The following is a 144,179-nucleotide window of genomic DNA, read 5'->3' as shown; positions in this document are numbered from 1 at the left end:
TTTCAAAATAAAGGTTGATTTTATTTTTTATGTAAACCATTTAAATTTTCTTAAAACTGCTCTTAAGGCAGTTCCTTCTTAGGACTGCTAGAAGGAAAAATCTAAAATTGTAGAACTGTAACCAACACAAACCCTGAAATCTGTCCTATAACTACCTGTTAAAACGTACTTTGAAAATTATTTCTTTTTTGTACCTATGTTACATATCACAATAAAAAATGTTTTTTAAAAGACTGCTCTTACATCAAACCAGAAAGCAAACCTCAGCCCTTTCCTTACAAATACCCACAAGACTCTGCAAATTCTTCCTCGAGAACAAGCTGGAAAGTGAGGCTGCCACTGGACAAAGGCCATGGGTTCTTTTGCCTGATGAACTCAAATGACCAATTCCCGCTACACCGGGGTTTCAAGAGAGAAAACGTGTATTGCTGGGTGTGAAGAAGGAGAGCAGGTGGCCCATGGGCCCAAGACCTGCCTCCCCGAACCGCAGTAACTGATAGTTTTATAGCATTAGAGATGGGCAGGGTCCTCCCGGAACCGCAGTAGCTGATAGTTCGATAGAATTAAAAGACCGGCAGGGTTTAGGGGACTGAGCACAGGGTCACAGATCAGATGACGTGATCGGAGGGGAGGTGATGACTGCACATGCGCAGATTGAGAGCGGGCTGAGTCACAGAAAGTGCGTGAGAAGATGGCGGCGTGAGGGCTGGTGACTGGGTTACAGTCTGAGCTACTGCGCATGTCAGGCGGCCCACGTGGTTCCGTCCGGTCTCATCAGCAAGATGACTCAGGGCTTGGGGTGTTAGTTCTGGGCTGACCCAAGACAACATACCAGAAGCAAAGGGGAATATTTATATAGTGATTCAGGAATCAAAACCATCCCTTAAATACTAATTTCTTGGTTAGAAGTTTCTTTTGAAGACTCAATAATCATCCATTTTTGCTGAACGTTTTATCTTCTTTAGTTTGTACTTTTGCAAAGTGGGTTTTCAAAAATGTTTTTGGTGGATTGATTGACTTTAAATCGAAATCAAATCCTCACCCTGACATTCCAGGACCTTCCAAGTGCAGCGATCTATACTCTTCTTTTACAACGCGAATTTTCCTTTTTAATGCAACAAGACTTTTCTCAGCCTGTCCATAAAGCATGAAATAAAGACCTGTAAATTTTCAGTATTTCTGTAGGGAAAATAATTTAAAATAAGATATTTCTGTTTCCATTTAGAAATTAGATATTTCTGTTTCCATTTAGAAATTAAACACATAGGTAAATAAATCAATAGTTTATATTTGGTTCCTTTACTGCAGATTTTCTCTTTTGACAATATTCTTCTTTCCATAAAAGAATGATTGTTCAGCGGCAGATTCCATTGTTTCAGCAATGGTGACCTGTAGCCTCAGGCTGAGAAAAGAACGTGGAAGCCTTTCAAGCTTCTTGAGGTAAACGGTTCCCTTGGAAACCTGCCACCTGTTTCCATCTCCAATGCCAAGAGTAGGCAGTCACATGTCCGCCGTTGAAAGGCTTGACTCAGGTTATACATAAGGAATTAAACCCCAGACTGAGGGCAGAGACAGCCTCAAAGCATCTCCCAGTCCATAGAAGTTCCTTAAGTGTCACTTTTCCCAAAGCTGCTTAAAGCTCCAGGAACGACAGTCAAGATCTGCCTGTGTTGGGAATGCTCAAAGATGGCAAGGCTCCTGCCTCTCCAATTGTGCCTGGCAATGTGCGGCACCAGGCCAAAGCGAAGGTGTCAAAGTTACGTTCAATGTGAGAGGGCAGCTCACCTGGTCCCACTGCCCCCCAAAGCCCCCCAGATCTATATGTATGTGCCAGGGTTTGCTCGACCTGCATTTTCTTAGTTAATGCTCACAGTAGCCTCATAACCTGGTATTGATACTTAGATTTAATCAAACCCCAACAACCTACTTTGAAGACATGAAAAAAGCTAGTTATCAAATGTATTTGGAAGGGAGAGACCCCAAATAGAGAAAGATATCCTAAAAAAAGAAGAGCAAAATGAAAGGATTATCACTTCCCAATTTTAAAGCTTACTATAAAGCCACAGTGTGCAAAACAGCATGATACTGGCACAAAGACAGAAGGACTGACCGATGGAATCTAATTGAGACTGCAGAGATAGACCATCAAATTTACGGACAATTGATCTTCAATAAGGCCCCAAAACCACTGAACTGGGACAGAACAGTCTTTTCAATAAATAAGCATGAAAGAATTGGATTTCAATAACCAAAAGAATGAAAGAGGACCCTTACTTTACTTCCTATACAAAAATTAATTCAAAATGGATTAAAGACCTAAATGTTAAGAGCCAGTACCATAAAACTTCCAGAAGAAAATGCAGGAAAACATCTTCAAGATAGAGTAATAGGAGATAGAGTCTTAAACTTTACACCTAAAGCACAAGCAATGAATGAATAGACAAATGGGAAATCCTTATGATCAAGACTTCTGTTTCTCAAAGGTCTTTGTTAAAAAGGTGAAGAGGCAGCCAACTCAATCGGAGAAAATATTTGGAAGTCACATATAACATAAAGACTTGATATCCTGTGTATATAAGGAAATTATACAGCTCAAAAACAAAAGATCAAATAACCCAAGTGGGCAGAGGATATGAATAGACATTTTTCTGAAGAGCAAATACAGATGGCTAAAAAGCACTGAAGACTTGCTTGTTTTCATTGCCTATAAGGGACATGCAGATCAAGACTACAATGAAATACAACCTCATACCTATAAGAATGGCTGCTATTAAACAGGAAACTACAGATATTGGAGAGCATGTGGAGAAATTGGCCCTCTTTTTCACTGTTAGTGGGAATGTGTAATGGTGCAGCCACTGTGGAAGTCAGTATGATGGTTCCTCAGAAAATTGAGTTGCCCTATGGCCCAGCAATACCAATACTTGGCATATACCCAGAAGAGTTGAGGGCAGTGACACAAACAGACATTTGCACATTGATGTTCACGGTGGCACTATTCACAATTGCCAAGAGATGGAAACAACACAGGTGCCCATCAACTGATGAGTGGATAAACAAAATGTGGTGTATACATGCAATGGAATATTATGCAGCAGTTAGATTAAATGAAATCCCGAAACATATGACAATGTGGATGAACCCTGAGGACTTAATGCTGAGTGAAATGTCAGAACAAAAGGACAGATACTGTATGATTCCACTTTCATGACCCTGGTAAAGGTCGTCCCAGAGGTTACTCTGTAGATGCAGCAGACCTAGAGGTCCACAGACACTAGAGACGGGGGGGGAAGGCACCCCAAAGAGGTTGAGCCTAAATGCAAGGGAACAGATAGAAGTGATGGTAACTAATTAGCAGGTTTATAAGTAACCTTGCCATATTGAAGTTGAACATGATTGAAAGGGGGTATGTGGTGCCATGTACCCCGCTGATTAAATCCACAATTATAAGTAAGTTTTCGCATGAACAATAATTGATATTGGAGAAGAATCAATAGTAGAGGGGTATGAGAGGAAACTAACATGCATGCATGGCCAATAGTTAGCAGGAGGCATCCACAGCACCACAGCACGGCCAGGAGAATGTAACCAGGGGAGGGACAGTGATAAGGGTAGTTTTGATTTGATAGTTGTTGACACTGTGTTTGCTGGTTCTTTGTCATTATGGACCAATGAAAACTGTCTAAAATTGAGAGTGCTGTTGATTGTACAACAAAGTGAGGACACTGTGAGACATGGTTTGTTTATTTTGGACATTATCCGGGAAGCCTAATAGATGGATGGAGCTGACGGGTGCAATGACTGAGAAGCAGAAAGGTGAACTGTGAGACATTTATATGATGGAATATGGTGTGGCTACAAAAAGGAGGGATGTCAAGGGGCACGCAATGAACTGAATGTGTTGTGCAAAATAAGCCAGAAAAGAGCAAATATGCTAAGGTCTCTCTCAGAAAATACTTATAAGAAATTTGGAACCTATATTGTAAGCCCTTATAGCAGCTACTTAGTCTGAAGTGTAAATGTATTTCTCAATTCTGAGATACTAAGCTATACGCTTATCGGCTGGTATTTCCCTGGGACTTTGGGTAGCTCTGTGACACCTAAGACCCAGAATGGAAAGCTGCAGCCCTGAAAGTTAGCTTGACTATAGACAACAACAATTAAAGTTACCACTAAAGAGATCAGACCTCAATTAGAAATAAACATGAAGCTAATGTGGCTGGGACTAAGGTAAGAAAGAATGCAGGGTAAAAGATGATATATGTATGTACCCTAGACCTTTACCTACTGTGTGAAACCAAAGGCAGAGAGGGTTATTGTATCCAGAACTTAAATTTTCTGTAACACACAGTCTAAATCAACCTGTCTGGATGGCTCATTTCAACAACCCAAACTCCTGGAGTCCAGAACGGGAACAAGGCCATATAATTCCACTTAGCTTAATGTAATACCTGGATACGTCTCAGACCATGGTGGGCTGATAATTTAAAAGTATTGGTGGAGTCCCTTGAGAGTCTGAAGGGGGAATATATATATATGTATGAAACTGTTAAACTCTTCCATCTAGGAAACCCCGGGTATCCTCTCAATCATTGGGAACTCCCAAGAAAATAGGCCAAGCCCTGGATTTTGAGGCTTGCCCTCATGAAACTTGTTTTTCTGAGGAGAAGCTAAGACTGCCTATAACAAGGCCTAAGAGTTGCTCCCAGGAAACCTCTTTTGTTGCTCAGATGTGGCCTCTCTCTCTCTAAGTCCAACTCTGCAAGTGAAATCATTGCCCTCCTACCTACATGGGACATGACATCCAGGGGTGAAAGTCTGCCCAGCAATGTGGGGGGTGACCCCAAGGGATGAGCCTGGCTTTGGCACCATAAGATTGACAATGCCTTCCTGATCAGAAGAGGAAAAAGAAGTGCAGTAAAATAAAGCATCAGTGGTCAAGAGAGAGCAAATAGAGTCAAGAGGCTGCTCTGGAGGCTGCTCTTACCCAGGCTTCAGTTAGGCATAACTGCTAATGTTTGCTAAACCCCAACCGACATCACTCCGACTCTATAAAGGTTTCATGCACTAGATTTGCTTTCCTGGAACCTGTAATTCCAAGAGAGTTTCTAGGTCCAACAAATGCTGATACTCAGAGGGACCAGGCTCTCCTGGTTTATTATTAGCTAATTATAGCTTATTATTAGCTAATTCCATCCCCCTATCCTTTAGTGTGGACACTGTCCCTCAAAAGGAAAATGTCAGAATAGGCATTGCCCCAAGACTGCTATAAATTGGGAGAAGGATCAAAAAAGAAGGAGAAGTTAGAAAAAGTAGTATTTAACAAAGGAGCGTGGCTGCTGAGTCACTGTGTGACATCCCTTCTAGCCTCCAGGGTTCTGGAGCAGCTAGAAGAGAAACCCTGCGATGGTAGAATGGCAGCCCATGACAGACTCTGGGTCTGTTGTGTAGCTGCTTGCTGAAGTGTGCTTTGAAAACTGTTGCTCTTTTCTTTCTTTGCTTTGTATATATTATATTTCACAATAAAAGAAGTTAAAAAAAAATACTTAGGTTTAAGGACTGAGGCTTAAGAAGGCTAAATATTTTCCAGAGCTCTTCAGCAAGTTAAGGCAGAGCGGGAAATGGGCCTAGTTGGCTGGGGCAGGGGGTGGGGTGGGGGGGTGCAGAGGTGAGGGGCAGCCCCATGTGGACCCCTAGGGCCAGAGGCTCTGCTCAGAGCCGCGCAGCCCAGAACCCGGGACTGACCACCCCTCGCCCTCTCCTGCAGCCTCCACGCCCTTCATTCTGCCCAGTCACTCCCCACGTGCGGAGGCCCGCTCAGCCCTCGTCGTCTCCCGGGCGCAGCGCACCTTCCCGCGTGTCCCTGCACTGCCCAGACGAGCACCTTGCCCTAAACCCTGGTCGGGGCCTGCCACGGGAGTGCCCAACGAAGACAGTCACACGACCCAGCTCGGATGTACAAACCCCTACCTGTGTGCGGGTCAAAACCAACCGCCGCAACCTCAGGCGTGAACAGCGGGTTATTGTCTCCCACTCTGGGGGCGGAAGTCTGGAATTGGAGCATCTGGGGGGCAGAGGCTGCTCCAAGCCCCTTCCCGGCGTCGGGCGCTGCTCTGCGGACACGTCACCCCCACGCGGGCTGCTCCTTCCTGCTGTCTCCTGCGTCTCTTCTTGTAAGGACGAGTGACGGGACTGGGGGCCCCTAATCCAGCATGCGTGCCTCTTCATTCACACCTCAGTTCCATCCATGGAGAGCCTGCTTCCACACGAGGCCACGCTCCAGGTAACGGGGTCAGCTGTGAGCATATCTCCTGGGGGACGCGGTTCATCCGACTCCTGTCGTTGGGAGGATCTCCTTTCAGGATTTTACAAAGACCGAACATGCAGAGCTGCAGCTGAGCACAGCGTGGGAGAACCACACACGTTCGATGGTCACGCGCGGCGCCTTGGCGAGGTTTAGCTGCCTTTTCCTGCAGAAGTGGCGAAACTCCTGCGAAAGGCCGAGATCGCCCCTGTCCCGGGTGCCCAGTTTGGGTGGGTCGCCCCCCGTCCCCCGCAGCTGCTTCGCGGAGCTCCTGACCTGGGTCCCACCAGGGACGCGGCCGAGCTTCCCCCGCGGCGCAGTTTCTGAGCCCCGACTGCCGAGGGGCTGCGGGCCCTGCTGCTGGGCGGGCCCCGGGCTCGGCCTCAGGGAGCCACTTCCCTCCTTCGCGGAGCCTGCGGCTTCCTGGGCCCCACGCAGGGGACATCCGTCTCCGGATCTGGACGCTCCCTAAAAGCATCCTTTGCTGAGACCACAGCACCCACTCCTAGGGCTCTCTTACTCCTCTCATTTTCCTTCCAGTCTTGCTCAGAAGGTCGCAAAGGCCAGTGGTTCTCAATTGCATCCATCTTGGTCCTTTGAGAGAAAGCCAAGTTTTCTAATGATTTGCACTTTTCTTCTAAGTTTAGAAAGATTCAAGATTACCCTTATAAAACTTCACTTTCACTTGCATTTCAAAAAACGGTTTTTTAAGTAAGAGTGAAAGGAACGGCATTAAAGTGAACCCAAGGGGCCTAGGAATTTTCATGGCCCACCAGAGCACTGGAGAAGAGGCTGAGAACTCCTGGGGCAGGTCCCAGTCTCCGGGCAATGCTGGGGGTGGGGGTAGCTGGTCCATGCATGTGTGGGAAGCGGGAACCGTTCACCAGACAACTTCTGGGTAGGAGTAATGTATCCTGGGCCAGCATGAGTCTAAAAGCTTTGTGTATATGATCTCATTTAATCCTCAGAACAACAGCAGGTACTTTCACTATTAACCCCATTTTGCAGTTTCCAGAACCAACCGGAGGCCATGGAGCTGCAAATCTGGGAAGGGAACCCTTCAGACCCATTCCTGAGGCCGCCTGCTTGCACCACCGACACCACCCGACACCACCCTGCCCTGGAGTCTACCTCGGAGTTCCCTGGGCCATTCTCAGCCCCAAGACCCCTCCTCTGGAACGGCAGGAACTGCGATTGGCGAGGAGGGGGCTGCTTTCTTCCCGCATTTCCTTATTCCCTCAGCTTTCTATTGAGCACCCAGGGTGTGCTAGGTCCCGCACCCCAGAGGAGGGAAGGAGGCAGCCTGAGGTGTGAGGGAAAGGCGGCCTGGCTGGGGGGAGCGCGCGGGCACGGGAGCCAGGAGGAGAGCCCAGGGGCCGCGGTGAGGACGTGGGGTCACAGTGAGTGTGAGGCTGGTCCACGGGGGCGGGGGTGGTGGCGCGTCTGTCGTGCCCGCTGTGCTGGGCTGTGGGTTCCCACACACTCAGCAGCGCTGGTCCAGGCCGCGACAGGACGGGACCCGCCACCGTCTGGGCAGGCCGAGGCGGTCAGCTGGAAGGTCAGCTGAAAGGTCAGTAGGGGGGGATTTCGGTGAGGAGGAGGCGGCTCGGGAGCCTGGCCTCCCTTCCCTGGGGTCTGCCCTACAGATTCTGGGCCTGCCTGAGCCAGGCCCCGCAATTTCATGAGCCAATTTCTTGCAATTTGCACTTTCAAATTTGCCTACTCACTAAAATTTATTTGGAACCAGCATCCACACTCGTCGCGCTTATGTGGCCATTTGAGGCCTGCACAGTGGCGAGAAGTTAGGGCGGCTGGACACAGGCTCTCAGCTGAGGCCACATGGCACCTCTGCCTCCCCTCAGACTGTGAGCAAGTGCCCTTGTTACAGAGATTTCACTGTTTAAGATGTCCTAAGCTCGGTGCTGCCCGGGCGCGGCTAAGGAGAACTGCGTGCATTAGAGAAGCTGCGTACTTCCGAGAAGCTGTGAGTGTTAGAGAAGCTGCATTCAGGCAGGCGCTGCAGAGCTGCGGGCTGTGAGTTCAGTGTAATGAATCAACAATATACGTTAAACAGAAACATGTAAAACCGGGCTATGTATTCATTGGCTGGTGAAAATGTGACCAAGGACTGGCAGGAAACTCCCCTGTGCTTCCCCCGCAGGACAATGGTTCAGAATTTGCTAATTGGTGTTCGCATCGCCTTTATGGGACATTCCCGTGAGAAATGAGACCTGATGTGCACGTGTGCATGTGTGCATGTGTGCATACATGCTTGCATGCCACCGCCGTTGTTCCTCTGGCCAGACCCTGACTGACACAAGCGGACTTTGGGGGGGTTTGAACAGAACGGTGACATGATCTAATTCACATTTTTTAAAGTTTTTCTTACCTAATTTCACCTCTCATGGCAGGCGTCCCCAGATGGCTGCTCACAACCTCCCTGCCAGGTTGGTGCTTTGGCCAGCTGATCTTCCAGTAGGCCAGCATGCACCTTCCCCACCCACCTCCTGAGATTTATAGCCATAAGGGGGTCCTAGGAGCACAACTCTGTGCCTCAGACCTGTTCCCTGCTCTTGGAACCCCAGAGGGCCCGGGAATGAGCTACTCGCTCTGCAGCCTCTCATGCTGGAAACCCAGCATGGCTCAGTGAGAGGGTGACACTGGAAGGAAGTTGATTCATTCTTCAAATTCTAAAACAAAAGTTTCCCAGGACCATGAAAGTTCAAAAACATGAGAGCCAAATCTTATCTGACTTATGAAATGACAACCTTTCCTGCAAAAACACACAAAGAGAAGGGAATTAAAAGTAAAAGCAAAAACATATAGAAAAAGAAAGAAGAGGTCTAGATTACAAAACTATTGAGCAGCAAGAGGTTTTGCAGATTAAAGATGACTGTTGAAACATTTATTGTATATCCTTGATAATCACATAGGGAAATTATTTCAAAATGGTCCAGGCAAGTTTATTTGCATTAAAAAAAAACCCTCCATAAAGTGAGAATAAAGAGCATAAGAAGGTGGCTACTTTTCTGTCATTTTATTTTGATCTTATTTTTTCTGCTGAGAGTACCATATTTTGCACGAGAACCTTGGGTCTTTCCATTGGATGTCCTTGGGCCTTCTCAAAGCCTCCCAAGGCAATTCCAGGAAAGTTTTTGTCACAGACTCAGCAGCGCTTCAGATGGCTAGGAAATGTCTTCGCTTCTTCTTCCTTAGATTCCATTGAACTGAAGCTATTCTGCATTCTTTTAGAAAGAGCATCTTCTAATTATTTGGAATCCAGTTTTGACATATGGTGGTTCTACATTTACAGTGATTTTTTTTAAAAACATCTATGCTAATTTAAATTGTTATCTAGACACACTACAAAAGACTTATCAAAATATATTTCACAATCAATTCCATATGTTTTCAGGTTGTACATGTACACTTGTAATAGAATGTATGTATGCCAGAACAAAACAGGAAACAAGCTATAATTTGAAACTTTATAGATATGCAGTGTAGAAAATAATTATATGCAGGTATGAAAAAAAGGCTTAGTAACTGAGGGGTCCAAACATTGCCAGGGATGAGAAAATCTGAGTTTCCTCGATAACAATGCCCTATGATTTGGAGAAAGCCATGCAGCGTTATCGTCCCACTTTCCCATCTGTAGTAATAAACTAGGTGAGATTGCTTGTACTGCCACCTGTTTGGGATTGAATCACATCCCCCACAAAGGCATGTTCACGTCCCAACCCCTGGCTCTGTGCATGTGAACCCGTTTGAAAACAGGAGTTTTAAAGATGTTATTAGTGGGTGTGTGCCCAAGTGAATGAGAGTGGCCCTCCATTCAATATGGCGGAAGTCTTTACAAGCAAAAGAGATTGGACACAGAGAGGGGAAGCCATAGTGAGAAGCCAGAAGCCAATGGAAGCCATTGGATGGTATTTGTTTTAGTAGCTGAGAAACTAAGCCACCACAATTAGAGCTTTTCTCCAGGTGCTGCAAATACTCTCTCAGTGATATTATAATTTATTATTTTGGCAGAAATTTTACACCATGCATTCATCAGCTAATTTTGCGGTATGCTACTTTTTTGGATTTTTTTATTGGTCATAATTTATTCTTTGATTCTTTTTTACTTTGACAAGAATTCCATTTCAACAAATGCATTTTGACATCATTTTTGTACTCTTTAAAAATTTATTTTCATTTATTTTTGTTTTTACAAACAAACACTTCCCCTTCTCCCCTCCCCCAGTGCCTGCAACCTCTTATCAGCTCTCAATCTCTGCAAATTTGCTATTTCTAGTCATCTTTTAAAGTGAAATCATACAATTTTTGTCCTTGTGTGCCTTACTTATTTCACTGAGCATTATGTTTTCAAGATCCTTCCACATTGCCGCATGTCTCATAACATCATTCTTTCATATAGCTGAGTAATATTCCATTGTGTGTCTGTACCACATTTTATTTATCCATTCATTTGTTGATGGACTCGGGCTTTTTCTAGCTTTTGTTTATTGTGAATAATCCTTCCGTAAACATTGGATGTAAAGTATTTGTATTCACTCTGTTTGGCTACATACCCAGAAGTGGGACTGTTGGGTCATATGGTAATTCTGTTTTTAACTTTCTGAGGAACCACCAAATTGCTTTCCACAGTGGCTGCACTGTTTTACCTTCCCACCAACAATGTACTAGAGTTCTAGTTTGTCCACATCCTCTCCAACCCTTGTTCATTTCTGTTTTTGTTTTCGTTTGTTTTTCAATAAAAGTCATCCCTGTGAGTGTGGGGCAGGTAAGTATAATTTATTTAATCTGTCTCTAAAAAAGGGCTCTCTGCTCATTTGTATTGTGTTCATCTGTTTTTCAATGTGAAAATTATCCAATATATCAGGAGGAAAAGGGATTATGACAAACTTGAACACTGAAATTAGGGAATAATTTTCTATTCCATTCTCTCTTTCTGATTTCTTAGGGTGACCAGTAGTGGAGAGAGAGAAGATTCTCCCTCCAATTTCTCTTTAATTCTTTACTTGAATTCACTTATTTGAGCCCCAAATTTCTTACTTACAGCTGGGAATGCTCCTAGAAGTTGGTTTTTGGCTTGGATCTGCTCATTTCTAAGAAAGTTCTGTTTGTTCACCAAGGTCCCAAACAAAACTTCCTCTCGATAGGTTTTCCCCAGGCCACCTCCCGGAGGCTCAATCATTTCTTGATCTGTGTCAAATAAAACTTTGTAACTACCACTGCTGTAGCACATAAACCATTATGCTATTTTTGTTTGGGAAGGAGCTCTTTCTTATTTAGCTTTTTATCCCAAGTTCCTAGATTTATCACATATATCAGTGTTGAGCATAACGTTGCAAGACAACGGCAGTGATTTTCTGTCTGTGTGTTCAAATGACCAATTCCTGAGACACCAGAGTTTCAAAGAGAGAAAAAGTTTATTGCTAGGCATAAAGCAGGAGATAAGATGGCTTATCAGCCCCCAAATCTGTCTCCCTGAACTACAGTAATTTCTGACACTTTGATAGTATTAAAATATGGGCAGGTTTTAGGATAATGTGCACAGTGGTCCCAGATGATGTAATGAGAGGTGAGCTAATTATCGAGCATGTGAAGATTGTTTACATGCAAAGTCACAGAATGTATGTAAGAAAATGGCAGTCTTAATGTGATTATGGGTGTGATTTTTGTATTATAATGAGGTATAGGTCACTTATAAGTTAAAGTCTAAGCTACTGCGCACGTCAGGAAGGTTCATTTTGGTTAGAACCAGTCTCGATCATCAAGATAACTTTGGACTTGGGGTGGTTAGTTCTGGGCTGAACTAAGAGTCTTCATTAAACATTAAGGGCTGTCTTTAGTGGTCACGATACTCTAAAGTTGAAAACTGGATAAATGGGTACAAGTGAAGTTTAGTCACAAGGTTTTTACAATTACAAGAGCACAAGATAAAGGCTACACAATCATTATCAGAGATCAACGTACCTGGATTACAGTTAAAAGATTTCAGGTATTTCTCTCTGTCTGCTCTAATATAGAAGAAAGTAAAAAGGAATATCTATATAGTGATTCAGTAATCATAATCATCCCTTAAATTCTAGCTTCTCGGTCACAACTCCTCCCCCTCATTTGGTCATTTTCTCTCAATTTTGAGGGATACCTGGGCAATGACACTGCAAACTTCTTCATGCTGAATAAGGGGTGTTGCCATTAAGGGGTAGGGTGACGAAACTGGTTGTTGATCTTGGAGAGTCTGGTACTTCTAGGTTTCAGAACTTATCTGGCATTGGAGCAACCCATAGGCTTTAAGTCCCTGAGAAACAAACTTAATAAGTAAAACCTTTACAGAGCCCAGTGTATCTAGGAACACTGTTGGTTGGGGCTTGCCATATTGTGGCAATTTGCAATATCTAGCTTAAATTTGCATAAGAGTAACATCCAGAATAACTTCTCAACTCTATTTGAAATCTCTTAGCCATTAAAGCTCTTTCTTTTCTCCCTTTAGGTCAACCAACCACATGAAACCAGAGCCAGGCTCAGACTCATCCCTGGGAGTCATGTCCCATGATGCCAGGCTCAGACTCATCCCTGGGAGTCATGTTCCATGTTGTCAGGGCCAGGCTTACCCCTGAGAGTCATGTCCCAAATTGCTGGAGAGAGTTACACCTTTAGAAGTAATTTCCCACATATGGGAAACCAGAGTTTGGCTTAGAGAGAGAAAAGACCACATTTGAGTAGCAAAAGAGGTTCTCTGTAGATGACTTTTAGGCATTAGTTATAAGTAGGCTCAACTTTCACATTACAGAAATAGGTTTCATAAAGGAAAGCCTCAGGATTGAGGTCTTGGTTTATTAATTTGGGAGAGCCTTCGCTTAAGAAAATATCAGTAATTATCCAGGTGGGGAAGTCTAATATTTCCACTTTTTTCTAATTCCTCAAGGGACTTTGCAAATACTTTCTCATTTTCTGCCTTAAATACTCTGAAATGCATCTGAGTATAACACTAATGTGTACAGAATTTTAAGATTTTATTTCTTATGCTAAGTTTCATGTCAAATAAAGCTGAATTAGGTTAAGTAAACTGACCAGGCAGATTAAATTAGTGTGCTACAGAAAATTTAAGTTTTGGGCAAAATAAACATCTTTTCTTTTGGTCTCACACAAAAGATAAGTCCCAAAATACAGACAATATTATCTTTTACCTTGTATTCTGATTTATCTTAGTTTTAACCAGATCAGTTTCAGTTACATCTCTGATTGGAGTCTGTCATGGTCAGGTTCATGTGCCAACTTGGTCAGTTGGTGGTACCTGTTTGTCTGATTGGGCAAGTGCTGCCCTCTCTGTTGCTATGAGGACATTTTATAGAATTAAATCATGATCACGTCAGCTACATCCATAGCTGATTCCATTTGTAATCAGCCAAGGGGAGTGTCTTCTTTAATGAGTGATGCTTAATCTAATCACTGGAAGTCTATTAAGGAGGATTCAAGAGAGACAAGCTCTCTTGCTGCTTCGGTCAGTGAGCTTCTCCTGTGGAGTTCATCCAGACACTCCGTTGGAATCATCAGCTTCACAGCCTGCTGCATGGATTTTAGATTCTATGTTCCCACAGTTATGTGAGACACTTTTATAAATTTTATATTTATGAATATTTCCTGTTGATTCTGTTTTTTCTAGAAAACCCTAACTAATATGGAATCTGATCTCTTTTTCAGTTTCTTAACAGTTGCTGTATGGAGTAATGCTGACTTTCAGAGCTGGAGAACTAACTATGAGTCTCGAGTGTCATACAGATATGAAAATTCCAGGGAACTACTGGATTATACAAAGAGAAAAGCATTTCAGAATTTAGAAATAACAGTTAAATCTCAAGAGTAAATGTGATTGCTGTAAGAGTTAACAATCTAAGCCCTAATTTTCTTATGAGCATTTTTAAATGAAGCTACTTTCAGAAATAAAAACATTTGACAGTTGTCGTAAACTGACAAACCATAGCAGACGTTTTGTTGTTTCACCTTTGCACACTTACCAGGGTTATGTTAATTAGCAGATAAAATATAATTTATATATTTGTCTTGCCTCTCTTTCAATCTTTCTTTGTTGCAGATGAAGGTCTGACCTATAGCTGACCACATAAGCTTTTTAAAAAGCATTAGAGCAAAGCAGTGTGATTGATAAGTACATTTGACTGTTTCCATGATCTGTAGCCTTTTTATAAGAATAGCTAAAACCATGTCTAATGACATTATACCATTGTCTAACACCATACAGATTAGTATCAGATATTAGTAACATGGGCAACGAGAGTATTGCCAGATCTTTATAAAATTTTATACAATCTCTAAATAAATGAATGATATTTTGCCTATACAAATGTAGCTAGCAACTGAATGGAAAATCCCCTTCAACCATTAAGTAATATTTTCCAAACACTCCCATGCAATATGTTAAACTATTCTAGCACTTCACTTTTAGACGGTGAAAGAGCAAATTCTTTGTAACAGTTTTTCTTTAAAAATGAGAAGATTTGTCTTCTGATATAAAGGATGATAAGGCCAACTTAAACAGTAATAAGGATATTAATCTGATGTAAAACCTTTGTTTTCTAGATAGAGTGCTCAAATGATCAGGAAAAATTTTTTAAAGCTTTACATTAAGAGAAGACTAACAATACACGTTATTTTAACAGGAAGACAACTAAACTTTACATTTTTATGAATGTCCAGATTGACACAAAATCTTTGTTGTTTTGAATTATACGATAAGCAGGCTTATTAAATTTTTGGTCAGCATTGACTATGACAGACAGAATTCATTTTTATAAACTTTTTTACAATTCTCCATATTCATTCAGGGCTTATAGTCAACAAATGATTATAACAAAATAGTTCATTTCCTCAAACCTTCCATAACTTTCCTTATCCATCCCACCTACAGTTTTTATTTATCCAGACTGCACATAATCAGAAATAAATTTGATAAAAAATTTACAAAGCTTTTTGAATCTGCATACTTCCTTACAAGAACAGATTTATGAACGGAGGAAGAGATAGAGACACTACAAAATAATGGAAAAACTTCTATTTGAGTTTGGAATACAATCCAGACATTTACATATTTTATGCTCACATCACAAAAATGACTATTTTACAATAACCCTAAAACCACTCGGCACAGCCTAGCATGCAGTCAAAGGTCAAAAGAGCCCTGAGTTCGAAATATACATAGTTTTTCAATAACTTAGGGATTTATATCCAGAAAAAACTCAAAATTTTCTCAACATTATTTCCGAGTGGTAAATAACACCAGGATTATTTATTGGATTAATATGTTAGCTCATAAAATTAAGCTTTTGAAAACTAGTTCAGAGTTCTATTTATTCAAATGCTACTTTCTTATTTAAAGCTCTTACAAGTGTCATCTCTTCTATGAGATCTTCTTAGGTCATTCTCTATTGATCTGCTTTTTAAATTCTTCCAGCATTTTCATTTCTTTCTAATCTTATACTATAACCTGGTACACATATATTCTGACAGAATATGAACTCTTTGAGGCTAAAAATTATGTCTTTCCCATTAATGACAGTGCTCACTAAGAAAAGCATTCTGACTGACATTAACAAAGCTACTAAAAATTCAAATTCTTTCACATACTGGGGTAACAACTGACAAAGTAATTAAAAAGCAAGATTCTCTGAAATCCAGGTAATCAAGATTTCAGAAGTCTCATATATATTTCTTACTAAAAATAACTTTTTATTTTTAATGATTCCTTAAATAAGATATATTTGGAGCAACAGCATATTCTCATTTTATTATATTATATAAATATAACTTGAAATTGTGCTTATACTACTAGCTTATTTTATAAGCTTGTATAAATTTAGGGAGAACGTACTCAAGCAGAATAAAATTGCACTTGTTTAATTCAAAAATTCATCATAAAATTCCTTCTATTGGAGGTTAAAAAATCTCTTTGTTTTCATAATATTCTAAAATTGCAAGCAACCTTAAGAGTAAATTGAATATTGAGTTCTGGGAAATATACTGCAATTGTTTAATTTGTCCCAGGCTTAAATCCAGGGAAACATTTTTATATCTTTCAGAGACCTTTAATTTTACTCACCGAATTTTGGTAATTCGATTTTATTCAGTTACTCCTACCCTAAGGCTATTCATATGTTAATAATAATCTGATTACTCTGGTTACCACTGCAGAGGTATTACTGGGAAAAAATAACTTTGACAAACATGATCTATTCTACAGTATTTTCTATGCCTGCTGCTTTTCATCTCCAGGTGCAGTAAAAGGAATTCCAAACCATACCTCCCTAGCCTCCTGCACCCAGCTTTCCCCACGACTGGCTTAGGCCAGGGAAGGGACAGGTGGAGGGTGCAGCCTGGTCTGTGGAACTCAGGTTGTAGGTGAGCACCCTGCAGTGAGACTTTCTACCCTCTTCTTTCATTTATTTCCAGTTATTAGATTTATTTCAAATAAAGCTGTGACCTGGACAATTGGAAAAATTCCTTGCCTTAATGAAATTCTAAATATCTAGATTTGCTTACAGTAATTACAAAACTAAGACTTTGAATTTTGCTGCCAAGAGAGTTTTCTTACTTTTTTTCCCCTGGGACTCCAGGTGTACTAATTTTCATATAAAAGTGCTTATTTGTCTTGAAGCAATTCAAAAAAATCTCTGTAAGAATGTTTTGGTTGATTTGATAGTACCACCCAGAAGTAAGAGGATATACATTGAACAGGCAGATACAAGTAAAAACTTAGTCACACAAGAAACAGAAATACATTTTAATCCAATTTTATTGAGCTATATTTACATACCATATAATCATGCAAAGTGTACAATCAGTGGTTCACAGTGTCATCATATTGTTGTACATTCATCACCAAATCAATTTTTTAACTCTTTCATTACTCCCAAAAAAAGAATAAAAATAAAAATAAAGAACACCTAAAACGTCACATACCCCTTATTATTTATCCCCCTGTTATTTGTTTATTTTTTGTCCTTATTTTTTTTACTCATCTACCCACACCCTGGATAAAGGCAGCGTCAGTCACAAGGTTCCCACAACCACACGGTCACAGTGTAAAAGCCATGTAGTTACACAATCGTCTTCAAGAATCAAGGCTACTGGAACACAGCTCAACAGTTTCAGGCACTTCCTTCTAGCCACTGTAATGCACCATAAACTAAAAAAAGATATCTATATAATGCATAAGAATAACCACCAGGATAACCTCTCGACTCTGTTTGAGATCTCTCAGCCACTGACACTTTATTTTGTCTTATTTCTCTCTTCTCCCTTTTTGGTCAAGAAGGCTTTTTTAATCCCATGATGCCAGGTCCCAGCTCATCCCAATATTTCTGTCCCCTGTTGCCAGGGAGATTTACACCCCTGGGAGTCATGTCCTACATAGGGGGGAGGGAAGGGCAGTGAACTCACCTGCTGAGTTGGCTTAGAGAGAGAGGCCACATCTGAGCAACAGTAGAGGTTCTCTGGGGGTGACTCTTAGGTCTAATTATAAGTAGGTTTAGCTTCTTCTTTGGAGGAATAAGTTTCTTAGGGGCAAACCCGAAGATCGAGGGCTCAGTCTGTTGAACTGGTTGTCCCCACTGCTGTGAGAATAATAGAAATACTTTTAAGAGTAACAAATAAAAGACTGATTATTCATCATCTCATCCCATTTATGCTGTCTTTTGTGGCACAACTCTAACTATAATACCAGCATCTTTCCATAAAGCCATTCTTGGTCCATTTCTCTCCTGATTCTAAATCACACGGAGGCCAGATCATGTTACAGAAATAAATCTTTTTCTCATAGATTCATAACTAAAATCTTTCCAATTATCAATGCAGCCCAAAGTTCCTGTTTTTAAATAATTTCTGTAATTAGCAACCAACTAGGAACACTTGATCAATACAAAAGCCGTAGACCAACAATTAACAAATGTAGATAGAGCTTAACACCTATTATATTTATGGAGCACGTCAGTTAATAACTAGACCAAACACACTAACTATTAAACAGGCATTAAAAATGCTTAACACACCAATTAGCAATTAAACAAGCATTAAACACGTACTACACTTAGGTAGCACGTTGGCCAGCAGTTAAACAGGCCTACTTAATTTCATTGTGCACCAGTTGGATTACTTATTTTACAGGAGTCTACTCAACAGACCATCTCAGAGCAGTGTTTTAAACCCTGTACAAACAAATACAGGTCAGGACCTCGAACCCAGAAAACAGAAAGGGTAGAGGTCAGAGCAAGGGGGATTATTCTAGAAGCGAGACCCAGGCCTACATCTCGGGGACTTGAACCTCCAAACTGACTTCAACTATCACTTCCACCCTGACGGCCCACTCACCCATCAGGTGTCTGGACTTGGATGGAACTGGAAATGGTTTCCCTCTTCGAAACTTCTTAAGGTACATAAAGAGTGTGGAGTGCCAGCAAAATGCAGAAAACCTGAGTGCCAGGCCTCTAGACAAAACATAGTCCAGTGGCTGCAGAAGTCTCAGTTACCGGTTTGCCTGCTGTGCTGGGGCTCCAGAGCCTTGGGCATTGTCCCATCTGAGCCACCAAATTTGTTACTGGACAAAGGCCATGGATTCTTTTGCCTGAGGTGCTCAAATGACCAATTCCTGAGACACCAGGGTTTCAAAGAGAGAAAAAATTTATTGCTAGATGTGAAGCAGGAGAGCTGATGGCCTATCAGCCCAAAAATATGACTCCAGACGATTTTTATCTACTACAGAATTACTGCAGTAATTCTGATAGTTTTATAGCATTAGAGAGGGGCAGGGTTTAGGGTACTGAGCACAGGGCCCCAGGTGACATGATGGGAGGGGAGATGATGACTGCACATGCGCAGATTGAGAGCGGGCTGAGTCACAGAACGTGCGTGAGAAGACGGTGGCGTGAGGGCTGGTGACTGGGTTACAGTCTGAGCTACGGCGCATGTCAGGCGGCCCACGTGGTTCGGTCCCGTCTCATCAGCAAGATGACTCAGGGCTTGGGGTGGATTAGTTCTGGGCTGACCCAAGGCCCTTCATTAATAAACATTAGGGGCTGTCTTTAGCAATTACAAGACTCTAAGTTTGAAAACTGGATAAATGGGTACAAATGAAGGTCAGTCACAAGGTTTTGACAGCCACTGGGCAGCAGATAAAGGCAATACAATCATTATCAGAGATCAGGCAGCTGCATTACAGTTCAAAGATTTCAGGTGTTTCCCTCTGTCTACTCTAATACACAGGAAAGTAAAAAGGAATACCTATATGGTGATTCAGTAATCATAATCATCCCTTAAAACCTAATTTCTCAGTCACAATAATGCTGGGTCTTTTTATGAAATTGACTTAAAAGAAACGCAGTGAGGTCTGAAGGCTCTCACTTAAGATCCCTAAACCTTGTGAAGAGTAGGAGGGGAAGTAGATGTATTCTTGTAGCAGAGCGTATTCGGTTGTTAAGCTGCTAGAATGCAATATACTGGAAATGGAACGGCTGTTAAAAAAGGAATTTATTAAGTTGCAAGTATACAATTCTAAGGCCATAAAAATGTCCAAACTAAGGCACCAACAAGAGGTTACCTTCACTCAAGAAAGGCTGATGCTGTCTGGAACACCTCTGTCAGCTGGGAAGGCAAGTGATTGGCATCTGCTGGTCCTTGTTTACAGTTCTATTTCTTCCGGCTTATGATGCCAGTAGTTTACTCTCTAAGCATCTGTGGGCCTTCACTCACCTCCTCTGGGACTCTGGGTTCAGACTTGCTTAGCATCTCATGAGAAGGCACATAGTAACTTCTGCTGGACTCTGCCTATGTCTAGGCATCTTCTCTCTTCTCCAATCATCTCCATACATCTGTGTCTCTGAAGTAACTGTCTTCCAAGCATCTGCGTCAGCTTTCAGGTTTCTCCCAATTGTTTCCCCTTTTAAAGAACTCTTGTAAACTGATCAAGACCCACCTTGAATGGGTGGAATCACATCTCCATCTAATCAAAGGTCACACCCACAATTGGGCATGCCACCTCTCCATGAGGTCATCTAATCAAAAGTTTCCCCCGTATAATATTGAATCAGGATTCAAAGAAGCAGCTGCCCCCACAAGATTGGATCAGGATTAAAATGTAGATTTTCTGGGGTACATAATAGATTCAAACTGGCCCACCGAGACTGTTTTCAACATCTATTTTCCCTTTCCTTCTTAACAATAGGACCCCTGATTTTTGCTGGGGCACTCAGTCATGCAGGACAAAGTTGGACTCTCACAGCCTCTTTTGCTGCTAGATATGGCTGTGTCATGCAGTTCTGGCTGGTGTGATGCAAGGAAAAAAATCACCTGGCACCTTCCAGGAATCCAGGAAAGGAGAGCAGGAATGTACCATTTATTCTTTTTTCTTTGTCCCTTTCTACTTCCTACTGCTTGGAATGCAGATTTGATTGCTGGACCTGAGCTTCTCTTTGGGTCACAAAAGCGATGCACAGTTGGGTGCCAAGGCAGAGAGACTAGATTCCTGAGACCTAACGAAGCCTGGACTCCCATGTGAGATCAGCGAACTTCTGTGCTGTTCAAGCCATGGGTGTTTTGGTCTATAGTGCTCATAGCTGAACCTAACGCTGCTACTACATTAGATTTTTTTGCTTCTTAAGGTATTTCATAATATAACAAAAACAACAACAACAAAAAACCATTCTCAAAGAAAAACAAAACAAACAAACAACATCCCTTTTCCCCAGAGAACCAGATGTGTCAGATCTGGAATCTCTCAACTGGAAAATTAAATTTATTACTGTCACCAAGCATATGAACACACACACTCACTCACTTTGGTCATCACTATTCATTTTATATTTCACACATATTATATTATTTAATCCCTATAAAAACCTGATAAGTAGGGACTTTTATTTTATTATCTTTAACTTATCGGTGAGGAAGTTGTGGTTTAGAGAAGCTAAGTAAATAGTTACCAAGTGACTAAGATGAGCAAAAAGCAGGGCTGACTTCCCACGCACTTAACCAACACTGGGTGTGCCGGTTTGAAGCAGTTATTTACCCCCAAAAAGCCACATCCTTTTTCCTGATCCAATCTTATGGGGGCAGCAATGTCTCTTTTAATCCTGATTCACTATTGTGAGGTGGAAACTTTGGATTGTTTCCATGGAGATGTGACACACCCAGCTGTAGGTGTGGCCTTTTGATTAGATGGAGATGTGACTCCTCCCATTCAAGGTGAGTCTTGATCAGTTTATTGGAGTCTTTTAAAAGGAGAGACATTTTGGAGAAAACACAGTTGCTTCAGAGGTGCAGAAATTTGAAGATGCTTGGAATGCTGACAGAGAGAGCAGATAGCTAGAAACAGGCAGAGGCCAGCAGACATCACCATGTGCCTGTCCATGAGACGCTAAGTAACCCAGAACCTGGAGGAACTAATGAAGGTCCACAGATGCTTAGAGAGGAAACCACTGGATGCTGGAAGCAATGGAACCGGGAGCACATTCTCCACTCCACCCAGGCTCCACTCTAAGCTTTTACTGTCTATAGAGATGTCAACAGAGGAGTTCTTTACCTTCCAGTTTTCTCTGCGTTTAGCAAATCTCTCCTGGGTCATACACATAGGTCACCTTGCTGATAGCAGAATCCCCTCCCCCGAGAACTTTGCATTTACAACAATGGTGCTCAATGGATTTGCAAGGAAAGCTCTGGGGTGGTCAGAGGAAGGGTCTCTCATCAGCTCCTCCTTACAGGCATTATCCAATGTATTAGGTTGTTAAATGTTGCCAGAATGCAATATACCAGAAATAGAGTGGCTTTTTAAAAGGGAATTTACTAAGTTATATGTTTACAGCTCTAAGGCCATAAAAATGTCCAAACTAAGGCATCCAGGCAAAGATACCTTGACTCAAAGAAGGCCGATGTCTGTCACATGGAAAGGCATCTGGCTGCCATCTGTTGGTCTTTTGGCTTCTGGTTTCAGCTCCCCTGGGGCATTTTCTTTCTGCATCTCCAAACATCTCCGACTGTGTCATCTCTGAGATTTTTCCAAAATGGCTCCCTCTTAAAGGACTCTAATAAGTGGATTAAGACCCACCCTGAATGGGTGGAGACATGTCTCCATGGAAACCACCTAATCAAAAGGTCCCACCCACAACTGGGTAGTCACATCTCCATGAAAACAACTTAATAAAAAAGATCCTACCCAATAATAGGTCTGCCCCCACAAGTGTGGACTAGGATTAAAAACACAGATTTTTGGGTGCACACAACCATCTCAAAGAAGCACAAATGGTCAAACACCATAACTTCCTAACTAACATGGAAAGCACTCAGAAAAAGTGATTTATACGTTTTCTCACTCTGACCTCAGTGATAACGCCCCAGTCACACTGAAAGAGAGATTAACCCCCTTCATCATCTATGGTCTGAGCCCTTGTTTGCTCAGGAAGTATGCATTGACAGACAAGTGTGTAGAGCTGGGCCCAGCAGGGATGGGGGACAGTCAGGTGGGCAGCAGATGTGTGAGCAGAGCTTCCAGCACAGGGAGCAAGCGCCATAGCACAGAGAGGCACAGGGCCATGTGGAAGGTCAGAGAGAAGCAGCACACCTTGGGGTCCCAGCACGTCTCCAAGATGATGGAGCAAGTTTTTGAGGGATGGCTAGGGTCACATTAGTTCCCACCACATGTAACACCACCAACTGGGAGCCTTAAGATAATGGGAATTTATTCCTTTACAAGCCTGAAGTCTGAAATGAAGGTGTCAGCAGGGCCGTAGCCCTCCAAAACCTCTGGGGAAGGGTCCTCCCTTGCCTTCCAGCTCCAGCACCCCTGAGGCTCCTTTGCTTGTAGAGGCATCCCTCCAACCTCTGCTTCTGAGTCACACAGTTCTCTCCCTGTCTGTGTCTAAGTGTTTGTGTCTTCTTAGAAGGACACAAATTTTACTGGTCATAATCCAGTATAAGCTCATTCCAATTTAACTAGTTATACCTGCAAAGATCCTGTGCTGGTTTGAAACTGTTATGTATCCCAGAAAAGCCATGTTCTTCTAACCCAATCTTGTGGGGGCAGACTTGCTGTGGGTGGGAACTTTTGATTAGATTTTTTCCATGGAGATGTGACCCATTCAAGGTGGACCTCAATCCTTTTACTGGAGTTCTTTATGAAGAGAATAAAAGACAGAAAACAGAGCTCAGAGCTGACACAGAGAGCAGAGAGATGAAACCAATACACAGATGTTTGGAGATGCTAAGCTAAGAGATGAAGCCAAGAGCTTGTCCTGGAGAACTGAGATGAGGCCCCAGAGATACTTAAAGCAAGAAAGCCACTGGAAACAGGAGCTGAAAGCAATGAACTGGGAGCAAGGACCATCAGACATCTCAGCTGATGGAGGTGTCCCAGATGCCAACGGCATTTCTTCAGAGTCCAGGTAGCACCCTGTTGATGCCTTAATTTGGACATTTTCACAGCCTAAGAACCTTAACTTGTAATCCAATAAATCTCCTTTGTAAAAGCCAACGTATTTCTGGTATATATATTTCGGCAACTTTAGCAAACCAAAAAGACCCTGCTTCTGAATAAGGTCACATTCACAGGTACTGGGGTTTAGGATTGAACATATTTTGGGGTAGGACACAAAAGACCCGCAATAGGGACTTACACTGAGAAAAGGAGGGGATGGCATGTTCCCAAGGAGGGAAGCACCATGTGCAGAGGCTCAAGAGAGGCTCTCACCTTCTGGAAATCACACTTTACTAGTAAGGGTGGAGGAAAGAAATGGCAAATGGAAAGAAGAGATTCTTAAGGCTATCAGTTTAATGATATGCCACATTAAATTTATATTTACATGGTCAGTCAGCATTTGCAGTCCTCTTTGAAAAAGTCTGTAGCATCAGCCTCTCCCAATGAGCGCCATAGTGAACCCATTGTTTGTACCTCACAGCCAAACCCTCTTCCTTCCTAACAACCCTTCCCTCGTTCTTCATCCATGCCCCCACACACACACCTCATAACCCTGGAGATGCTGATCCATCTCAGGTTCAGGGGTAGATACTTATTACCTCACCAGGGATGGGTGAAAAACAGTCCATGGACTTGCTGCCTGTTTTTGTAAATAAAGCTTTATTGGAAAACAACCACACTCATTCCTTTACATATCTTCTTTGTCTGTTTTTATGCTACAACAGCAGAGTTGAATGGCTGATGGTCACAGAATGTGCAGAACCTTAAATATTTACTACCTGGTCTTCTATGGAAAAGCTTGTCATCCCTGGTCCAGGCCAGCCAGTACCTTGAATTCCTCCAGCAGGTGTCATTGGCCCAAAGTGGGCTCGTTATTTGAATTGGCCAATCGGATTGAAGGGAAGAACTTACATTTCATGCTTGGAGCAAGGGTTCCCTAGTTTCACTCGCAGCTGCCTCAATCACTACTGACAGTCATTTCATTCTGCAAATGGCAGAACCAAAATGCAGAGACACCTGCGTCCCTGATGGCACTGTTAAGCCTCTAAAGCAAGTAATGCCGAAGCCTACTGTGATGGTCTGAAGCTGTACAGACCCTAGAAAAGAACATGTTCTTAAAGCTAATTCATTCCTGTGAGTGTAGACCTACTGTGGTATAGACCTACTATGGATGTAGACTACTGTGGTGTAGTCTTACTGTGGGTGTAGACCTACTGTGGTGTAGACTTATTGTGGATGTTGACCTACTGTGGGTGTAGACCTACTGTAGTATAGACTTACTGTGGGTGTAGATCTACTGTGGTGTAGGCCTATTGTGGATGTAAACCTACTGTGGTGGAGACCTACTGTGGGTGGAGACCTACTGTGGTGTAGACCTACTGCAGTGTAAACCTATTGTGGGAAGAGACCTACTATAGTATAGACCTACTGTGTTGTAGAACTATTGTGGGTGTAGACATACTGTAGTATAGACCTACTGTGGGTGTAGACCTATTGTGGATGTAGACCTACTGTGGTGGAGCCCTACTGTAGTGTAGACCTATTGTGGGTATAAACCTACTGGTGGTATAGAACTATTTTGGGTGTAGACCTACTTTAGGTATAGACCTACTGCGGTATAGACCTATTGTGGGTGTTGACCTACTGTGGTGTAGACCTACTGTGGGTGTAGACCTACTATGAGTGTAGACCTACTATGGTGTAGATCTATTGTGGGTGTAGGCCTACTGTGAGTATAGACCTACTGTGGTATAGACCTACTGTGGTGTAGACCTACTGTGGGTGTAGATTTACTGTGAGTGTAGACCTACTGTGGTATAGACCTATTGTGGGTGTAGTCCTACTGTGGTGTAGACCTAGTGTGGGTATAGACCTACTGTGGTGCAGACCTATTGTGGGCATAGACCTACTGTGGTTTAGACCTATTGTGGATGTAGACTTATTGTGGGTGTAGGCCTAATGTGATGTAAATCTACTGTGGGTATAAACCTACTGGTGGTATAGACCTACTATGGGTGTAGACCTACTGTGGTATAAATCTACTGTGGATGTAAATCTATTGTGGGTGTAAACCTACTGTAGTATAAACCTTCTATAGTATAGACTTACTGTGGGTGTAGACCTACTGTGGTATAGACTTATTGTGGATGTTGACTTACTGTGGGTATAGATCTACTGTGGTGTAGACCTATTGTGGATGTAGACCTACTATGGTGTAGACCTACTGTGGCGGCAGACCTACTGTAATATAGACTTACTGTGGATGGGACCTTTTGATCAGGTTATTTCAGTTGACCCCTGGTGGGTCTTAATCCTCTTCCTGGAGTCCTTTATAAAAGGTGAAATTCAGAGATGCACACAGAGAAGCTGAGAGAGAAAAACCAGAGAAGCTAAGAGAGAACAACATGAATAAAACAGAGAAAAAACACAGAAAACAGAGAGGAAGCCCTGAAGCCAGAAGTTGGGAGTAACTAAACCCGAGTGAGAAGGAGAGACCAGCAGACGTCACCATTTGCCTTGATGATCGTCATGTCTTCAGGGAGAAAGCATCACCTGCTGGTGCCTTGATCTGGACATTTTTACAGCCTCAGAACTGTAAATTTGTGAGTTTAAATCCCCTCTGTGAAAGCCAACCCATTTTGGCGTATTGCTTTTCGACAGCTTTAGTAAACTGAAACACCTGCTCTGTCTCTGCCTTTGTATGAGATAACACATTTTCTTATTGTTGAAGTCAGTTTGCATTGGGCTGTCTCTATTTGGGAGTAAAAGCGTCCATCATTGCTATATGAGTGATGCCATTTTGTCTAGAAACCAGATCGCTTGCAGGCTGAGCTCCCTAAAACATGGCCCCAAAGCTAGAATAAAGCAGTGGTCCGCGGTCACTGTCTGCAGAGGGTCTGCAGTGGCCACAGGCATTACGCAGTGTACTGTTATTTCCTGAAAAACTGAGGTCCTAATTCAACAAAGGCAAGATGGTTCTCAAGGAGCAATTAGATATGAGAAGAGTTCTCCCTCAGGGCCCATTTTCTCCCATTCCTTGGACCAGCAAGGTTGGATTTTTCTTTCTGTCAGAAATGGATATAATTATGTAGTAACTCAGGAAGCAGGAGCCACAGATAAGAGCACACTTCCAGTGCAGAGTGGTGGGTGAAGCTTATTTGTTGGAGACAGACAATGGGAGTCCCAACCCCAGTTCCACTTCCTAAACAGAACTGTGGGCCACAGTTCCCCATAGCACACTTGGGCTAATGACCGGTATCTTCTGGTTGGTGAAACCTGAATTGTATAACATATGTACAGAATCTAACACACGTGACGCAGTAGGTCTCCATGGGTGACAGCTACCCTTGTCTGTAGTTTTCATTGTCCTTTCCATGCATCCTTAACGCGCTGCCTTGGACAGGAAATGTCGCTGAGGGACCAATACCAGCCTGGAGGTGGACAGTCCCAGGAGCAGGTCTGCAGCTGCCAAGACCTGAGGCCTGGGAGGCTCCGGACAAGGGGCCAAGACTGCTGAGCCGGGAATCATGATTCCGCACTCTTCATCCAGGAACCAGGAATTCCCTGAAACCTGTTCCTGGACTGGGAGTGAGTTCAACGGGCCACGTGACCCAGATGGCATCCCAGCTCCCCGGTCCCAGTCCCGGGCCCCCCACAATCTCTAAACCTAGTTTCTGAAGCGAGTTTGCTTAGACTTCCCCAATTTTCCTCTTTTACCTACGATTAAGCGTGAGACCCGTCCTGGCCGTTGGAGGACGAGGAGAGCAGGTGCTACTCCAGGAGGCTGCCGCACCTGCTGAGGCGGGCAGGACGCCCTCTTCCCGGAGAAGAGGGGAGAATGGGAACCAGCCTCCCCGCCACCAAGCCCAAAAAGTCTGTTCTCTCAGGCTGGCCTGAGCAAAGCTCTGCAGCTAGCAGCACGCCAAATGGGACAAAGGCAGGGTTTTCTTCCTTAATATATGTTTTCAGAGAAATTGTAAGTTTACAGAAAAAATAGAGTTCCCATATACCCCGCTTACACACACAGTTTTCCCTATTAATAACACTTTGCTACAATGGGTGAAACAATATTATTATCATGATACTTTTAACTGGAGCCCATGGTTTACATTAGGGTCACGGTTTGTGTTGTACAGTCCCATGTTTTTATTTTTATTTTTATTTGTATCCAGTAACATGTATACAACGTAAAATATCCCGCTTTTAACCACACTCAAATCTACAATTCAGTGACGTTAAGCACACTGTGTTGTGCTGCCGTCACAGCATCATCACAGAACTTCCCTCACCCAGGCAGAAATTCGGCACCCAGCGTCAGCTCCCCGTTCCCTGTGGGAACCTGCATTCGCGTTTCTAACTCTATAAATGCGCTTATTCCAATTATTTCATATCAGTGAGATCACACGATATGTGTCCTTTTGAGACCCGTGCAGTTTGGGTTACCAGATACGGCATGTGTTTCGAGGAAATTTTCCTCAGATTTTTAAGAGAAACAACGAGGTAAGGGGAAAAGAATGAAATGAAGACTCAACATTTAGTGGCTTTCTTGAACTTGCAGAGAACAAGCTCTGGGAAACCTGGTAAGAAAACCTGAGTAGGTGCAGGGGCTGAACGGCTGATTGTGTTTATCTTTGTTGATTTCTTCAGTGGTTGGAAAAACTCAGGCAGGATCAAGCATCCCTTTCATGGTACCTGAGAATAGGACCAAGAAAGAGAATCCTCAGCAGAGAGTGGAAGAAGAGAAAGTCTTAAAATATGTATGCCCTGATCTCTTACTTCCTGGTGGGTGCAGTGAAAGGGGGAGGAGGTGAAATGACACTTACTGGGAGTCCACTAGAATGTTAGGGCTTAAAGGGAAGGGACTTGGCCATCTCGTTTACCAATGTATGCAGCTTTAGTCTTAATGCCTGTTGAAGGAAGGAAGGATGACATGGCATAGAGGCCATTATATAGCAGGTCTTCAGTAAATATTTTTGAAAAGCTAATTATTAATGAATCCCTACTGTATGCTGGGCACCATGATGAATGCTTCATCCCTTCATTCATTTTACAAATATTTTATTGAGACCTTTCCATGTGACAGACACTCTCTTGGACATTGGGAGTTCAAAAAAGAAAAGAAACCTTGCTGAACTTCAGGAGCTTAGTCTGGTGAAGAGAGAGAAACACAAGCTTTAACCAACGGCTAGAAGCTGTATGTTCAAAGTATGGGGAAGCACAAGAAAAGAGCATGCCAGTCTTCTGCGGGGAGTCAAGGGTGCCTTTAGGAAGAGTCCCTCTATGAGCTGAGACTGAAGGATGAGCAGGAGTTTTTAGGCATCTTAGGCACTGAGACTGGTGTGAGAAAAGACTGCCTGTAATTCTTCCTTGCAGAAGCAAAAACTTCTGAAGGACAAGGAAGGTGGGGGAGTGAATGGAAAAAGGAAGGAAGGCTTAGACCTAATTATAAAGGAGCTGGCATTTCATTTGAAGCAGCTTGAACTTATCCTGTAGAAATGGGGAGCAGGGCCAGTTTCAGGGGCATGAGAACTGGGCCTCAAACAGAGTCCCAAACTTAGAAGGGCCCTGTTCTGGTTTGCTAGCTGCCAGAATGCAATACTGCCAGAAACAGAACAGCTTTTAGAAAGGGGAATTTAATAAGCTGCTAGTTTACAGTTCTAAAGCCAAGAAAATGTCCCAATTAAAGCAAGTCTATATAAATGTCCAATCTAAGGCATCCAGGGAAAGATACCTTGGTTCAAGAAGGCCAATGAAGTTCAGGATTTCTCTCTCCCGAGAGAGAAACTGGAGGGACACATGGTGAACATGGTGACGTCTGCTAGCTTTCTCTCCTAGCTTCCTGTTTCATGAAGCTCCCTGGGAGGCATTTTCCTTCTTCATCTCCAAAGGTCGCTGGCTGGTGGGCTCTGTGGTTCTCTTGTCCTTCATGGTTCTGCGGCTCTCTCCTTTTTCTAAACACGAACTCTCTCCAAAAATATCTCCTCTTTTATAGGATCCTTGTAAACTAATCAAGACCCACATAGAATGGATGGAGACACATCTCCACCTAATCAAGTTTAATAGCCACAGTTGATTGAGTCACATCTCCATGGAGATAACCGAATCAAGTTTCCAACCTACAGTACTGAATAAGGATTAGAAGAAACCTTTACTCCCCCAAGACTGATTAGGACTAAACACAGCTTTTCCAGGGTACATAAATCCTTTCAAACCAGCATAGGCTCCATGCTTGGTTAATGCTCTGCGGTTGGACAGCCTTGAAATTCTGAATTATTTTATCTTTAAACCTGTGTTTTTAAGTGAACTTCAAGGAAAGAATGGAGCAGAGGAGGGATGGGCCATATGCATGTTTGCATTTCCTTACTGCTCCGTTAGCATATAGCATCCTCATTGCCCCAGTCACGGAGTTCCAGGGGACCCACTATGTTTAGCAAGGTTCAGAGTGAGTGCAAGGTAAGCACTCTGTGGAAACCACCAGCTTCCATGCAGTGTGGACAGATGTGCGCACATCAAGAGACCTAATGGCCTCTCTCTCTAAGCCAACTCGGCAGGTGAACGCACTGCCCTCCTCCCGCCACATGGGATGTGACTCCCAGGGGTGTAAACCTCCCTGGCAATGTGAGACAGAACTCGTGGGATGAGCTGGGACCTAAAATCAAGGGATTGAGAAGCCTTCTTGACCAAAAGGGGGAAGAGAGAAATGAGACAAAATAAAGTTTCAGTGGCCGAGAGATTTCGAACAGAGTTGAGAGGTTGTCCTGGATGTTATTTGTATATATAAACATCTCTTCTTAGTTTATGGTGTATTGGGGTTACTAGAAGGAAGTACCTGAAACTGTTGAGCTGTATTCCAGTAGCCTTGATTCTAGAAGACAATTGCATATCAATATAATTTTTATACTGTGACCATGTGATTGTAAAACCTTGTATCTGATGCTCCTTTTATACAGGTTATGGACAGATGAGTAAAAAAAGAAGGAAAAATAAATAATGTGGGGATAAGAGGTAAAAAAAAGAAGTTGGGTAGACTGAAATACCAGTGGGTTGATGAGAGGGAGGGATAAGGGGTATGGGATGTATGAATTTTTTCTTTTTTCTTTTTATTTCTTTTTCTGGAGTGATGCAGATGTTCTGAAAAATGATCCTGGTGATGCATGCACAACTCTGTGATGACACTGTGAGCCCCTGATCGTACACTATGAATGGATTGTTATTTCTTATTCTGGAGTGATGTAGATGTTCTGAAAAATGATCCTGGTGATGCGTGCACAACTCTGTGATGACACTGTGAGCCATTGATCGTACACTATGAATGGATTGTTATGTGTGAAGATTTTTCAATAAAAATGTTCAAAAAAAAGAAATAAGCTAAAAGAGTTGATGTTGTACAGTGTTTCCACTGTTTGGGTAAGAACGAAATGCATACAGTCTACAAAACATGAGTTGTTTAATTTAGTGCTTCCAGACACGTACGACACACTCTAATACCTGCATTGAGGACTGGAATTGCAAGCAAAAAGATAAACACTACCATGCATGCTAATAATTCGTAATCTATTTTTTTGAAGTAAAATGCCATCAAATGGCAAATTAAAAACACCATGGCAAGCTCAGAGAGATGCCATAAAAGACAGAGAAAAGCTTTATAATTTTAGTACCTTTACTGGCACTTTCCCCTGGTTTTGAACAAGGGCCCCCACATTTTCATTTTGCATTTGGCCCCACATATTATATATGCTGGCAGTCCCCAAATTATATATGGGGGCGGGGTTCATCGACAAACTTTGAGCAGGGAACTGACGCGACAAGGTTATCATCTTGGAAAAGTAATTTCCAACAGAGGGTAGAAATTAGAACAGAGGGAGGGACAACACGGAGAAAGAGAACCCATTCCTGATTGCGGCGGCACAGGTAAAGGACAGGGAGGGCCACACAGGACAGGGGCAGAGTGGAAGGAGGGAAGGGGCGGATGTGCAAGGGGTCGGCAGAGCACGAGGGCTTCGTGATCCACCCCAAGTGGGAGATGGCAAGAGGAGGATCAGAACCTGACCCCCCGACTCTGGCTTCAGCCACTGGGGATGCCGTCCACTGAGACCTGGAGGAAAAGGCAAAGAGAATTTGAGGTGGACGAGCCTGGGAAATGCTCCCAAGAAATCATTATCTAGCTCTCGGAGCTGCTCCCATTAGACAAGGCATTTGGCCGATTTAGTCGCACGCCTCTCCCTAAATCAGAAACCTTGGTGTACTGAGCCTCAGAAAGGTTAGATAACTTGACAAAGTCTCCTGACTAGCAGACCCCGTTGCCAGGACTCAAATGCTGAAGTAATGCCGACATCATCGACCTTTCCACGGTGCCACACTTTCTCCCTAATCTGCCCATTATTCTTAGCGTTATTGTCTATGAATTCAAGGTTTCAGATTTAGAGATCTGCGTGGTGCTACTGTTCCCAGTGTCCTGTTTAATGACATGATTTCTCTGGAGCTTTTCCAAGGCTCAGACAAGTCATACTTTAAAAATCACTGGTAGCAGGGAGTTGAATTGCTAATTTTATCGATGTTGAAAGCCACTGACCTTGTGGCGCAAACGTTACTTTCCAAAACTTTTTGTTTTATGAGTAGTAACATGGATGGAAAGCCAAGTTTAACTCCCAGGAAATGTTACAAGGAGATGATAAACCGAGCCTGAGTTTTTGGAACTTCAGAATATCTCTCTGCGAACTTTTCTTGGACCAGTTTCTCTGTGTAGGGTTGCAAACTTATTTTTTTAGAGAAAAAAAAAACGCTTTTTCTTTCTCTTCTGTTAACCCAAACATGTTCTCAAGAGAATATTCTTCTAGTAACTCACTCTAGAGAATTCTGACAGTTATCCCCAGATTGTTATTCTCCCCTTCTTTTTCAGTAATAGAATACTTGATTTAAATTTTTTATTTTTTAGTTGAGATATAATTCACATACTACAACATTTGTCATTTGAAAGTTATACAATTAAATGATTTTTAGTATGTTCTCAAGGTGGTGCGACCACCCCCACTATCTAACCCTATATTATTTTCGTCACCCCCAAAATGAATTCCATAACCATTAGCAATCACTGCCCTTCCCTCCACCACCACCCACCATCCCCTCCCCTGGCAACCACTAAACTACTCTCTCTCTCTACAGATTTGCCTATTCTGGACGTTTCTTATAATCGCAATCATATACTATGTGGCATTTGGGGTTTGGCTTCTCTCACTGGACATAAGGCTTTCGAGGTCCACCTATGTTGTAGTACCTATTGGTACTTCTTTTTATTGTCAAATAATACCCATTGTATGAATTTACCACCTTCTCCTTATTCGTTTATCCATCAATGCACCCAGATTGTTTTCACTGTTTGGCTATTATAAGCGATGTCTCTGTGAACATTCAAGCACAAGTTTTTGTATGAATGTGTGTTTTCACTCTCCTGAGATAGTTCTAGAAGTGGGATTGCCAAAGCATATGGTGACTCTAACTTTAACTTTTCGAGGAATTTCCAGACTGTTGTCCACAGCAGCTGCGCCGTTTTACACGCCCACCGACAGTCTACGAGATCCTTGATTTTCAGCTGTGCACACTGAGCCTGGAAAAGACCAATTCGCAGTCCTCCTCGTAGCTGTGTGGCTGTCTGACTCAGATGGTTTATGGATGGAGCAGAAGTGTTGTGAGTATTTCCTGGGAAGACACATGCAATTTTTGGTGGCAATGCGTCCTTCCCTGTTGTGTCCTCTGGCCGGCTGGTCTAAGGCTGACCTCACGGGGCAGGGCAGTGCCGTCCAAGCCCGGGAGCGGTTTAAGGGGAAGAGTTATGGCAGCCCTGGACTGGCCACCTCTGTGCTCTGAATAAGAGAGAGAGAGAAACTTCTATCTTGTTTGAGGCAATGTTGGTTTTTGCTTATTACAGCCAAGTCTATCCTAACACTGTGACTGAATTCCTTCACTCAGCAAATTTCTGGTTCTCTTTGTTTTATTGTGTTTATTCTTATTTGTTTTATTATAATAGAAAATTTGCCACTGTAACCAATTTAGAGCATTAATTATATTTACAGCATCGTGCAGCCAATCCAGCAAAAAGCTCCTGGAAGCCAGGCAGGGCCAGGTCCTGAGATAGGGTTAGAGAAATAAGCATGCTCCAAGTGTGAGCTGCAGTGCAGAGGTTCCCAGGTGTGGGGTGCAGTGTGGATGCTCCCAGGTGTGGGGTGCAGTGTGCACATTCCCAGGAGTGGGGTGCAGTGCGGAGGCTCCCGGGTGTGGGGTGCAGTGAGGAGGCTCCCGGGTGTGGGGTGCAGTGCGGAGGCTCCCCGGTGTGGGGTGCAGTGCGACAGTCCCAGGTGTGGGGTGCAGTGTGCACATTCCCAGGAGTGGGGTGCAGTGCGGAGGCTCCCGGGTGTGGGGTGCAGTGAGGAGGCTCCCGGGTGTGGGGTGCAGTGCGGAGGCTCCCCGGTGTGGGGTGCAGTGCGACAGTTCCAGGTGTGGGGTGCAGTGTGGATGCCCTCAGCTGAGTGAGGGATGCCGATGAAACAGTGGGGCTGATAAGAGCAATGACAGGTCCAGAGGTAGACAGAGAAAAGAGAGGAAATTGACCTAAACCAACTCAGAGGTTTCCACGTTTCCAACAGGTACTTATCTTTAGGATCTGGGAAGAAGAAACTGGAATTCCTTGGAAATTCCAGGAATTTCCAGGATCATAAGCTATTCTTAAAACACTCCCATTATGATATATTCTACTCAATTTTATGGATTTCTAAAACCTGTTTTAAAAATAAGAACTATTGAGTTTAACGGTATTTACAAAGCACTGCGGCCTGTCATGAGTAACACGCTCAGAGAGATGACAGCACCAGGACTGCAGAATGAAGTGACATCGGTCTCTTCACACAGAAATTTGCATCAAAATTGCTGATTTAAGGGTGCATTTTTCTTCAAAGACTTGCTATTTCTTGGAACACCACCACAAGGATTCTGTAAAGTATACTGCACCCGTGATGATGTCAATACATGTATCTGCAGGAACGGCCCATCACCCGCAGCAAAGAGAGCCGCAGAAACAATCACAGCACAGCCACAGCGGTGGCTTCTGCCCTCGGGCACCTTCGGGCCTGCTCTCGAGCTCCAGCCTTCACCGCGGGCATCCCTCCCTGAATGTGCCCCTCAGACAGCAGGCACCACTGAAGGCAGAAGCCAGGGTCTCCTTTTTACTGAACCTCAAGTGCCCAGCTTGGTGTTTGGAACAAACGATGTACAATTAATATGTATTAATTGCATTTAATTGACGGCAGACGTGATATAAGATGAATTTGTTAAGAGGCTCATGGGGAAAACCTTCTTGACCAAAAGAGGGAAGAGAGAAATGAAACAGTGTCAGCAGCTGAGAGATTTCACAGAGTCGAGAGGTTACCCTGGAGATTATTCTTACGCATTATATAGATTCCCCATTTTAGTTCATGGGGCACTGGAGTGGCTGGAGGGAAGTGCCTGGAACTGCAGAGCTGTGTTCCAGTAGCCATATTTCCTGAAGATGATTGTATAATGATATAGCTTTTACAATGTGACTGTGTGATTGTGAAAACCTTGTGTCTGATGCTCCTTTTATCCAGGGTATGGACAGATGTGTAAAAAAAAACAAGGATAAAAAATTTAAAATAGGAGGAGCTAAAGGGTAAAAATTGGGTAGATTGAAATACTGTGGGTCAATGAGAGGGAGAGGTAAGGGGTATGGGATGTATGAGTTTTTTCTTTAGTCTTTTTATTTCTTTTTCTGGAGTGATGCAAACGCTCTAAAAATGATCATGGATGTGAATACACAGCTATGCGATGACACTGTGAGCCACTGACTGCACACCGTGGATGGAATGTGTGTGTGTGAAGATTTATCAATAACAATATTTTTTAAAAGGAGGCTCACGAGGAGAAGGATATTCAAGACTGAGGGAAATAATCTCTGCAGAGACACAGGCACGTGGGCAGTGCCTTTGCAGGGACTAGAACCGTTTTGCACAGCAGGTATGCACAGGGCTGGGCAGGAGGTGGGTGAGGAGGGCGCCAGGCCTGGGTGCTCTGTGCCCCTGAGGAGATGCAAGGGACAGGCAGTGGATTTGAACCCCACCTCTGAGATGAGTGGACTGTGGACCTCGGGCAGGTTCTTGAACCTTTTGAGCCCTCAGTTCCCTCTGTAACAGCGCACAAGCAATGAGGCTCTGGCATGGTTTTAGGAAAGGATGTAGAGGACCGCTTGGCACCCAGAGGGGCTCAGCGAGGGTGTTCGCTGGTACAATTGTTGGTATTATTAGGATTATCACCAAATGATTTGTAAAGATTTTTATTAGAGAAGTTGTAAGTTTACAGAAAAACTGCAAAAATACAGAGGCCAAAGGGCTTTGACATTGGAATGCAAAGCCCTCTGTGCCCCCTGAGGAAATTTCGAGGCCCCTGGAAGGGCGACTGTTGGGAAACTTCACGTGAGGCCCTTGGCCTTTCGCCTTTGCCCCTGTGGGTCCCTCCTGCTCCCCAGCTCCCAGGGGCTGGCCCGAGGGAAGCAAAGCCATGAAAGGGCAGCAGGTAACACGCATCATGACATCCCAGGAACCGAAGTGCAGAAAGTAGAAGGTGGGCTCATTCAACAGCCCCTCCAAGGCTTGTCCAGGGCTCTGGGACGGTGGTGCAGGGAGGAGTCCCAGGGCCAGACAGCAAGGCCCTACCCAGCTGAGCCTCGGGGTCTGCCCCCTTCTCATCTTCCCGACTACAGTTTCATATCTTCTTCTCTTTCCTCGCACCTCCAAGACCTTCTCTGCACGCTTGTTTTGAGCCTGACTTTGCTTCTTATTTTACTGTGGAAATAAAAGCAACCAGAAAAGGCTTCTCCATCTCACCCCTTCCACCCCGGCCCTCTCTCCCATAGCCCTGCGCCTGCCCCTCTGCAGCCCTCTTTTGCCTATTCAAGGACTTTGCATCTGCAATTGTCCTTTCTCTCCCCATATCTTTAGGCTTTCCTGCCCTACTGGGTCATTTCCATCACATACAACCGATCTAAGAACACCAGCCTTTCATCCCACACTCTCTCCAGCCTTTTATGTCTTCCGTCAGTTCATTGTAGCCAGGTTTCTGTCGTTTGTAACTGAAAGAGTCCTGGTTACTGCAGGACAGACGGATAAGTGCCTATGAAACAGCACGCGATAACATTAGCATTTCCACATCACAGAGTCAAATAACTCTGAGTCTGTAACTTCTTCTAGCTTAAAACAGGTTAGTCAAACCAAAAAAATCTCACTTGTTTAGGCCCTACATTACTTTCCATTCTCTCATCTTTCCTTTACTGCAAAGCTCCTTGAAAGAATTGTCTTTATTTGCTCCCTGTACGTCTTCCTTCCATTGCTCTTGAAACACTCCATCTTGCTTTAAAATGAAGCTGTTCTTGCTGAGGCCTCCTGTCAAGCTCACCAATGACTTTCATTTAGTAAATCCAAGCGTTAATACCCAGTTCTTACTCTTCCTTGGTCTCCCAGCTGCACAGGACGTAGCACATCCATCCTCCTGAAACCCTTTCTCCAGCTGGCTCTCAGAGGCATTGTCTCTGATCTCTTTACTCTCTGGGCTCGTAGGATGGTGTTGTCATCTCCTCCTTAGCTTCCGGAGCTTGCCAGTCCTCCGACCCCTCCTCTTTCCTGTCTCTATCCAGTCCCTAAGAAATCTCATCGACTCTCGTGGCTTGAAATACCACCTTCATGCTGGCAAACGTGCAGATTCTCACCTTCAGGTCCAATCTCTCCCCTAAACTCCAAGAAAGGCACACAACCACCCACATGGCACCTCCACTGGGAGTGTAAAAGGCATGTCAAAGGCAACGATCAGACAGAAGGCCAGTGCACTGCCAGCCCCCCAGGGCTTCCCGCCTCAGGGGCCCGAAGGGCTGCGACCCACTGCTTCCTCTCGGTCCCAGCCTACAGCCCAGTGTGCTGTCCTGCCAGCTTCCAAAGTACAGCCAGACCTCACACACTTCTCACCGTGCCCACCACCACCGACGACTTACACACCACGTTTTTTCCTTTTGCCTGAATTATTGCAATAGGCTCCTCAGAACCCAGACAGATTCTTTAAGAATGTAACTCGGACGTGGTCACTAGCTGCTCACGTTTAGGCCCCCGCCATGCTCAGGACAGGGGTCTCAGCACGGACTCGGCTCCTCAGTGACCAGCACCCGGTACCCTGCTGGAATGGTCCTGGTTGGGGGTTGGCAGGTTATGACAGGTAACAAGGTCTACCTGAAGCTTGAGTAAGAGCAACCTCCAGAGTAGCCTCTTGACTCAATTCGAACTCTCTCTGCCACTGATACTTTATTAATTACACTTCTTTTCCCCCTTTTGGTCATGATGGAATTGTTGATTCCATGATGCCAGGTCTGGATTCATCCCTGGGAGTCCTCTCCCATGTCGCCAGGGAGACTTTCACCCCTGGATGTCATGTCCCAAATAGGGGAGAGGGCAGCGATTTCATTGCAGAGTTGGGCTTAGAGAGACTGAGGCCACATCTGAGCAACAACAGAGGTCCTCCAGAAGGAACTTTCAGGCATGCTTATGGGTAGTCTAAGCTTCTTCGCTACCTATATAACCTTCACAAGTGTAAGCTTCATGAATGAGGGCATGGCCTACTGATCTGGGTGTCCCTAAAGTTTGACACAGTATCAGGGAATTCCCTGATGGTAAGGTTTAATAGTCCCATACTCTTTCTCCCATCCCTCAGGGGACATTGCCAATACTTTCTGATTATCTGGTTAATATACTCTAGGCTGCTTCCAGGCATTACAGCAATTTATACAGAATTAAAGGACCTCTTTCTCATTCTGTGCTCCCTGTGTTTCAGTTGTTCAAATGAGCTACACAGATAGGTTGAATCAGATTATGCATTACAGAAAATTTCAGTTCCAGATCAAATAAATGTTTCTCCTGTTGGTCTCAAAGAGTATGTATGGTTCTAAAATATAGACACTGTCTTCCTTACCCCTATGTTCTGGATTTCTTTAACCCCAACCTATTTGTCTTCGTTCTTATCCTAAATATCAGGTTATATATATATATATATATATATATATATAACAGATGCTCAAAATCCAGAAATAATAATCACCACTCCGGATTTAATGTGTCTCCTCTAAAAGCTCACAATCCAAGCCCCTGTTTTCTTATAAGTATTTTCTAAAGGTGACCATACCATTCTTGTTCTTTTGTTTCTGGTTTCGTTTTGTCTCACCAAATGTCCCACACGCTCATTCACATTACTGCATGCCTCACGACTTTGTTCCTTTTTGTAGCAGTGCAACCTTTGTTCATAAGTATACATCATCATTCGCCAATCTACTTCTCCGTCAGTGCATCCTTCAGCCACCTGCATTCATCAGGCATCATGTATAATGCCCAAAGTCCACAGTCCATCAGCACTCTCAATTTTAGATAATTCCATTGTTCCCAAAAGACAGAAAACCAATAAACACAACCTAGACAAATAGGAAATCTAAACCTCCTCTTAACTCTCCCCCCATTATTTACCTCTGCTGTTGCTGTGGTAGTGCTGGTGGTTTCCTTTTGAACACAGTTCATAGCATGCAATAGGAGTTTTCCCCCATACCCTAGACTTAAACATTCTTTGTACAAGAATCATATCTTAGAAGTAATTCTTAAGAGAACTAATTCATATTTCTAGTGTTAATGGGTGGGACCCATAGGTCTATACAACCCCTTTCAATCTTGTTCATCTTCAATATCGTAATATTACTTACAGATCCACCAGAGAACCACCTTCACTCCTTTCTATTCCCTTACATTGGAGTTCAACCTCATTAGATAACGGTTTACCCTTCTCTAGCTTCTATGTATCTCTAAGTCCCCTATATTCTGTATTATAAGCCTCTGATTATACCTTTATGCTGGTCATAAAAGTGGAATCATACAATTATCTATCCTTTTGTGTCTGACTAATTTCACTCAGCATTATGTCTTCAAGGCTCATCCATCTTGTCATGTGCTTCAGGACATCATTTTGTCTTACTGCTGCATAATATACCATTGTATGTATATAACACATTTTGTTGATCCACTTATCTGTTGATGGACATTTGGTTTGTTTCCATCTTTTGGTCATTGTGAATTATGCTACTATGAACTTTGGTGTGCAAATATCTGTGTCACTGCTTTCAGCTCTTCTGAATATATACCAGCTAGTGCTATTGCTGGGTCATAGGGCAAGCTGATATTTAATTTCCTAAGGAACCACCAAACAGTCTTCCATAGTGGCTGTATCATTATACATTCCCACCAGCAGTGCATAAGTGTCCCAGTTTCTCACATTCTTTCCAACATTTATAGTTTCCTGTTTGTTTAATAGCACCCATTCTTATAGGTATCCCATTGTAGTCTTGATCTGCATTTCCCTTATAGCAAATGAAAATGAGCATCTCTTTATGTGCTTTTGAGCCATATGTATTTGTTCTTCAGAAAAATTTCTTTTCATATCTTTAGCCCATTTTATAATTGGGCTGTTTGTTCTTTTATTGTTGATTTTGTTTTGAGGAGTTTCCATTTATCTATTTTTTCTTTTGTTGCTTGTGCTTTGGGTATAAAGCTTTGGGGAATGTACCTCCTATTACCAGGTCTTGAAGATGTTTCCCTACATTTTCTTCTAGAAGCTTTATGGCTCTAGTTCTTATATTTAGGGGTTTGATCCACTTTGAGTTAATTTTTGTGTAGGGTATAAGATAGAGGTCCTCTTTCATTCTCTTGGCTATTGATATCCAGTTCTTCCATGCCTAATTATTGAAAAGACTATTTTGTCCCAGTTCAGAGGATTTGGTGATCTTGTCAGAAATCAGCAAAAGAAAAATGAAAACACAGAATTTGCAATGCATATACCATTCAAAGTTAGTGTCTAGAAAATATAATCAAGTCATGAATAGATAGACAGAGATAGATAGATGTTAAATAGATAGATAAAAACAATAATGGAAAGAAAATGGGTAAAGAAACAATGGGGCCATCCACAGACCATGAAACATGAATATCCCATAAAATATGAAAAAATGCTCAACCTCACTGATAAACAGGGAAATCCATGCCAAAAGTATAAAGGAAAAAATCAGTTGACCATAGATTTGGCGGTCTATTTCTGTACTCTCTGTTCAATTCCATTGATCAATGCTTCTATCTTTGTGGCAGTACCATGCTGTTTCGACCATTTGGCTTTATAATATGTTTCAAAGTCAGGGAGTGTTAATCTTCCCGCTTCGTTCTTTGTTAGGATGCTTTTAGCTATTCAGGGTCTCTTTAACTTCCAGATGTATTTGGTAGTTAGCTTTTCCAAACCTTCAAAGTAGGTTGTTGGAATTTTGATGGGTACTGTGTTGAATCAGTTTGGGGAGAATTGGCATCTTAACTACATTTAGCCTTCCTATCCATGAGCAGGGAATGTCTTTCCACCTATTTAGCACTCCTTTGATTTCTTTTAGCAATGTTATGTAGTTTTCTGTGTACAAGTCCTTTACATCCCTAGTTAAGTTCATTCCTAAGTACTTGATTCTTTTAGTTGCTATTTTGAATGGATTTTTTTCCTTAACTGGCTCTTCAGCTAGGTCATTGCTTGTGTATCAAAATGCTACTGATTTCTGCACATAAATTTTATATCCTGCCACCTTGCTGAATTTGTTTATTAGCTCAAGTAATTTTGTTGTAGATTTCTCAGGATCTTCCCAGTGTAGTATCATATCATCTACAAATAATGAGAGTTTTACTTCTTCCTTTCCGCTGTGGATGCCTTTTATTTCTTTGTCCTGCATGATTCTCTAACTAGAACTTCTAGTACAATGTTGAATGATAGTGGTGACAGAGGGCATCCTTGTCTTGTTCCTGATCTTAGGGGAAGAGCTTCCAGTCTCTCTCCATTGAGTATGATGCTGGCTATCGGTTTTTCATATATTCCCTTTATCATATTGAGCTAGTTACCTTTTATTCCTATCTTCTGGAGTGTTTTTATCAGAAAAGGGTGCTGAATTTTGTCAAATGCTTTTTCAGCATCAATCGAGATGATCATGTGATTTTTCCCTTTCTATTTGTTAATGTGCTGTATAAATTGATTTTCTTTTGTTGAACCATCCTTGCATTCCTGATATAAACCCCACTTGGTCATAATGTATCATTCTTTCAATGTGTTGTTGGATGTGATTTGCTAATATTTTATTGGGAATTTTTGCATCTATGTTCCTTAGGGAAATTGGCTTGTAGTTTTCCTTCCTTATAGCATTTTTAACCAGTTTTGGTTAAAATAATATTAGCTTCATAAAATGAGTTAGGTAGAGTTCCTTTTTCCTCATTTTTTTGGAAAAGTTTAAGAAGGATTGGTGTTAGTTCTTTTTGGAATGTTTGATAAAATTCTCCCGTGAAGCCATCTGGCCCTGGGCTTTTCTTTCTAGGAAGATTTTTGATGACTGATTGAATCTGATTGTAATTGGTTTGTTGAGATCTTCTATTTCTTCATGAGTCAGTGTAGCTTGTTTGTGTGTCTCCAGGAATCTGTCCATTTCATGTAAGTTGTCTAGTTTATTGGCGTAGATATTTCTTGTATCCTCTTCTAATTTCTTTTATTTCTTCGAGGTCTGTGATAATGCACCACTTCTCATTTCTGACTTTGTTTATTTGAATCCTCTCTCTTTTTTTCTTTGTTAGTCTTGCTAGTGGCCCATCAATTTTATTGATTTTCTCAAAGAACCAACTTTCAGTTTTATTGATTCTTTCTATTGTTCTTTTGTTCTCCCATTCATTTATCTCTGCTTTAATCTTTGTTAGTTTCCTTCTTCTATTTGCTTTGGGGTTAGTTTGCTGTTCTGTCTCAAGTTCCTCCAGGAGTGCTGTTAAGTCCTTGATTTTTGCTCTTTCTTATTTTTTTTTCTTTTTAAAAATATGGAACGCTTAATGAATTTGCCTGTCATCCTTGCACAGGGGCCCTAATCTCCTCTGTATTGTTCCAATTTTAGTATATGTGCTGCGAAAGCAATCACTTTCTTGTTTTTTAATATAGGTATTTAGGGCAATAAATTTCTCTCTCAGGACAGCCTTTGCCACATCCCATAAGTTCTAATAAGTTATATTCTTATTTTCATTCATCTCCAGATAGTTACTAATTTCTCTAGCAATTTCTTCTTTCACCCACTGGTGATTTAAGAGTGTGTTATTTAATCTCCTCATATTTGTGAATGTTCTCATTCTTTGGTGGTTTTTGAGATTCAGCTTCACCCCATTGTGATCAGAGAAAATGCTTTGAATAATTTCAATGTTTTAAAATTTATAAAGACCTGTTTTGTGCCCTAGCATAGGATCTATCCTGGAGAATGCTCCACGAGCACTAGGGAAGAATGTATATTCTTTTGCTTTGAGTGCACATATGTCTGTTAGATCTAATTCATTTATCAAGTTAATTAACTTCTCTTTTTCCTTGTTGATTTTTTTGTCTGGTTGTTCTATCTATGGATGAGAGTGGTGAAGTCTCCTACTACCATTGTAGAAACATCTATCACTCCCTGATAACTAAATTAGATATCATCTATCACTCCCTGATAGATAGATAAAAACTTCAGGTTTGCCAATGTCTGTCTCATGTACTTTGGAGCTCCTTGATTGGGAGCATAAATATTTATGATTATTATATCTTCTTGGTGAATTGGCACTTTAATAAGTATATAGTGTCCTTCTTTGTCTCTTATGATGTCTTTACTTTTAAGGTCTATTTTGTCCAATATTATTAAGGCTACTCCTGCTTTCTTTTGGTTACAACTTGCATGGAATATCTTTTTCCATCCTTTCACTTTCAATCTATTTGTATCCTTGTGTCTAAGATGAGTCTTTTATAAGCAGCATATAGCTGGATTATGTTTCTTAATCCATTCTGACAATCTGGGTCTTTTAATTGGTCTGTTAACATTCAAAGTTATTACCAAAAAGGTGTTTCTTGATTCCACCATCTTATCTTTTTAGTTTTATTTGTCAGATGTATATATTCCTTTCCCTCTTTCTCTTTGTATTCTTTAAACTGCCCTTAGTGGTACCCTTCAACTCTGTGCCCTCCTCCAGACCTCCTTCTCCTGTCTTTTATTTTTAGCTGGCAGAACTCCTTTTAGTATTCTTGTAGGGCTAGTCTCTTATTGACAGATTCTTTCAGGACTTCTTTGTCTGTGAAAACTTTAATCTCTCCCTCAATTTTGAAGGGCAATTTGGCTGGGTACAGAATTCTTGGCTGGGAGTTTTTCTCTTTCAGGATCTTAACTATATCATACCACTGCCTTCTTGCCTCCAGGATGCTAGTTGAGTAGAGAACTCAGTCTTACTTGGTTTCCCTTGTATGTATTAGATTGCTTTTCTCTTGCCACTTTCAGGATTTTCTGCTTCTCTTCAACATTTGACAGAGTGATTAGTATGTGTCTTGGGGAAGGCTTATTTGGATTTATGCTGTTTGAGGTTCTTTGGGCTTCTTTGACTTGTGTATTTATGTCCTTTATGAGGGTTGGAAAGCTTTCCCACATTATATCCTCAACTACTCTTCCTAGCCCTTTATTCCTCTCTTCTCTTTCTGAGACCAATGATTCTTATATTTGTGTACTTTGTTTTGTCTATCATTTCCCTGAGATCCAATTCATTTTTTTCCATCTTTTTTGCCATTTTATGTTTTAAGTGTTTGAAATCAGTTGTCTTGCCCTCTATATCAGTTATTCTTTCTTCTGTCTCTTCAAATCTGGTGTTGTGTGCCTCTAGTATGTCTTTTATTTGGTCAACAGAGACCTTAATCTCTGTGATATCTGCTATTTTTCTATGTATTCTTTCAAATTCCTCTTTAGGCTCTTCTAGTGCCTACTTGATCTCCTTTATGTCATTTGCTATCCCACTTATTTTATTAAGTAGAGTTGTATGAACACCTCTGATTAGTTGTTCCATCTGTGTCTCCTCTGGTGTTTTAATTTGGTCATTAGGCAGGGCTGTATCTGTCTGCATTGTGATATGCTTAGTGATCTTCTGCTGTCTTCATGGCATGTAAATATCCTGATTGATTTACTTTGGGAGTTGATTTCTTTCAGTCGTCTAAGGCCTTGTGTTTGTAGGATGGTTGTACAGCAGGGAGCAGGGCATGGGGTGGGGCACTCAGTGTGATGATTTGCTTCAGGGCAGGTATGGGTGCAAGTTGGGGATGTTATGCTGATGCCTGTGAACGTGGGCGCCCAGCGGCCAGGGAGGATGTAGCTGTCTGGGTGCACCGGTCTGGGGTACATAATCCTGGTGTGAGCTGGTCCAAGGCATGGGGCCCTTTGCACACATGTGTAGAGCTGTGGCAGCAGGTTGGTATTACACCTTCATGGATTGGGGGCAGATGTGACCTGGCTGCTCAGATTGGCACTTTCTCAGAGCTGGGGAGTGAGGCTGAGGACTGCTGTAAAGTGCGGTTGCAGAGCTGAATGATGTATTTGGGGCCCCATGCGCATGCATGGGCTGGGAGTGCCATTAACGGATGCACTCAGTTCAGCAGGGGCGGAGTGAGACTGTGCTACACTATGGGTGGGGGGCAGAGGTAGCCTGGGTATGGAGGTCAGTGCCCGCAGCCTTTATGTACTGGCAACAGCTTGCAGGGAACAGGGAGAGGGAGGTAGTGCTTGCAGGGGTGCAAGAGGGGTGGGCTGGGCTGCATTTGGGGTGGGGGTGGGGGGTAGGTACGTGCACTGGGGGCTGGTGGGGTGGGGGTGCCTGGAATGTGGGGAATGGGAGCGGGTGATGGAGCTCGGGTGCGTGGGGTGTGGGGTGTGGGGTGAGTCCCCGGCTCTCATCCATGCATTCCCACGGGCTACGTGTCTCCGCGCCAGGCTCCAGCTTTCTGCCTCTCAGTTCCTTGGCTTCTGCAACCAGGGCTGCTGCATGTGGTACAGAAGCTCTCCCAGGTCAGACGCACTGCCTCAGTTGCCCTCCTGTCCCTTCTCTAACTTTTCCATGGAGCAGGGCTAATCTTGAGCTACTCTATTCCTCATCTTCCCACATTACATCCATACATTACATCTTAAAAAGCATTCACCAAGCAACTGCTGTTGTGCTCGGTAATGAAATAGGCACCAGCATCTCAGAAACAACTAAGACAAAGTACCTTCTCCCTAGCATGAAGGTTGGGGTGGAAGCACGTAGATGTGTTATTCTAGAAGCATGTAGCCAAGTGCTACTAGAGCATATGGAAAGAAGATTTATTTTGCTCAGGTGTCAAGGATGAGGGAGGGAAGCCTTTACAAAAAAAAAGTCATGTTAAGCTAGGACTTGAGGGTTGCGGTTGAACGCCAGGCAGAGGAGACAGGACATTGCAGGCAGAGGAAGGGGCCCAGTGTGTGGACTGTCCATGCAGCTACCCAACATCGTAGAACATGTCTTCCTCCTGCCTGCCTCTCTCTCCCCCTTTTGAAGCCCCAGCCTTCTCTGGCCTGACTCACCTGGCTACCTGCTCTTTTCTCACCATGTCGTCTTTCCCATTAGTCTTGTATGGGTAAGAGACCACTCTGCTCCAGAGGAAAACAACTCCAGACTGCCCATCTCTGCACTTCCCGTTGCCAATCTTGCAGCTTTCTGGGGATTTCAGATACAGCTAGGTGGAGGTTTGAAATCCACCTTCACAATAGCTTAATAAGGACAGATATATTTTTAATATTAATTTTATTAAAATTCCGCATACACAACTCACAGATTAGCTGTTGAAAAAGAGAATGCTTGGCTCTAGAATAGAGAATCATAACAAAGTCAGGGCAAAGTAAGTAGGAGTTGCAGTGCCTAACACTGAACAATCTCTAATATTTATTAAATTAATGAATGATTGAATGAATTAATGAATGAAATTTACAATTTACAAATGTACTGTATTACCCGAGTTGGTTTTGCAGTCATAGTTGTTATGAGTTGGGGATGCATTTTCCCACAGAAACAATGTTATAAATGGTATTTAAGTGCAAGGAATCCCACGGAGGCATTTTAGCCCATAATATAGCAATAAATTTGGAAAAGTAACAAACTTGTATAAGAATACAGTTTAAACAATTTGAATGCTGGTATTTAAGGAAAAGAAAGTTAAATTAGAAGAACATGAGGTAGCACATGAAAAATGTCATGGTGCCCTCTAAAGGGACTCAGCCCTTCAAGGGTTCTAGAGGGCATTGCCCCTTTTATAGTCTACTCTCAAATTCAGGTGTATGCATTCTGTTCCCTTGCTATAACCAAATGCTTGTATTAGTCTCACAATCAGCAGGATCGTCATTGCTTCCTGGTAAGCAATCAATAATAGTTGTGTTTTGGGCCCATAATTGGTTGGAGGAGTAGAAACAAAGTAAAATGGAAGGATCAGGAAATTTATCTTTTAAGAGTCGAAAGAGATAAGCACATGATAAACAGCAGACATGTATTTTGCTCTCATGTGCCCACAGTTATCCAGAGTAAAGGGAAGATGGCACCCCATGTTCTCGAGGGGATCACTATTTACAGAGGCTTAAGACCTACCCATAGAAAGAAAAAGTGCTGTGAGATAATTCATGCTGACGGCAAAGTACTGGGTATTCAGAGGAGGATGTGTGATCAGGAAATAAAGAATTAGCAAGTAATCAGGATGACTGAATCATTATATAGATGTCTTTTTCTTACTTTCTAGTACACTGTAGAATAGCCCAAAAGAAATATCAGAAACTACTGAAACCAACTGAACTGTAGCCCAGATGTCTTGACCTTTGAAAATGATTGTATAACTATATAACCTTTACCTTGTGATTGTAAAAACATCATGACTAACTCTACTTTAACCCTTTATCCTGCTTATAACTTGAGAGTCTTATGATCACAAAACAACCCCCTAATTGTTAGTAATAAACGAAACTGAGTCAGCCCAAAACCCACCCAAATTCCTAAACTATCTTACTAGATGAACCTAGATTTACCCAAAATTGGCCTGTCTGATGTGCACTTTAACCTATAAGTGACCTGTCTCATTATAATACTAAAAATCACATCCATCATTATATTAAGGCTGCCAGCACGTAATCAATCTGCACATGTTCAATAATTAGATCATCTCTACTTTTATCATATTGAGCCATTATACTCTTTATCCTAAACCCTGCCCATCTTTTGATTCTATAAAACTTCCAAAGTTACTGCAGTTTGGGAGACAGCTTTTAGGCCAATTGGCCCATCTGATCTCTGCTTTGCCTGGTGATAAACTCTTTCTCCCTTTTGACACCCAGGTGTCATAGACTGTTATGTGCATCGGACAGAGAACCCTGTGTTTGACTGGTACCAATTTGGTGACTCTGGTGGGACACGGAGGTCCATAAAGAGTAGAGAGTCCTGAGGCAGGTCAGATGGGAATAGCGATCGAGCGTTTTGTAGCCACGAGAGCATTAGTCTAGAGGCTCAGCGCCCAGGTTTTCTACCGTCCTGTAAGAGTGAGAGAAACAGTTCCAGTTCCAGCACTGGACAGCTCACTGGGTGAGGGGTCACTGAAGTAAGAGTAAGTAGGGGAGCAGGAGGGGATGCGAGGGCCTGGGGGGGTCCGGAGGCCTGGGGCCTGCTTCCAGGAAGGCCTCCTAGGCCTGATCTCTTCACAGCTGTTTTACGACAGCTGTTCTGTACAGGGTTCAAGGCCCTGACTCAAGTTTTTCTGTTGCATCTCTGCCTGAAATATAAGTAATCCAATAGTTAATTAGTATTTAATGACATTAGGTAAGTGTTTAATTGTTCATTGGTGTTACTGCATTCGTGTAGTTCAATTTGTTCCTGTAAAAGTCTTTAAAATAGGAAATTCTAACAGCATTCCTGAAAGTAGCCTCTTGGGCTGTATTTTGGAAACTTAGAAAGATTTCAGTTACAAGCATAAAAAAAGTAAAATATAGTTTATTCCTGTAGCATATCCTGGCCGCAATATGATTTGAAATCAAGGCAGGAACAGTCTGAGAATAGTTCTACAGAAAACAGCCTGGTAGTCCAGTTGGAGGGAGAGCCGAAACGGGGGGGTGCTCCAACCCAGCTCTCAAGGGGCTCCGATCAAGGCAGCCGGAGGACCAAAGACCCCGTCGGGTGCAGAGTGACGCATGAATTCTCTTGGGACTTACGGACAGGAGAATTTTCCTGATGGCAACAGGTCAGGAAATGGGAGTTAATGCTCGGCAAAAGGGGGGGGGGAGTACAGGGACTTATAAGGGTTTAGGACAAGGGTGTGAGACCAGAGTTTCAGGGACTTGTGATCAAGGGAGGGGCGCCTCCATGCCCTGGACGCGATGCCAGGTGTACAATCTTTCCCCACAGATGTCTGATGGCCTTTAACGCCTGTCCCGTCATATAGGCGGCCAAGAAATAACCTGCTCTCAGAGTGGAGGGGAGTCCCAGGCCTGGGCCCACAGATGGGGGAGGTATTCTCAGTCCTTTGTCTCTCAGCAATCAATGTAGGTGAGAAAGTGTAAAATTTTACCTGTAAAGATTAGTAGGGAAAAGAAAAATGTCTCCCAGATTCAAATCCAGAGGATCCAGTAGAGCCTTTATTAATTCCTTCATCTGCTCCACCTCTGCCCTATAACCAGGGAGCAGATAGATGAAGGATGAAGCTCCCCTACCTCCGCCTCCTCTTTTTAAACCTTAACTGAAGGTTAAAAAAAAAAGCGTGAAATAGAAATGGTTTCCTTTCCCTCACCATAGCTGCCAGGAAATTCAGTCTAGCCAGGATGCTCTCTAAGACCAGCAGCTGAGCCACTATAAAACTTCTCCCCATCCAGCAAGTGCCCACAGGAAAGGACAACAGGGAGACCCAAGAAGATTTATATATGTGAGTATCACATCCTCCACAATGAATTTATGTAACTGGGAAAATAATATCCCACTTGTTTTGGTTTACTAAAGCTGACATGATGTAATAAACCAGAAATGGGTTGGCTTTTACATTGGGAATTTATTAGCTTATGAACTTACAAATTGCAGGCCGTGAAAAATGTCCAAATAAAGGAATCAACAGGATGATACCTTCTCTGAAGACTGGCTACAAGCTAGCTTGGGCTGCTCTGTCACATAGGGAAGGCACCTGGCAGCATCTGCTGGTCCTTCTCTCCCAGCTTTCACTGCTTCCAGCTTCTGGCTTTAGTGGCTTCCTCTCAGCTTCTCTGGAGCTTTTTATGTGAACTTTTCTTAATTTCATCTCTATGTGTTTTAACCTTCTATAAAGGACCCAAATAAGAGGAATGTTTTAGTTTGTTAAATGCTCCTGGAATGCAATATACTAGAAATGGAATGGGTTTTAAAAAGAGAATTTATTAAGTTGCAAGTTTCCAGTTCTAAGACCAAAAAAATGTCCACATTAAGGCATCCAAAGAAAGATACCTTGACTCAAGGAAGGCTGATACCTGTCACATGACAAGGCATGTGGCTGGCATCTGCTGGTCCTTATTCTGGTTCCACTGCTTCCACCTTCTGATTCCAGCGCTTTCCTCTCTAAGATCTGTGGATCGTCACTTAGCTCCTCCGGGACACAACTCTGGGTTCTGGCTTGCTTAGTATCTCATGGGAAGGCATATGGTGATGTCTGCTGGGCTTTGCATTTCCAAATGCTAGTGTCAGCACTCCAACAATCTCCAAATGTCTGCATCTCTGTCGGCTCTGAAACAACTGTGTCTTCTCCAAAATGTCTCCCTTTTTAAAGAACTCCAGTAAACTGATCAAGGCCCATCTTAAATGGGCAGAGTCACGTGTCCATCTAATCAAAAGGTCACACCTATATCGAGTGGATTATATCTCCATGAAAACAATCTAATCAAAAGATCTCACCCTACAATATTGAATCTGGATTAGAAGAACAAGGCTTTTCTATGGTACATAATTTCAAACTAGCACAGGGATTAAAACCTTGAATAAGATGGGTCACATCTCAGTTGAAATAATCTTAACAAAAGATCCCTAATCAATAGGCCCACACCCACAGGAGTGGATTAAATTTAAGAACCTGATTTTCTGGAGTACATAACAGCTTCAAACTATTACAGCACTCTATAGAGAGGACCAAAAAAAAAGAAAGCCTAGTTTCTTTAATATTAGCAAACTATAACCCAAATTGGGCTAATACTCAGGCCTTATTAAATACCTTAATAACAAGAAAAGAATGGAGAAAAGTAACAGAAAAAGCAAAATGGAAAAAAAAAATTAAAAAAAAAAACAAAGAGAAACTCCTGACAACCCAGTGTATGCTAAAGCAAATTTAACAACACTGGTACGAAATCCTGAATGGAATCCAAATAATTCCGACAACTGGGCTAATCAGAGCATTATAAAAAATATATTATTCCAAGTCTGCAAAAAAGGGGTCCCTAAACCCATAAACAAAAAAAAAAACTAATGAAACAATATAAAAAAACTTCAGCTTTCCTTGAAAGAATTTATACTACGTATCAATATACACTAATATGGATCTGAAAAGTCCAAAGAATGCAAAATTTTAAATATAACCTTTATTACTCAGAGTGTTCCTGATATAAGGACAGTGCAAGAGAAAATAGATGGAGAACTAAGATTACCTATCTCTAAGTTAGCTGAACCTGCCTAAAAGTTTAAAACAGGACCAAGTTTTAAAAAGACCAGGACTTCAAAAGGCAAACAGCACTTCTCAGAGCTCTCCTACAAGAAACAACACTTTTCTCCCACCAGGAGCCCTGGGCAACAATACAGATGGAAAACTAATGAATTGACTTTTTTCTTAATACCAGAGATTAAATAAAAACCTAACATGATTTCCAACCAATCAGCTACTATAACAGGGGTGCCTGGTAAAAATGCAAAGAAATTATTTCTACAATTACTAGACTGCCTAGTTAAAACCATATATTTAAAACATACCCAGTTCCCTTGCTATGGATGTTAATCAAAAAGCCACATTAATGTTCACGAAGAAAGATAAACAAATCACCCCTATCCCAGAAGAAATCTTAAAAGCTATAAAACCAGTTGATGGAAAAACTGGACATGCAAAACTGATTCAAGTGAAATTCCAACAACCAGGAACTCCATGTTACATTAAACAATGTCCACAAACTAAAACCCTGAAAAGGAATTGTTCCATTAGTACAGGATGTGGATGATACCTTACTTAAGAGACATATCAAGAAAAAGAAAAAAACTATAGTTCTAATTAGTGAGTTATGTATTTCTGTGTTTTTTTGTGTCTAATTTCCTATTTGTTCAATGTATATTTTCCCACCTCTGGATGGTAACCAAAGATCAACAAACAAAAATGTTTAAAGACTATCCATATTAGGTAAAGATAAATAAGCGCTTATCTGTATAAACTAATACTCCTGGAGTTCAGAAGTTAAGGAAAGAGAGTTTCCGGGGCTCTTTAAACTCCTCCTCCTCCCCGCTCTACGTCCTGGAAAACCTAACTCCCAAACCCCATCGTAGGCTCAGGAGGTTTAGAAAAAATTCAACCTTTCATTCAGACCTATAAGCCTAGATCCTAGACCTTTTCATTCTAGACCGAGAGGCTTCAGGCAGCAGCAGTGTATAACGTTTTTGAGAGCCTGGGCTCTGAAATTTAAAGCTCAGCTCTGCAACTGCTGCTGAAGGTCATGTACAAATCTAATCAGTCAAAACTATTTGAAAGAAAACAACTAAGAAAAAGAAATCCCCCACCTTCTTTCTGTATCACCTATTCCTGCTTCCAGGGCCTTCTCCGGAATCTCGACCAAACCCGAGCAGTAAAAATTAAACCAGTGGAGGCTACAGGGGAATGGCTAGGTGAGAAAAGATCGGGGACGCGTAGGTTTGGCTTAAAACTTGTTTCCCCGGGCCTGGAGAGTAAAAGCGATGAGGACAGAAAGAATGTTACAGCATAGGCCATTTTTACATAGTTAGTCCTGTAATTCCATAATTTACAATTACTTTTTTCTACTAGGATCTTTGCAAAAGCAGCTGAATCGCCCGGCGGACGGAGCTTAGCCCGCACCGGACCCGGCTGGCTTCAGCCTCGGGCCTTCCTCACTTACAAGGATCTGAGGCCACGAAAAGGCCCACATCAAGGCACCATCAAGCGGTGCCTTCTCCAGGGCTAAGAATCTGATTATGAGCCTTCCCAAAGTGACAGGCCATGAGGCACTAGGGCGTGGAGACCAGCTCCGGCGTCGGCCGCAGCGCGCGGTCTCTGAGGAAAGCACGCCCGTCCACCACCGCACAACCGACTCCTGTCCCGCGCCTCGGCTCCTCAAGGCCTTCCGGGCTGCGTCCCTTCTTGGGTTTCCACGCTTCAGGGGCCCGCCGACGGCAATGACCAACGCTACTTGGCTCACCCCGTAGATAGAAGGAGCCCCGAACCGGAGCGCGAGCGGACAGGGCACCACACTTCCGGTGTCCCGCTGGGGACCCCACCCCACTTCCTGGCACCCGGCTCCGCTGAGGGGAGGGTTGGGCGAGGCTGGCCGGGGGCGGGGACGCGGACGGAAACGGCTAAGACACACTTCCGGCATCCCACTGGCGACCCCGCCACACTTCCTGTCGCCCGGCTCCGCTGAGGGGAGGGCTGGGCTGGGAGGCGAGCTGGGGACGGGGCGCGGACGGAAGCATGGACGCCACGCTTCCGGCGTTTCACTGCCACACTTCCTGTCACCCGGCTCCGCTGAGGGGAGGGCTGGGCTGGAAGGAGGGTTTGGGCCGGGGGCGTGGTCGGGCTCTGGCGTGCTGGGCCGCCCCACCGAGCGTCCGCGTCGTCGCGCGAGTCCGGAGAACCTTCCCGGGCCGCACTTCCAGCCCGCAGACCTTGTGTGCGCCCCTGGCCCGGCCCGCGCACCATGCCCGCCGTGGACAGGCTCCTTCTGGAGGAGGCGTTGCAGGACAGCCCGCAGGTACCTCGCTCCGGCCGGCCTCGTCGCGGGGGTGCGGTCGAGGAGGCCTCTCTAGGTCCCCTGGGGTCCAGGGCGGTCGGCGTCCTTCCCCAGGTCCCTTGTGGCTGAGGAGGGGTGGCCGGGAGGCTCGGGGGTGGAGGGTCTCCTCCCCGACGGGATTCATGGGGTCGGCATATCCCTGCTTATCCGAGCGGAGGCTGCCGGCCCGGGCAGGTTCGCCTCGGCTTGTTCTGTGTGGAGTGGGGACAGCAGCTGTGCCTGCCTCGTCGGGGCGTAGGGTTAGGAGAAAATGCCCGCAGAGTGAGGAGTCAAGTTTACGGTCCCGCTGCACCTGGCGGGGGCCTGGGACGGAGCGGTTGGGGTCTCTCCCCATGGGAGGCAGTGGTTGGGGTCTTCCCCCAGCGGGAGGCAGTGGTTGGGGTCTTCCCCTAGCGGGAGGCAGTGGTTGGGGTCTCTCCCCGCCGGGAGGCAGTGGTTGGGGTCTCTCCCCATGGGAGGCAGTGGTTGGGGTCTCTCCCCGCCGGGAGGCAGTGGTTGGGGTCTCCCCCAGCGGGAGGCAGTGGTTGGGGTCTTCCCCCAGCGGGAGGCAGTGGTTGGGGTCTCTCCCCATGGGAGGCAGTGGTTGGGGTCTTCCCCCAGCGGGAGGCAGTGGTTGGGGTCTCTCCCCCAGCGGGAGGCAGTGGTTGGGGTCTTCCCCCAGCGGGAGGCAGTGGTTGGGGTCTCTCCCCATGGGAGGCAGTGGTTGGGGTCTCTCCCCGCCGGAGGCAGTGGTTGGGGTCTCTCCCCGCCGGGAGGCAGTGGTTGGGGTCTCTCCCCGCCGGGAGGCAGTGGTTGGGGTCTCTCCCCCAGCGGGAGGCAGTGGTTGGGGTCTCTCCCCATGGGAGGCAGTGGTTGGGGTCTTCCCCCAGCGGGAGGCAGTGGTTGGGGTCTCTCCCCGCCGGGAGGCAGTGGTTGGGGTCTCTCCCCGCCGGGAGGCAGTGGTTGGGGTCTCTCCCCGCCGGGAGGCAGTGGTTGGGGTCTCTCCCCATGGGAGGCAGTGGTTGGGGTCTCTCCCCATGGGAGGCAGTGGTTGGGGTCTCTCCCCGCCGGGAGGCAGTGGTTGGGGTCTTCCCCTAGCGGGAGGCAGTGGTTGGGGTCTCTCCCCATGGGAGGCAGTGGTTGGGGTCTTCCCCCAGCGGGAGGCAGTGGTTGGGGTCTCTCCCCGCCGGAGGCAGTGGTTGGGGTCTCTCCCCGCCGGAGGCAGTGGTTGGGGTCTCTCCCCGCCGGGAGGCAGTGGTTGGGGTCTCTCCCCCAGCGGGAGGCAGTGGTTGGGGTCTCTCCCCGCCGGAGGCAGTGGTTGGGGTCTCTCCCCGCCGGGAGGCAGTGGTTGGGGTCTCTCCCCCAGCGGGAGGCAGTGGTTGGGGTCTCTCCCCGCCGGGAGGCAGTGGTTGGGGTCTCTCCCCCAGCGGGAGGCAGTGGTTGGGGTCTTCCCCTAGCGGGAGGCAGTGGTTGGGGTCTCTCCCCGCCAGGAGGCAGTGGTTGGGGTCTCTCCCCGCCGGGAGGCAGTGGTTGGGGTCTCTCCCCGCCGGGAGGCAGTGGTTGGGGTCTCTCCCCATGGGAGGCAGTGGTTGGGGTCTCTCCCCATGGGAGGCAGTGGTTGGGGTCTTCCCCCAGCGGGAGGCAGTGGTTGGGGTCTCTCCCCGCCGGAGGCAGTGGTTGGGGTCTCTCCCCGCCGGGAGGCAGTGGTTGGGGTCTTCCCCCAGCGGGAGGCAGTGGTTGGGGTCTCCCCCAGCGGGAGGCAGTGGTTGGGGTCTCTCCCCGCCGGGAGGCAGTGGTTGGGGTCTTCCCCTAGCGGGAGGCAGTGGTTGGGGTCTCTCCCCGCCGGGAGGCAGTGGTTGGGGTCTCTCCCCGCCGGGAGGCAGTGGTTGGGGTCTCTCCCCCAGCGGGAGGCAGTGGTTGGGGTCTCTCCCCGCCGGAGGCAGTGGTTGGGGTCTCTCCCCGCCGGGAGGCAGTGGTTGGGGTCTTCCCCCAGCGGGAGGCAGTGGTTGGGGTCTTCCCCCAGCGGGAGGCAGTGGTTGGGGTCTGTCCCCCAGCGGGAGGCAGTGGTTGGGGTCTGTCCCCCAGCGGGAGGCAGTGGTTGGGGTCTTCCCCCAGCGGGAGGCAGTGGTTGGGGTCTGTCCCCCAGCGGGAGGCAGTGGTTGGGGTCTCTCCCCCAGCGGGAGGCAGTGGTTGGGGTCTCTCCCCATGGGAGGCAGTGGTTGGGGGTCTCTCCCCGCCGGGAGGCAGTGGTTGGGGTCTCTCCCAGGGGTACATAAGGAGAGGAAACCACGGCACCCACCCGGGCGCACACGGGGAGCTGCGTTTGCGCGTTGGCATGTCCCTCAAGCCCCTGTGCTGGGAGGTGAAGGCAGGTGTGCAGGTAGCAGTGATGCAGTGACTGGAGTTCAATTCAGTGGCCCCTCCCCGGGAACTGTTGTTCTCCTACACTTACCTTTTCCCCAACTTCCTATCTGTGTTTCTGATGCTATGTCTTTGGGTCATGTAAATAAGTCTCTTCTCTAGATTCTCAACTAGGCAAAGTTAGAATAGATTCGCCTGTTCTTCCTTCACAGTCTCACCTGTCTTCTCCTCAGTACATTGTACCTCCCGGGATGCTCTTTAATGGATTTGCCTTCTCCCACTCTGCGTCTCTCCGGTTGGGAGTAAGTGGTCAAAAGGGCTGTGTGCACAGTTTTCTTGTTCCCATTCTTTGTGAGCTCTGTGTGTAGGCAAGGAACTGTGGTAACTGTGATTTTCTTTTTGTTGTTGTTCTGGCAAATTCACATCCTCTTATGTGACTAACTTTTCAAAGACCTTTTTATACAGCACTAGCCTTTGGGGTTTTAATTGTGAGGACCAGAGTCCTTGGTATGTGGCATGTCTTCCATGTTCACACCTGTTGTGTGGGATCTGAATATACTGACTGTGTATATACTGAATATACTAGGGATTTCTAATGATCATCTGAAAAAAGATTTGTTTGCTTTATTATTGGAAAAACAGAGGTACAAAGATATATTGCCTTCCAAGCTGACCGTGGTGACAGCTGAGCCAGAATTGAGAGGTATTTTGCCTTATTCTTTATGCTGTCCTTGCTGATAAATTACATTCTGAATTTTAGACCCTCAAATAATTAATATACACTATTTCTGAGTGGCTAATAAGAGTTGATCAGCTGTGAGGAGGTAGGAAGAGTATAGGGAATAAATCAGGAAACCTGGTCTAATTCGGGGCCTGACATTAATGTGATTTCGGCACGTCACTTAATCCCTGGCCCCATTTTCTCATCTGCAGAACAAGGGACATGGAGCAGATGATCTTTGAGGTGCTTTAGAACCTTAAAATTGTTTCTTTGTCTGCATGGTTTATAACTTTGAGCTTGTATGTTGAAGAGGAAGTTTAGAGGCATTGTCATTATTACATAGGGAATTTATTTGTCCCTGCTTTGGGGTCTTGGCTGTTGCCCTTCGAGGGTTCTTAGTAAGGTTTTGTACAGAACGGAAGCCCGCTTTAAGGAAGATCTTCGATAATCATCAGGTCATGTTTATTTAGCAGTCTTGTATGTAACATGTGCCTAGTGCAGCTTTTTTTTAATTTTCCATTTTATTGAGATACATTCATACACTATCCGAAGTATACACTCACTGGCTCCTAGTGCAGCTTTTACATCAAAGGAGACTCAAACTTGGAACTGGAAGGAACTAATCCAATCCCTTCTTTTTGTGGGTGGAGTAAGACAATAGCAAATGTGTTTTGTGTACTAGACAATGATTTACATAAAATAGATCTTTTTATTCTCCCAACAACCTTTTGAACTAGGCCCTCTGTTCAAATTGCTGAGGAGTAGAGGAGTTAAATACCTTGCCCAGGATTGCACACTAAAAAGGATTGGAACCCAGGCAGCCTGGATGTACAGGGGATTTGGCTCACATGAGCACAGCTGCCTAGCACCTGGCTTTTCTGTCATCGGTGGCCTGAAATCGTGTTTCACTCAGAGGAAAAGGTCCTAAGAAGTCATCTATTCATTTCCTCTAGTTTTCTGTGGAGTTATGAGTGTTGCTCCAGTAACCTGTCTGCATGTGATTAATCAAAGAACACAAAACCTTTGTATTTGGACTGAGTGACCTAAGAAAAGCTGAATAGCAGTTGACCGACCTTAGCCTTGTCTGTTCATTTCCTCCTTTTTTTGTTTGTGGCACTATACAATGTGTTATAAAACTAGTCTATGTATTTGTGTTACCTTGATAGATGAGAGTATGTTTTAGGGATCAGGATACTTGCCCCTATTGCTGTTTGTGAACCTCTGCTACTGGCAGGCACTGCTAGGTGTTGGGAACTTCATGATAGTAAGATAAGCGGGCCTGCGTCCTGCTAGCTCCCAGCTGCTCTGGAAGCCAGATAAGTCAGGCAGAAGTACAGTGAGGACTGCTGTGATAGGAGCACAGATGCAGCGCAGGCTTCTTCGGGCTGCGTCCTTATGTTCTGTAAGTAGTTCATTCTTGAGATAAGATGAAGACAAAAGCACTGTTGCTTGCTTTTTTTTTTTCAGTTGGCATAATTGAAGCACAGAGAGATTAAGGACTAAGTTCTGAGATTATGCAGTGAGTGGCCTAGCTGGGAGCTCTCCTCTGTCCAAATCAAGCCTTTCTGTACTTGAACAAGATGATGCAAAATGTATTAGATTGTTTTGTATGTTTTGCAGACTGGTGTCTTTGTTTATAACACATTTTTCCTCTCGGTAGACCTGGTTCTGCTGAGCCATTTCTCTCCCTCTACCAACCTGTAGGTGTAAGAACTTTTATTTATTCTTACTTTAATTTTTGTGTGTGTGTGTGTGTGTTACAACCAGAGTTATTGAAATTGGGCCATTATACAGTCATATGCCATTTTTGAGAGTAAAAAATGCCTAGGACTGTTTTATTGGGCGACACCCATTCTCTTTAAGACAGAGGTGATGTGGAGCTGAGGCAGTATCCATGAGGTGCCCAGTTTTGCTTTTCTGGCTGAGTGTACTGTTGAGGTTATAAGGGAATAGGGAGAGGATGGAATTCAAATCCTGCTTCTGCCTCTGTTACCTTTGGCAAGTTATTCAAACTTTCTGAACTTGTGGGTTTTGTTTTGTTTTTTGTTTCGTTTGTTCTAATTTTCTCAAAACATTCATACCAGGTTTTTGAACTTGTATTTGACATTTATAAAATTAGAATAAAAATACCTACTTTAAAGACATTGTTGTGAAGAATAAATAATATATATAAAGTGTGTACATGTCTGCATGTCGTAGTTGCTCCATAAACGATTGCTGTTATTGTCTTAAAAAAATACACAACAGTGTTTAATTGACTTTTTGGGGATTTTGAGCAGTTAGTGTACCTTTGCCCTGGTGCTTGGTCTCAATCCCTTTTTCCAGTCTCAGAGTATCCTTGTTGTTACAAATAAAATGTTGAGGAAAGTGATACAGGTGAATATGGATATCAAAATAGTGCCTGAAATAGATGGGTGTATTTTTTCCAGAGGCAGTCATGCCTAGTTTAGTTAGAAAAAGAAGACTAAGTTTTCCTGCCAGTTCTAACAGATGTCATGGGACACTTGTCCAGAGTATTAAAAAAAAAAAAAATCTATCACGCAGTTGGCAGTTATCACAGGTGAAAGCATGACAGCAAGGTGAACGAAGAGAAGCGAGCACTAGACAGCTGTATCCTGCCTCCAAAGACCAGGGCCCCCGATGAAGCCCACCCTGCAGGGGTGGGAGAGGTAGCTACTGCAGTGGGGACATATGGCCTTTACAGCCCCGCCCTGCTGCTCCCCAGCTGTGTGAGGCCGAGCTAGTTCTTTGACCCTAATGAGCCTTAGTTTCATGATGTGTAAAATGGACTTATCGTGGGATAGTGTTTACCTTAGAAGGCTGTTGGGAGGATTAAATGTAGTAATGAGTGTTGAGTTCCCAGCACAGGTCTCGTACATAGGAGGTACAGAGTAAAGGGTAGTGTTAGTTTTCTTACCATCCTCTTTGTGGTGGACATTTGTGCAAACCCTCTCTTTTCATCTTGTCCTCTTCCTTTGTATTTATTCCAGAGAGTATTAAAATCAGTAATTAGGACTCAACTAAAAAGATGCCTGTAGTATTCATAATAGTAAGATATCCTGCATGCAGTCATAACATTCCTTCCCATTCCCCTATGTTAGTTATAACAAAGGAAGGTACCAGAATCATAATAAGCATTGTTGGGCTCCCACAGCATTGTGCACCAGGTACAGAAAGGTCCTGAACTGTTAGATGACATGCACAGGTAGCTATGGAGATAACAGTGTTGCTATCATGTTAAAATGAAGTCGTACATGTAAAGCTCTTACTTAGTGCCGCTTTACACGCCTAGTGCTTGGTGTGTAATAAACAGTGCAGTTCGTTATCTTCGTCATCATCAGTGTCATCCCTGCTGGTGCTGTTCGTCAGACACTGGTAGGCACTTTATGTACGTGATTATGTCATTGACCCTGCAAATTAGTGTCAGCGTCTGGATTTGGATCCAGGACTGACATGGTGCCAAGGTGATAACGAATCCTTTGAGATGCTTTAGCAAACTATAAGCCCCGGGAGAGTCGAGTCAGTTTTTGTTACCTTTGAAGCTCGGTGCTCAGCACAGGGTCTCGGTAAATGTTGCCTGAGTGAGTGGATGGTGAATGACAGACCACCCACTGCAGGCTCTGAGAATGTCTTTCAACGGTACGTTTTTTTTCTGAATAGAGAGTATATTTTAAAGAGATGTAATGAAGAATTCTAAACCAGTGGTTTTCACCTAGCAGCTGACAGGGTCGTACCAGCATTTTGTTTACAAATGGAATAGAATAGAACAGAGCAGGACAAAACAAAGTCAGTGTATGCATATTAATGACAAATATTGTTTGGTGAAAATTTCGTTCAGGTCCTGATGTAAAATGTGTTTCTGGTGTGGATTATAATAAAAAATTTGAAGAACTCTGTTCTAACAGATTGTACATGGTATGAGCTAAATCTAAATGATGTTTCTTTCTCCTTGAGAGCTTTTTAAGCAGTTATCTTACAGTTTCCTTATTCATATGCTTGTCCTTCACTTGTAATATTATAGTTTTTCTGTTGATAAGGGTTGGTACTGAAGAGAATGTACTGGTCTCAAAGCAGCTGTTTTTCTCTTTGAGGACACTGGGTAAAGCCAGGACAAGCATGCACTGTTCTGAGGTGCACCAGGGTTTGTGGAAATCAGGGGTAGAACGTGTGTGGGGGAAGGCAGTGGCTCCTGTTCTTTGGGGGTGCTTTGTGGTCAGTGATTGTGCTCTTACCTTAGTAGGTTAGCAAAAGGAGGGAATAGAAATTCATTTGAAGGGAAATAATGAGCCTTAATGGATTGTTCTTCATAATGTTGTTTGAATATCACCTCATTAAACGCATTTCAGTAACTTATTCTCCATTCTATGCCTGATGAGTTATTTTCTGAAGTAGTGATCCCCTGATCACTGAAGTAGCATTTTAAATGGCCTTTGTGCTGCGTACATTAATGAAAGTCCCTTGAGTGATGTCTTGCTGTTTCTTCATACACTATGCAGCATATAAACATTTCTTTAGTGCTTAATGTGTGCCAAGCACTATGCATGAAAACAACAGGGAATACCTTTTATCTGGTGACATTGCTCAGCTGCTCTCAGAGCAGTGTGTAGCCAGTTTTTCTGAAAGAGCTAAACTAGAATTCTGGTTAAGTTGCTGTTTGAGTCTCATGTCCACAGCTACCCCTGGTGGACCCAGGGTTCATGAAATTGCCTGATCATGGGTGTGAAAATTGGTTGCACAAAATATGATGAAAAACATTCTTTTCCTTAAAAGGGAAGAATGACACACTCCCACAAGATGTCCAAGATTGCAGAAAACCAGGCGGATGGTTGACTGCTGGGCGATTGTACTATAGCAAGCTGGAGTTCTGACCACACCCGGATACACAGATGGACCTTGACTTCAAGTTCAGTTTATGGGCTTGAGAGGAGAGGCTGCCCTTCTTAACACTATTGGATGGGGTTTGAATTGGTGCTTAGGTAGAGGCTAGAGTTGGGACAGAAAATAGCCCTTCAGTCTTAATCTTTTAAAAACTGGGCCTGGTGCTCCAATTTCATTTTGTCCCTGTGCTATAGTTTAAAGAATTCAGTCAGAGAAGCAACATGTACTGTCTCTCCCCGTTTCAGTTTGTGTATGTTTTCTACTTCCTTTGTAACTTTCCACTTAGACACAAAATGGACTTTTTTCTTTTCTTGCAGACTCGCTCTTTACTGAGCGTTTTCGAAGAAGATGCTGGCACCCTCACGGATTACACCAACCAGCTGCTCCAGGCAATGCAGCGCGTCTATGGAGCACAGGTATGCCGTTGCCCTTGCCTTGCAGAGGAGCAGAGGAGAAGCCCTCTGCCCTCATGTTGAACTTCTCTCAGGAGTTTGTGAAATTGGAGCCAGAAAATCCACATTCAAAATTCTGGAATAAAATCAGAATTGTTTTACTTCTCTTCATCTCAACAACTAAGGACCTTCTGTTTTTTTTGCTTAAGAAAGAGAGTAATTTTCCTGTAACATGAACCAGTAGAGGGGGCCACATAACTGCTTTAATTTTTTTTTAATTCAACCCCAGAGGGAAACATCTGAGTCTTCTCTTCCTATTATAAATGAGTGGTATTCAGTATTTTGAGACGTCCTCTTTGTCTTGCTCATAAATGTGCAGTCTTAGATGTTGATGTGGGAGGGTAGAGATATTTTTTTCAAGTGCTTCCTCTGAAAAGACTTGAGTCACAGTTCTGAAACTATTGGTTGGCTCCTTTGTTTTGAGGAACAAATACCTCTAGCTTGCAAAAGCAAGGAAAATAAATTGCTGAATAGCATAAGTGAATCTTTTTAAGATCAGGAAGTGCCCATGTGTGTTGCCTTCTAATAGACTTGTGAGTTAAAATAAAATTTATTATTACACATAACATTTTATGGCAACTGATCGTTTTTGTTATTGATTCCTTATCAATTTAAATCTGTGTTATTGTTTCTTTTTCTCTTCTATGATCTCTAAAGAAGTAACTATATTCAGTAGTATATAGCTCTATAATCATATATAGTTGTTTATTATTATATAGCTCTTGGTACTAATATATATACTTATTGATTATTACCATTGTTTTTAGTTATTCATTCATTTATCCATTAGATGTTTTAAAGATTATGTGAGAGGCTGTGTTCTAGGTTCTGAGCATAGGGCAATAAAAAAAATTCCTCTTTTGTGGAGCTGATATTTCCGTGGGGAAGATAGACGGTGAACTAGATAAATATGTGAAGTATATAGTGTGGTAGGTGCTGATATATTCGATGGGAAGGGGATTGGGGAGTAGCAACCTAAACAGGGTAGTTGATGAAGGCCTCGCTGATATGACAGTTGAATAAAGACCCTACGAGATAAGGGAAATGAACTGTTAGGACTCTAAGAGAGAAAAAGAAAGTTCAAACAATGAGTTTTCTTGATGATTAATTAATTCTTTTAAAAGATACTTCTCTGGAAAGTTACTTAACTATATGTAGGCGTATACATAATTATTCACAAACAACTTTTAAATGACAGAAACAACTTTGTAATATAATCTGTAGTCATTATAAATGAGAAAGATGATTTTGAAAGGTAGGAAAGGTATTTTCAAGAAAGTGTTCCTGTTGCAGCTATCATTAAGATTATTATAATAAGGAGTGAGGTTTATGATAAAGAATAGTATGAACTGCATTAAGGATCATTCATTGGTTGTTGTTTTTTTTTGTTTGTTTTATTTTTTGGTATGGGCCGGTTCCGGGAATCAAACCTGCGTCTCTGGCACAGCAGGCAAGAAGTCTGCCACTGGGTGCACTGCCTGGGATCATGCAATTTATTGTGTAGAGAGCACTTTTCATACAGCATAGTAGATGGTCAGTAAATGCTTGATTAGGAATAAACATTAATATAACAATATTTGAATGCCAGTTGTAGATTAGACACTGCTATTATCGAAATAAAAAGACTCAGTCCCTGCTGTTAGGGTTGGTAGACAAACAAAACAGTTACCAGAGTTTTAGAGCTGCCAGGAGATGAGGGTCACCTAAACCCAGAGCAGTTGTGGTAGACACTGAAAAGGGGGATCATTATGTTGAGATTTATTGAATACTTAATAGTTTCCAGGTACATTTCAGAATCTTTTACATTGATCATCTCATTTAATTTCCCCAACAACTCTGTGATATGGGTATTGCTGTAACCCCATTTTATAGGTCAGGAAATGAAGGATTCCGAAGATGAGTAACTTGTCCAAGTCCTTCCAGTTAATACTGGGCAGAGCAAGTCTGCCTGAAGCCAAAGCCCGAACTCTTAAATCAGGGGATGGTGTGATGGTCAGGTTCTGGTGTCAGGTTGGCCAGGTGATAGTCCCCAGTTGTCTGGTCAGGCAAGCACTGGCCTGACCATTGCTGCAAGGATATTTTATGGCTGGTTTATTATCATTGGTCAGTTGATTGCAGCTGTGGCTGGTTATATCAGCAGTCAACTAAGAGTGCATGTCCCACAAACAAGATCATCCAAATGAGATAAAAGTCTTAGTTGAAGGCTTTTGAGGAAGAAGAGAGAATCTTTCACTGCTTCTTCAGCCAGTGAGCCTCTCCTGTGGAGTTTGTAGAAACTTTACATTGAACCTGTCAGCTTCACAGCCTGCCCTGTAGATTTGGACTCTTCCATTCCCATGGTTGCATGAGATGCCTTTATAAATCTTCTATTTACAGATCTCTCCTGTTGGTTCTCTATCTAGAGACCTGAACTAGGATATGACATTGGAAGTGGAAAGAAATGAGTGGATTTCAGAAGTATTTAGGAAGCAGATTGGTGCTTGATTGGAGATGAAGAGGTGGAGTGGGTGAGTGCTCAGTCCATACTGATGGTCAGGTCCCTGTCTTGAACAGTAGGTTGGGTAGATGGGAGAGCACAGGGAGAGGAGCAGGGCACATGGGGGTCAGGGTGTGTGGATCATAATTCTGTCTTGACAGTCTAAATTTTAGGTGTCCATGGAACATCAAAGTGGGGAGAGAAACCTTGAAAGGTCAGCTCTAGAGTTCAGGGCTGGAGATACAGGTGTGTAAACTATATAATATTATGCAAGTTTAACTTATTAATCAGAACTAATTTTAACTACCAAAAGAAGCATGTGCTCATTGGTAATTTTGTCTGTTTCTTTTGGTAAGACATTGAGAATTTGGAGACTTGAGCACTTGTGTTTATATATATGTATATATATATATATCTTCATTTATTTTTTATTTTATTCCTCAAATATTCAAAATTCTTAAAAAGATAATTTTTTTCTTATTGGGCTTAGGCCTGCAGTTGCTTGCTATTCAGTATTTTGAATATTGTCATTAAGTGATTTGTCTTTTTGAGACCTAAAAGCCCCAAGACGTAAGGGACTGTCTGCTGCTTCTGAGAATCTCTATTCAGCCTTTCCAGTCTGTCAAAATCAGTTTCTTGGAGATGTCCAAACACCCTCTTATGCCTTTTTTCTTTTGAACCAGTGACTATGTTTTGCCAAAATTAAGTGCCTCTTGCCTGTAACCGGCCCTTAATTCACACCACATGACCATCATGTGGTTTCTCTTGCTGACCAGAAATCCTTCCTCTTGCTTCCGGGTTTCCTGCAGCAGATGCTATTGAGACTGTCTGGTTAGTGCTGCCAAGCCCAGTGATTCAAACAGCAAGGAGCCACATTTACATCGCAGGGTCAGAGTCACTTGGTTTTTCAGATTTATTTGAATGCACAGGTGGTTTTAGTTCTGTTTTTTAATTAAAAAAAAAACAAAACTTTTCTGGCCCCCTCTTTGATCAATTTGTTTTGATATGTGTATATAAAATTAATACTACTACTAATTTCACTTTGTTCCTTAAAGACTGTACACCTCCACACATTGATTTGATAGAATTTTGTAATTTCATTTTTAAAACAGGCATTTAACAAGATTTGTTGTCTCATTATTATATTTTAAAACCCAGGCTTATACTGTTGATAAATGATAACTATTCACAAAAGTTAGTATAATCAGACCATATGATAAATTTCTGGATTTTGATATAGTAAATGTCTTTCAGACCTTAGTTTGAGAAAGAGGAAGAGCAAGAAAAACTAGAGGAAAGTTGTATGAGCAGTTTTGCTGATTGTGACTATTTTGTAGGAAAATTTTAAATTTTATTTGGCTTAAGCTCTAGAACAAAGCTATAGGCGGTGGCTATTTTTAGCATCTTACACAGACCCTGGAGTCCCATCTGGTCTCTTAACTGTCAAATGTTCCTTGCACATGGTGGGAACTGAGTACTCCATTGTGGGTCATTTGAGTGAAAGAAGCTGAACGCATTTCTAATGCAATAACAAAGCAGACACTTGTTACTTAGAAAGAGCTGCTATTTTTTCAAAGATTGACTAAAATTAAAATTTTCAAAAGTGTCTGAACAGATGCATATACATACATATTCAGTTAAATCTGCTCAAATTTTGTGCTTAATGATATATGGTACTTGTTTTGATTCTGCATATCTGCTACAATTTTGTTTCTCTTTCAAAGAGGTTTAACATTTTAAAATATTTTTAAAATGCGTATATTAGGATCGCACAACGAAATTTACTTTGAAAATCTTATTCCTCTTCTCAGATATTTTACTGAGAAAACAGGGGCAGGTGAAGTGATTTTTCTGGCTGCCAGGAGTAAGGCTGTTATCATCAGTGTTAGTGAAACCTGGAAACTCTTGCAACCTTTGTTTCTCCTTTAACAGCTGACCAACTCTGTAGTCCTCTCCTTCAGTTTGGGTGGAATTGTGTGTGTGTTTTTTGTCCTTTAAAGTAAAAGTTTGGATGGAATTTTTTGAGTGAGAACCCACTCTCATTTTGTTTCCCAATAGGTACATTAATTAGCTTAACTTAATAGCGTACTTATAGTCACACCTGAAGTAAAACACTTTCTTTTTTATTATACCAAATTTATGCATATTTTCCCTCCTCTCTCCTCCCACTGTCTTGCCCCCATTTGAGAAGCTGCTATTCCCACCTCAATTCAGGTTTGTAGTTTTTAGGATCAGTAGTTCTGAACTCCAAAATGTTCGATTAAAAATAGATGCAGGAAAGTGACTATGTTTGATTAAGCCTGATATGTTGAAGGAAAGTCCAAGAATCAAAGACTCTATTGATCCTAAAAACTGCAAACCTGAATTGAGGTGGGAATGAGAGTGGTGGGCATCTAGGAGTGTGAGCTTATAATAGGGAAGGAAAAGTATGTGGGAGGCAGAGAGGATCATATATTTATTTATTTGTTTGTTTGTTTTTTGCATGGGCAGGCTCTGGGAGAGCTATATTTTTTAATAATAAAGAATATCCTCCCTTTATTAGGCACGTAAAAGTACCAAGCACTAGGCTGAGCATTGCATAACAAAGGAGAAGTATTATAATATGTATTTATACATAATGAAACGAAGACTCAGAGAGGTTATGTAGCTTCCCTAAAGCCTCCAGAAATAGCAGTAGAGGGTGAGGAAGAATGAGCTTTAAAGCTCATTCTTCAGCAGCTTGCATCTGTCAGCCTAACAGCTTTATAATGTGTTAGAGGTGAGAAACAATTCCTTTTTATATTCCAAAATATCTTCCTTCATTTAGTTTGTTTTTATTCATAATTGTTTTAATCAGTGCCTTTTAGCAGCTCTGAAAAGCAGTCAAATTGAGGTTTTTATGGTAGGGCCTGAGAGGGGATGTGTATGTAGCCTCGGCATGAGGAAACAGAGTGCCTGAGTGGTTTCTGAGAACAACTACATAGACTTGGATTCCTGCACTTGGTTAGCATGTGTGGTCTGCAACTTTCCCTCATACTCACATTGAAGACTTTCAGATTGACATGAAAAATTGTCATGGTCTATATTTTTCCACTTAGGTCCAGGGATTTTATGGGTGACCCCGGAATCAGACAGATCTGAGTTCAGTCTTGGCTTAGCCACTTCTTCTGTGGCCTTGGGCAAATCATTTCATTGCATGAGTTTCCTTCTCTGCTGAACGGAGCTCGTAATAATGCCCACCTTTTAGGATTGTTGTGAGGGTAAATAGAATGAAGACCTGCAAAGTGCAAACTAAGGTCATTGTCTGGTATGAAGTGCCCTCTTGGTGTTAATATGACCATCTTCCGAGTCTTATAATAATAGCTCCAATGGCCCTGTACACTTGGGCTGTAATTGGGTTAAATAGGTTTGGTTCTCTGCTCCCGATTTTCTTGAAGGAGCAGTCTACACCTGCTTGCTTCACTTCCTCGCTGGGTGTTTGATGTTTGCTCTTCACGCTGCCTCTGTCTGGGCCCCTTCTTCCTGTTGAGCTTGAACAGGGGCTCTTACTGCTGTGGTCCATAGTCTCTCTGCACCCTTAGCCCGTGGGCAGCATCTGCTTCTTTTAACGACATACCCGCTGAAACTGTCTTCCTTTGGTTTCTGGGAAAAGATCTCTCCTAGGTCTTCTCCTAGTCTCTACCATTGTTGCTGGGACCCTTTTGCTAGCTATCCCTTAAGTCTTGGTGATCTCCAAAATTCCACTGGAAGCCTCCTTCTCTGATTAGCGTCGGTTGGCTCCCTGGGCAAGATCACTTCAGCAACAGCCTGGCCATTTTTTTAAAAAAATGATTATTTTTATTGAGATTTCTTCACACACATAGAGTCAATGCAAAGTATACAGTCAGTGGCTCACAGTGTCATCGCATAGGATCATTTTTAGAACAGCTGCATCACTCCAGAAAAAGAAATAAAAAAGAAAATCCCATACAACCCATACCCCTTACCCCTTCCTCTCGTTGACTACTACTGTTTCACTCTACCCATTTTTTTCCCCTTATCCCCCATTATTTATTTATTTATTTGTCCTTATTTTTTACTCATCTGTCCATACCCTTGATAAAGTGAGCATCAGCCACAAGGGTTTTACAATCACACAGTCACACTGTAAAAGTTATATAGTTATATAGTCTTCTTCAGGAATCAGGGCTACTGGAACATAGCTCAACAGTTCCAGGTATTTCCTTCTAGTTATTCTAATACAGTAAAAACATATCTATATAATATATAAAAATAGCCTCTAGAATGGCCTCGACTGTTTGAAGTCTCTCAGCCACTGAAACATTTTGTCTCATTTCTCTCTTCCCCCTTTTGGTCAAGACGGCTTTCTCAATCTTTATGGCAGGTCCCGGCTCATCCCGGGAGTCCTGTCCCACATTGCCAAGGGGATTTACACCCCTGGGTATCATGTTCCATGTAGTGGGGAGTAGCCTGGCCATTTCTGAATCTCTGTTTCTAGCTCTTGTCTCTTTTCTGAGCTCTAGGTCTTTTTTCCCAAACGACCCCTGCCTATTTTCACTGTGCAGAGTGGGGTGTTTTCAGCTCTCCTAATCAGTCTTTCTGTCTTCAGGAAGATTTCTTGCCACTTCAATTCTTGCTCTACCTTGTAGCTAGATATAAATCAATTACATCAACATTTCCCTTTACCTCCCCTTCTTAAGATGCTTCTGTGGCTCCCTGTAATCCCCATGACAAATGTTTAAACTCTTCAGCCAGGTACATGAAGCTGTTCATGAGCTGAGTATCAGCCCACTCCAGACTCATCTCTGGCTGTTCCTGAATGTACCATGCCCTCTACATACCTCGTGACTTTGCCATGCCATTCCTGCTGCCAGGCATCCCCAAACCTGTTACTCGGGCAGATGTCTTTAAGACTAACCTTAAGTCTAAGGGGTATCTCTGACATGTTTTATTTCCTCCTGTCCTGGCCAAAATGCCCTTCATCTGTGTACCATGATGCCCTGAACACTTCTTGATCAGAGGACTTGAGGTGCAGTTAGTAGGGGTTCCTTGTTCCTTTGTGGGCTATGAGTCCCAGAGAGCAGATTGTGTCTCTAATGCCCGGAACCATGCCTTGACCCATCCAGTGTCTGTTAAGTAGGTGTTGAGTGGAGGACTGAGTTCGGGATATCTTCATGTAAGAGTCAGCACATCCCAGCTGTACTTTTTCATGTCACTTCCAAACCTGTATTCCTTAGCTGAGGACTCTCATCCATTGGGTCAACCCAGCTGGAAACCCAGTTTTCTTTGACTCTTCCTTCTTCTTCACTGGCTATCGTAGTTTTTGCCTGAGAAATCCTGCTCAGATTTATGCCACCGTCTCCACTTTGTGGCTGAGGCTTAACCTCTGTTTTATTTCTCACTTCACTACTTCAGATGGTCTCCGTACTAGTCACCTTCAGTGTTTTCATGGTAGCTCGTGGTTTTTCTTTGTCCCGTGTCTGTTCTTGTCATTCTTCTGCCGAAGAAGCTGCCCCATGGCCTCCAGAAGAGAGCCACAGGCATCCCTTTCTGGTCTGCTGTAAACACAGTTTTCCAGCTTTGTTCTGCTGCACTCCTCACTGCTCCCTGTGTGCATCCTGTCTTAAAAAGCTATGGGCCTAATCCAACCCAGGACCCCCGGCTTTGCTGTAAGCTCTGGGATGGACGGGACTTTAAGCCTCTGGACTTTAGGTAGGCTCTTTGGTCACATGTTCAGTATAGACCCAAGCAAGTCCTGCATTGTAGCTTTTGACTCCAGGTGGATTTCTTTGGGCCCTACTTGCCATTCATATTTACCAAGGGTGCTGCCCACAGAACCCTTTGGTTGGTTTCAGGTGACAACTGCAGTTGATAAGCTCTCTGTGCCACAGTAAGATAAAGTCTTCCTCTGCCAAAACTCAGTTTTCCTTTCAGGTTTTCTAGTAGCCCATCTTTCTGCATTGACAACCACTTTGGGGGTTTCTGCTTAACATGGTAGATACTGTCAATAAGACTTTTGTCAGATTTCTTTTTTTATGGATTCTTATTAGGCATCATATAGTGTAGATAATAGCAAGGGAGCTATTCCCTAAAGTCAAAAGGAATCTTACCCATAGAAGCCCATTTAGATTCACAGTGTTAGGCCACCTCTTTTGCTGGATTACAGCTAGAAGGGTATGGGAGCTCTGGTCACATCTAGATGTCTGACGAGGCATGAGTATTAACTAGATAGTTTGGGATTTTGGGTCAGAATAGCATAGTGTTAAGAACTTGGGCTTCGTATTCAGAGTTCGGCAAACTTTGATTTGCCAATTACTAGCTGGATGATTTTAGAAAGTTATTTATCCTTTTTGAACCTTAGTTTCCTCATTTATAAAATTGGAATGATAGTACCTCCTTCTTAGTGCATAGAAGTAAGAGTTAAATATGTGAATAGAAGAGAAGTGTTTAACAGCAAGGTCAAGTATCTAGAAAAGACTCATAAATGTTAGCAGCTGTCTTTTATTGTTATTACCAATATTTACTCATCATCCAGTTTTGCAAGTCTTACAGCAGAGATAATTATGCTGGCTTAAATCACAGGGTGTGGATTAATTAATTGATGTTGGTAAAGCATTTCATAAACGTTTGTGCATAATAGATTAAGTGTGAGTGAGGTTAAAGTTGGTCTAGTTCAAAAGACTTTTCATGAACTATGCTCTGTACAGGAGAGATTGCATTTTTTCAATGCCATTCTGTTATTTTGCGGTGGAATTATACTGGTAGAACACGACCTTACTTGTCCTTGCAGCCTGAAATCACACACATTTGAAAATACACAGCATAAGGTATTTCCAGGAGGGACTGGGCAGAACCCAGTTGGACAAAATATTTTTGGAAAGCAGCTCTTGATATTGTGACTTTTTCCCTACAGTGGGGTTTGTGAGTGGCACATGAGCACTTTCCCCTTTCATCAGCCTTAGGTGCAGTCTGGCTGATGCTGGCAGCTTCCTGGCAGGTTTTCCCATTACTACTCAGAAAACTTGCCAGTGAGTTCTAAAGAAGAGAAGAATTCCAGGTGTTTGTCGTGAGGGTCTTGAGGGTGATTATTATATTTGTTGCCAAGTCTCTTCAGGATGCAAATAGGAGGGAGTAATATTTTAGAATTAATTAAAATAAAGAAGGAATTGGAAGAGTAGAAAACGTTTTTGAATCTGAGATTAGTAGAACGCCTCCTGAAGGAGGTGTGGCGAAGAGCGGGAATTTACTGTCCATGGCAGCGTTGGCAAAGTATGGCCACTGGCCTCATTTTTGTAAATAAGGTTTCATTGGAATGAAACCACACACATGTATTTATGTATTGTTTATGGTGGTTTTCATGCTACAATAGCAGAGTTGAGTAGCTGTGACAGAGACCATATGGCCTATAAGACAATAATATTTACTGTCTGCCTCTTACAGAAAGTGTTTGCCAAGCCTGATCTAGCATAGGTCTTCTCATTTCTGAGCTCTTGTAGGACATGAGATCATAGCGAGTATTTAGGAGTGTGTATTTTAGAATTGGACAGACCCAGATTCACATGCCACCCCATCACTAACTAGCTCTGTGATCTTGGGCGGGTGGCTTAACTGCTCTGTGCCTGTTTCCTCAGTTATAAAATTGGGTTAATAATAGAACTTATCTTATAGGGTTGTCAGATTTAATTGAAGCAGTGCAGTGGAATGCACTCAGTGTAGCGTCTGGCATGAATTAAGTGCTTAGTAAATGTTGGATGCAATTGTTAATGTCATTCTGTAGGTCTAGGAATTATATTCTAATTGGGAGGCCCTTAGGCAACCTGTGTTGCCAAGTTAGTGGAACAAATCCACCTTAAACCCACTGCAACTCACTCAGAGAAGAACAAGGGTTTTTCTAGTAGAGTAGAATATAAGCCTGGTGAGTAGGATAAAACCCTTAACCCCTTGCCCTCTGATCTTCAAAACATCACTCTGCTAAATATGGTCAACAGGCAGTATGTCCCAGATGAACATGTCATCCTTCCATGTTTTTGTATTCTGTGGTCTCCCACTTGTGCTATTTCCTTGTAGGGTGTTTTGGTTTGTTAAAGCTGCTGGAATACAATATACCAAAAATGGAACAGCTTTTATAAAGGGAATTTATTGTTTTAAGTTTACAGTTCTGAGGCCATAAATATTTCCAGAGAAAGAAACCTTGACTCAAGAAAAGTTAATGGGTCCAGAATACCTCTGTCAGCTGGGAAGCCTTGCATCTGCCAGGGTCTTTGGCTTCTGGTTTCAGACAGCTCTCCTGGGGGCGTTTACCTTCTACATCTCCAAATGCTTTGTTGCTTCATAGGCATCTCCAAAATGTTTACTCTTTTAAAGGACTCCAGTAAACTAATTAAGACATACCTTGAATGGGCAGATTCATATCTCCATCCAATTAAAAGGCCACACCTGCAATTGGGTCTGCCACATCTCTGTGGAAGTAATCTAACCAGAAGGTCACACCCACAATTGAGTGGGGCAATATCCATGGAAATAATTTCATCAAAGATTTCCACCCTAAACAATAGGGCTGGCCCCACAGAAATGGATCAGGATTAAAACATGGCTTTTCTGGGGTGCATAATTGTTTCAAACTGGCACATAGGGTTAAGCGGTATTTTTCTGTCTGACACCATGATTCCAGATACTCTTTTAAAGTTGGAATTTAGATGAACTTTTTAACCCTGTTCATTCATTCTTTCTTTCATTCATTCAACAACATTTATTGAGTGTCTGTTATGTTGTAGGAAGCGTCGCATATTACTAGGTGAAGGACCTAGTGCTTGTGGATTTGCTCTCTTGCCTCCTTGGACATGGCTACCAGCTCTAGTTAGTTTTGAAAGGAGTAGCACACCAGCTGCGAAAGCCAGGAGTTTTTGTTACGTTTGCCCAGCTTTACTCTGGGGAAGAAAAGAGAAAGTCACACCCTTTTGGTCTGTTAATGCCTGTTCCTTAAAGCAAATGAAGGAAGTAAGGGAACAGGTTGGCAGAGAGTCTGCACAAAGGACCCAAAAAAATGGAATTAGGCTCTGGTGGGTCCTGCAAAAGGGGACCATGAAAAATAAATCAGCCTCCTGCAGAGTTCAGGACTTACCCTTAAAGGAACAGCAAACCTAGGAGAATTAAAAACTAAGGGGAGGCCAAGGCCAAGAAGGTAGGCCAGTGCCCACTCCTCATCTGTGCTAGGTCAAATCCAGTGTTCTCATCCTCTCCTAGGAATAAGCTCTGAACCTGAAGAGAAGCTTTAACTGAGCTTTTGAAATGTAAGGCAAGTTTTCTTGGCTGGGACATGTCAGTGGTGGTAGAATAGTGGTAGAAAACTGCTGTGCAGCCAGAGATTGAAGTCAATGAGAGAAGAAAACGGACCCTATTAGCCAATAACAAATAGCATAAAACAGCTCTCCCAGGGCAGTACAGCTCCTAAAGAACAGTCTTTTCCTTGGGTTTTCTGTGACATTTGGATTTAGTTATGCTTCTCTGTTACTGTCTGTCATTACCGATTTAGTGCTCTTAAGCCTGGTAGAATCTGATTGCCAGTGTGTTGCTTAAATTTCCACTGCAGGCCCATGCCCCACAGCAGCCGGCCCGCCCGCCCTCCTCTCCCCTCTTTGTCCGCCGGCCCGGGGCGCGGCACCCACGCCCCGCAGCAGCCGGCCCGCCCGCCCTCCACTCCCCTCTTTGTCCGCCGGCCCGGGGCGCGGCGCCCACGCCCCGCAGCAGCCGGCCTGCCCGCCCTCCTCTCCCCTCTTTGTCCGCCGGCCCGGCGCGCGGCGCCCACGCCCCACAGTGCCCACGCCCCGCAGCAGCCGGCCCGCCCGCCCTCCTCTCCCCTCTTCCCCCTCCTGCTCCAGAGGCTCTCCAACCACCACCGTGCCCTCTTCCGCCTTCACCGGCTCCTCCGCCACCGGCCTCGACAGCCTTGCCACCCTCACCTTTCCTCCTCCAGAACAGTTACTGGGGGAGTGGAGACAATACAGAGCAGCTCCCAGAGCCACTATGGAGATCAAAGGGACGGCGTACCCCATCCTGGAACGGCTGACTGTCTGGGAGAACCAGCTCCGGTGAGATCACCGAGGGGCGCAGGCTTTCCCAGGCGGGACGGCAAGCGGCCGGAGTCCCTCCCTTCCTCCTTCCCAGGCCAGCTGGCAGAATTGGGCAGGCAGTCCCCTTGGGCCGCGGTGGCTGGCGCCCCCACCACGCGAGGCCCCCCGGACCAACTGAGAGAGTTGGGTCGGAAATCCCCAGACTGCGGAGAACGGTGACCGGGGGGTCCCTTCCAAACACGTGACTCCCTGGTCTGGCTGGGAACAGTGCACTCTCCCGGGCTGCGACAGCTGGCGCCCTCCCGCCACGCTTGGCGCCCCAGGCCGACTAGGAAATTCGGTCGGGCGCTCTTCCGTGCTGCGGCGGCCGGTGACCCTCCCCACGTTCGGACCCCCGGGCCGGCTGGCACTCTTCCAAGACGCTTCGGCTGCCGAACCTGCCCTACAGCGAGAGTTTTCCAGAGTTAAAGGACCCACAGCAACTTTCACTGGTGGAACCCGTAGACAAATGTGTGCCACGAGTGCCACCTACTGGGCAGGATAAGAAAAACAGAACCCAGAGATTTCACAGAAAAATCTTTCAACCTGTGGGGTCCAACACCCAGGGAAATCTGACTAAATGCCCAGACGCCAGCAGAAGATAATGGATCACGCTCAGAAAATTGAAAATATGGCCCAGTCAAAGGAACAAACCAATAATTCAAATGAGATACAGGAACTGAAACAACTGATGCTGAATATACGAACAGAAATGGAAAACCTCTTCAAAAACGAAATCGATAAATTGAGGGAGGACATGAAGAAGACATGGGCTGAACCAAAAGAAGAAATAGAAAAACTGAAAAAACAAATCACAGAGCTTATGGAAGTGAAGGATAAAGTAGAAAAGATGGAAAAAACAATGGATACCTACAATGATAGATTTAAAGAGACAGAAGATAGAATTAGTGATTTGGAGGATGGAACATCTGAATTCCAAAAAGAACCAGAAACTATCTGGAAAAGAACGGAAAAATTTGAACAGGGTATCAGGGAACTCAAGGACAATGTGAATCGCACAAATATATGTGTTGTGGGTGTCCCAGAAGGAGAAGAGAAGGGAAAAAGAGGAGAAAAACTAATGGAAGAAATTATCACTGAAAATTTCCCAACTCTTATGAAAGACCTAAAATTACAGATCCAAGAAGTGCAGCGCACCCCAAAGACATTAGACCCAAATAGGCGTTCCCCAAGACACTTACTAGTCAGAATGTCACAGGTCAAAGAGAAAGAGAGGATCTTGAAAGCAGCGAGAGAGAAGCAATCCATCACATACAAGGGAAACCCAATAAGACTATGTGTAGATTTCTCAGCAGAAACCATGGAAGCTAGAAGACAGTGGGATGATATATTTAAATTACTAAAAGAGAAAAACTGCCAACCAAGACTTCTATATCCAGCAAAATTGTCCTTCAAAAATGAGGGAGAAATTAAAACATTTTTAGACAAAAAGTCACTGAGAGAATTTGTGACCAAGAGACCAGCTCTGCAAGAAATACTAAAGGGAGCACTAGAGTCAGAACCGAAAAGACAGAAGAGAGAGGTATGGAGAAGAGTGTAGAAAGAAGGAAAGTCAGATATGATATATATAATACAAAAGGCAAAATGGTAGAGGAAAATATTATCCAAACAGTAATAACTCTAAATGTTAATGGACTGAATTCCCCAATCAAAAGACATAGACTGGCAGAATGGATTAAAAAACAGGATCCTTCTATATGCTGTCTACAGGAAACACATCTTAGACCCAAAGATAAACATACGTTGAAAGTGAAAGGTTGGGAAAAGATATTTCATGCAAATAACAACCAGAAAAGAGCAGGAGTGGCTATACTAATATCCAACAAATTAGACTTCAAATGTAAAACAGTTAAAAGAGACAAAGAAGGACACTATATACTAATAAAAGGAACAATTAAACAAGAAGACATAATAATCATAAATATTTACGCACCGAACCAGAATGCCCCAAAATACATGAGGAATACACTGCAAACACTGAAAAGGGAAATAGACACATATACCATAATAGTTGGAGACTTCAATTCACCACTCTCATCAATGGACAGAACATCTAGACAGAGGATCAATAAAGAAATAGAGAATCTGAATATTACTATAAATGAACTAGACTTAACAGACATTTATAGGACATTACATCCCACAACAGCAGGATACACCTTTTTTTCAAGTGCTCATGGATCATTCTCAAAGATAGACCATATGCTGGGTCACAAAGCAAGTCTTAACAGATTTAAAAAGATTGAAATCATACACAACACTTTCTCGGATCATAAAGGAATGAAGTTGGAAATCAATAATAGGCGGAGTGCCAGAAAATTCACGAATACATGGAGGCTCAACAACACACTCTTAAACAACCAGTGGGTCAAAGAAGAAATTGCAAGAGAAATTAGTAAATATCTCGAGGCGAATGCATATCGAAACCTATGGGACGCAGCAAAGGCAGTGCTAAGAGGGAAATTTATTGCCCTAAATGCCTTTATCAGAAAAGAAGAAAAGGCAAAAATGCAGGAATTAACTGTCCACTTGGAAGAACTGAAGAAAGAACAGCAAACTAATCCCAAAGCAAGCAAAAGGAAAGAAATAACAAAGATTAGAGCAGAAATAAATGAAATTGAAAACGTGAAAACAATAGAGAAAATCAGTAAGACCAGAAGTTGGTTCCTTGAGAAAATCAATAAGATTGATGGGCCCTTAGCAAGATTGACAAAAAGAAGAAGAGAGAGGATGCAAATAAATAAGATCAGAAATGGAAGAGGAGACATAACCACTGACCTCACAGAAATAAAGGAGGTAATAACAGAATACTATGAACAACTTTACGCTAATAAATACAACAATTTAGATGAAATGGACGGGTTCCTGGAAACACATGAACAACCAACTTTGACTCAAGAAGAAATAGATGACCTCAACAAACCAATCACAAGTAAAGAGATTGAATTAGTCATTCAAAAGCTCCCTAAAAAGAAAAGTCCAGGACCAGACGGCTTCACATGTGAATTCTATCAAACATTCCAGAAAGAATTAGTACCAACTCTCCTCAAACTCTTCAAAAAAATCGAAGTGGAGGAAAAACTACCGAATTCATTCTATGAAGCCAACATCACCCTCATACCAAAACCAGGCAAAGATATTACAAAAAAAGAAAACTATAGACCAATCTCTCTAATGAATATAGATACAAAAATCCTCAATAAAATTCTAGCAAATCGTATCCAACAACACATTAAAAGAATTATACATCATGACCAAATAGGATTCATCCCAGGTATGCAAGGATGGTTCAACATAAGAAAATCAATTAATGTAATAGACCACATCAACAAATCAAAGCAGAAAAATCACATGATCATCTCAATTGATGCAGAGAAGGCATTTGACAAGATTCAACGTCCTTTCCTGTTGAAAACACTTCAAAAGATAGGAATACAAGGGAACTTCCTTAAAATGATAGAGGGAATATATGAAAAACCCACAGCTAATATCATCCTCAATGGGGAAAAATTGAAAACTTTCCCCCTAAGATCAGGAACAAGAAAAGGATGTCCACTATCGCCACTATTATTCAACATTGTGTTGGAAGTTCTAGCCAAAGCAATTAGACAAGAAAAAGAAATACAAGGCATCAAAATTGGAAAGGAAGAAGTAAAACTATCACTGTTTGCAGACGATATGATACTATACGTAGAAAACCCAGAAAAATCCACAACAAAATTACTAGAACTAATAAATGAGTACAGCAAAGTAGCAGGCTACAAGATCAACATTCAAAAATCGTAGCTTTTCTATACACTAGTAATGAACAAGCTGAGGGGGAAATCAAGAAACGAATCCCATTTACAATCGCAACTAAAAGAATAAAATACCTAGGAATAAATTTAACCAAAGAGACAAAAAACCTATATAAAGAAAACTACAAAAAACTGCTAAAAGAAATCACAGAAGACCTAAATAGATGGAAGGGCATACCGTGTTCATGGATTGGAAGACTAAATATAATTAAGATGTCAGTCCTACCTAAACTGATCTACAGATTCAATGCAATACAAATCAAAATCCCAACAACTTATTTTTCAGAATTAGAAAAACCAATAAGCAAATTTATCTGAAAGGGCAGGTTGCCCCGAATTGCTAAAAACATCTTGAGGAAAAAAAATGAAGCTGGAGGTCTCGCGATGCCGGACTTTAAGGCATATTATGAAACCACAGTGGTCAAAATAGCATGGTATTGGCATAAAGATAGATATATCGACCAATGGAATCGAATAGAGTGCTCAGATATAGACCCTCTCATCTATGGACATTTGATCTTTGATAAGGCAGTCAAGCCAACTCACCTGGGACAGAACAGTCTCTTCAATAAATGGTGCCTAGAGAACTGGATATCCATATGTAAAAGAATGAAAGAAGACCCGTATCTCACACCCTATACAAAAGTTAACTCAAAATGGATCAAAGATCTAAACATTAGGTCTAAGACCATAAAACAGTTAGAGGAAAATGTAGGGAGATATCTTATGAATCTTACAACTGGAGGCGGTTTTATGGACCTTAAACCTAAAGCAAGAGCACTGAAGAAAGAAATAAATAAATGGGAGCTCCTCAAAATTAAACACTTTTGTGCATCAAAGAACTTCATCAAGAAAGTAGAAAGAAAGCCTACACAATGGGAGATAATATTTGGAAATGACATATCAGATAAAGGTCTAGTATCCAGAATTTATAAAGAGATTGTTCAACTCAACAACAAAAAGATAGCCAACCCAATTACAAAATGGGAAAAAGACTTGAACAGACACCTACCAGAAGAGGAAATACGGATGGCCAAGAGGCACATGAAGAGATGCTCAATGTCTCTGGCCATTAGAGAAATGCAAATCAAAACCACAATGAGATATCATCTCACACCCACCAGAATGGCCATTATCAACAAAACAGAAAATGACAAGTGCTGGAGAGGATGCGGAGAAAGAGGCACACTTATCCGCTGTTGGTGGGAATGTCAAACGGTGCAACCACTGTGGAAGGCAGTTTGGCAGTTCCTCAAAAAGCTGAATATAGAATTGCCATACGACCCAGCAATACCATTGCTAGGTATCTACTCAAAGGACTTAAGGGCAAAGACACAAACGGACATTTGCACACCAATGTTTATAGCAGCGTTATTTACAATTGCAAAGAGATGGAAACAGCCAAAATGTCCATCAACAGAAGAAGGCTAAACAAACTGTGGTATATACATACGATGGAATATTATGCAGCTTTAAGACAAGATAAACTTATGAAGCATGTAATAACATGGATGGACCTAGAGAATATTATGCTGAGTGAGTCCAGCCAAAAACTAAAGGACAAATACTGTATGGTCCCACTGATGTGAACCGACATTCGAGAATAAACTTGAAATATGTCATTGGTAACAGAGTCCAGCAGGAGTTAGAAACAGGGTAAGATAATGGGTAATTGAAGCTGAAAGGATACAGACTGTGCAACAGGATACAAAAACTCAAAAATGGACAGCACAATAATACCTAATTGTAAAGTAATCATGTTAAAACACTGAATGAAGCTGCATCTGAGCTATAGGGTTTTTTTTTTTCTATTATTACTACTTTTATTTCTTTTCTCTATATTAACATTTTATATCTTTTTCTGTTTTGTTGTTAGTTCCTCTAAACCGATGCAAATGTACTAAGAAACGATGATCATGCATCTATGTGATGATGTTAAGAATTACTGAGTGCATATGTAGAATGGTATGATTTCTAAATGTTGTGTTAATTTCTTTTTTTTTTTTCTTTCCGTTAATAAAAAAAATTTCCACTGCACTTAAATCCCAGGCCATTGGGTCCTGCATGTTCTCTCCTCTGTCAGTATTGCCAACCTTGTCTCACCACCACACCCTGCACCCTTGCCCAGTTACGCTCTTCAAATAGTGCATATTCTTCTGGAAAGCTTGTCCGTATGGTCAGCTCTGAGTCTTTTGTTCAGGTGCCTGTGTCACACAGTTCTGTCTTGGAGGCAGTCTAGGTCCTCCCTTTGTTGACCTCTGAGTGCATCCAGTGTTTTCTTCCACAGTCTGCATCCCTTTTGTATTTGATGTCTCCTCCCCAGTGAACCCCATGACAATAAGATTGTACACCTAGCACTTTTACCATAACATTTGATACATTATAATTGGGTACCACACTTTTTGACTGACTGAATGTCCAGAAGGAGCTGTAATTTTTGGAGAGTAAAATCCGCTTTAATTTCTTGATTTATTTTTGTTTCCAAATAATTTTGACCAAAACCATTTATTTCACAGGCGCATACATATATTATTTTTTAATGGAATCTTTAGGTGGTTTTTTGTTGTTGACTATATATACATTGGACAAATTTTATTTACTTTTCTCTTCTCCCTGTAGAATGAAATGTGCCTGGCCACTCAGCAGCTTTCAAAGCAACTGCTGGCGTATGAAAAACAGGTAACACAATATGTAGCATATTGGTGCTATGCTCAGTAAGCTTGAAGTGGAGTTTTTTTCTTTTTAAAGAATTCTCCAGAGGTATCCTTTAGAGATGGCCTGCTTGCCTCCCTTCTTCCCTCCCTCCCTCCTTTCCTCCTCCTCCTCCCACCTCTTCCTCCCTTTCCTTCCTTCTCTCCCTTCTTCTCTCTCTCCCTTCCCTCTTTCCCTCCTTCCATCCTTCCCATAATTTTTTCCTTTTGTCTTGTCTTTTCCTTTTCACTGACAAACTCTAACTGGTAATTATCCTATAGTCTGTCGAATTAGTCACCTTCCCTTTGAGGATTCATAGTCTCTGAGGAACGATAAGCAAATCAACACCAAGTCATTCCAGGAAATAAATACTCGAGTCTCCATTATGCCCAAACCAAAGAATGATAACCAATGAAGGAATGGCCAGAGCAGGGCAGTTGAGTACATTGCTGGGGCAGGCAAGGGAGACCCCTTCTTTTCTTCAGTTGGATACTTGTGGCATGACCTGGTCTTGGGAGAAGAGAGAAGTCAGGGTGGAGGGCAGGGCATTGTGGGGTGGGGATTCGGTGCTGAATTCTCGAGCATTCAGATGACACCTGGCTCTTTTATTGTTCGGTCTTAGAATTTTGCCCTTGGCAAAGGAGATGAAGAAGTTATTTCTACACTCCACTATTTTTCCAAAGTGGTGGATGAGGTAAGATAAGCAACATGGCAAATTTTTATTTGATTCTTCGTTGAGCCTTCATCTTTATTTTGGTCCACTTTCTATTTAAAGATATTTAATTAAATATCTCAGGTCTTGCAGCTTTTTGGTTTTCCAAGACTCATTTCATAAGGGAGGTTGTATATTGTTATGTTTGTTTCTGATTTGAGAGAAAATGCTTTGATATACATGAACAATATACCAGAAGAAAGATTTCTAAGAATTTTGTTTCCTAAGAGGGTTTCATATAGCTGTTATTCTATCTGTGTTATACGGTACATTTGGCATATTTGTCAAAGCAGGTTATAGGAAAAGGTCATAAATCCTAACTGTAAAAAATTTAATAATGGGCAGAACCCTCTGCAGAAGTAGGGAGATGTAAAGAATCCCATTTTTCATAGAGTCTGTGATACTTAAAAAGCATGATAAAGAGTAAACAAAAGGTGGGAAGATGGCAGAGTAGGTAGCTCCAGGACTCAGTTCTCCCACCAGAACAGCTATGAAACAGGCAGGAGCTGTTGAAACTCTAGAAACCAGAAGAACACGACGGTACCCAGGAGGAGTGGGAAGATGAGACTGATTTATTATGGTCAAGAACAATATGTTACTCTTGCCACACAGCAGCTACCAGTGCTGGAGTCAGAAAAGGACATAAAAATCCTTTTCTCTAAGGCAGGGGTGGGCACAGCCAACAGCGGCTTCTGACTAGCAAATTTGGATCGTTGAGGGCCCAGCTGTAAGGGCAGCCATTATTTCAACTAGCCCAAAGGCGGTGGCAGCCATTGTTTCAACCCACCCCTAAGGGTCTGTGGAGGTGGAGCTGCTGTATGTCCTCAGGGTGTAGGGGGCATTAGCTGAAGGGCTGCATTTGATGGACAGACCAGGAAAGCTTAGTTTTGGAGAGCCATTGAAAAACCTCTTGGCTCCCTGTCTGGACCCTTCCCCAGGGCACTTTGGAGCTTGTCTGTGCCCCTTTCATTGGTTCCAGGCCCCGTTTTAGCTGGGAAAGACTGACCTAGAAAAGCCTCTCTGGTGAGCCCTCCTCCCTAACTTTGTCCTCCAGGCAAAAGCAGCTTGAGACAACCAAAGGAGTGTAAAGACTATAGAGGTGGACAGTCTAGGCCTGTGGCTTCAGATACCTAGGAGAGGGAGCGATGTCCCTGAGAAACACAGGGAACAACCAAACTCCTGTAGACAGGGGAACTCCAAAACAGCTGACAATCAAAAGCTCTGGACAAGACAGAGGCCCAGAAAGACAGGGAAAAGCCTGCACACTGTATTTGCCTTGGGCAGATCTTCCTGAAAGGAAAGCTGAAAGCTCAAGAAAACCTCTGTCTTATCACTGGCTGGTTACAAAACCAAGAAACAGACATCTCATGGGATAAATCCCAGAGTTAACATTTGAAAATATTAAAATGAATGGTGTGCAATAAAACAGTACAAGATAAAGAGGAACTAGTGGCACATCCAACATCCAGAAAACACCAATGAAGAATATGTAAATGTGGACATACCAAAGAAAACCTTTAAAAAATCTTAAAAATGCTCTTGGAGATAAAGGAAAATAGAACTAAAGGATATCAGGAAAACAATGAGTGAGCAATATGAGTCTTAGTAAAGAGATAGAAATTATAAAAAGAACTATTGGAGTTGAAATCCTCAATGACTGATATGAAAAATGCCCAAGAGCGTTTCAAATGCAGATTGAAACTGGCAAAAGAAAGAATCAGTGAACTTGAAGAGAGGACACTTGAGATAAGTCAAGCTGAGGATCAGAAAGAAGAAAGAAATATTGCAAGTGAAAACTACCCTAAGACAGCTATGGGATAACATCAAGTGCGCCAGTATATGCATTATGGTACCCCAGAAGGAAAAGAAAGCGAGGAAGGGAGCAGAGGAGTAGTCAAAGAAATAATGACAGACAACTTCCCAAACATAGCAAAAGATGTGAATACGCATATCCAAGAAGCCCAGAGAACACCACACGGGATAAACATGAAGAAAAATACACCCTGTCTTATGCTGATGGCACTGTCGAATGCAGAGGACAAGGAGGGAGTTCTGAAGGCTTCAAGAGGAGAGCAACAGACATGTTACAGGGGGTCCCAATTAGACGGAGTGTCATTTCTCATCAGAAACCATGGAGGCAAGAAGGCAGTAGGTTGAAATACTTCATATGCTGAAACAAAGCAGTTGCCAGCCAAGAATTTTAGACCAGGCAGGACTGTCTTTCAAAAATGAGTGTAAGATTAAGACATTCTCAGATCAGCAAAAGCTGAGGGAGTTCATCACTGCTAGACCTGCCCTGCAAGCAGTGTCCAAGGGAGTTTGACTGAAAGGACCCTGCCAGTGGTTCTGAGCAGCATAAAGAAATAAAGAGCTACACTAAAAGTAAGCAACTGACTAATTATTAATATTATTGTATTGTATTGTTTGATATATAACTCTACTTCTTACTTCCTACAGTACTCATAGGCAAAATGCGTAAAAAAGTAATGATATTCCATATTTTGAATAATTGTGTTTAAAACTAAAGAACTTTCAATAAATAGCTAAATTTTACTCCTTTAAAGAAATAAAGGTTCTAATAAAGTATTTTTTGTAATTGTTTATTCTTCATAGTGAATACACATAAATCACTCTTCTAATTGGCTATGGAGAAATGAAAATTTTTTATTTTTTTAAATACAGAGCCCTTATTGACTCAGTTCTTTATGGGATTTTATCCATAGTATCTTACACCTCAGATAATTAACCATTAAAACAAAGAAGTCTATGACAGATATTCATTTAAACTATATCATAGATGAAGAAACAGACATTCAGAAAAGATTTAAGGTCACTCAGTAATAGCTGCTCATAAAACCCTACAAACCTTAAAATAGAAAGTAGACATCAAAGGGACCAAAATATTAGTTTATGTTGAGCCATAATTAGGGAAGTCTTCTTGATGTTGACATGTGCATGTTTGTAATTTATCAGTCAGATAATCAGCAGGTTAAACCAGTAGAAATTGGCTCTATAAACACATTTTGATATAAAGCCATGGTGACTGACTGGTGTCAGAACATGCAGGTACAAATGGGAAATAGAACGGAGTGGCAGCATATGGAAACCCATCCTCATATTTTTAAAGTCAGTGAAATTATTCCTTTCAAGAATCACCTTTACAACAAATACCATGTTCTCAACCAGTTTTATTTTATATTAGAATACTCCAATACAAAGCAATTTCTGACCTTGTTGATGGAAGGAATTGTATTTATATCACATCACTTTTCACTTAAGTTTCAGATGCTTGTTTCACTGCCTGAAGCCTAGCATTTTTCTAATATACTGATCTGTAATCTGGGAATATCATGTCTAACAGTGAATTTGTAATAACAATTGGTGTGGCTAACAACAGAAGTCACTGCAATGGAATTAACTGGAGGAATATAAATGGGGAAGAAACACAAAGTGGTTTTAGCATATTAAAACTGGCAGAAACTTGCTTTGTGGCTTGTTTTTTGTGCCAGAGGGAAATTAAAAAGATTTCATCATGAAAAAGGTTTCTACTTTCATTTGAAAGTAGAAACAGAATTGGTTATTAAAATAAATTTTCACACCTACTATATTAATATCATTTCATGAGGCTTATTTCTTTAGGACTTGCCTGTGGGTGCTAAGCCATTTTAATATCTGTTTATTTCCAATAACCGTGTTGAATGTGAATGAAGAGTAGGTGCTCAGAGCTAATCCTACATTGTGGTGTAGGATTACACTATGTGTATTTATAATCCTGTGCCATGTACAGAAATATAAATGACATAAGGATTAATGTATGGAAGTTAGGGATGAGCTGAGGTTACTAGTTTTCTTTCTTTGTGTGTATGTGTTATATAAAATACAGTTTTAAGTATTGAAATACTGAAATGTTTGGTTAAAACATCTGGAGTCAATATTGTTCAGTTTGTTCATTCATTTATTCATTCAGCAAACATTTGTTGAGTATCTAAGGCATACCAGACCCTGTGATAGGATCAAGGAATATAGAAATGAGAAAAGACAGTCTGCCTTCAACTGCTAACTGAGGGAAAAACAAAATCAGTGGTTATAATTTAGTGTAGTAAGTGTTGTAAAGGTTATATGTCCAAAGAAGAGACTGTGGTGGGGAAACACCTCTGAAGGCCTGTGGCAGTAGAGCTGAGTAATTAAGACTTAATGTTAGGCAGGCAGATTGTGGCAGTTTAGTCAAGGGACCCATATGTACTTTTCTTGAGTTCTGCTTTTAATATTATTTACTTTACAATTGAAATGAATATCAATTTCATTTTAATCACTGGTGGTGGGGAAGGGTATTTAGAAGTTGGGATTATGAGCTGTCAAAGTTGGAGTACAAGGGTTTCAGCATTGCTTTATGAAGTAGCGCACCAAATACCTACTTGGGTTGGCAGTTACAAGTTTCCATAAGTCAGCTAAAATATATAGGAAAGGAGTTTCAACATGCACAACCATTGAGTGCTTTACTATGTATACTTGCAATGATATAACTGACAATAGTATGAAAATAAAGTATTCTTAAATGCTTATGGACCCCTTCAAAAATGTGTTTAGTCCATTAATTTAATTTATATAGTTTTAATATTCTCTCATATGTTTTCTTCTTTGGTGGAAAACACTTGGAAACATTTTTAGTAGAGAGTCTCTGCTTTTACTTGTAAAGATTAAATAAATTGCTACAATAAAAATTCAGTTACTTTTTCAGTAGTCTAATAGTATTTGGTGACTCCTTCACTGTAACATAAGCTCAAAATAAAGCTAGTTCATAACCTTTCTTTAAAAATGCTTATAATAGTACTAAGGCCATTTATTTATAAATGTTGTAATACTGTTTGCTTGTAATTGCAGGACTATAGAATTATTAACAACGAACTATTTCAAGCTGTAATTATTTAGCCAGAAGAATACTAAATGAAAATGAGAAAAATACTGCATCAGAAAAAAGTAGTGCTAAGTCTAGGTTTTTGGACATAAAATGCACAAAGATATGAGTGCTAATAAGTGCAAAAAAATGATGGGGGGAGAGAGGGTGTTCTAGTTTGTTAGCTGCTGGAATGCAATATACCAGAAACGGAATGGTTTTTTAAAAGGGAAATTTAATGAGTTGCTAGTTTACAGATCTAAGCCCGAGAAAATGTCCTAATTAAAACAAGTCTATAGAAATGTCCAATCAAAGGCATCCGGGGAAAGATACCTTGGTTCAAGAAGGCCGATGAAGTTCAGGGTTTCTCTCTCGTCTGGAAAGGCACATGGCGAACACAGTCAGGGCTTCTCTCTCAGCTGGAAGGGCACATGGCAGACACGCCGTCATCTGCTAGCTTACTCTCCTGGCTTCTGTTTTCATGAAGCTCCCCGGGAGGCGTTTCCCTTCTTCATCTCCAAAGGTTCTTGGCTCATGGACTCTCTGCTTTGTGGTGCTACAGCATTCTCTGCTCTCTCTGAGTCTCTCCAAAATGTTTCCTCTTTTATAGGACTTCAGAAACTAATCAAGACCCACTCAAATGGGTGGAGACATGTCACCCCCTAATCCAGTTTAACAACCATTCTTAACTAAATCACATCAACCAGGGAGATGATCTCATTATAGTTTCAAACATACAGTATTGAATAGAGATTATTCTACCTTTACGAAATGGGATTTATAGTAAAACATGACTTTCTTAGGGGGCATATATCCTTTCAAACCAGCACAGAGGGGTATAGGAAAAGCATATGTGCATACTATTGAAGTTTAGTTGGTGTTTTAGTTTGCTACAGCTGCTGGAATGCAATATACCAGAAATGGAATGACTTTTATAAAAGGGATTTATTAAGTTACAGATTTACAGTTCTAAGGCCTTAAAAATGTCCAAACTAAGACATCCAGAGAAAGATACCTTGACTCCGGAGAAAGGCTGAGTGGTATCTGGGATTTCTCAACTGGGAAGGCACGTGGCTGGTGTCTGGGGTCTTTGCTTCTGGTTTTTGTTGCTTTCAAATCCTGATTACGTCGCTTCTTATTTGAGCATCTATGGGACTTTACTTAGCTGCTCCAGAGCAACCTTCTGGGTTTTGTCTCTTAGTTTAGCATTTCCTAGAGCTAGAGATTTCCTCTCTTCCAGCTTCTGGGTTCAACTGGCTCTCAGCAACTTCTACATCTCCAGACGTTTGTGTCTGTGTCAACTCTAAAGCAACTGTCATCTCCTCAGGCTTCTGCATTTCCGAACATCTGAGTCTCTTATTGCTTCCTGCTTCTGATTACAGTGGCTTCCTCTCTAAGCATCTGTGGACCTTCACTTAGCTTTTCCAAGGCAAAACTCTGGGTTAGCATCTCATGGGAAGGCACATGGTGATGTCTGCTGGGCTCTGCATCTCTGTCAGCACTGCAAGCAGATGAAAATGTCTACATTTTAGTTTCTCCAAAATGCGTCCCCTTTTAAAGGATTCCAGTAGTAATCAAGACCCACCTTTAATGTGTGGACTCACATCTCCATCTAATCAAAAGGTTACACTCACAACATCTCCATGGTTGTAATCTAATCAAAAGGCCACAACCATAGTTGAGTGGGTCAGTCTCCATGGAAACAATCTAATCAAAGATTACACCCTAAACAAAAGGTCTGGCCCCACAAGATTGGGTCAGGATTGAAAGAAAATGGCTTTTTTTGAATACATAACAGTTTCAAACTAGCAGGTTGGTATCAAGCCAGACATGATTATTGTATATATAAGATATTAAATTTTAACCCATGGTTACCACAAGGAAATAGATGAAGAATGTATACAGACAGGAATGAGAAGGTACAACACAAAAAAGTAAATAAATGTAAAAGTAGGCATTAATGAAGTGAGGTACAAAAATGGTGTAAGACTTAATAAGGCTAAAATCACAAAATAGCAGAAGAATGTCCTGTATTATCAATAGTGATGTTAAATATAAATGGATTAAACTCATCAAAAGGCAGAGATTGGCAGAATGGACAATGTGCATGTCCCAGATATTTACTGTCTTTCAGAGACCTTAAATTCAAAGACACAAGTAGATTGAGGGTGAAAGGGTGGAAAAAAATACAGCATGCAAGTGGTAACCAAAAGAGAGCTGGGATGGCTATAATGTTAGATAAAATAGACTTTAAGTTAAAAAGAATTGCAAGAGGTAAAAATGGTCAATATATGCTGATAAAGAGGACAATTCCACAGGAAGATGTAGCAGTTATAAATATTTATGCAACCAACAGCAAAGCTTCAAAATAAATGGAGAAAATACTGACAGATTTGAAGGGAGAAATTGACAGTTCAACATTAATAGTAGGAGACTTTAACACACCACTTTCAATAATAGTTGGAGGGCGGGCCATGGTGGCTCAGCAGACAGAATTCTTGCCTGCCATGCCAGAGACCTGGGTTTGATTCCTGGTGCCTGCCCATGCCAAAAAAAAAAAGAGGTTGGAGACTTTAACACACCACTTCTAGTTAGAAGATCAATAAGGAAGTAGAAGACTTGAATAACACTCTAAACCAACTAGACCTATCAGAAAAATATAAGACACTTACCCCAAAACCAGAATATACATTCTTCTCAAGTACAAAAGGATCATTCTCCAGGATAGATCTTATGCTGTGGTCATAAAACAAGTCTTAATGAGTACGAAAATCTTGAAATCATGCAGTGTGTATTCTCTGACCACAACAAAATGAAGCCAGAAATCAGTAACAGACAGAGAAATGGAAAATTCACAAATATGACATGAAATTGAAAATATCTTGAGGCAAATGAAAACAAAAATAGACATGCTGAAACTTATGGTAGGTGGTGAGGGCAGTGCTGAGAGGGAAATTTGTAGCTCTAAATGTTTACATTAAAGAAGAAAGAGTGGGCCATGGTGGCTCAGCCGGCAGGGTTCTTGCTTGCTGTGCCAGAGACCCTGGTTCAATTCCTGGTGCCTGCCCCTGCAAAAAAAAAAAAAAAAGAAGAAGAAGGAAAGAAGAGGAAGAAGAAAGACTTCAAATCAGAGACCTAACCTCAAACTAGAAGAACTAGAAAAAGGGGTTCAAACTAAACTCAAAGCTAGCAGGCAGAGGAAATAATAAATATTAGAGCTTAGGTCAATAGTATAGATCAATGAAATAAAACAAAGCAATAGACAGAATCAACAAAACCAAAAAATGGTTCTTTGAGATGATCAAGTAAATTACTCATTTAGTTAGCCTGATACAGAAAAGAGAGAAAGAGGATACAAATAACAAAAGTCAGAATTGTAAAGGGGGACATTATACCTACCCTCACTGAAATAAAAAAGGACTCTGAGAAAAGACTGTGAACCACTGTATGCCAGTAAATTAGAAAACATTGATGAAATGTACAAATTCGTAGAAACACACAAACTACCTATATTAACTCAAGAAGGAATAAATGTCACTAAACCGTTTACTAATAACGAGATCGAATCAGTCATCAAAAACCTCAACACAAAAAGCTCAGGACAAGAAGCCTTCACAGGGGCATTCTGCCAAGCAGTCCAAGAAAACTTAACTCTTAATTCTGCTTGCACTCTTCCATGAACCTGAAGAGGAAACACTCCCTAATTCAACCTACGAGGGCAACATCAACCTCATACTAAATCCAGATAAAAATACTACAAGAAAAGAAAACTAACAACCAATATCTCTTATGAATATAGATGCAAAAATCCTCAACAAAATACTAGTAAACACAATGCAACAGCACATTAAAAAATTATATATCAAGTTCAAGTGGGAATTATCACTGGTATGCTAGGTTGCTTCAACTTAAGAAAATCAATTAATATGATGCAGAAAAGGCATTTGTCAAAATCCAGTACCTTCGTGATAAAACATTTAGAACACTAGGAATAGAAAAAAAAATTTGCTTAACATGATAAAGGACATATATGTAAAGCCTACAGCCACCGCCCTACTTAATGGTGAAAGACTGAAACCTTTCCCTTGAAGATCAGAAACAATACAAGGTGGATTGTCATGGTCAAGTTCATGTGTCAACTTGGCCAGGTGGTGGCGCCCATTTGTCTGGTTGGGCAAGTTCTTCACAGAGTAATTAGGCAAGAAAAGGAAATAAAAGTCATTTAAGTTGGAAAGGAAGAAGTGCCTATCTGTCACTAGGAGGACATTTTATGGACTTAAATAATGATTACACTGGCTACATCCACAGCTGATTGCATTTGTAATTAGCCAAGGGGAGTGTCTTCTGTAATGAGTGATGCTTAATCTAATCACTGGAAGGCTTTTAAGGAGGATTCAGAAGAGACAGGCTCTCTTCCTGCTTCAGCCTCCGAGCCTCTCCTGTGGACTTCGTCCAGACCCTCCATCAGAATTGTCAGCCTGCCCTACAGATTTTGGACTCTTCCTTTCCTATAGTTGTTCAGCCAGCCTCTCCTGAGAGTTTGTTGAGGAACTTCATCAGAGTTGCCAGCTTGCCATCTGCCCTACAGACTTTGCACTCTTGAGTTCCCATGGTTATGTGAGACACTTTTATAAATTTTATGTCTACGGATATTTCCTTCTGATTCTGTTTCTCTAGAGAACCCTAGCCAATACAGATGCCTGCTGACATCACCGTTGATTCAGCATTGTAATGGAAGTTCTTCACAGAGTAATTAGGCAAGAAAAGGAAATAAAAGTCATTTAAGTTGGAAAGGAAGAAGTAATGCTTTCCGTATTTGCAGATGATGTGATCCTATATGCAGAACATCCTGAAAAATCCACAACAAAGCTCCTAGAGCTAATAAATGAATTCAGCAAAGTGGCCAGGTACAAGATCAACACTCAAAAATCAGTAGTGTCTTTTTACACAAGCAGTGAAAATTGGAAGAAGAAATAAATAAATAATTTCATTGACAATAGCAATTAAAAGAATAAAATATCTAGGAATAAATCTAACCAAGGTTGTAAAGAACTTGAACATAGGAAACTATAAAACATTGCTAAAAGAAATCAAAGAAGACCTAAATAAATAGAACATTACATGCTCATGAATTAGAAGACTAAATATCATTAAGATGTCAATACTACCTAAAGCAATTTATAGATTCAATACAATCCCAATCAAAATTCCAACACTCTTAATTGTAGAAATGGAAAAGCCAATTATTAAATTTATAGGAAAGGTAAAGAGCCTCAGATAGCTAAAGCCATCTTAAAAAGAAGAAGAAGGTAGAGGACTCAAATTTCCCAATCTTAGAATTTATTACAAAGCTGCAAGAATCAAAACAGCATGGTATTGGCATAAGGACAGACATATAGACCAGGGGAATAGAATTGAGAGTTCAGAAATCAACCCTCATATTTATGGCCAGCTGATTTTTGACACGGAAAAAGAGTATTCAATTGGGAAAGAATTGTTTCTTCAACAAAGGATGCTGGAAAAACTGGATCTCCATTTGAAAAAAAAGGGGGGGGTGGAACCCTTATCTCACAGCATGTATAAAATCCACTCAAAATGAATTTTAGGGCAGCTCAGCAGGCAAAGTTCTCGCTTGTCATGCCGGAGACCTGGGTTCGGCTCCTGGTACCTGCCCATGTAAAAATAAATAAATAAAAGTGGATTTAAGATCTAAATATGAGTTAAAACTATTAAATTCCTAGAAGAAAATGTAAGGAAGCATCTTCAGGACCTTGTAATGGGCAGTGCTTTCTAAGACTTTATACCCAAAGCACAAGCAACAACAAAAAAAAATAGGCAAATGGGACTTAATCAAAATTAAAAACTTTTGTGCCTCAAAGAACTTTATCATGAAAGTAAATGACAACCTACATAATGGGAGAAAATATATGGAAACCACATATCCAATAAAGATTAATATCTAGAATATATAAAGAAATCCTTTAACTTATCAACAAAAAGATAGTTAACCCAATTTAAAAATGGGGAAAAGACTTGAATAGACAGCTCTCCAAAGAAGGTATACAGATGGCCAGAAAGCACATGAAAAGACGCTCAACATCATTAGCCATGAGAAGACTGAAAATCAAAACTACAATGAGATACCATTTTGCACCCATTAGAATGGCTGCTAAAAAAAAACAAAAACAAAAACAAAAAAACGGAAAATAGCAAGTGTTTAGAGTGGATGTGGAGAAATAGGAACACTCATTGCTGGTAGCAACATAAAATGGTGCAAGTACTGTGGAAGAAAGATCGGCAGTTCCACAGAAACTGTAGAACTGCCAATATAACCCAGCAATTCCACTACTAGGTATATACCCAAGAGAACTGAAAGCAGTATTTTCATACCAGTATTCACAGCGGAATTTTTTACAGTTGCCCAAAGATGGAAGCAACCCAAGTGTCCATCAACCAATGAATGGATAGACAAAATGTGATCTGTATATATGATGAAATATTATTCATCTGTATAAAGGAACTAAGGTCTGATACACGTGACAACATTGATAAACCCTGAAGACATCGTGTTGAGTGAACCCAGAAACAAAAGAACTAATACTGTGGGATCTCACTGCCTTGAAATAATTAGAATAAACAAACTCATAGGGTTACATTCTAGAATATAGGTTACCAGGTGATGGGCTTAGGGAATGGGAAGTTAAGGCTTAAAATGTACAGCATTCTTATTTGGAAGGATGGAAGTGTTTTGGTAATGGTGGTGGTAGGTGGTACAACATTGTGAATACAAGTAACAGCACTGAAATATGTATCTGAATATGATTAAAAGGAGAAATGTTAGATTTTATGTATGGTGACAGAATAAAAATTTTTAAAAACATCAACTGCACTACGCAAACAGTGAGCCCTAACTTAAACCATGGACTTTAATTAATAGTACAATTATGAAAATGTGCCTAGCATCAATTGTAGCAAATGTTCCACAGCAATATGTGTTGGTTGTGGGGTGGTATTTTATGCTATTCTGTATTTTATGCACGAGTGTTCTGGAAACTCACAACTTCACTGATAAAGGAAAAAGAGTAAACAACAACTAATGCACAGATGCCATTCAACTGTCCAATCACTGGTGTGAAGTAAAATTTTCTTCCGTATACAAAATCAATTAGTATTCATATAAATTGTCCTGATTGCATTTTCATTCACTTAGCAAAATCATTTCGATAAGTCATTATTCATTCAGTAAATATTGATTGACCCCTTACTCTTTAGCAACGCTGTTCTAAACACTGAGAGTGCAGCAGTGAACAAGTCGTCCAGTTCTCATTGAACTTCATCCCCTAGGTCACTACTGTGGATCTCTTTAAAATGTGTGTTGAAAAAAATAATTTGAAGCGTGGGAAGAAGAAATTTTCTTAATTAACAGTAATAACTAACCTAGACGGGAGAAGCAATGGGGTACACACACTGAAGTCATGGGAGAGTCTCTAATGAAATGTGGTTAGTTGTTGAAACCTCAGAACTAAGATTTTTAATTTAAAATATTTGCTTACAACAATATTTTCATAGGTAGGAATGATGATTCTTTTAGTGCAGAATGAATCATTCCCAAGGGATGGAAGTCTGAAAGTTTGATTTTTCTAGGTTGTATAACAGCATTCTGGCAATTTAGCACTGTAAGGAGTTTTAAAACAAGTCTCTGGATGTAGAAATTTAAGAGACTTAAAGTCGTGAACTCAGATGGGGTCTAGATGTGGGAAGAGGGGAGTAGCTTTTGAGGTTGTTTTTTCTACCTACTCCTGGGTCTAAACCTGGTTGAAGAATTTTCAAGATGAGGAATTTAACTCAGAAATTAAAGAAAAACCCAATTAAAGTAGAGATATCTGGTTTATATTTAATAGAGAACCTTAGAATCAAATCTTCCCTCTTGTAAGGTATGCTGGTTTGAAAAGATTTGTGTACTCTAGAAAAGTCATGTTTTAATCAAAATCCCATTTGGTAGAGGCAGAATAATCCCAATTCAATACTGTATATAATCAGATCATCTCCCTGGAGATGTAACTTAATCAAGAGTGGTTGTTAAGCTGGATTAGGGGAGATGTGTCTCTACCCATGTGGGTGGGTCTTCATTGGTTTATTGAAGTCCTATTAAAGAGGAAACATTTTGGAGAATGAGAGATTCAGAGAGAGCAGAGAAAAACAACATAGCCACAAGGAGCAGAGAGCCCACAAGCCAGCGACCTTTGGAGATGAAGGAAAATGCCTCCCAGGGAGCTTCATGAAACAGGGAGTCAGGAGAGAAAGCTAGCAGATGACGCCGGGCTCGCCATGTGCCTTTCCAGTTGAGAGAGAAACTGTGACTGTGTTCACCATGTGCCTTCTCATTTGAGAGAGAAACCCTGAACTTCATCAGCCTACTTGAACCAAAGTATCTTTCCTTGGATGCCTTTGATTGGACATTTCTATAGACTTATTTTAATTGGGACATTTTCTTGGCCTTAGAACTGCAAACTAGCAACTTACTGAATTCTGTTTTTTAAAAGCCATTCCGGTTCTGGTATATTACATTCTGACAGCTAGCAAACTAGAACATAAGGCAAGGGAGATTTCCATCTTTAGTGATTTCCTTAAAAACAAGATTCCTTGAAATACCCCTGAGACAGGAAGTTATCATAATTACAGATTTCATTTATCAAATTCTGAATGTGCATCAGGCTCTTCAACAGTACATGTTACTATTTTATCCTCAGAATAGCCATGCAAGGAAGGTGCTGTTTTCTCTATTTTATAAATGACAATATTGAAGGTTTGAGAGATGGCCATCTTCTTTCCCTCTCCTCATTGCAGATGCTATGTTTAAAAGTGATTATCTCGGAGGCTATACTGGAGGTCTCTCTTACTCATGCTTCAGTTAGACATTGCTACCTATCATAACTTGCCAAAACCCAACCAAAACCATTCCTGCCAATCCTAAAGAATACCTAAGGCATTATATAAGATTCTACAAAGGTTCCATGCACTAGGGTAACTTTTTAGAAACCTACAACTTCCAGATGGGTCTCTGGACCAGATAAGTCCTGAAATGCAGAGGGGCCAGCCCTTCCAGAACAGCAGCTAGTTCTGTCTGCCTGCCCCTTCCAACATGAGAAGGTTAGAATGTACCTCTGAAGAGTGTGATAAAGATCAAAGGTGATGGTGGAGTTATGCAGAGAAGGTCAGGTTTAACAAATGAGTATAATTGCTGAATCATTACACTGATATATCTTTTAGCCTTCAGGACCGATAGAGCAGCTACAAATAAAAATCTAAAATTGTGGAATTGTAACCCATATCAAATTCTGAAATCTGTTCTACAACTAATTGTTGTGATGTACTTTGAAATTTATTGTTTTTATGTGTATATATGTTATTTAAGAGAGGAGGAATATAACAGAGAAGATAGGATTTAAGAAGTAAGTATGACTGTTGAATCATTATATTGATATTTCTGCTGGTCTCCTGTGCTCAAGCAGCTAGAAGAAAAAACAAAAAATTATGGAACTGGAACCCATGCCAAACTTTAAAATCTGTTCTATAGCTGCTTACTGAAATGTACTTGGAAATTTATTGCATTTTTGTATGCATGGTATATTTCACAATCAAAAGAAATATTTAAAAAGAAAAAGATTGTCTCATACGTCTCAAAAGCCCCAAGGCAAAAAGTTGATGGCACAAACCCCTTGATTCTTAGGATGAAGTTAGGAGAGAAACGAGTAGTAGGAAACGTGCCATCTCTGAAATGTATGACCATTGGAAGCGCATTTAATCTCTGAGTTTTGGTTTCTTCATCTGTGTGTGGTGGTAGTTGGAAAGCCCACTTAATCGGGCTTCTGAAAAGATAAATGATGTATATCAAAACATCAAATGCAGAGTGAAGTACATAGTAGGTACACTTCTTGACTTTCATGCAGGTAACTTATTTAAAAAAACAACAGTACATTTCTTACTGAAGTTATTCTGGAAAATCTATCCTGATGGCATTTATTTGTATGGCTATTTTCATGTATTTCTAGCAGAATAAAGCTGCCATGATTTGACTTGATTGAAAAATAAAGGGGTACATTAATATCGTGTCTTATGGCTCTCTTGCCTTGCAGCTGTTTGACTTTTGGCAAGGCTTGAAGCTTATCAAACAGCCTCTTTGCAGACCTGCTCCCTGAAGGACCACATCTGGGGTGGGGGCTTGGGGAATACGTGCAGAAGGGCGACTCACATGTATGACTACGAGCACTGCTGAAAAAGCTCTGCTGAATGTTTGCTCCAGAGATGACTGTTGGGTCATTTCCCCAGAATTATCTGGAAATCTGTGGTATGATGGAAGAATCCTGTCCATTGCTGATATCTAAACTACCAAACATTTGAAGTTGTTGACAGCTTTGTGAGTGTGAAAGACAAATCCATATCCCAGGCAGTGAAGTAGAAAGGCCGTGAATTTTAGGTCTGACAGCCCAGGTGTAAAATCCCAGCTAGGTCAATTTGCTGTCCGGATTTAGAGGATCCCTTCACCTGTCTGTTAAATGGGGAAACTCCTGACTCACAATAGGTGAGAACTCAGTGATGTAAAGCTAGCACACAAAATGTGCTCAAAAATAGTAGTGATGATAACTTTTTATTCCTCTGAGACCATTTACAAAGACACGTTTTAGTAAGTCCTTGACGAAGAATCAAGAGCTGTTAAAACCATCCGGTGAAAAGGATCAAATCTGAATAGCGGCAATGTGTTGTTGGTAGGGTCTTTCCTGAAGAGTAGAGACCTGAAACCTGGCTGAGTTGTCTCAGTAGTGATGCTCTTTGTCCAGAGTCACTCCCAGGTGCAGCACTGGCTGTGATTTTAGGGCAAGAGGATTCCATAGGCCTTTGCAACAAGCTCCAGCCTCTCTGAGAGTGAGGGCTCCCAGTGGCCCCCGGGCCGCAGTTCTGGCAGCAGCTGTGTTCGCTGCAGGTACTTACAAGCATTCTCCTCCTCCAGGCTGCGCGTCCTCTAATGGAGACACAGGACCAAGTCTGCACAGTAAACAAAGAGTAACTATGGGCTCAGAGACTCCTTAAGCAAGCCTTTAACAATGCCTGCTAGTCGAAACCTTCTGCCTACTTTCTAAGTCCCTCTGAGCTTCATATCATTTGTTGCTTTATGGACGTTCTTTATTTGCTAAGGAAGTCCAGTCACACAAAAGTGTTCATTGTGATCCCTTGGTCTCATAGTATGTGTAATTTTCTTCAAAAGGGTTCTCTTTCTTTCAGCTTAATGTTCTCCATTCAGAACTTGCTAAACAGTTGGCAGACACAATGGTTCTACCCATTATACAGTTTCGAGAAAAGGATCTCACAGGTAAAGTAATTGAATTCCTTGCCGATTACCTTCAAAATATTGTCTAATTCATTTAATAATAATTTTTATCGTATTTCTTAAAATCTGTGAATCATTGAGGGACGCCTTTCTCTGGGCAAGCTTTTATTGAATCCCCACTATGTTCCTGGCTTACCTCAAAGAAGCCACAAATTAATAAGAAGACAGACTCTGAAATAAATACTGTAATGTGTAATGAGAGCAGCAGGACAAAGATGTATATAGCGAATAGAAATGGCACACAGGAAGAAGTGGCTACCCTTTTATGGGATTGGGTTTTAAGAGATTTATCAATGTTTACTGAGTGGGTAAGATGACAGGGCTTGTATTACAGGTTTGGGAACATTTGTAAAGGCATGATGGGTTCTTTGGAACAGAAAGTGGGATGCTTGGAGAGGGAAGGCCAGCTAAAGACTAGATGGGAATGCAGCTGTAAGTGAGGCAGAACTGTATCATGCAGCTTAGATTCAGTAAGGAAGGGATCTGTGACTAGTTCAAAGGCCTAGTGAGCCTCTTGGACAAATTTAGATTCTTCAACTAAAATAAAACCTTAGAATTATTTTGTCTCTTAGAAATTAAGGTAGATAAAAATAAGAATGAAGAATCTTATTAAAACCCTAGTTGATGTTACAAAAAGTAACACAAATTTACTATTCCTTTTATTCTTATTTTATTGAAAATATAGAGATATAGAATTGTATTTTCTAGAAGAGCACTGATATAAAAAATTGATGATCAAATAACAAAACAAAGTCTAAACCTGAATGAATACTGAAAGATCTGTTGAGAATAGTGCTTCCTTTCTGAAAATACATCACCTTAACTTTTTTTTTTTTTTTACATGGGCAGGCACTAGCAGGTCTCTAGCATGGCAGGAGAACTCTGCCTGCTGAGCCACCATGGCCTGCCCACCTTAACATTTTTTTAAAGTCAAAGATGCAGCGAGATCTGAGAAAGCCTTAAAGTTGATCACTTTTCCTCACTCCAAGATACCCTGTGATCTCATCTCCTGAGGCTCTGCAGGCAGTGGCAGAAATGGCATAAACACTACCCTAGGACATTACTGATGGCACCAAAGCTTGAGAAATAAGAATAATAGACTGCATAAAGAGAACCCTGATTGATCAGGATTTTTCATTTGTTTTAGTGTTGTTAATCTATAATTGCATGTTATGGCAAAACCTGCTAAATGCAATATTGTGCTTGTCATCCACTAGAAACATTAACGCCTCAATGTGTGCATTTTTAAAAAATGTATTTCTCTAAATAAAATCATTAGGAATGTGTGGGGATCTCTGGTAGAATTCTCATCTTCCATGTGGGAGACCCAGGTTCGATTCCGGACCCATGTACTTCCCGAACAAACAGCAAGCAAATGAACAAAAAACCAAATCAAACAAGAAAAAAAATTCAACAAATGGTTCTGCAATAAGGAGATACTCACATGGAAAAAGAATGAAATGTGACCCCTGCCATACAGCATACTAAGAAAAAAAAAGAGAAATGTGTGGGGATCTCATTTTTAAAACATACTCCAACACACTCCAAGTCTGTTAGAAATAAAGTGATCAACCCTAACCCCTGTACTGCCAGATTACTGTCAGATTTGTGCTATGGAGGCAGACCTGGGATTGCAGGTGCCCTAGCTGGGCTAGTGGCTGTGGTGTCTGTTAGTCCAGAGTGAGTCAGCATATGGATCAGTAGTGCTTGTTGAAGACGGTGATTTTTTTTTTAAGGAGTAACGTAATCGTCTATTAGTAGTAAAAAGATAAGCTTCTTAATAAATATGAAAAAATTAGTTAAATTTTCCTTTACGGATGACACCAAGATATAAGTTTGATGTGCGTTACCCAGGTCATATATGGGGACATAGGAACCAGTGAGAATCTGGTTCCCTTTCTGTCTAGACAGTGGTGTTTGTCTCACATGTTGCTGCCTTTTTCTTCATTTACCCACGAATACATGTTACACAGTCGGAGTGAAGAGAACATAGGGGATATAAGGGAAGCTACTTAAAATAGATAGGAAAAAAATCCTGAAACTGCTCAAATAGGAAGGAAAAGATGGGAGAGAAAGAAAAGTGCAGGAAGAGAATGGGAGAAAGCATCCCACTATCAGAGAAAGTAAGAAAATTTAAAAGTTGGAGGCACTTTTGAAGCAAGTTGGAAAATAACATAGAAGATAGGAAGATGCTTTTTTGTTTTGTTTTGCTTTTGACAAGATAAAAATAGGTTGTTTTAGAGTTGTGGAAAGTATCATTTTCTTTTACGTATCTGTGTTTTTAAGTTTTTATTTTGGTCAGTCATTGCTCTAAATTCCCTTTTTAAAAAATCTTGGACTTTAAGCTGTCTTTGTGCGTGATGGATGTCACATCCATATCGGCTAACAGTTATTGCTATTGGCTTGTTGCGAGTTTGGTACGCTAGATGGCCCCATTTTTTAAAAAAATTAAAACAAGCCCTACATATTCTTGGTCAGTGATGAATTTAAGAAGTCAAATTAAATGGCAACAAGAAATTTTTAGGTCTGGGTGTAATCAGGACATTCTGAGGAAAGATTTCTGGGGCAGCAGACCCAGAGCCTAAGTTTTATCCTCTGGCTCTCCATGAGAAGTCCCTGGCCCATGTGCTCCAGCCGCCTCCAGATGCCTTCTCCTTTACACATCCCTGAGCCCTCTTTGCAAAGGAAGGGCTGCGTGGGCAGCTTTGCTGGCAGGCTCCTGAGCTCCATGGGCACGAATATGGCTGCAGCTGAAGCCACGTGTCCCAGGGAGGCCAGGGTTCCCAGACACCAGGCCAGGGCCCTGCAAACACAGGTGAGGCTGCCTGCGGAGTCTTTCCCCTTCCACACACATCTTTTCATTTTCTCTGGAAAGCACGGAGCTCTGCGTTGACATGTTTTACGTTGCTCTAAGTTGTTCCCTTTTTTCTTATTCAGAAGTAAGCACTTTAAAGGATCTCTTTGGACTCGCCAGCAATGGTAGGCATCTTCTCCCTTCTTGGAGCCGTGTGTGGGTTTAGGGTGGGGGGGGTGAGGATGGGAGGAAGATGGTATCTTACCTGTGTGACAGGAGGAGCAGAATGAAAGTTCTTGTTTTTTAATCCTCTGGATGCTGAAATGTCTCTTTATTTTTAGAGCATGACCTCTCAATGGCAAAATATAGCAGGCTCCCCAAAAAAAAAGAGAATGAAAAGGTAGGATACCTTCCATGTTATTTTTCACTTCACTTCCTTCAGCTCCTTTTGTGTCTTCCTATTGTGAATCTGTGACATTGAGTATCTTGATAAATTTTTTTTGTTATCCATCCATTTTATTTAATTATTTACTCTGAGTCTCATCTTGATTCTAGCTCTCCAAACTGACTTATAAGACATCAGCTTGGAAGCACTATAAAATTATGATCACACATTGATTTTTAGGCTTGGGGCTTCATATGGTTATCTGATTCACATGAACTCCTTGCCCTCAGTGTTCACTCTGATTCTTTAAACTGTGCTTTTTAGTTTTCTGCCCCTGTAGATAATATTTCATATCTTCATGCATGCAATTTTTTTTGTTACATGATTTCCTTGGGCTAAGTTGTTTTCTTGGAATGCATTCTTAAAAGTGAAGCAGATGTTTATGGCTTTTGATGCACACTGCCATGTTATTTTACTTGAGAGTTGTAATATTTTGTAGTGCCACCAGCAGAAAGTGTTGACTTCACCTCAGTTCAGCCTCACAAGCAATGAATATTATTACTTCAGTGCAATTTAATTTGAAATTTTTTGAAATTGAGGTGGAACCTTATCTATGTTTTATTTTATTTGTCACGAAAACGGCTACAGTGAATACACAAACATTTTAAAGTTGCATGCTCTTAAAGAATTGTCTCATGCTTAAACTTTTTCTTTTCACTTTTTAATCAGGTAAAAACTGAAGTTGTAAAAGAGGTGGCAGTTGCACGGCAGAAACAGCACCTTTCATCTCTTCAGTACTACTGTGCTCTCAATGTGCTGCAGTATAGAAAGCGGGTGGCCATGATGGAGCCCATGATGGGCTTCGCCCATGGACAGGTAGGAGAGACCCTTTACCTGAGGGAAGAGAACTGAGGCAGGTGTGGAGGACAGCATGGCATTCTGCTAAGATCCCATTTAGGAGAAACTGAAGTATCTGTAGGAAGAAGCCCACACAAATAACCTCCTTGGAATGTCCTGAGAGTCAACACTTGGAGGCCTCCAGTTGGGCTGGATCTTCTTAAACTGGGCCTGTTAGGAATGCTGCCCTTGGGGCAGAGCCTATGTGTCCCTTTAACTGAGCCTAATGAAGGACAGTCCTGGCCCGATTTTCTCAGAGAAGCTAACTGCTCAGGTTGGTAAAGCTGGGCTTAGACCGAGGGTTCTGCCCATTTTTGCCTCTCTCCTCCTGTCTGGTGGACTATTGAATATTTGTCTTAAGAGTGGGTCCAGTTTAAGATTTAGCCATTACAGTACTAGTGTGGGGACAATGGTGTCTGTGAGTCTGAGGCTGAAGGCACTCCCACCTCACCTATGCCTGCCCTGAATTAGCTCCACTTCTTTTGACTCCAGAACTTCACTTCAGCATAAGAGAAATGCACCCCAGAATCTTCTTTTAGTTGATGGTCTAGGAAAACAAGGGGATGTGAAAAAGCAAAATGTTGATAAAGTTAGAAAAATCACCAAATTTTAAAAAACTTCTATAGGTAGAGCATCTATTACTTTTACAATACATTTTTAAAATATATTTTTTATATGCTATCATATATATCATTATTTCAGAAAAACCCATAGTTTCATTTAGGGAAAAGAGGAACAAGAGAGTTTCTTTAAAAATCCAAGCCTCATTGTCCATCTTCTTAGTATGGTTGTTACATTATCGAATGGTCAGGGCACTAAAGTCAGCTTACGCCTTTAGAGGTAAAATTTAAGTAGGACAGTATAACCTTTCTGAGTCATCTGAGTGAAGCTGAATAAAATGAGGGAAAACCAAAACCAAGTGTGTGCAGTTGTGGGCTTCAGTCCTCAGCAGATCCTTGGGAGCCGTCCAGCTTCCTCTTGGCGTCTCTCCAGGACATGCCCACTCACCTGTGCTTCTCACCTTCTCCTCCAGCCAAGTATTGCCCCTCTGCCCTGGAGGGGGCCAGCTTTGTTGGAGAATACCTGTCCTCCCCTTGTTCTTTTCAGTTAATAACTCCTGGCCTCTCTGTCCTCCCAGGACCTGTCAGGGAGCCTGTAAACCCTCCTCAGGGGGTGGGCCCAAGGTCAGGGAGGCTGGCCCCAGGACTATGGGCAGAGCCAGGCCCTAGACTCAGAGTCTCAGAAAGATGAGACAGCTCCAGGTCTGATCTGTCGTGCTTGGGGCACTGGGTGGCTTACAGGAGGGTCGTACAGGGCCAGGAGGATGGGCTTGATTCCGGTTGGTTTGCCCTGTCTGGTAGCCAAGTGACACTTTTCTCAGCCTGGACTTCTTAAGTGAGTGCCCTTGGTACAAGGGAGAAGAGGAGACTGTGGGAGCGTTGGCACTCGTGCTGCCCAGTGGCTAGGGAAACGTGGCAGAGCACGCCGACTTCAAGATGCGTGACCAGGTAGTCTCTTACGCTGCAGGTTTCCACAGCCCTAATGAAACTATAGCTTCTTCTCTTAGACAGGTTTGCTTTCTAGCACTATGAGTCTTTCCGATGATTCGGAATACTCTCTCAGTCCTTTTAAATCAGTGTTCATGGAGCATCCAGCGTTGTTAGCTAATTGCTCTTCCTGCTCTACATGGAGGCCCACTTGGTCTTTGGATGATGTCCCAAGGAATCAGGGTTTTCAGAGGCACCCACCTCGGTGACGGTGATTGACTCCATTTCTGCCTTCCCTTGCCCTTCTTAAACAGGTTTTCAGAAAGTAAAAAAAAAGAGAACAAAAAATTAAAAAATAAAAAAAATAAATGGGTTTTCAGTTAAACATGATTCAGTCCTCATGCCTGTAAACCAGCCAAAGCTAAAATCTGGGCACAGGTTTATAGGCACACAAAAACAAAAACTACTGGCATTTGTAGGATAAGTGCCATGACACATGGCTGTGGAAGCCAGTATGTTATCCTTTCCATCCATCCATCCATTCATCAGATGTTCCTTCGGGAATTGTGTGGCCCTCTACCATAGAAGGATGACAGAGGATGGAGAAATTAAGACATGGACTGAGAGCGAAAGAGGATCCACCGTGATGTTGTGCCTTTAGAAATGCAAAATGCCCACTTAATGGCTTCACTATTTAACATTTCTGGGATTCAAAGCAACATTTACAATGTCGAACACTGTTATGATTCAGTTATCATGGGGCCATAACATCTCCTGGCATGTATTACCTTGTGTTAGGATAATTCGAATCATCATCTGTTTTTATACTGTGAAAACTTAGGACGCAGGTGTGCATAGGTGTTCTGGGAGAACAGAACTCCACAAGTGTTCTGGGGAGCAGAAGGAAGGAGGTCTCCCATTGAGCTCCTCACAGTGAACAGGAGATTTCTCTGCCCACAACCCATGGCATAGCTGGCTTCCAGGTCAGAAAGATGCGCTAGGTTATGTGCAGGGACATCCATGTCCAAGCTCAGTATTTTCTCTTTTTTCGTGACTTAGACTCATTGTCAGCTGCCAACAATTAGGCATGTAACATGGAGCAGTTCAGACCCAATATTTAGATTTTTTTTAAAGCCGTGGCCACAAGAGGAAATAGAAACTTGAACTTTTCAGGATTGAATGCTTGCTGATGTCAGTAATGAACAGAAACAGGCTTCTCCTCTCTTCTGCACCCATACCCTCCAGGGTTTGTCAGGGGACCCATACTTTGTAAGAAGTGAATCTATTAGAGTCACAGGAAGTATGGAATTCCTTCTGTTGGTGCAAGAATTCAGCAATTGCAGTTTGTTTTCAAATTGTGTAATTCTCCAGGCTCTTAGATGCCATGCTCCGCTGGACAGATAAAGGATCACCGAATGTTGGGAATCAGGAGGGGCTTCTCTTGTCCTGTGCACCTGCTAGTGCTAGGGCCTGCTGTGTCCCTTCTGTATTTGCTGTCAGGGTCAGAAGGGGGTTTGAAGGGCTTTTACTAACCCAGGCCTCCTTCTGTAATACCAGCCGTGTCGCTCTGTCCAGCCTGTGTGGTTGGCAGATGGGCCAGTCAGATGGTCAGCTGTTTCTTCTTTGAGAACCTCGTGCTGCACCTCCGAGTGCCTGTCAGTCAGTTTCTTTTTTTGAGGGCATGCCTGAGTCAGTCATTTGTCACAAGCTGATGGAGCTTCTGGAGATAAAATGGTAAATAAGACCTAATCCTTGCCCTCAAAAAACTATGTAAAATTCACACCAGTAAAAAGCTGATGAAATAATGTCAAAAGCAATGAGCAGTAATAATTATTGCAGCACTTAGTATGCATCGTCCACTTAACTTACACTGTTCCTGGTGTTTGTAGCCGTGCAGCGCAACAGCTCGGTATTGATGTCCCACTTTACACATGCACTGGGGTTTTGGGAGTGACTGTGAGGTGGGGGCTGTGGCAGAGGTGCCGCAGTGTGGGGCTGGGGTCAGCAGGCACCAGCCATCTTGTGCCATCGGCCTCACGTGCAGAGGAGTCATTGGGCACCTTTTCCTGGATGATTTTCAGAATATCGTAACTGTATCTTTCAGGTTAACTTTTTCAAGAAGGGAGCAGAGATGTTTTCCAGAAGCATGGACAGGTTTTTGTCCTCCGTTGGCAACATGGTTCAAAGGTAAGGCTGCACTCTGGTTTGGATCTCCTGTGCCTTCTGTTCTCCTGTGAACCCACCTCTCAGGGGGGTGGGGAGGGTCCCACTGAGCCCCTGTCCTCTCCAGGAACTCGGAGAAGCAGCTTCCTCACCTTCGCCACAGCTATTTGTGATGGTCATGGTGTGCGTTGTGTGGCTCTGAGCCTGTGCAGAGCCCAGAGTCCTCCCCATTACGTGAAAAGGCTAAAATGTCAGCAGGGCAGCCTCCCCACTAAGTTCACATTTGTGTTCCTAGGGCTTCTTTTGTTAATACTCAAGATTCATGTTACGAGCATTTGAGTCCAGTTTTGACTTGCCGTGGAGTTAGGAGCACTCTGCTTTTTTTTTTCTCTGAAAGCTAATGGAGATTTCAGCCAGAAGTGTTACACCTTCCAGGAAACTGTCACATTAATTTGTAACACGTAAGTGAGGCTTTGGGTCTCTTTTTGAACTAACTTAAACTGCAGTTCAGCCTTCTAAATGCTTGTATTTTAAAAAATGCATCACTGGCTTCAGACTGTCATCCCCTTACTCATCAGGTACTGAGGCTTCTCCCACTGCAGTGCCTCTTGGCGTCAGCTCCCACGTGAGAATTCCCGGGTGCCTCAGATCAGGCACATCTCATGAAGGGCTCAGACGCAGCATTACTTGAGTACCTCTCGTAATTTCCGCAGTATGAACATGTCTCTCAGTTTACATATCCAGTAAATAAGGCCTGGAAACAGGAGCCTAGGATTTGACTCTGTGCAGAAAATTAAGAGAAAGTTGCTTATATTCTCAGGGATGTTGCATTTTAAAATACTGTATGAAGGCCAAGCTGTGGTGGTTATCTAGGCAGAAATCTACTTAAAATGTTCTGAAAATAAAGCCTTAGTCTTAAGAAAAACTAGTGCTCAGCATTCATACAAACACGATAAGAGAACTGTAGTTTATGAAAGTCACTGGGCTGTTTTTTTCCTGATAGCTGGCACCAGTGAAGTTAGATTTATGATTATATTAGAAGCTAATTGTGAAATCTGTTTAATGTGTCCCCCTGTCCTGCCTTATAATTTTATTGTTTGGCCCCCAGGAATGTTAAGAGAAAGTAAAATAAGATAGCCTGTAAGTTGCCCGTTCACAGCAGTACCCTTTCTCACCCATCTTTCTGTGTCTCATCCTACTTGAACTCTCAGAAGTCTGTGACTTTTAGTGTTTTAGAAGAACCAGCCAAGCTTCAGGTATTTCTCCTGTTCTACTTTTTTTATTAATGGATGGTGGCCTTTGGGCCGTTTCTAGGGTGCCGTCGTGCACTCGTTTGCAGATAGAGCATGTGTCTTCTTTCCTCATCAGCATTTCCGTGAGCCGCTGTGAGGCCACCAGAGGGCTGGACCAGCCTTCCTGACACAACTGTGACCTGTTTAGAGGCATTTGCTCTCCAGCCACTTGACAACGCGTATTTAGTTACAAGGGTAACAGACCAGAGGCAGGGTTCCCAAACTGAACCTTAAAGCAGTTTAACTTTCTGCTTCAGTAGAGGCATTCAGTTTAGGCATTCTAATTTTTCTGTCACTTAAGTTTTATGCTGGTCAGCAAACTGGGAGATGGTTTGGCTGGCAGGTAACATGCACGATTAGCCTGCCCAGAGCAGCATCTAGTGGTGCATCAGCAGCTTTGAAGTCCTTTCCCTGTGAGGTGGGTGCCCCAGGCACTCTGCCGTTCTCAGGATGTGACAGAATAAAACTCAGCCTGAGTCCAGACAGGGTGGCATTGTTTTAGACAGCTCCCTGGAACCGGGGGCAGGGGAGTTCCTTTTGGTCCATAGCATCACAGTGATCCATTTCCTCCTCCTTGGATTTCTTTTTTCTTTTATGTTTCTTGGATTCTTATACTCTATTTTGTTTGCTTGCTTTTTTAACTTAAATGAAACACACTTTTTAAAAAATGTTTTTATTGTAAACCTTAACAAACATACAAACATTCCATACATGATGTACAAGCAGTGGCTGACAATATCATCACATAGTTGTATATTTATCACTATGATCATTTTTTGAACATTTGCATCTCTCCAGCAAAATAAATAAAAAAGAAAAAATTCATACATACCAAACCCCTTGCCCCCCCTCATTGACTACTAGTATTTCTGTCTACTCTATTTTAACCTTTCTTCCCCCTATTATTTGTTTATTTTTTAATCCCTATTTTTTACTCATTTCTCCATACTATAGACAGAAAGACACTTTTTAAAATTAATTTTCCAGGAGAACCAGTGGAAAGCAGTCACTTTTCCATCCTGTTCCTTTATTTACTTCCTGGGAGCTTTGGAGATTAGTTCAGAGTTTTTTTTGTTTTTTTTGTTTTGTTTTTAGCTTTTAAAAGGAGGAATTTAATAAGCTACAAGTTTACCATTCTAAGGCCATGAAAAATGACCAAATTAAAGGTAGTCTTTAAAAGTGCCCAAGTTAAGACACCAAAAAGAGGTTACCTTCACTCAAGAAAGGCTGATGAAGTTCATGGTTTCTCTTTCAACTGGAAATGCACATTGCAATCATGGTGATGTCTGCTAGCTTTCTCCCCAGGTTTCTTGTTTCATGAAGCTGCCCCAGGGGCATTTCCCTTCTTCGTCTCCAAAGTCTCTGGCTGCATGTGCTCTTGCAGGTTTCATGACTCTTTCTCTTTAAAATGCTTTCAATTTTAAATGGTTCCAGTTAACTAATAAAGACCCACTTGGAATGGGTACAGTCACAATTCCATGGAAACTATCTAATCAAAATTTATTACCCATAGTTGGGTGGGTCAGATCTTTATGGGAACAATAAAAAATCTCCTAACCAGCAATACTGAATGAGGATTAAAGGACATGGCTTTTCTGGGGTCCACAACAGATTCAAACTGGCACATATGGTTTCTCTTGCACTGTTGTAGGTTGTTTTTCTCTTGATGCTTTCAGAATTTTCTACTTCTCTTAAACATTTGACAAACTGAGTAGTATGTCTTGGGGAAGGGCTATTTTGATTTATTCTATTTGGAGTTCATTGGGAGTTGATTTACATATTTATGCCCTTTATTAGGGTTTGTAAGTTTTCCCCATTATCTCCTCAACTAATCTTCCTAGCCTTTACACTTCTCTTCTCCTGAGTCATCAATCATTTTCCTATTTGTGGGCTTTGTTTTGTCCATACTTTCCCTGAGACCCAATTCAAATTTTTCCAACTTTTTTTTTGCTATTTGCTCTTCTGTGAGTTCAATATCTGTTGTCTTGTCCTCCAGTTCTCATATTCTTTCTTCTGCCTTTTCAAATCTTCTGTTGTGTGTCGTTAACATATTTTTATTTTGTCTGCAGCATCTTTAATCTCTGTGATATCTGCACTTTTTCTGTTTGTTCTTTCAAATTCCTCTTAATGCTCTCTCAGTGTCTTCTTGATCTCATTTATGTCATTAGACATTCTGTTGATTTTATTTGGTAGAGTTACATGAACATCTTTGATTAATTGTTCCAAAATCTGTGTTTTAATTTGATCATTAGACTGGGCTTTATCTGTCTGCATCTTGTTATACTTACTGGTATTCTGTTGCCTTTGAGGCATGTAAATATCTTGATAGGGTTACTTTGGAAGTTGATTTTCTTTAGTAATCTAAAGCTTTGTATTCACAGGATGGATGTGGAATAGGATGTGGGGCATAGGGTGGGGCACAATAATGCGGTGACGAGTTGCAGTGCAGGTATACGAATGAGTTGGGGATGCTACACTTGTGTTTGTGAGCATCGATTGTGGGGGCAGTGTTTTGAGGCACAGTGTGGGATCCACTGGGATGGAGTACAGATCAGATAGGCCTTGGAGCACCAGAGGATGGTGCAGTGTTGAGAACACAGAGGAATGGCATGACATTTCCCTCAGTTTTGAAGGAATGTTTTCTGGATAGAGAATTCTTTACTGCTAGTTTTTCTCTTCAAGTGTCTGAAATTTGCCTTACTACTGCCTTCTCACCTCCATGATTTCTGATGAAAAAGCAGCACTTAATCTTATTGAGCATTATACATAAGAAACTGCTTTACCTTGCTGTTTTCATAATACTGTTTATTAGTGGTATTTGACATTCTTATTTATATATGCCTTGGAATAGGTCTGTTCAGGTTTTTAAGTTGGTATGTATTGGGAATTTTGGAGTTCTATGTCTACATCTTTCATAAGTGTTGGTAAATTTTTGATTATTATTTCCTTTAAGTATTCCCTCTGCCCTTTTCTCCTTCTCTTCTTCTGGGACTGCTGTGATCTGAATGCTAGTGTATTTTGCATTGTCAATCCATTCCCTGAGATTTTACTTTATTTGTCCCATTCTTTCTTCTATCTGTTCTTTTGTCTGTTCTAATTTATGTGCTCTGTCTTCTACTTTGCTTATCCTTTCTTCTGCCGTTTCAAATCTGCTGTTGTGTGCCTCTAGTATATTTTTAACTTCATCTATTTTTACTTTAACTCTGCAAAAGCCATTGTTTTTCTTTACATGCTACAAAATTCTGTTTATGTTCACCTGACATCCTCCTAATATTCTTTATCACTTCAGTCAGCCTCTTGAATTGATTTAGGAAACTCATTTGAACATCTTTGATTGGTTATTTCAAGTTGTAAATCTTCTCTTACTTTTTTTTTTATTAATTAAAAAATTAACTAACACAACATTCAGAAATCATTCCATTCTACATATACAATCAGGAATTCCCAACATCATCACATAGATGCACATTCATCATTTCCCAGTACATTTGCATCGATTTAGAAAAAGAAATAAAAAGACAACAGAAAAAAAAATAAAACGATAATAGAAAGAAATAAAAATAAAAAATAAAAAAAAACTATACCTCAGATGCAGCTTCATTCAGTGTTTTAACATAATTACATTACAATTAGGTAGCATTGTGCTGTCCATTTCTGAGCTTTTGTATCCAATCCTGTTGCACAGTCTGTATCCCTTCAGCTCTAATTACCCATTATCTTACCCTATTTCTATCTCCTGATGGTCTCTGTTACCAATGACATATTCCAAGTTTATTCTCTAATGTCGGTTCACTTCACTGGGACCATACAGTATTTGTCCTTTAGTTTTTGGCTAGTCTTACTCAGCATAATGTTCTCTAGGTCCATCCATGTTATTACATGCTTCATAAGTTTATTCTGTCTTAAAGCTGCATAATATTCCATCGTATGTATATACCACAGTTGGTTTAGCCACTCATCTGTTGATGGGCATTTTGGCTGTTTCCATCTCTTTGCAATTGTAAATAATGCTGCTATAAACATTGGTGTACAAATGTCCGTTTGTGTCTTTGCCCTTAAGTCCTCTGAGTAGATACCTAGCAATGGTATTGCTGGGTCGTATGGCAATTCTATTCAGCTTTTTGAGGAACCGCCAAACTGCCTTCCACAGCGGTTGCACCATTTGACATTCCCACCAACAGTGGATAAGTGTGCCTTTTTCTCCACATCCTCTCCAGCAGTTGTCATTTTCTGTTTTGATAATGGCCATTCTGGTGGGTGTGAGATGATATCTCATTGTGGTTTTGATTTGCATTACTCTAATGGCCAGGGACATTGAGCATCTCTTCATGTGCCTTTTGGCCATTTGTATTTCCTCTTCTGAGAGGTGTCTGTTGTCTTTTTCCCATTTTGTAATTGGATTGGCTGTCTTTTTGTTGTTGAGTTGAACAATCTCCTTGTATATTCTGGATACTAGACCTTTATCTGATATGTCGTTTCCAAATATTGTCTCCCATTGTGTAGGCTGTCTTTCTACTTTCTTGATGAAGTTCTTTGATGCACAAAAGTGTTTAATTTTGAGAAGTTCCCATTTATTTATTTCTTTCTTCAGTGCTCTTGCTTTAGGTTTAAGGTCCATAAAACCACCTCCCATTGTAAGATTCATAAGATATCTCCCTACATTTTCCTCTAACTGTTTTATGGTCTTAGACCTAATGTTTAGATCTTTGATCCATTTTGAGTTAACTTTTGTATAGGGTGTGAGATACAAGTCCTCTTTCATTCTTTTGCATATGGATATCCAGTTCTCTAGGCACCATTTATTGAAGAGACGGTTCTGTCCCAGGTGAGTTGGCTTGACTGCCTTATCAAAGATCAAATGTCCATAGATGAGAGGGTCTATATCTGAGCACTCTATTCGATTCCATTGGTCGATATATCTATCTTTATGCCAGTACCATGCTGTTTTGTCCATTGTGACTTCATAATATGCCTTAAAGTCAGGCAGCGTGAGACCTCCAGCTTCATTTTTTTTCCTCAAGATGTTTTTAGCAATTCGGGGCAACCTGCCCTTCCAAATAAATTTGCTTATTGGTTTTCTATTTCTGAAAAATAAGTTGTTGGGATTTTGATTGCTATTGCATTGAATCTGTAGATCAATTCAGGTAGAATTCATATCTTAACTATATTTAGTCTTCCAATCCATGAACACAGTATGCCCTTCCATCTATTTAGGTCTTCTGTGATTTCTTTTAACAGTTTTTTGTAGTTTTCTTTGTATAGGTCTTTTGTCTCTTTAGTTAAATTTATTCCTAAGTATTTTATTCTTTTAGTTGCAATTGTAAATGGACCGTTTCTTGATTTCCCCCTCAGCTTGTTCATTGCTAGTGCATAGAAACATTACAGATTTTTGAATGTTGATCTTGTAACCTGCTACTTTGCTGTACTCATTTATTAGCTCTAGTAGTTTTGCTGTGGATTTTTCAGGGTTTTCGATGTATAGTATCATATCATCTGCAAACAGTGGGAGTTTTACTTCTTCCTTTCCAATTTTGATGCCTTGTATTTCTTTTTCTTGTCTAATTGCTCTGGCTAGCACTTCCAACACGATGTTGAATAACAGTGGTGATAATGGACACCCTTGTATTGTTCCTGATCTTAGGGGGAAAGTTTTCAATTTTTCCCCATTGAGGATGATATTAGCTGAGGGTTTTTCATATATTCCCTTTATCATTTTAAGGAAGTTCCCTTGTATTCCTATCCTTTGAAGTGTTTTCAACAGGAAAGGATGTTGAATCTTGTCAAATGTCTTCTCTGCATCAATTGAGATGATCATGTGATTTTTCTTTTTTGATTTGTTGATATGGTGTATTACATTAATTGATTTTCTTATGTTGAACCATCCTTGCATACCTGGGATGAATCCTACTTGGTCATGATGTATAATTCTTTTAATGTGTTGCTGGATTCGATTTGCTAGAATTTTGTTGAGGATTTTTGCATCTATATTCATTAGAGAGATTGGTCTGTAGTTTTCTTTTTTTGTAATATCTTTGCCTGGTTTTGGTATGAGGGTGATGTTGGCTTCATAGAATGAATTAGGTAGCTTTCCCTCCACTTCAGTTTTTTTGAAGAGTTTGAGCAGGGTTGGTACTAATTCTTTCTGGAATGTTTGGTAGTATTCACATGTGAAGCCGTCTGATCCTGGACTTTTCTTTTTGGGAAGCTTTTTTTTTTTTTTATTTTATTTATTTTTTTTTTTTTAAAGAGAGAGGGAGGAAGGGAAGGAAAGACAGAGAGAAAGAAGGAAGGATGGAAGGAAGGAAGGGAGGAAGAAAGGGAAACATCTTTAAACATTTTCTTGTTTTATTGTATTTTGTTTATTTGTTTGTTTTTTACATGGGCTGGGGCCGGGAATCGAACCGAGGTCCTCCGGCATGGCAGGCAAGCACTTTGCCCGCTGAGCCACCGTGGCCCGCCCTCTTTTTGGGAAGCTTTTGAATGACTGATTCAATTTCTTTACTTGTGACTGGTTTGTTGAGGTCATCTATTTCATCTTGAGTCAAAGTTGGTTGTTCATGCCTTTCTAGGAAGTTGTCCATTTCATCTACATTGTTGTATTTATTAGCATAAAGTTGTTCGTAGTATCCTGTTATTACCTCCTTTATTTCTGTGAGGTCAGTGGTTATGTCTCCTCTTCCATTTCTGATCTTATTTATTTGCGTCCTCTCTCTTCTTCTTTTTGTCAATCTTGCTAAGGGCCCATCAATCTTGTTGATTTTCTCATAGAACCAACTTCTGGTCTTATTGATTTTCTCTATTATTTTCATGTTTCTCAATTTCATTTATTTCTGCTCTAATCTTTGTTATTTCTTTCCTTTTGCTTGCTTTGGGGTTAGTTTGCTGTTCTTTCTCCAGTTCTTCCAAGTGGACAGTTAATTCCCGAATTTTTGCCCTTTCTTCTTTTTTGATATAAGCATTTAGGGCAATAAATTTCCCTCTTAGCACTGCCTTTGCTGCGTCCCATAGGTTTTGATATGTTGTGTTTTCATTTTCATTCGCCTCGAGATATTTACTAATTTCTCTTGTAATTTCTTCCTTGACCCACTGGTTGTTTAAGAGTGTGTTGTTGAGCCTCCACGTATTTATGAATTTTCTGGCACTCTGCCTATTATTGATTTCCAACTTCATTCCTTTATGATCTAAGAACGTGTTGTGTATGATTTCAATCTTTTTAAATTTGTTAAGACTTGCTTTGTGACCCAGCATATGGTCTATCTTTGAGAATGATCCATGAGCACTTGAGAAAAAGGTGTATCCTGCTGTTGTGGGATGTAATGTCCTATAAATGTCTGTTAAGTCTAGCTCATTTATTGTAATATTCAACTTCTCTGTTTCTTTATTGATCCTCTGTCTAGATTTTCTGTCCATTGATGAGAGTGGTGAATTGAAGTCTCCACCTATTATGGTATATGTGTCTATTTCCCTTTTCAGTGTTTGCAGTGTTTGCCTCATGTATTTTGGGGCATTCTGGTTCGGTGCATAAATAATTATGATTGTTATGTCTTCTTGTTTAATTGTTCCTTTTATTAGTAGATAGTATCCTTCTTCGTCTCTTTTAACTGTTTTACATTTGAAGTCTAATTTGTTGGATATTAGTATAGCCACTCCTGCTCTTTTCTGGTTGTTATTTGCATGAAATATCTTTTCCCAACCTTTCACTTTCAACGTATGTTTATCTTTGGGTCTAAGATGTGTTTCCTGTAGACAGCATATAGAAGGATCCTGTTTTTTAATCCATTCTGCCAGTCTATGTCTTTTGATTGGGGAATTCAGTCCATTAACATTTAGTGTTATTACTGTTTGGGTAATACTTTCCTCTACCATTTTGCCTTTTGTATTATATATATCATATCCGACTTTCCTTCTTTCTACACTCTTCTCCATACCTCTCTCTTCTGTCTTTTCGGTTCTGACTCTAGTGCTCCCTTTAGTATTTCTTGCAGAGCTGGTCTCTTGGTCACAAATTCTCTCAGTGACTTTTTGTCTGAAAATGTTTTAATTTCTCCCTCATTTTTGAAGGACAATTTTGCTGGATATAGAAGTCTTGGTTGGCAGTTTTTCTCTTTTAGTAATTTAAATATATCATCCCACTGTCTTCTAGCTTCCATGGTTTCTGCTGAGAAATCTACACATAGTCTTATTGGGTTTCCCTTGTATGTGATGGATTGTTTTTCTCTTGCTGCTTTCAAGATCCTCTCTTTCTCTTTGACCTCTGACATTCTAACTAGTAAGTGTCTTGGAGAATGCCTATTTGGATCTATTCTCTTTGGGGTGCGCTGCACTTCTTGGATCTGTAATTTTAGGTCTCATAAGAGTTGGGAAATTTTCAGTGATAATTTCTTCCATTAGTTTTTCTCCTCCTTTTCCCTTCTCTTCTCCTTCTGGGACACCCACAACACGTATATTTGTGCGCTTCATATTATCATTCAATTCCCTGAGCCCCTGCTCAAATTTTTCCATTCTTTTCCCTGTAGTTTCTGTTTCTTTTTGGATTTCAGATGTTCCATCCTCCAGTTCACTAATTCTAACCTCTATCTCTTGAAATCTACCATTGTAGGTTTCCATTGTTTTTTTCATCTCTTCTACTGTATCTTTCATTCCCATAAGTTCTGTGATTTGTTTTTTCAGACTTTCCATTTCTTCTTTTTGTTCATCCCTTGCCTTCTTCATGTCCTCCCTCAATTTATTGATTTGGTTTTTGAAGAGGTTTTCCATTTCTATTCGTATATTCAGAATTAGTTGTTTCAGCTCCTGTATCTCATTTGAACTATTGTTTTGTTCCTTTGACTGGGCCATATCTTCAGTTTTCCTGGTGTGATTTGTTATTTTTTGCTGGTGTCTGGACATTTAATCAGATTTCCCTGAGTGTGAGACCCAGCAGGTTAAAAGACTTTCCTGTGAAGTCTCTGGGCTCTGTTTTTTTTATCCTGCCAGTATGTGGCGCTTGTCTATCTGCGGGTCCCACCAGCAAAAGATGTTGTGGCTCCTTTAACTTTGGAAGGCTCTCCCTGCTGGATGCCTGGTGGAGACAGAGGAAAGGTTGTAGGCCGGTTTTAATGGCTTCAAATTGCGAGGTCCTGGGACCTGAATTCCTTGAGAGAGGGATTCCACCTGAGTTGCGTTTCACCCCTCCGTGGGGAAGGTTCAGGTGGTAGAGAGCCCTGAAAGCAACCTGTTTCTGTGTCCCGGCACTGAGTCCAGAGGCGACCAAGCCTCCGTAGAAACAGTCGCATAAGGCTCTGTTTCGCCCCCTTTCCTCTTTTTCAGTTAGCCCAATAGGCGACTTCTGCCTTGATCAGTTTCACCTGAGCTGGGGGCCTATTTTTAGTAGTCAGAATTTGTTTATTAATGCCACTATTGGTGTTTGGTTGAACTCAGTCCCTGCTACTGTTGGAGACTCTTTCCTTTCCCTCCGGGAAGCCGCCTGTTGGGGAGGGGTGCCGGTCGCCGGCCGCCGCGGCTTAGGGATCTCACTGATCCGAGCCTCGCAGCCGGACCGGGAAGCCGCCTGGGGGGGAGGGGTGCCGGTTGCCGACCGCCGCGGCTTGGGGAACTCGCTGATCTGAGACTCGCGGCCGGTCCGGGAAGCCGCCTGTGAGGGAGGGGTGCCGGCCGCCGGCTGCCGCGGCTTGGACAACTCGCCTCTTCGAGACTCTCAGTCAGTCCGGGAAGCTGCCCGTGAGGGAGGGGCACCGGCCGCCAGCCGCCGCAGCCCGGGGAAGCGCGCGTCGCTCGGGGAACTCACCGCTGCAGAGTCTCGCAGCCGGTCCAGACTGGGGTACACTGTGTGACTGGTCTCTGTCGTGGCTCCGGGAGCTGTTCTGTACTGTTTCTGGTTATTTAGTAGTTGTTCTGGAGGAGAAACTAAGACGCGCGCACCTTACTAAGCCGCCATCTTGGCCCCTCCGATAGTTCAGAGTTTTTGGACTTGGGGTTGGGGAGGGTACGGTTGGACAGTTATTCTAAACTTTCTAAAACTGTATTCAGAATGTCATGTTTGTACATATGCGTATTTTTCTGGGGAGATTTTTCTTACCTTTTATCAAATCTTCATCAAAGAAGTTTGTCACCCACAAAAGGCTAAGAACCTAGGCAGTTTTGTCTACCTTTGGCTTCCTCCTTCCACCCCTTTTACTGCTTAGTTTTTATTCTCTCGTGTAATTTTCTTGGCCTTAGCAAGGATAACAGTGAGGTTGCTCTCGAGCCTGCCGACCCCAGGTCACCAGTCACCGTCAGATGCCAAGGTTAGCCTTGATTGACGGCTTGCATTGCCCTGGACTAACGGAATGCAGGCAGCATAAGGTGTGAAACTCCAAGAGGAAAATAGAGCCTGTACAAGCCCAGACTTTCTTAACTGCAGAACCCTTTTGAGAGGAAATCTTCAGAAACAGTCAACTAAGCCTTCAAGGTTCCTTCTGAAATTTCTTTCAGGAGAGATGGAGCAATTGCTCTAAAGTTTACTTTCACCGTAGAGTGGCTTTGATGGGCAAATGGTGCTTAGGACCTTATCACCAAGATGCTAGCAGGGTATGCTGTTGGGCCCTCAGCTGGTGGGGAAAAGGGCAGCTGCTTGTTTCAAGCTGAAGCTTCTTAGGTTCCCACACCTAGAGCACATGCACATGAAAGCCAGGGGCCTGTTCAGCCCTGGAGCAGGCAGCCCCAGAGACTATCATAACAGGAAAAGCCTTGCCCTTGGCTTCATTATTGCACCTCACTGCCACTTCCTGGTCATCCAGCACTCCTGCTACACAAAGAGGTGGGCAGTAGTAACTCACTTCATTCTCCTCTTTACAGCACTCCACAAGCTGCCTGCACGTGTGGCCCCAGAGGATGGGCTCTTCAGAGCTGTGCACCTAAACTTTTCATGAACAGTTCTGAGCATGGAGACCATGCAGTCTGCAGAATAATTGGCTGGCTCAGCTCTGGCCCAGTGGTATTCTTTATGGTCTGTTTTATGACAGCATTCAAGTCCCTGTGATCTGCCCCTTCAGTGTAGGACCATTTAAAGCAGAGTAGCCTGCTGGATTTGCCAGGATGAGTGACTGACCTGACACCTTCTGTCTTAAGCATTCAGGTGGAACTGGAAGCCGAAGTGGAAAAGATGCAGATTTCCCAGCAAGAGTTCCTTTCTGTCGACGAATCTGTTTACACTCCAGACTTTGATGTAGCTGCACCGCAGACCAACAGAAACCTCATCCAGAAGGCGGGTTACCTGAATCTCAGAAAGTGAGAATGGCATTGCCTGCCGCTTCTTTTTCCTTGCAGGTGGCTAAAAAACAATCTCTTAAGTGCCCATTAAAGCCTGAGGGTGGGGTGGGTGAGAGGGGAGAAGCTCCCGCCACCACACTTCCGCCCAGTCGCAGGAAGCCTCTGGACCCAGGTCGGAAACTGCGCTACGAGTGGAGTATGTGCTGTGGACTCCAGGACACTTCAGGCCACCCCATCCCTGGTCACCACGGCCAGTTGTAAATTGATCACTCTTAACTGTGCTTACCCTGGACACTGAGAGTTACTGTCCTCTGTCCCATGCCAGTCGGTACAGGTATGCGTATCGCGCTGGAGCTCTGGAGTCTGAGGGCTGGAAAGCCTTTAGATTCATAGATCGGCTCACATATTTAACACTCATGTTTTGAAATGCCCATTTTGAATTAAAGGGGTGATAAGTAATTGCTTTTCAGAACAGGGAGTGTTGCACGATGTGGTGATAAAGGGCACTGACTTTGGTATCAGACATCCTGGCTGGGCTGAGCCTTGATCTCTTCTGTAAAATGGAGCTAATAATTGCACTTACCTCATAAACTTGTTACAAGCATTAAATGAGTTAGTTCCTAGCAGGGTGTGAGCTGTTGCCATTTTTTGGATGTTATTGTAACTTAGGGCAGGAAACCCACTGCTTTGCACATAGTTGCTACTCTGTAAATATTGAATCGTCAATGTATTTGCTCTCCCCCAAGTGCAGGATATATGAAGAGGAATTGCCAGCTACTTTCTTACAGGGTGGAGACCCTCACAGGTCTATAAACTTGTTGAGATCACATGCTCAGTGTCCCCTTCAGTTCTATAAGGATAGAAAACTCCGTAAGTTTCTGGTGTTATTTGCCAGGCCCTGAGTTTTCCTCCTGCATGCAGCCCACAAAACAGGAATAACCTCCTACTGCCACAGAACCCAGTCTGGTGTGGGCCTCTAGGATTCAGGGCGAATGTTGTAGGCCGAGGTGACCCTGGGGTCCTTACCTAGATTTAGCTCTTCAGTTCCCCCTTGTGGGGATGGACTGATTCTAGCTGCAGATACTGGGTTTAGCAGCAAGTGTAGCTGCAGTGGGGTAGGCATAGCCTGCCTGCATGTGTGGAGTTGACCCTGGGACTGGTGTCTGCAGTATGAGCCGAGCCCGTAATCTCCTAGATCCTTCAAGCTAACTTGTACCACTTCTGCTGTTTTCACTTGAATTATTTTCAAAGCAGTTTTCCTTTAATATAAAGAAACTTGTATTTCTAAAATGCCATTACCCACAAAGGGGCAGCAAGACTTTCAGGTGCCTCTCTTGCTTCCTGGTACTAATGGGTTTTTCCAAAACAATGTTTACAGTAAAACAGGGCTGGTCACCACCACCTGGGACAGACTTTACTTCTTCACTCAAGGCGGGAATCTCATGTGCCAGCCCAGGGGAGCAGTAGCTGGAGGTTTGATCCAGGATCTGGACAACTGCTCGGTGATGGCAGTGGATTGCGAAGACCGACGATACTGCTTCCAGATCACCACTCCAAACGGAAAATCGTATGCTTCATGGGTTTTATTTGGGAGATCAAATGTAGCAACGTCACTCTCCCCCTCAAGAGTGTCAGCCCTCCATGGGAGAGGCCCATGTTTTCGGGAAGGTGGTTTTATGTTCTCTCTAGCGTGCGTGGCCCATATGTGAGTCAGCCTGCCTGTAGGAGCCCAGTGAGGACTTGTCTGTGGCTGTGGAGAAGAGGTGACCTGTGTGTGTAAGACAGTGATAGAGATAGATTCTCAGAGAGAGAGAGGTGGCAGTTGTCACCCGGTTCCTAAATAAGCATTTGTCACAGTGTTATAATGGGGCTGCTGTGCAGAGAGGAAATGAGGATGATCTGCCTGAGGAGCCAGTTTTTCCAGCTAAAACAAGATGCAGATGGTTCCTTCAGCTGCAGCAGTTTCATTTGTTACCATGCTGTTCCCACATACCCTCTTGTGCCTCAGGTCCAGAAGAGGTCATGCTCTAAAAAATGGCAATCTTGAAGTTAGATCCCTTCTTGCTCAGAGCACTGGTTTTCAAACTGCGCTCCAGAGAGTTCAGTCCCATGGAAATGTTTCAGGGTTCCCTGCTTGGAGGCAGAGGAGTGACCCTGTCCTCCAGTCAGAGCCACTCTACATGTATTTGCTTCTCCTGTTGGGGTGCTAAGTAAGAGTTTTCTGACCAGAAGGGTGCTTGGGGTGAGGTGGGGAAGCGGTATTGGGATGGTGTTGAATGTTTCCTCTCCCAGATTGGGAGAGCCATTTCAGTTACCACCCTTCCTCTCTCCTGGATGAGAAGTGACCTGGGAATGAAGATGCTGTTCTAGTCATGGTCCCTTGCAGTTATGTAACTCCTCTGGGCTCAGTTTCCTCAGATACAAAAGAGGGAAAAGATCTATGTCCCCTCCCTTCTGTGGTGTGAGGGACCAAGGACCTAACAGGTGTGGAATCCTTTGCAGTGTTGAGGCCGTCGCAAAGGTAAGGCAGTGGTATTTACATCGTAGTCGCTGGCCTTCCAGGTGTAGATCTTTCATTTCCTGGAAGGGAGTGGAGCAGCGTCACATCCTGCTGTGGCTGGGAGGAGTGGCTGGGTAAGAGTTCAGGTTGCCCTGAGTAGGTCGGCAAGGTTGATCCTCGCTACAGAATCATATACTTGTACTAGAAGATCTGAGTCCAGCCTTCTCAGTTTATGGATGAGAAAGCTGAGGCCCAGTGAAAGGAAGTGCTGGTCCAAGGTCACACAGTGAACTAGCCGCAGAGCTGAGCTGGAGAAGCATGATTGCTTCTCATCTGCTCCCTTCTGGCTCCCTCTGTACCCCAGCTGAGTTCAGTTTATGGAGAAGACTCTTCAGGCTTGAGATCTGGAAAACACTTACTTAGATGTATTTTATTTCAGGGGAATAATCCTCCAGGCAGAGAGCAGGAAGGAAAATGAAGAGGTAAAGATTTTATTTGTTTCACTTATTTCCCAGGATGGAGAGTGACTTTGTGATTCAGTGTATTTTTTTTTAATGTCCTCTGCAGTGGATATGTGCAATCAACAACATCTCCAGACAGATCTACCTGACTGACAACCCAGAGGTAATTAGCAGCTGCCTGCACCTCAGCCCTTTTCTCAAGAGGTTGTCACTCTTACCTCGTAGGACTAAATGTGTCCTTCCTGTGGCTTTTTAGGCAGTCGCGATTAAGTTGAATCAGACAGCTCTTGAAGCAGTGACTCCCATCACAAGTTTTGGGAAAAAACAAGAAATCTTGAGTCCCAGGTAAGTAAAGGATGAAGATAAACTAGCTTTTGTGGATCCCCAACTGTGTGTTAGGGGTTTGACTTATTTAATTCTCACACACCTCCCTAGAGTGTTATGAGTCCCACTGTGCAGAAGCAGCAACCATGAGTGGGAAAAGCTAAGTTGTGTGCTCATGTTCACACCTGGAAGAGAGGCAGAGCCAGGGAGCAAACCCGTCCGAATCCGTACCCATGTCCTGTTGCTGGACCATGCTGCTCACGCTGAGCAGACACAGCTTACGCTGGGAGCCCTGCTAGTCTGGGTTCATATCAGCACCAACAAAGTTATGTAGCAAAAAACTTTTCTTTTTTAAATGAGAAACAAAATCACTTTTTATGCGTCTTTGTTACTGCTCAGGTGTTATCTGCACGATGTTTTCATATGAGCACTTATTTGTGTTTTCATATATTTCTACATTTTTTTTATTTGTTGCTTTTAATAACTACCCACTGTTCCTTCGGTTATTATTTTAGCCGACCGAATATTTCGTTTATCATTCCTTCCCTTTGTTTGCTCTTCTCAACTGTGCTATTTTCATACATACAGCTTTTCGTCCTTTAAATACTGCTTTAGGATATAGTCTACTTTTTGTCTTAAAGAGAGTTTCCATTTGGTCAGATAGTAGAGGACTGTATTATTTGTCATGTTTATAAAAAGTAAATTAAAAGCATGACTATAGTTGGTGTCCATCTTTTAGTGGCAGAGTAGATAAAGAGCCCCATTAACTGTGTATTACAATATTACTTGATGATCCAGAAGGAAGTCAAAAGAAAGCAATGAGTGGTTAAATGGCTTCCCCAGGTCTAAGCAATGATCCCATACCTAGCACCGGGTACGTGAGAATGAATCATAGAAGATAAGGCCAGAAAACAGATTTGAGTCCAGCTGTGACAGACTTAAGTGCCATGTCTAGGAGTTAAAGGTAGTGAAGCAGAATTGAAGGTTTTGAGAAAAGGCATGACATAATCAGAACCGGGTTTAGAGAGGCATGTACAGGCTAGACTAGACAAGGCAGGTGGAAAGGCCCAGCAGGATGCTCCTGTAGTGGCAGCAGTGAAATAAAGCTTGAGAACCAGAGCAAATGTAACCAAAATGGGAAAGAGGCAGTAAGTCTGAGGAGCATTTCAGTGCTATAATTTAACAGTTTACACAAATAACATGCTTATTAAGTGTGCAGTTGCCAGGCACGCACCGTATGAATGAAAATGTAAAATAAAGATATAGCCTTTGGAATTTAATCTTTTAGTCCTATCCAGGACAGATGTGTCTATCTTCTCAGGTTTATAAAGCTACAAGAACGTAAGCTGGGCACTGTGGAGGAAACACCAAGGTGTAGTTAGAAGACGTGGGTCGAGTACTAGCTCTGCATCGAGTATAGCTAGATGTCCTTGAATAAGTTACATGACTCTCTGAGTCTTTATTCCTGAGTGACCAGATGACCTTCAAGGCTTCATCTAACTCTTAGATGTCGTCACTGTAGGTGCTGATGTCTAGTTTTGTTTTATTGGTCTTAGTAATCCAAAGGTGTGACTGGTTTTCTAAAAAGATGTAATTTGTAGCTGAGATGGTTACAATCATTCAGTACCTAATTTTCTCCCTAAAATTAGGTAAATCACATTCTTAGAAAGGAGCCCACATAAAGAACACAGAAGAGTCTTTGAAAAATGACTGAGGCCAGCCCAGCTGAATCAACCCAGAGAGTGGAAGGGCAGCAAGTGTGGCTGTCAGAACCCAGAGCTTCGAGGGGCAGTTCTGTCTCTCTCGGGATCAACTCATTAAGGAAAAAGTAATATTTTCATGACAGTGGGGAAAAGAAGCAAAGAAATTGTGTCCTTAGGAACAAATTGCTATTATTTTTAAGCAATATGTGTGGCCTTTCCTCATTCTGTAGTTGCCACATATCTCGCATTCATTTGTTTTTCCAGCCATTCAAAAAGCATTTGCTGAGTACCCACTGCTTGCCAGGCACTGGGCTAGGCCATGGCACCTGCCGTTATGCACTTGCAGACTAGTGGGGAAAGGGAGGCAAGAGTAAACAAATAGTTAAAATGGAGAAAAGAGCTATGATGCTCATGATGAGGCTCTGTGAAGGGAAATAAAGAGACATGTAGGGCCTGTTTGTGGAGATATGTAAACTGAGAAGAAAAAGATGAAAAGCAGCCACTCTTGCAAAGAGCCAGAGGTAGTGCCTTCCAGATAGGAATATGGGGCTGTAGGGAAAAAAAGAGCTTAATGCATGTTCTAGTTTGCTAGCTGCCAGAATGCAATATGCCAGAAACAGAATGGCTTTCAAAAAGGGGAATTTAATAAGTTGCTAGTTTATAATTCTAAGGCCGAGAAAATGTCCCAATTAAAGCAAGTCCTTAGGAATGTCCAATCTAAGGCATCTGGGGAAAGATACCTTGGTTCAAGAAGGCTGATGAAATTCAGGGTTTCTCTCAAGTGGAAGGGCATATGGCGAACACAGTCACAGTTTCTCTGTCATCTGGAAAGGCACATGTTGAACACGGTCAGGGTTTCTCTCTCAGCTGGAAGGGCACGTGGCAAACGTGGCGTCATCTGCTAGCTTCTTCTCCTGGCTTCCTGTTTCATGAAGCTTCCTGGGAGGCATGTTCCTTCTTCATCTCCAAAGGTCACTGGCTGGTGAACTCTGCTTCTCCTGGCTGTGTCGTTCTGCTCTGCTCTCTCTGAATCTCTTTCTTTCTCTAAAATGTTTCCTCTTTTATAGGACTCCAGAAACTAATCAAGACCCACCCAAATGGGTGGAGACATGCCTCTACCTAATCCAGCCTAGCAACCACTTGATTAAATCACATCTTCAGGGAGATGATATGATTACAGTTTCAAACACAATACTGAGTAGGGATTAGAAGAAACGGCTGCCTTTACAAAATGGGATTAGGGTTAAAACATGGCTTTTCTAGGGTACATAAATCATTTCAAACCAGCACAATGCACTTGAATGGAAAGGAGGCCAGTATAATCTACAGTGGTAGGCAAAGGGAGAGCGTGACCCAAAATGAGGTTGGCAAGACAGGCAGGGACAGATCATGGGGTATGTGGCACAGGTACGTGTATGTGAGAGACATGATTCATGTGACATTCTCCACAGTCAGCTCCATCTTATGGAGTAAAGCAAGCAGTACGTCCAGTAAGGAGGCCGTGGCAGAAGTCCAGGTGAAGATGGTGGTGGTTTAGTCTAGGGTTGTGACGGAGGTGATAAGCATAGATAAATGGAGATGAGTAAAACTATGGGTACATGAGATGGTAGAGCAGAAGCAAAGGGACAGATCAAAGGATGACTCCAGTCTGGGCAGATGGTGGATTGTTTAAAGAGATGAAGAAGAGCTGGTGATGGGAATCAAAAGCTGTTTAGACATGTTCAGCAGAGAGGGCTGTGAAACATCCCAGTCAGATGTCAAGTCCTCAAGACATGATACAATCTGCAGTGCAAAGAAAATGCCTAGGCTGGGTGTGCATTGGGAGCTCGTCAGCTCTGAAGTGGAGGTAGGACAGACCACCTAGGGAGAGAGTATAGAGGGAAAAGGGACACCTAGGGCAGATCCTAAAGAACTCCAGCGTTCAGGGCAGAGTTTTGAGGGGGAGAGGGCAGTTAGGTGCTCTGTGTCATGGCATTTCTCTGTTCAAGGAGCCTCAGGTGGTTCCAGGGAGGGAGGGTCGGGCTCAACCCCTGTGACCTGGCCCCACCCTGGCATGAATTGTTACCTCCCTTCCACAGAGTCTCAGGGATTTAAGCTTCTGCTCATAACGTCCTTCGGTGCTTACCACACGTAAAATTATACCCCTTTCTTAAAAACTATAGAATGAAATAGCAGATGTGACTCTGCCATTTTGAACTGGTGAGGCAGTGTGAGTTCGTGAGAAACGAGGAGACCTCAGTTCTTCACCTGGTTCACCCACCAAAGAACTGAGTGCCGTTCAAATCAATTTCTATAGGGGGCCTCAGTTTACTTTTTTGTTAATAATGGAGTTTAAATGGGCTCCAAGGTTTCTTCATACAATGACTTTCTACAAGCCCATGTATTGTATTTCTGTGCACATTCCGTTCAGGATGATCATTTGTCAAACTGCAGTTACGAGGAGTTCCATACACTATATCCAGTTATTGGCATGCTTGAGAAATATGGAAATATTGATATGCAAAATATCAAATGAACAAAAAGACATTGAGAACTCTCTGGTGCCAAACAACGTAAGAAATCAAAATACTCAGACCTTCTTTGTCCCTCAGAGTTTACACTGTAGCTATAAAGAAAAGATAAAGTAAAAACTTAAAGTACAGTGCTCTAGCACTGCAAGAGAGGAACTGTGGTGGTCCTTGATTAATTGCTGTACAAATGGTTCACTCTTTTTTTTGCATCACGATGTCAGTACCCATCTGTGTGGGAACAAGGCTAAGCTCAGGCACACAAGATGCAGGACTGTCCCTGTGACTTACTGACAAAGCACCACAGGAGTTCAGGGAAGGAAGAGAAACGAGACTAGTCTGAAGTATGAGGGTGTTGGGTGAGCAGCAGAGTTGGGATGGAGATAAAAGTAAGGAAAGGCATATGGTATGTTTGGGGAAACGGTGTAGCTCTAGCGGAGTGGAGGGGGGCTCTGAGAGGAAACTAGAGCGCGACTGTGATCAAACACCAGGCCATAGTGTTTTATTTATTCAGCAAACACTTGTGAGTCCCTACTGTCTGTCAGGTAATAAAATGACTTAGCTAGAGCGCCTGCCTTCAAAAACCTCTTCATAGGGAGAAAGATAAAAAAAAACAAAAAAAAACGGAATCACCGTGTAAGGTAGTAAAAGCTCTAACAGTGCGGAATGCTGAGCAGCAGACATGACCTTACGTAGCAGGGAAACCTGAAGGCTTTTAACCAAGGACGCGAGATGTGAATGACGTTTGAGGAAGATTTACTTGTAGAATAGATTCAGAAATTGGTTGAAATCATATCCCTTGTGTTTCATACCAGTAGTTAATAAGGGTAAGTAAGTTACTTCTTTGATTTTTTTTTCCCCTCTTATTTTATACTCTAGCCAGAACCTGAAAATTTCAGAGATGGAAAATGACAAGGTTATCCCCAAAGCAGCAACAGCCAGCATTCCTGAATCTGAACTGATTGCACCTGGAACACCTATTCAATTTGATATCGTACTTCCTGCTACAGAATTCCTGGATCAGAACAGAGGGGGCAGGTATGGGCTAAGGGAGGTTATCTCTGGGAGAAATGAAAATAAATTTGACATTTTTTGTGTCCTTACCCATCCCCATTGCATTCTGGTGTACAGTTCAAGTGTTGTTTTAGTTCTGGTGTTGTTTAACTGAAGCTGTCATGACTGACTCTGGCTGTCCCCTTAGGCGTATCAACCCTTTTGGTGAAACTGAGGATGAAACATTTCCAGAAGCAGAAGGTAAGAAGCTAGCTTGGTGTGTTATTCTTTCCCCTGTGCAAAATGACAAGGGCCATGAGGTGAGATTGAAAATTGTGTTGTACAGTGCTATGATGTGGAATATGAATTGAAATTATGATCCATGGATTTGTTGTTTTCTGAAAACTCTTTAGTACATATTCAGTGAGGGCAGGTTTACAGAAGGGAAGCTGATTTTCTGTAACCGTTTCACAGTTAGCCATATGCATAACAGTGTTTTAACTCCTGCAAAGAAATGTTGACAAATCTAAGTCTGGTATCACATTACTACAAAAGCAAATTCAGAGGAGAAAATGGTCACTTTGAAAAAGACAGTCTTTGTGAGTCTTGAATATTACACTATTTCATTTAGGAGGCCAAGAGCACCAACTCATTCTTGAATTTCAAGATGATGTGAATAAATGGTATTTAAGTTGTTCAAGTTCAGCTTTTGTGGTTAAATTTGTTGTTATATTATTATAATGTACCTAAGAACCTACTCCATGGAGCTGACGGTAAGCTACTCCGTCAGAGAGCAGAGTGTGCATCCCCAGCCAGGGCAGTCTGTGGCAGTGCCGGAAGACCGCCATTTAAAGACCACCACCCTGGAGCCCGGGCACACCGTCAGAATGGAGCGTCTTTACTTAAATTTAAACATAGGACTTGAAAATTGACACTGCTGTCATTTTTTACAACTTTGAGCAAAACAGAGAAACAGTGTTCTCTGATGTTAAAAACCTGGCTGTCTCCAGTTGTATCAAGCTGACTTTTCAAATCTTCCAAACATATTAGAAGATAAACAGCATTGAGTCCACACAATAAACTATCTTCATGTGGGATTAAACATCTATAAAGTATTATCAATTACATTTTGCAAATGAATTTTTTAACCCTTAAATTATCTTCAGGGGAGGGATCTCATAGGGAGGGCCTATGAGGAGAAAGTGGGTTTCCGGTTTAAAATAATGGAAAAGAGAATTACTGCTTTTACAGGATGTAAAGAATGTTAAACCATTGTTCATTGAAAATGAAGATTCTTCTAGTTCCATTTGCTGTCACTCAGTTGTCAGGCTGTATGCCATTATCAAGAAGTCAATATCAGCAGCTCATTAGAATCAAATAAATTATTTAGTTTGAGTTCGCTATTACTTTTTGAAATATCTTCACTGCCCTTTAGTAGTAATGTGTATGGATTGAGTGAGGCCCAATATTAAGTTTTAACTTTCTGCAAATAAATTTTCTTCTCTAAGAGGACTTCATTATGAATGCACCAAAGAAATGATTTTCTATTGCCTCGTGAAAATTTTCTTACTTTCAGAGAAAAGGTAAAATGCATATACTGATACTTACATATAGTCACCTAGAATTTGACTGCTGGCAGGACGTTATCTGGTACTGCTGTCTCATTGCAAGACAAGGGAAGAAGTGCATTCGTTCCGGTCTGATGAAGTCAGTTCCAAACAAACTGACAACATGTTGGCAGTGAGAAGAAGATTCAGAGCTTTGGTGATTTGGGTTTATTAACACAATATTGAAAATTACAATAGGAAGTCCTCCATAGGACAGGAGCGGAGCCTGAGGCCTTTGGCTCTTCTGAGACTAGCACATAAGATGCTCGTATGCATATCCGCAGCAGGCAGGAAATACATGTGATACTGAGCAGAAAATGTTCTCTTTGCAGATTCTCTTTTACAACAGATGTTTGTAGTTCGGTTTTTGGGATCAATGGCAGTTAAAACAGACAGCACTCCTGACGTGATTTATGAAGCAATGAGACAAGTGTTGGCGGCTCGGGCCATCCATAACATCTTCCGCATGGCTGAATCCCACCTGATGGTCACCAGTCACATGCTGAGGTGTGTCCAGTCCACTTTCAGACTTCATTATGGTTTCATTTGGCTCTCCTTTTAAGGCATATTATCCCACCTGGACAGTATTCCCAGGCTGGAAGATTTGCTTACGAATATTGTTTATGACTGTCTTATGAAGATGTGACTTTTCGTTCTCACCCTCCCCTTTTTACATTTGATTTTATAGGTTGTGTAAGATAGGGGATGCTCCCTTAATAGTTTTAGAAATTCAATACTGAGTGAATTTCTCAGTGAAAAAAAGATGGCATCACTTGAGTTATTCTACATTATATCTTAGAGCTTGAAATGGAAAGTTTTTGTTTAATTTCTTTAGAGTACTGTTTATAAAAATAAACAATAATGAAAATAGACTATAAGCGTGCCTCAAATAACTGACCACCCATGAGGAAAATCTGATCATTCTGACCCTTCCAACAAATGGATTAATCAGAATTTCCTTGTAGGTGGTCAGGCAACATTAATTATATGATTTGAGATTTCAGATAATAAGGTACATGTGAATAATAGCAAATAGGTGTTGGGTTATAATTAAGAGTATAAGCTTTACCAGGAACTGGGCTGTCCAAGACTGGAGTCACATACAGCACTGACATGCAGCTAGTCTGATGTTGTCAGGGGTTAATACACACTGAATTTCTAAGACTTCATACTACCCCCCCCTACTCCCCACAAAAAACACAATGTATATTATCTCAGTAATTTTTATATTATGTCACACTGGCAAAATAAAATAAATTTCACCTGTTTTCACTTTTAAAAAATATGTCTGCTAGAAAAGTTTCAGTTATGTGGGGCTCATGTTCAGTCTTTGTGGACAGCACTGCCTCGGAGCCCACGTGCACAGGGGTATTCCTGGGTTTGGCATTTATTAGTTGGATGACCTTGGGGTAAGTTATTTAACCTTTGTGCTGTGGTTTGTTCAGCTATAAAATGAAAAGAACTGTATCTATACCCCTATAGAATTGTCATGAGGACGGAGTTAATGTATAAATACAACTGTGACTGCCACATGGAAGCTGCTCTAAAAAGTTAACGAGAAGTTCAGCAAAAGACAGAATTGAGTTTCTTCCAAATTCATTAATCAGCCTTTTTCATTTTGTTATGAACCTTATCCTGAATATGGTTCTTATGAATAAAACCTTATAAATTTGTTTAAAGCTATTCGCCTAGTATGTCCTGGGCCTCATTTTCTCCAAAAATATCAGAGGAAAATAATATATGTAAAAACGGTGGAGAGCTGTAGTGCAAAGGGCATTATAGAAAAACTGAAAAGACAACTTATAGACCAGCAGAAGATATTTGGAAATCTGTATCTCATTAGTGGCTAGTATCCAAAACATGTAAAGAATTCTTGTATTCTCAACAAAAAGACAAACCTAGCTTTAAAACTGGCAAAGGACTTGAGTAGACATCTCTCTGAGGGCGAAATACAAATGGTCAGCAAGCACATTAAAGATGCTCAGTGTCATCACTCATTAAAGGACAAATAAAATCGCAGTTACCACTCAAACCCCACTAGCATGGCTATAATTTTAAAAACTAAAGTGAAAAAAAAACACAAAATAAGTATTGGCAAGTATAGAGAAATTAGAACCCTTGCTATTGGGAATGTAATTGGAGCAATTGCTTTGCATAATTTTTGATGGTTCCTCACTAAGTTAAACATAGAATGAGCATTTAGGGCAATAAATTTCCCTCCCAGTACAGCCTTTGCTACATCCCATAAGTTCTGATATGTTGTATTCTTGTTTGCATTTGTCTCCCGATAGTTATTGATTTCTCTAGTAATTTCTTTGACCCACTGGTTGTTTAAGAGTATGTTATTTAGTCCCCATATATTTGTGAAAGTTCTCATACTTTGGTGGTTCTTGATATCTAGTTTCAGTCCACTGTGATCAGAGAAAGTGCTTTGAATAATTTCAGTGTTTTTAAATTTATAAAGACCTGTTTCGTACCCCAGCATAGGATCTATCCTAGAGAATGGTCCATGAGCACTAGAGAAGAATGTATATCCTGGCATTTTGGAGTACAATGACCTATATATATCTGTTAGGTCTAATTCATTTATCAAATTGTTTAACTTCTCTATTTCCTTGTTGATCTTCTACCTGGATGGTCTATCTATAGAGGAGAGTGATGTATCAAAGTACACCTACTATCATTGTTGAAACATCTGTCGCTCCCTTCAGTTTTCCCAGTGTCTGTCTCACGTACATTAGAGCTCCTTGACTGGGAACATAAACATTTATGATTTTTATTTCTTCTTGGCAAATTGACACTTTTGTTAATATATAGTGTCCTTCCTTCTCTCTTATGATGTCTTTACATTTAAAGTCTATTTTGTCCAGTATCAGTATAGCTACTCCTGCTTTCTTTTGGTTACAACTTGTGTGGAATATCTTTTTCCATCCTTTCACTTTCAATCTATTTGTATCCTTGTGTCTAAGATGAGTCTCTTGTAAGCAACATATAGCTGGATCATGTTTCTTAATCTATTCTGCCAATCTGTATCTTTTAATTGATAATTGGTAAATTTAGTCCATTAACACTCAAAGTTATTACTGAAAAGGTGTTTCTTGAATCCACCCTCTTATCCTTTGGATATTCTTTTCCCTCTTTCTCTTTTATCCTTTAAATTACTCTTACTGGTATTCTTCAATTCTGTGCCCTCCTCCAGACCTCCCTCTCCTGTTTTTTTTTTTCAACTGGCAAAACTCTTTAGTATTTGTCTGTTGTTGACAAATTCCTTCAGGATTTATTTCTCGGTGAAAATTTTAATCTCTCCCTCAGTTTTGAAGGACAGTTTGGCTGGGTACAGAATTCTTGGCTGGAAGTCTTTCTCTTTCAGGATCTTGAATATATTATACTACTGCCTTCTTGCTTCCGTAGTGCTAGTTGAGTAGTCTGAATTCAGTCTTACATGGTTGCTTTCCCTTGTATGTAGTAGATTGTTTTTCTCTTGCTGCTTTCAGGATTTTCTGCTTCTCTTCAGCATTTGACAGACTGATTAGTATGTGCCTTGGGGAAGGCCTATTTGGATTTATTCTATTTGGAGTTTGTTGGGCTTCTTTGACTTGTATATTTATGTCCTTTATGAGGTTGGGAAGGTTTCCCCCATTATATCCTCAACTACTCTTCCTAGCCCTTTACTCCTCTCTTCTCCTTCTGGGACACCAATGATTCTTTTATTTGTGCACTTTGTTTTGTCCTGAGATCTAATTCAGATTTTTCCATCTTTTTTTGCCATTTGCTGTTTTAAGTGTTTGAAATCAGTTCTGTCCTCTAGTTCACTTATTCTTTCTTCTGCCTCTTCAAGTCTGCTGTTGTGTGTCTCCAGTATATTTTTTATTTGGTCTACAGCACCTTTAATCTCTGCGATATCTGCTATTTTTCTATTTATTCTTTCAAATTCCTCTTTATGGTCTTCTGGTGTCTTCTTGATCTCCTTTATGTCATTAGCCATCCCACTTACCTTATTTAGTAACGTTATATGAACATCTTTGATTAGTTGTTCCAAAGTCTGTGTCTCTTCCGGCATTTTAATTTGGTCATTATGCTGGGCTACATCTGCCTGCATCGTGATATGCTTAGTGATCTCCTTTTGTCTTTGTGGCATGTAAATGTCTTGATTGGTTTATTTGTAAGTTGATTTCCTTCAGTCATCTAAAGCTTCGTATTTGCGGGTTGGATGTGGAGGAGGATGTAGGGTGGAGCACGACAGTGTGGTGATGTGTTTGTTGCAGTGCAGGTATAAGCAAAGGTTGGGGATGCTACACTGGTCCTTTGAGCATGGGTTGGGGGTCGCTGGGTTGTAGAGGTGCGGTGTGGGGGCCGTGGGTATGTGGCTTAGCTCAGGCAGGCCTCGGAGTGCAGGAGCATTGTGCAGTGTGGGGGACACAGAGGTAGAGCATTCCTACTCCTGGTCTCCCCATCATGCACTCCTGAGGGCTCCAGGCTTTGGAAAGGGGCATGTTAGGCTGTTTGCACCAGCTGAACGGTCTCCAGTTCTCTACATTTCAGTTCTTCACCTTCTCTAACCTGGGCCTCTCTGTGTGGTGTAGAAGACCCTCTCAGGTCACTTACACTGTGGAACCACTGTCTCAGTCACCTTCCCGTCCCTTCTCTAGCTGTGCTTGGAGCAGGAGTGAACTCGACCTATTCTGTTCTGCCATCTTCCCAGAACCCTTGGTTCAGCCCTTTTGCAGCATTTTGTGCTGTTCAACTCAAAAAGCCCCAGGGTGTTTTTTTCCATCAGCCCCACCCCCTCTCTGCTGGGGCAAAAACTCTTAGTACCTTTAATGCTTATTCCAGGTTTATCCGTGCTAGAAGCCTCTTTTCAGTAGTCAGAATTTGTTAATTCCACAATTGGAGCTTGGTTGCTTACCCCTGCTGCTAGTAAAGTCTCTTTCCTTTCCCCTTGGGGAACCAGCCTATGGGGGAGGGGTGCTGGCCACCATGGCTTGGGGTACTCATGGTTCTGGGTGGGGTCTTAGCCAGCCCATCTTATCCAGACCGGTGTACACTGCGTGTCCAATCACTGATCTGGCCCCAGCAGTTGTTCTCTTCTGTTCCTGGCTATTTATTAGCTGCTCTGGAGGATGAACTAAATTCCACACCTCACTAAGCCACCATCGTGCCCCAGAAACCCTATACATTTTAAGCTGTAACTTCCTATTCCCTATCCCCAGCCATACCCTGGTAACATATTTTAAATTCTGACTCTATGAGTTTGGTTATCGTAATTGCTTTTCAAAACAGTGAGATCATACATTTGTGCTCTCGTGCCTGGCTTATTTCAGTCAACATAATATTTTCACGGTTTGCCATGTTGTCACGTGTATCAGGACTTAGTTCCTTTAATACAGATGAATAAATTACATCACATGTATATACCATACTTATCTTTCATTGATTTATGGACACTACAGTTGCTCCATCTTGGTGTTAATGGCACTATGAACACCAGTGTGTAAATCTATCTGGATAAGTCCCTGCTTTCAACTCTTTTGGATATGTCCCTAGTTGTGGGATTGCAGGGTCATATGGTGGTTTTATATTTACCGCCAAACAGTCTTCCGCAGCAGCTGCACCATTTTACATTCCCATCAGCAATGAATGAGCGTTCCGATTTCTCTGCATACTCTCCAACACTTATTTTCCTTTTTTTTTTTTTAATAACAGCCATTCTAATAGGTGTGAAACAGTATCTCATTGTGGTTTTTATATTTGCACTTCCCTGATGACTAATGATGTTGAGCAATTCAGGTGCTTTCTGGCCTTTGGTATAGCTTCTTTGGAGAGATGTCTATTCAAGTCTTTTGCCCACTTTTAAATTGAGTTTTTTGTCTTTAAGTTGAAGGATTTCTTTATATATTCTGGGTATTAGTCTTTATCAGATATGTGGTTTCTAAATATTTTCTTCCATTGTGTAGGCTGTTATTTTACTTTAATGATAAAATCCTTTGAGGAACAAGTCTTTAATTCTGTTGAGATCCCATTTATCTATTTTTTTTCTTTTGTTGTTTGTGCTTTGGATGTCAAGTCCAAAACCATTGCTAACACAGGACCCTGAGGATGCCTCCCTATATTTTCTTACAGGAGTTTATCATAGCTCTGGCTCTTCTTTTAAGGTCTTTGATTCACATATGGTGTGAGGTAGGCATCCTTTTTTTGTTTTGTAAATGGAGATCCAGTTTTCCCAGGAAAATTTGTTGAAGAGAAAATTCTTTCCCAAAAGTGGTATTTGCTCCCTTGTCAAAAATCAGTTGGCCATAAATGTGAGGGTTGATTTCTAAGCTCTCAGTTCTGTTCCGCTGGTCTGTATTGTCTGTCCTTGTGCCAATACATGCTGCTTTGATTCCTGTGGCTTTCTAATAAGTTTTAAGACTGGGAAGTATGAGTCCTCTGCCTTCTTCTTTTCAAGATGGCTTTAGCCAATTGGGGTGTCTTACCCTTCCATATAAATATGATTGGCTTTTCCATTTTTACAAAGAAGGTTGTTGGGACTTTGGGATTGCATTGAATCTGTAATTGCTTTGGGTAGTAATGACTCTTAATATTAGTCTTCTAGTTCATGAACCCATAATGTCTTTCCACTTATCTAGGTCGTGTTTGATTTCTTTTAGAAATGTTTTGTGTTTCCTGTGTTCATGTCCTTTACACCCTTGGTTATATTTATTTTTAGATAATTAATTCTTTTGACTGTTTTTGTGAATGGAATTTTTTCTTGATTTCTTCTTCCAGTTGTTCACTTGCCTCCATGGTTTCTGATGAGAAATGACACTCCGTCTAATTGGGACCCCCTGTAACATGTCTGTTGCTCTCCTCTTGCAGCCTTCAGAACTCCCTCCTTGTCCTCTGCATTCGACAGTGCCATCAGCATAAGACAGGGTGTATTTTTCTTCATGTTTATCCTGTGTGGTGTTCTCTGGGCTTCTTGGATATGCGTATTCACATCTTTTGCTACGTTTGGGAAGTTGTCTGTCATTATTTCTTTGACTACTCCTCTGCTCCCTTCCTCGCTTTCTTTTCCTTCTGGGGTACCATAATGCATATACTGGCGCACTTGATGGTATCCCATAGCTGTCTTAGGGTAGTTTTCACTTGCAATATTTCTTTCTTCTTTCTGATCCTCAGCTTGACTTATCTCAAGTGTCCTCTCTTCAAGTTCACTGATTCTTTCTTTTGCCAGTTTCAATCTGCATTTGAAACCCTCCTGGGAGTTTTTCATTTCAGTTATTTTGGGCTTCAACTACATTAGTTGTTTCCTTCCTTTTTAAACTTTCTGTCTCTCTACTTAGACTCTGATATTGCTCATTCATTCTTTTCCTGATAATACATTAGTACTTCTTCTGTATTTTCCTTCATCTCCTTGAGCATTTTTAAGATCATTTTTTTAAAGAGTTTTTTCCAGCGTCCACATTTTCGTCTCCTTCTTTGGTATTTTCTGTATTTTTATCCTCTTCCTTTGGATGGGCTGTCATTCCTGTTTTTCTTATACTCTTGTTGCACATTGTACATTTTAACATTTTAAAATGTTAATTCTGTTACTTGCCCCCTGGGATTTCTGTTTCTTGGTTTTGTAACTTGTTGGTGGTAAGGTTTTCTTGAGCATCAGCCTTCTTATCAGGTGAAGGCAGTGTTCAGGGCTTCCCCTCTCTGGGCCTGTGTCTCATCCAGGGCGTTTACTTGTGAGCTATTTTGGAGTTCCGCAGTTTACAGGAGTTTGGTTTCTTCTGTTTCCCAGGAGCCAGACCTCCCTCCCCTGTATTTCAAGCTAGCAGGCCTTTGTCCCAGACTGTCTACCTTTCTCTGTACTTTTTACACCCTTTCATTGTCTGATGCTCTTCTGCCTGGAGGGCAAATTCAGGGTGGAGAGTCACTCAGGCCAAGCACTTCCCAAGTCAGTCTTTCCAGCCAAAACAGGGACAAGAGCCCACAAAGGGGATGCAGACTTTCTCCAAAGGTCCTTTGGAGTGGGTCAGGAAGGGTTCCCCAAAGCTGCCCAGCAAATGCTGCCCTTCAGCTGCCTGTCCCACAGGCCTGAAGAAGCACTGCATCTTTAAATCTCCTCTGCCCCTGCAGGGTTGAACCAATAGCTGCTGCCACCTTTGTCAGAGGCAGGTTGAGACAATAGCAATTCCAGACTCCCTTATCAAAAATCCTGTAAGTGATTGGCTGTGGGAATCCTGGGGAAGAAGGTTTTTTAACTCCATTTCTGTCACCAGTGAGCTAGCCAGAGACTGCACCCTGTGGCGCTATGTCGTGAGAAGGGGGTGTCCTAGTTTGCTAACTGCTGGGATGCAATATACCAGAAACGGAATGGCTTTTAAAAGGGGGAATTTAGTATATTGCTAGTTTACTATTCTAAGGCTGAGAAAATGTCCCAGTTAAAGCAAGTCTATAAGAATGTCTAATCTAAGGCATCCAGGAAAAGATACCTTGGTTCAAAAAGGCTGATGAAGTTCAGGGTTTCTCTCTCAAGTGGAAGGGGCACATGGCGAATATGGCGTCATCTGCGAGCTTCCTCTCCAGCTCCCTGGGAGGCATTTTCCTTCTTCATCTCCAAAAGTCACTGGCTAGTGGACTCTGCTTCTAGTGGCTGCATTGTTCTGCTCTCTCTGAATCTCCTTTTCTCCCAAATGTTTCCTCTTTTATAGGATTCCAGTAAACTAATCAAGACCCGCCTGAATGGGTGGAGACACGCCCTTACCCAATCCAGTTTAACCACCACTCGTGATTAAATCACATCTCCTGGGAGATGATCTGATTATGGTTCAGACATACAATACTGAATAGGGATTAGAAGAAATGGCTACCTTTACAAAATGGGATTAGGATAAAAACATGGCTTTTCTAGGGTACACACATCATTTCAAACCAGCACAGGGGTCAAGGGCATCAGGAACTGCCAGAGGAGATGACGGATTTACAGTTCTTTCCCATAACCCTCCCACTCTTCCCTGGATACTGCAGTGCTCTTCTGGCCTCTGGAGTTTCAGACAATTCCTGCCTGTGTGACAGCTGTTCTGTGGAGGATGAGTCCTGAGCCCCTACCCCTATCTTCCCCAGAAGTCCTGTCCACCAGTCATTTAAATCTGTTATTTAATACCATATATTGATATACATGAGGAGTAATAAATTCTCTAATGCAGTTTAGTTTCCTAGAGACATCAACCTAATTATTAGATGATACTTAAAATGTTGTCAAAAGATATATCCTATTAACTTAGAAGTTAGACATAACTTCTCCTGTACCCAAACTGATATAAAAGTTTGTCCAAATCCCTTTTATCTTCTGTCCCCCATCCCATATAAAAAGTGTTAAACTTAGAATATGTTATTCCAATACCTCAAGGGGAGCAGAAAGTAGTCAACTAATGTTTTCCATATTATGATTCATCTATATTTTATAGTAAAGGATTAAAAATGATAATGCTGTCTTTTTGGGTAAGCACTGAAATATGGCTAAATTACTTCTTGTATTTACTGTAATATTCCATCAGAAAAGCCTTGGCCTCTACACAAGTCCAGCAAAGGCAGGGACCACGGCACGTTCTCCATATGGGCGGGCACACCGAGCCCCTCGGCTCACCTCCACCAGGCCTTCTGTGTCCACATTCAGGGGTGTTTGTCTGATTTCCTTCTCAACATCTGCAAGCTCTTCTAAGAATGTTCTTCCAACATTTGTGATATAATGAATCTCTTAAAATTTCAGGTTGATAGATCCTCAGACTCAAGTAACAAGGGCCAATGTAAGTACCTGCAACATGTTTTCTGGTTACTCCTAATTCACCTTTGTAGCCACCTTAAACATACAGTAGGCTCTTAGTCATTACTTGCCAAGTTAAATGTCATTGACATTGAACTTTTGGGGTGACTTTTCTCATACTGAAATACCATGTTTGTTTATTCCAGTTGTGTGTTACTCAGCCTTTTCCTAATTTTTTTTTTCGAGTTTGAACTTACCAGTGTTACACAGTTTGCCGCTCACCAAGAAAACAAGAGACTGGTTGGCTTTGTCATCCGCATTCCTGAATCCACAGGAGAAGAATCTCTGAGCTCATATATATTTGAAAGCAACTCAGAAGGCGAAAAGGTCTTGTTACTTTTCATATTAAGATTCTATAATACCTTTGCCCAAGCAAGTCCATTTTTAAAGGGAGTTTTGCATTATTATATCTCTGGGTATGTCCCTGACGACACTGCATGTCCCACCTAGAAGTTCTGATAAAACCATCTCCTAGGAAGGTGGTTCCGTTAAAGAAAAACTAACAGAATTAAAGTTTTCCCTTAAAAAAAGGCCCATCCACCAATACAGAGCACATGAGAAAGAACTTTAAAGGCAATATATAATGATTTAAAATAGGCCAAGCCCTCGATCTTGGGTTCTCCCCTATGAAACTCATTCCCACAAGGAGAAGCTAAGCTTACTGATAATTAGGCCTAAGAATCACCCCCCAGAGGACGTCTTTTGAAGCTCAGATGTGGCCTCTCTCTCCAACTCAAAGGTGAGCTCAGTGCCCTCCCCCTCTACGTGGGACATGACTCCCAGGGGTATAAATCTTCCTGGTAATGTGGGATAAAAATCCCAGAATGAGCCAGGACCTGGCATCAAGGGATTGAGAAAACCTTCTTGACCAAAAGGGGGAAGAGAGAAATGAGATGAAAATAAGTCTCAGTGGCTGAGAGATTTCAAACAGAGTCAAGAGGTTATCCTGGTGGTTATTCTTATGCATTATGTAGATATCCCTTTTTAGTTTATGGTGCATTAGAGTGGCTGGAGGGAAGTACCTGAAACTGTTGAGCTGTGGTCCAGTAGCCTTGATTCATGAAGGCCACTGTATAATGATAGAGCTTTTACAACAGGACCGTGTGATTGTGAAAACCTTGGGTCTGATGCTCCTTTTATACAGGGTATGGACAGATGAGTAAAAATATATAGATTAAAAATAAATAATAGGGAGGATATGGGTTAAAATAAATTGGATACCTGGAAATACTAGTAGCCATTGAAAGGGAGGGGTAAGGGGTATGGGATGTATGAGTTTTTTCTTTTTCTGGAGTGATGCCGATGTTCTCAAAATGATCATGTGATGATATTGTGAGCCACTGAGTATATACTATGGATGGACTGTGTCTGTGGGTGATTTCTCAAAAATATTTTTAAAAGAAAAAAATGTAAAACAAAAAAAAAAAGATATAATGACTTAGTAGGGATGTCAGGAAATGTTAAGAGCAGTCCCCCCAAATTTGCTCTTTTAAAGACAATTAAAACAAAAAGTTATAGTGGAGATAAACTTGCCTTGAAGAGCAAACTAAGGAAGACAACAACACCTGGGAAGTACTCTAAGTGCTCTTTTTTTCCCATTTAGAATGAAAACTCTGTGACTGCATTTGCTACTGAGAATCAGAATTAATAAGTCCTTTCATTAAGTATGCCACTATATAAGAACATGCAGTGGCTAAATGGTCTGAGACAGGAAGGGGGGAAGCCCTGTCTAGAGCTGTCACCCTGGGCCTCACCTGGAGGGCAGCGAGTGGCCGTCATACAGGAGGCCAGGACAGCAGCGCCCTCCTGCCTGCCAAGGGCCCTACAGATGTGAGCAGTGACCCCACATAATCCCACCATCCCTTTTTCTGTTGTTTTGCCAAAATCCTTTATCCTTTTCTCTTTTGGCCAAACACTTCTTTTTTTGTCTTTTGCAGATATGTTATGCTATTAATTTGGGAAAAGAAATTATTGAGGTACAGAAGGTAAGGTGCATTTTAGTGCTGGTTTAACAAGTACTCAAAGGACATCTGTACAAATACTGAGATTTCTCTTGTGGCCAAGTTTGGCATTTCCTTTTAAGTATTCTAACCATCAGACATTTTTTACCATTTCGTTCCAGTCACTAATAACATGTGGAGCTAAATAAGTAAGGCTACTGCAGCTCCTGCTTCATTTTAACAATCTTCTTGCTTGCCTACTAGTTGACTATGTGTTCCTTTCTTTTATTCTCTGCCACGTGCTTTAAGGCCGACTGCCTGCTCACTGTGGCGTGGCACTGCCAGCACTGTCAGACATCACCAGTCGCTTGCTAGAAACAGGGAGATCCTTTCTTTCGGAGGCCTACGGTCTTCCGTCCATCCAGCAGGTCTCCAGGGAGCTAGATTTATAAGCGAAACCCTGCAGTTAAAGCAGTGAACAGGATGATGGTCCTGCCTCCGTGGACCTTCCAGATCAACGCTGTCCAACAAGAACTTTATATGCAGTGATGGGAAGGACCTTTATCTGCACTAATAAGCAGAATAAAATGTGGCTAGTGGGCAGTGTGACAGTGGCTCAGTGACAGAATGTTAAAAAATGTGGCTAGTGTGGCTGAGGAACTAGGTTTAAAATTTTATTTTAATTTAAATGTAAACAGTAAGGCATAGGTGGTGGCTCCATATTAGATGGTAGAGTTCTAGTCTGTGAGAAAGGGCAGGGGCACCGCGGGCCAGCATTACTGCAGATGAGATAATACAAGCACTGCCAAGTTAGTATGGAATGGGGTACAGCGGGGTTAGCACCTTTTCTGTAAAGGGCCAAACCTTTTAGGCTTTGCAGCTCATTCCATATCTGACAGTTACTGAACTCTGCTGTTACCAGACAAAAGCAGCTGTAGATGGTTACACATAAATGAACGGGCATGGCTCATGCGGAGGTTTTCATGAAGGATGCTCCTCTATGGACTCCTTTGGGAAGACAGTACGGATTTAGCTATGTAAATGATATTTTGGCTGAGAGGGAAAACTTGGTCTAGATTAAGTTTTTTCCCCCACCCAGAGAAGCAAGGAGCCCTACCTAAAAGCACAGACAGACAGGAGGGATGAGGCTAAATTACAGAAGCTACCAAATGGCAAAGCCAAAGGGGTTTTAAGTACATCTTAAGTTTTTTCTTTTTTCCCTCTTAAACGCTCATAACTTCAGGACCCAGAAGCACTGGCGCAGTTAATGCTGTCCGTGCCACTAACCAGTGATGGCAAGTTTGTCCTATTAAGTGACCAACCAGACGGCAGTGATGGAAGGCCACATGGAAACAGAGGCGCAGAATCTGAAGCCTAAGGCAGTGGCGTCTTTGGGGGAAGATCACAGTGGAAGGAGAGCCCCTCCTTAAGGGTTTCAACTTCTCTGACACACAGGCACACTAACCTGACTTCAGAATGCTGACATCGCTTGTGGAATGTACTCTCGATGCCTTGATACTGAGACTTGGGAGGGAAACAGTAAGAAATGGTTGACAACACATTCCTACTCATCTACAAATGTTATTTTAGGTGCTTTGGGGTAAGTCCTTTTCTTAGATCGCATTGTTCAGCACTCAAACTGAAGTTATGAAAAATGCATTGTTCACTTTATTTGAATATCATCTCTTCAGTTTCTAGTATCCTTTTTTAAAAATGGCAAAAACCTAGATTTACAATTTGATAAACACTAAATATTTCCTATTAATATAATCTATTTTTGTATTTTACTTGATGAGCTTTAAGTGCCTGTCATTCTGAAAATTGTGTATTTATATAATCCAGCTCTCCTCATAATTGCACCTAATAGCATTAATTTGTGTAGTTACGTGAAGAGCACTGCTTTGAGGCCCAAACTGGGAGAGATACAGGTCTAGTTTTGATAACTAGTTCGGACGTCATGCAGTAAAAAGATTAGCAGATTAGTACCATAAAAGATGTTAGATTTTACATTTGAACCGTAATGAACCAGCATTCAGAAGCCTAAGGTCCTTTTAGGTATAATTATTTCTATGGTGGATCACTGTGGCTAGGGTGCAGCTCTATCAATTCCTGTTTCTTCTGAGCCAGACCCTCCTCACGGAAGGGACCAGTTAATTCTAAAACTCACTTGAAGCACAGCTGGTCGTGGGGCTGGGAGATGCCTCTTCCTGCCCTGACATATCCACTTCCTGGCATCCAAGCCCACTTGATTTATGCCATTCCATTCCATCCTATTAAATAAGCAGCTAAATATAATGATCTTGAATTGGTACAGTATGTTTAATTGTAACCAAGTTCAACAGAGTATCACTCTCTTTGTAATAAATTAACCTAGCAATAAATGCTAGCAAATAAAGACTGTCACCCTTTTCTTTCTTTGCGTTTTGTGGTTATTTTCTAAAATATCCCTGGAAAAAACCTAAAGTAAGTTCTATGTTATTTTCAATGGCTACTTTCTAAAAACCTAGGGTGCAGTGAAAGCACGGCAACAGGGATGTAATATTAAAAAATATCTCTATTTGACGTAAGTAGAATAATTTGATCCCACTGGTAAAGTTTTGAAAGGTGTACACCTTCTCTCCTTTTAAAATGGTGGATGAATAAAACTATTTTTGGAACGCAAAATTGGGTTAAAAAACCTTAAAAAAGGTTCATATGATAACTCCACTCATGTAATCTGTACCATTGGAGAACAATGTTAACAAATACCTTACAAATTCGTGTATCATAACCAGGTGACACAAATGAGTTCTCTAACAGGCGGTAAGAGCTAACCCGGGGGTCCTGAATCCCACCCCTCAGTTTAGAATTGTGTGGGTGGGAGCTGGGGAGGGATCTTAAGTCCTGAACAATTACTAGGCTGGAAACTAAAACTAAAAAATTTTTAGGCCCTACTAAGACACAAAGCATGCATATCAGAGAAAACAGAAAAAAGACTAAAATTCAGTGTACTGAAATGAACTGTTCATCAAAAAATACTATATAGAGACTAAAAAGAGAAAATTAACAGAAAGATTACATTTATCTGTAGCAGTTTACGTTCACTAGGTGAGATCAGCCAACAGCAGGTGTTGGTGGGGATGGGAACGGGCATCAGTGCGTGTGTCTAGGAAACCTGGATGTGTAGCCCCACCACCAGCAGTTTCTCTCGTGTGGGACAAACCCTAGAGAAATGCAACACGGGGACCCAGAGGCACATCCAGTGCTTACAGCAGCACAAATTCAAAAATAACCCAAATGTCATCAGCAGTAGAAGAGATTAAAATTGCTATGTGTTCATGGGAGAAGTAAAAATAAATGAACTGCAAATATATGCATCAACATGGATGAATTTCAAACCTAATGTATGAAAAAAGCCATAACAGCATACAGTAAGATTCCATTTATAATAGTTAACATGCAAAACTACTGTATTATTTAAGAAAATTGTAAAACTGAGAAAAACAAGGGAATGGTCACTAGAAAACCCCAAATATTGGTTTCATCAAATCAAGACGCAATGGGAACGGGCTCTTAACCCACATGGAAGCCACACGGTGTTCTGTTTTACCTTGACCAGTACGTGCACACTAGACTCTCTTGCATGTATATATATTTTCAAATAAAATCATTCTGAAATCAGGAAACTTGGTGACTTTTTTTCCTCTCAACTTGATGCACGTTAGAGGACTCTGTGACTTTAACAGGTGCCATGTAAATGAATGGAGGGACAAGGTGGAATCCTCACCCATTTTCATTTCCCAGTGCGGCCCTTGATTCTTTAACCATCGTATCCCTGTCTGATCACCTTCTGTAGGGAAGAACAGAGCCTTCCCTACATGTCCACACTTCACTGAG

General features: G+C 42.0%; 1 protein-coding gene and 1 pseudogene across 6 annotated transcripts; one reads left to right on the top strand and one right to left on the bottom strand.

Annotated features, from left to right (window-relative positions):
- The first annotated feature begins 33,343 nt into the window (after positions 1-33,343).
- Positions 33,344-142,714, top strand: APPL2 (adaptor protein, phosphotyrosine interacting with PH domain and leucine zipper 2). Of its 6 annotated transcripts, none has more exons than XM_077111900.1 (21): positions 33,344-33,471; positions 62,008-62,106; positions 81,144-81,203; positions 81,838-81,909; positions 98,102-98,189; positions 101,145-101,186; positions 101,343-101,401; positions 102,116-102,262; positions 105,875-105,957; positions 118,335-118,493; positions 119,854-120,042; positions 121,415-121,457; positions 121,543-121,599; positions 121,693-121,781; positions 126,850-127,008; positions 127,172-127,224; positions 128,903-129,077; positions 138,310-138,346; positions 138,550-138,690; positions 140,301-140,348; positions 141,547-142,714. In XM_077111900.1, exons 1-21 carry the CDS (start codon positions 33,445-33,447, stop codon positions 141,679-141,681), a joined length of 1,962 nt encoding a protein of 653 aa, XP_076968015.1. In that variant the 5' UTR covers positions 33,344-33,444; the 3' UTR covers positions 141,682-142,714. The 6 variants fall into 6 exon arrangements, with proteins under 6 accessions (XP_076968015.1, XP_076968016.1, XP_076968013.1 ...); XM_077111901.1 differs by lacking the exon at positions 33,344-33,471 and adding an exon at positions 53,485-53,712 and having other exon boundaries at positions 141,759-142,714; XM_077111898.1 differs by lacking the exon at positions 33,344-33,471 and adding an exon at positions 53,485-53,712.
- On the bottom strand, positions 42,740-42,839 carry LOC143642990 (U6 spliceosomal RNA; annotated as a pseudogene).
- Positions 142,715-144,179: the final 1,465 nt, after the last annotated feature.

The sequence above is a fragment of the Tamandua tetradactyla genome, chromosome 7 (assembly GCF_023851605.1).
Source record: "Tamandua tetradactyla isolate mTamTet1 chromosome 7, mTamTet1.pri, whole genome shotgun sequence".
In the NCBI taxonomy this organism is placed as follows: domain Eukaryota; kingdom Metazoa; phylum Chordata; class Mammalia; order Pilosa; family Myrmecophagidae; genus Tamandua; species Tamandua tetradactyla.
The sequence above is the reverse complement of the archived record's forward strand: the minus strand, read 5'-3'. Positions and strand labels throughout refer to the sequence as shown.

Excerpts from the sequence above, each read along its gene's own strand:
- APPL2 (XM_077111898.1), top strand. The coding sequence starts at position 53,659 with ATGCCCGCCGTGGACAGGCTCCTTCTGGAGGAGGCGTTGCAGGACAGC. Across the intron at positions 105,958-118,334 it reads GTTGGCAACATGGTTCAAAG|CATTCAGGTGGAACTGGAAG; the intron begins GTAAGGCTGCAC and ends TTCTGTCTTAAG. Across the intron at positions 138,691-140,300 it reads GCAACTCAGAAGGCGAAAAG|ATATGTTATGCTATTAATTT; the intron begins GTCTTGTTACTT and ends TGTCTTTTGCAG.